The sequence below is a fragment of the Nothobranchius furzeri genome, chromosome 2 (genome assembly GCF_043380555.1).
Source record: "Nothobranchius furzeri strain GRZ-AD chromosome 2, NfurGRZ-RIMD1, whole genome shotgun sequence".
NCBI lineage: Eukaryota > Metazoa > Chordata > Actinopteri > Cyprinodontiformes > Nothobranchiidae > Nothobranchius > Nothobranchius furzeri.
Window position 1 is genome coordinate 47,371,219 of NC_091742.1, and position 144,179 is coordinate 47,515,397.

The 144,179-nt window shown below is 44.9% G+C and overlaps 3 protein-coding genes and 1 long non-coding RNA gene across 4 annotated transcripts; 3 read left to right on the forward strand and 1 right to left on the reverse strand.

Annotated features, from left to right (window-relative positions):
• The first annotated feature begins 8,708 nt into the window (after nt 1-8,708).
• LOC139066378 (uncharacterized) lies at nt 8,709-9,387 on the forward strand. The gene is made up of 3 exons (XR_011519273.1): nt 8,709-8,850; nt 9,032-9,125; nt 9,245-9,387. It is a non-coding gene; the product is annotated as an uncharacterized lncRNA (long non-coding RNA).
• Nucleotides 9,388-30,933: 21,546 nt separating this feature from the next.
• On the reverse strand, nt 30,934-118,400 carry LOC139063637 (zinc finger protein 235-like). The gene is made up of 2 exons (XM_070546071.1): nt 118,314-118,400; nt 30,934-33,051 (listed from the first exon to the last, which is right to left on the reverse strand). The coding sequence occupies exon 2, from the start codon at nt 32,828-32,830 to the stop codon at nt 31,124-31,126; it is 1,707 nt and encodes a 568-aa protein (XP_070402172.1). The 5' UTR covers nt 32,831-33,051; nt 118,314-118,400; the 3' UTR covers nt 30,934-31,123.
• An 11,243-nt stretch (nt 118,401-129,643) lies between these two features.
• On the forward strand, nt 129,644-132,985 carry LOC139063638 (uncharacterized). The gene is made up of 10 exons (XM_070546073.1): nt 129,644-130,584; nt 130,726-130,829; nt 131,300-131,572; nt 131,674-131,767; nt 131,891-131,958; nt 132,049-132,267; nt 132,365-132,430; nt 132,508-132,630; nt 132,761-132,811; nt 132,890-132,985. The coding sequence occupies exons 1-10, from the start codon at nt 130,446-130,448 to the stop codon at nt 132,983-132,985; spliced, it is 1,233 nt and encodes a 410-aa protein (XP_070402174.1). The 5' UTR covers nt 129,644-130,445.
• Nucleotides 132,986-133,124: 139 nt separating this feature from the next.
• On the forward strand, nt 133,125-143,671 carry LOC139063636 (uncharacterized). Its single transcript, XM_070546065.1, has one exon. The coding sequence runs from the start codon at nt 133,126-133,128 to the stop codon at nt 142,156-142,158; it is 9,033 nt and encodes a 3,010-aa protein (XP_070402166.1). The 5' UTR covers nt 133,125; the 3' UTR covers nt 142,159-143,671.
• Nucleotides 143,672-144,179: the final 508 nt, after the last annotated feature.

Consider the following 144,179-nt stretch of genomic DNA (forward strand, 5'->3'; position numbering starts at 1 on the left):
AGCGGATTCTCAGCGCTTTGCTCATAAAACAGAGGACCTGCAGGCCTCTGTGAGTTAATCCTGATACTGTTCAGGTGTAAACATTGTGCTCCATCCCTGTGTTTGAACTCAGAAGTTGCTTCTTGATGCCACAGATATGAGATGATTTAGCTTGTTTATTTATTTTACTCCAGAATATGAGATTAAATTATTACAAAAGCAGTTCAATGTAGTTAAATTAGTCATTCAAAAGATTCTAACATGCTGCAGTGTGTGTGTGTGTGTGTGTGTTACACATATAGAACTGCATGAGACAGCATGGTTTCATCAAATCCATGTATCCTATATCTTGGCTGAAGTAATGGCTCAGGAAAATAACATATTTCATACATAATGACGTCTCTGCAGTGTCTACGATAATGTTTTATCTTATCTTTGGTCTGGGAGGTGTAACTTATCATGATACAAGCCTTTTAAAACATGTTAAAGTGTTACAAGAGGAGATAAATGCATAAATTTAAAGTTCATGTTTGGAGACCAACCTTCACAGTTTGGAGGCTCACGCTGGTGAGGAGACACCTTTAGTTCTAGTAACACCTGGGCTCCCAAGGCCTGTTCTGACAGGATGGACGTTACGGGACCCTTAAGGATTCCATTTGGATGATTGGAGGATTATTTAGGAGGATTGGAATGAACAAACTGATTTCAGTGGTGAAGGGTTAAATGAGTGAGTGAACCCACCACCAAGGATGAACTCTGCTAGCTTAAAAAATCAGCTGCTCTAAATAAGCATGAAGGTCAGAGAGGAGCTCTAGGATGGACATGGATAAAGGAACTGTAATGTAGAGGTAAAGTAGGGCAGGGCCAACGTTAGCAGCTGTCATACGGTCCATCTGACATGTTTGACTGCATTAGGCTTGTTATGTTATGTGACAGGTTAGAGCACAGTCTCATGTTAGAGTTTTGTCATGAAAACATTGAGATACCTCACACACTGATGGCATCTTAAAAAAATATTTTTTCTCAAAATAAAGAATAATTTACCACAATTGAAACTTACCATCCTAGAAAAACCTCGTCCAATCAATGTGCACGTCCTGTTCTAACTGATTGGATAGAAATCCCTCCTTCAAGCTGAGCGTGTGTGTATGTGTGTGTGCGCGCACACACATGAGCAAATTGTGAACTGGCATTGTGATTTAGCACTACTTAGATGTAGCCATCCTTACGCTGACAAAAATGTAACTAAGTAACTTTTACTTTGAGTACATTTTGTTTTCGATACTTTTTACTTTTACTTAAGTAAAAATTTAGGCAAGTACTTTTACTTGTAATTGAGTAAAAAATTATCAAAGTATTGGTACTCGTACTTAAGTAGGAAATTTTAGTAGTCTTTCCACCTCTGCCGGACACCCACTCATGCTCCCCATACACACCCTATTCACTCTGGTCCCGGTACTGCTGCACACTTGGTACACCCATCACCGGTTACCAGAGTTTGACCCTCTCTGCTGGGGTGCTGATGAGCAGGCTCCCCCGCCCAACGCCGAGCACAGCAACCCACCACTCCAGACCCCAACCAGACGGCCAGATCTCCCTCCTAGTCTCCAGCCCCAGGAAGCCAAGCAACAACAGAGGTGTTCTAAGACCCCTAGTCTCCCTCCGCCTGCTCCATTATAGTGTTGTGTGTTGATGAGGTGTATTCCATGGCTGTGGTGAGCGGGCAGTGCAGGCATTGTCTGGCCTATGCCAGCGGATGCCACTGCACCACCCCACTTGCACCCACAGCCCTCGGTGTCTAATTGCAGTTTAAAATTGGAAGTGGGCACCGGCACTCGGGAGGAGGCTGAGATATCCCCCTGCCAAATGCCGTTGAATGTGCTCACTCCCAAGGCCCTAAAAAAATTTTCAATCAACTATTACTCCCAGTAATTTTACTTCTTCTAGTTGTTCCATTATGTTGTTACTCAGAGTTAAATGTAACTTTGGCATCATCTGTAAAGTACGTTTGGAGCCAACTACCATGCATTTAGTTTTTCCTGCATTAATCACTAGTTTGTTAGCAGTTATCCACTGCTCGACTGTTCTTAACTCTTTATTAAATATTTCATTCAATGTACCCTCAGTATGTGCTGAAGCTAAAGCAGTAATGTCATCTGCATATACTGCTGTAGTTGCATGTTGCAGCAGCACCCACGGAAAATCATTCAAAAACATAGAAAACAAAAGAGGTCCCAAATAACTTCCCTGTGGAACACCACATTCCATCTGACCTTTTTCAGAAAAACTTCCATTGAAATAAAATTTATAATCTCTATTAGTAAGATAACTTTTAGTCCAGTTGAGAGCAGACGTATGAAATCCAGTGTTTTAGTTTTTGTAATAAAATATGATCTAAAACAGTGGTTCCCAAACTTATTTAGCCGCGCACCCCCTTCTATGTCCCGACCATGTCGACGCCCCCCCCCCCCCCCCCCCCCCCACATCGGGGCACTCTCTCTCTCTCTCTCTCTCTCTCTCTCTATATATATATATATATATATATATATATATATATATATATATATATATCAGATGTCAAGCTAAACAGACAGGGTTAAAAAAATTCCCCATCACTTTCATTTTGTAAATAGTAAATAATAAACATTCGATACCATTACAATTTCCTTTGATTTCATTTTAAATAAATATTTAGAGTGCCCAGGTAGCACATAAACAACGCAATTTAACGGTTTTCTTAAAGTAGGAACGTTTAACCTGTGCGGCCAGAGCGCTCTCCTTCCTTCTGCTCTGCATAAACCTGAACTGATCACCTACTTGTGCGTAATCAAATGTCTATAGGGGACAAGATATAGCCATGATGTTCACTTTTACCTCAGACCGACTTATTGCTGTTTTATGGTGTGGCTGAATCTGCGATCCGCTGCCACTCTGACTGGAATAACAAATGGTGCAGTAACTTGTGGTCAGGTTCATGAGGAGTCACTGGCTGTAGCGGACCCGACTCATCCCAGAAGCTAATATCGTAATTTGACCTTGAATGAAAAATAACCTCTTAAAAGTTTTTATCATGGTGGAGGCAGCGTTCATTTCTGCCTTCAGTCTGACGGCGCGCCGGAGTTAAAGCAGGGCGCGTGCTTATTGAATCTGTGTGCACGCGCGCGTGCGCGTGCGCGCGCGGCACAGCCGCTCAAGTCACCGCGTCTCGTTATTGGCGCTATTTAAACTTCTGCCCAGCCCAGATGTGCTCACATGTGCACCCGTGAGCCGTGGTTCCGCTGGAACACGTCTGACCTCTGACAGAAACACTCTGAACTTCAGATCTTCAGCACGCTGTCAATAGCCTGAATGGGAATCATTTCTTGTTATTTTGTTACATCCACAATGTCCTGTGTGTGAGGTTTACAACGTCAGAACACCTGCATGAGACAGGGTGTTGATTACAATCTGCCAGAATGACTCGCCACCTTCAGATTTCTCCAACACCGTTAAAAATGATCAAATACGGAACATATCAGCGTGCGCAGGCCAGAGTGCTGAAGCTCGGCGCATTGTTATTATGAAGCTATGGCACATGTGGAGGAAACGCGCGCGCGCAAAAATATACTTGTTTTCAATTACATTTATTGGGCCCACTTACTTTTTCTTTGGCCCACCCACAAATGAGTTTCTACAATAATGGTGACACATGACAGACTTCTCTGAGCTCCGCAGCCATTACACTTTTCACCTCGCGCACCCCCTAGCGGCAGCTCGCGCACCCCACACTTTGGGAATCCCTGATCTAAAACATCAAAAGCCGCACTTCAATCAAGAAATATAGAACCAATTTTTGTTGGTTGGCAATTTGTTCCATGATTTTACTTAAAGCTGGTAGCAAACTTATTGGTCGACTGTTTTGACCAGTGGAGAATAATATGGACTAATTTTATAACATGTGAGTGCCTAAATGTCCCTTTCGGTTCTTTCCTGAAATTTAGAAACATCGATTGCTATACCTTTAAGTAGGAAATTGTAGTACTCTTTCCACCTCAGGTTGCACCTAAGACATTACAAAAACAGAAAGAACGGAAAAAATAAGCTGGATTAGTCGGTACCATTGCCGGTGGATGAATCTTCCTTGGTTTGGGAGTGAAGTGAAGCAGCTAGACCGATGGAAGTGGCGGGTTTTGTCCAGTTTGCTGAGCGCCACATGAAGCTAACCTGCTTTTGCTACCTTTCCATCCGATTCTTACCCCGTTAGCATTAAACTGCAAAGTAAAACCTTCTAACTTGTACATGAACTTTTTCTATATGTCACAGTGAAACTTGGATTTGTAATTACAGAAAGTAAAATGTTATGTGTAGATGTGCGAGGGAGAGCCGCTACTAGGGATGAGCCGGATACTCGTTTCAGACGAGTATCCGGTACGGATAAAGCATTTTTGAAGAATACGAGCATGAAACGAGTAAAACGAGTCAATATCTGTAATCGTGCTGAAGGAAAATCTTCATTGGGTAACTGACTGTCTTCATGCTCTGTGATTGGCCAGTCACATAGAGCGCCCGCCCCTCCCTACTTACAAAACTCTCTAGCCGGCAGTGTTGCCAGATGTACGATAATTATCGTATTTGTACCATAATTTTGGGCTCTGTACGATGTACGATCAATAGTTTCAAAAATCCTCAAATGTACGATAATTTCACATTGCATCTAGTAACACCGTCTTTTGCTGTGGCTTTCCCAAGTCCATTACATAATTTTAAACTGTTCTGAAGTCAGATTTCACCTCAGTGCTTACAGGTTTATGCTATTGTGTCTATTACAAAAACTGACTCAGGGTCTGTACTATAAATAGCCCAATCACATCGATAGGGCCTACTCTCGCGAGAAACTGTAAGGTTATATAATGTGGCAGTGTCCCGCCAGTTTTTGCTGTTTGCCCGCGAGCACGCCGAGTTAAGTCTAGTCTAGGATGACAGAGTGACAAGACAATGGCTTGTAATCTTAAAAGAAAAACCTATGTAGAAATGAAATAAATAGGACTGCGCAAATGTGCATATTGTGTCAATGCGTGGAAGTCGGAGTGGTGCCGACACACTCTGCACGTTTATAGGCATTATATTACTGGTTTTAAAGATGTTTATTTAAACAGGGCAATATAAAACACCTTCTTTGTTATATTATATTGGAGTGAGAAGTCGTTTATAGAACGTTATTATCAAATTTATAATGTACGATAATTTGTACTGAAAAACGATCATTTAAGCCTCTCTGTACGATATTGTAGGATTTTGGATCTGGCAACACTGCTAGCCGGCCAGGAGCACAGTCCGTCTGGCTCATCCACGCACACACACAGACAGTAACGGATCGCGCTGTGATGGCTTCACTGTTTCTCACGTTTCTTCAGCTCTCCCTTGGTTTTCTTCAGCTCGCCTCTTTTTCGGTTGAATATTTAAAGTTACTTTTTTCGTAACTGACATGGTGCATTTGACAAGACAGAGCTGACGTGCTGTTGTCACTACCTCCGCTCCGGTCGGGTTTTTTTATTTTTTTGATCTCTCTCTCTCTCTCCCTCTCTCTCTCTCTCTCTCTCTCTCTCTCTCTCTCTCTCTCTCTCTCTCTCTCTCTCTCTCACACACACACACACACACACACACACACACACACACACACACACACACACATTAATCAACATTGTTTTGTTTAACTTTGTGTGGGAAAATGCCAAGAGCGTTAAGAAAAAATCAGTTTAATCAAATTAAAATTAAAATATATATATAAAGTTGTGTCTGGTTCTAGCATTTCATATTTCCTAGTTCCTACTGCATGAATTCAGATGTATTAATCCATGCACTCAAATATGAATGTTCTGATTTTATTGAAAAACTTGTTCTGTAATAGTTCCTTTACTATTGTGATCAAAAATATTTAATCTCAATTCTGAGGCTGCTCTGTAAATAGTTTTCAAATAAACAATACACATAGCAACTTCTGATCAATCCATATCAATTTCAGACTTAAAATAATACATTGATGTAAACCACGTCCACTTCCGGTTAAACCACGCCCACTTCCGGGTTATGCCACGACCATTCCGAGTACAGATACAGATACAGGCTGGCTGTGTCCAGTGTTGCCAGATGTACAATAATTATCGTATTTGTACCATAATTTTGGGCTCTGTACGATGTACGATCAATAGTTTCAAAAATCCTCAAATGTACGATAATTTCACATTGCATCTAGTAACACCGTCTTTTGCTGTGGCTTTCCCAAGTCAATTACATAATTTTAAACAGTTCTGAAGTCAGATTTCACCTCAGTGCTTACAGGTTTATAAATGTCTCCTACAAACTAATGAAAAAGAGAAGTTTGAAAATTATGTGAAAAATGCTGAAATCAAGCTATGTGGCTTTTTAGCCGAGCACAACATTGCAATGAGAAGCACAGACCACTTAGTACAGGCGATTAAAGGCATTCTGCTGCGACTGACAGTGAATCAGATGAGGAGATCGAGATCAGCAACTAGATGAGTAGGCTGCTGTGTCATTTATTGGGTCAGTTTTTCCACTGCTGTGATGTTTTGTCGCGTGCTTTTAACCTATGTAGAAATGAAATAAATAGGACTGCGCAAATGTGCATACTGTGTCAATGCGTGGAGGTCGGAGTGGTGCCGACACACTCTGCACGTTTATAAGCATTATATTACTGGTTTTAAAGATGTTTATTTAAACAGGGCAATATAAAACACCTTCTTTGTTATATTATATTGGAGTGAGAAGTCGTTTATAGAACGTTATTATCAAATTTATAATGTACGATAATTTGTACTGAAAAACGATAATTTAAGCCTCTCTGTACGATATTGTGGGATTTTGGATCTGGCAACACTGGCTGTGTCTCAATTCAGGGTCTGCATCCTACCTCGGCCGGATTCGTCGGCCGGTTACGTCACAGCGCCATGACTCGGCCTGTCTCAATTCGAAGACTCCTTCAAATGCGGTCGACGAATGCGGCCTTCTTTTCGCCTGAATGAAGGATGGGTCCGGTGTATCCTTCAACAGGTAGCATTTCCCAAGATGCCTTGCGGGCCGGCCGGTGTCGGTACAGGGGCTGTGTCTCAATTCAGGGTCTGCATCCTTTGAAGGACCCAGCCCACCCGGCCGACGTGGGCTGCGTCCTCCGTCGGCCGGGTAGACCGGATGTTAACGGCTGTGAATTTGGACAGGCCTAGCCTTCATGAACTCCCTCGGCGAACGTTCCGTCGCCTAGCAACCGTGGAACCGCTGGGCAGAAGGAACCTTAAACGATGGAGCTCGACGTTTTATTTAGCTTTTTAACCCCCAGAAACCCAAATTTAGAAAACAACTGCAAAATATTTTTTTAACCTTTCACATGTTGTTCTAGGAGGCCAGATAAACGGGCCTATTTACACATTTTAACAGCCAATAGTGTTGCAGAACTGAACAATAGGACCTATTAGCAATGTAAATGTGGTTTTAAAAAGAAAAAAAATGGGGAAGGTTTATTTTTGTGGACTTAAATCTGATGTTGTAATACTACAACCGTGGGTCTCTGGGGGTTAATCATTTCCTTGACTGTTGGAGAGCTAATTCAGAGAAAATACTTTAGACAAGCTGAGCCTGAGCAAAGATGTGATAATAGTTTTTAATACTTTCTAAGGGTCTTAATTTGACCAAAACCGATTTATCACCTTTTAAGACTTTTCAAGACCCAGCGGATACCCTCTAGTAAACAATTCTCATTTGTAAACAAAAATAAAATTCAAGAGTTTAATGCAGAACTGATTTTATTTAGATATTTCTTTTACATGTACATGTTTAATCTTCCTTAACCATTTTTTTCTAGCAAAGTAAAAAGCTGTCAAAGTTCTTCCTTCTCTCCTGTGCTCTCTGCTGCTCTGCCTCCCTCTGCAGCCTCAAGTCCTCCCTGATCAGCTCCAGAAGCTGGTCATCGCTGGCACCTTCCCCTGGATGCCCATTTTCTCCAGAATAGTCTTAACAAACATGTAAGAAAAGAAACAGGAAGAGAAAAGAGGACAACGGGTTATTCCTTTCATGTTTTCGCAGAAAAAAATAAACTCAAACGAGTTTTTAAAATATGAGATGTTATTGTACCTCCATGCCACAGCCGCCGAATACTTTGCTCCGGTGATCATGTGGTCCATCTTCGCCCTAAGCTTAATAAATTCCCTGGTTTTCTCTTTTGGTCCTAAAATACAAACTTCTATTAAAATCAGGGGGGAAACGTAGCGGGAGAAGTACGACACCGAGCGCGGCCGAACATACGAGCCGAGACCGCAATACAAGCACTTTTACTGTAACATTTATATGCGCAATCCTCTCCGACAGCTCCCGCTTCACTGTCCGCCATTGTTTTTAAGTTTTTCTGCCGGCCGGCCCGCAATGCATCTTGGGAAATGCTACCTATTGAAGGATACACCCGACCCATCCTTCATTCAGGCGAAAAGAAGGCCGCATTCGTCGACCGCATTTGAAGGAGTCTTCGAATTGGGACAGGCCGAGTCGCGGCGCTGTGACGTAACCGGCCGACAAATCCGGCCGAGGTAGGATGCAGACTCACACAGGCTGGCTGTGTCTCAATTCAGGGTCTGCATCCTACGTCGGCCGGATTCGTCGGCCGGTTACGTCACAGCGCCGCGACTAGGCCTGTCCCAATTCGAAGACTCCTTCAAATGCGGTCAACGAATGCGGCCTTCTTTTCGCCTGAATGAAGGATGGGTCGGGTGTATCCTTCAATAGGTAGCATTTCCCAAGATGTCTTGCGAGCCGGCCAGCAGAAAAACTTAAAAACAATGGCGGACAGTGAAGCGGGAGCTGTCGGAGAGGATTGCGCATATAAATGTCAGTATAAACTTTAAAACTGTTAGGTTAAGGACTTTTTGTGATACATGAACATTATTTTAGTTAGAAATGTTACAGTAAAAGTGCTTGTATATCGGTCTCGGCTCGTATGTTCGGCCGCTCGGTGTCGTACTTCTCCCGCTACGTTTGCCCCTGATTTTAATAGAAGTTTGTATTTTAGGAACAAAAGAGAAAACCAGGGAAGTTATTAAGCTTAGGGCGGAGATGGACCACATGATCACCGGAGCAAAGTATTCGGCGGCTGTGGCATGGAGGTACAATAACATCTCATATTTTAAAAACTCGTTTGAGTTTATTTTTTCTGTGAAAACATGAAAGGAATAACCCGTTTCCTCTTTTCTCTTCCTGTTTCTTTTCTTACATGTTTGTTAAGACTATTCTGGAGAAAATGGGCATCCAGGGGAAGGTGCCAGCGATGACCAGCTTCTGGAGCTGATCAGGGAGGACTTGAGGCTGCAGAGGGAGGCAGAGCAGCAGAGTGCCCAGGAGAGAAGGAAGAACTTTGACAGCTTTTTACTTTGCTAGAAAAAAATGGTTAATACAGATTAAACATGTACATACAAAAGAAATATCTAAATAAAATCAGTTCTGCATTAAACTCTTGAATTTTATTTTTGTTTACAAATGAGAATTGTTTACTAGAGGGTATCCGCTGGGTCTTGAAAAGTCTTAAAAGGTGACAAATCGGTTTTGGTCAAATTAAGACCCTTAGAAAGTATTAAAAACTATTATCACATCTTTGCTCAGGCTCAGCTTGTCTAAAGTATTTTCTCTGAATTAGCTCTCCAACAGTCAAAGAAATGATTAACCCCCAGAGACCCACGGTTGTAATATTACAACATCAGATTTAAGTCTACAAAAATAAACCTTCCCCATTTTTTTCTTTTTAAAACCACATTTACATTGCTAATAGGTCCTATTGTTCAGTTCTGCAACACTATTGGCTGTTAAAATGTGTAAATAGGCCCGTTTATCTGGCCTCCTAGAACAACATGTGAAAGGTTAAAAAAAGATTTTGCAGTTTTTTTCTAAATTTGGGTCTCTGGGGGTTAAAAAGCTAAATAAAACGTCGAGCTCCATCGTTTAAAGTTCCTTCTCCCTTCTGCCCAGCGGTTCCACGGTTGCTAGGCGACGGAACGTTCGCGGAGGGAGTTCATGAAGGCTAGGCCTGTCCAAATTCACAGCCGTTAACATCCGGTCTACCCGGCCGACGGAGGACCCAGCCCACGTCGGCCGGGTGGGCTGGGTCCTTCGAAGGATGCAGACCCTGAATTGAGACACAGCCACAGCCAGGATCTGCTCGGGTGCAAGATCGGCTCGGGGTCCGTCGACTGCCGATGACGTCTAAGTAGTTGATTGGCTGAACATGAACCTTACGGAATTACGTAATCACGTTACATTGTTATCATGTTACGTTGGTCCAGGCAAATCTTTCTATTGGAAAGATGGACAACTTTTACAAAGAAATCCATCATTACCTCTTTGAAAATACCCTTGAAGCATAGAGCTGCATGTATATTAGGGCTGAACGATTAACTGCATGTGCAATTAAATTGCGATTTGACAAAAGGAGATTTTCTAATCTCAAAGGCTTCAATTTGGCAGCGAGTGGTTAGCGCAATGCTAATATACATGGAAAAACCTATAGGAATGCTAATGCTAATATTGCCGATTACATTATTACAAATTATGAATTAGAAACGTGCCAAATGATTACATTTGGAGTCTTATAGAAAGTAAAAATACCATCAATCAAATAAGTACAGACAGGTATTTTAGTAAAGCCAGGAGATTTTCTAATCTCAAAGGCTGCAATTTGGCAGTGAGTGGTTAGCGCAATGCTAATATACATGGAAAAACCCATAGGAATGCTAATATCGCCGATGACATTATTACAAATTATGAATTAGAAACGTGCCAAATGATTACATTTGGAGTCTTATAGAAAGTAAAAATACCATCAATCAGATAAGTACAGACAGGTATTTTAGTAAAGCCAGGAGATTTTCTAATCTCAAAGGCTGCAATTTGGCAGCGAGTGGTTAGCGCAATGCTAATATACATGGAAAAACCCATAGGAATGCTAATGCTAATATCGCCGATTACATTATTGCAAATAATGAATTACAAACGTGCCAAATGATTACATTTGGAGTCTTATAGAAAGTAAAAATACCATCAATCAAACAAGTACAGACAGGTTTTTTAGTAAAGCCAGAAAACTTTTAACTCCAGAGTTTTGGCTAGCAGCTACAGTCTATGACAAGACGTCAAAAACTCTAAACACAAAATACTTAAATAAACGGGACACACTTCTTTCCTGCAAATACAATTTCACAGGTGTTGCTAATACCTATGATTCTTCAAGGAATGTGCTCAAAGAGGAGTTCAACATTATGAATAAGATATAGTGTTTTATTTTACAAATACCATTATAAACACAAACTTACGTCTTAAGAAACGTTATTTAAATAACGAAAGTGCTAAATTCTTTCCAACAGTATAGACGTGTAGTGTATTTTGTCAGAGTCGGTTTGCCGTACTTTGACGTCATCGGCAGTCGAAGGACCCCGAGCCGATCTTGCACCCGAGCAGTTCTATTTCGTCTAGTCTTAGCCCTTAAGCGAGCTGCTATTGGAAGGGTGATCTCAGCATCAGCCAATCATGAAGAGCTTAAATGTACGCCCACCACGTGGGCACCCCTTGTGGGTTATATAAGTGGAGCGACTCCACTGCTCGCCTCCGTTTTCTCTTCACGCCAAGCTTAAGAGCTTCCTTTAAGAGCAATTATACAAGAAAAATCTACTCACCGACCATGTCCAGCGACACCAGGACCTGCCCGGCCTGCCAGACGGGCTTCATCTCCAGCGGCGACCTGCACGCCAAGTGTGAGGTCTGTCTCGGGGCTCACCACGCTGGCCTGGCCTTGACCCCCAGGCCTCGTGCCTGTTTTGTACCGCTCTGCCTGTGGCTGAAAAGGTCCGCCGGGTCGAGTACTTCACCCCCTCCACCGACTAGGAAATTCCGGTGGCTGGCACATACTCGCTGGACAAGGCGTTACGGTTCTTCAACGTCGCCCAGGAGCCGGCTGGCTCCTACCGATTGGACGGTGTCATCGACAGCGAGGAGTACGACGAAGCTGGCTGCCATAGCCCTTCTTCCCTCCTGTACAACACGGAGGTCGACCACGAGGCTGGCTGCCATAGCCCTTTTTCCCTCCTGTGCAACACGGAGGTCGAGAAGCCTCGTGAGGAGTACGACGAGGCTGGCTGCCATAGCCCTTTTTCCCTCCTGTGCAACACGGAGGTCGAGAAGCCTCGTGAGGAGTACGACGAGGCTGGCTGCCATAGCCCTTTTTCCCTCCCGTACAACACGGAGGTCGACGAGCCTTGTGAGGAGTACGACGAGGCTGGCTGCCGCAGCCATTATTCCCTCCTGTACGACACGGAGGTTGACGAGCCTTGTGAGGAGTACGACGAGGCTGGCTGCCGCAGCCATTATTCCCTCCTGTACGACACGGAGGTTGACGAGCCTCGTGAGGAGCACGACGAGGCTGGCTGCCATAGCCCTTTTTCCCTCCTGTACAACACGGAGGTCGACGAGCCTTGTGAGGAGTACGACGAGGCTGGCTGCCGCAGCCATTATTCCCTCCTGTACGACACGGAGGTCGACGAGCCTCGCTCAGCGGGTCCTTCTGCCCCAGTGGTTTCTCGCTCCTCCCTGCCAGCAGTTAGAGCGCTGCTCCAGGAGCTGCCCGCCATCATCTCCGCGGCTGCGACCCGCAAGCGGCTAGCCGTTCCAGAACCGGCTCCCCTGAGGCAGATGAATTGGCGGGAAGTTTCGGGGCAACACAGACGCGCTGTCCAGACCCCGTCTGGCCGCGCTTCCCCGCTGCCATGAGCTGCTGGTCCGCCGCTTCCGAGCCTGCCAGGCTCGAGGCGCCAATTTTCACATATGCTTCCATTACCAAGGTCGAGGGCTTCTCCGACCAGGGCTGGCCATCCGTTCCTCCACTGGAGCCGGACTTGACCTCGCTGTGTGGCGTCAAGAACCACCTCACTGGACCGCGAGCAGTTCCCGCTAAGCATGACCAGCTGCTGAGGCGGCTCGCCGATCGCGCACACCAGTGCGCCTTCCAGACCGGCGCTGCAGGAAATACCATCGCCTTCTCGCCTTTGGCATTTCTAAAATGGTGGAGGAGCTTGACTCTCCTGTCGAGTCAAAAACCATCATTACTAAAACTTCTGATGCCATCCTCAATCTGTGCGCTGCTGTACTCACCGGTTCTGCTCGCATTGCTGCCTGGCAGACCCTTATCCAGCGGCCTTGTGGCTCACGGCCCTGCCCTCCATTCCTGAACACCTGCACAGAGAGATGCTGCAAGGCCACATCACCTCTGACGTTCTGTTTGGTACCCATCTTACGAGCGTCATCTAGAAGGCTCAGCGGCTGAACTTTCAGCCACGGTGCGAGACCTGGTCCACTCTCGGTCAGCCTTGCACTCCGGCCGTTCCCCCAGAGAATGGGACAAACGGTGCGGAGACTCCATGCGCCCAGCTGCACGGCCCGCCCCGCGGAGCCGGCCTCCCGCTGAGGCGGGACCAGGGAGTTGGCGGCCAACGGTTCCGAACGAGCCAGCAGACACAGCTTTGGCAGTCACAGGAACCTCACCGAAAACAACCACGAAAACGACTCGTTGGGGGGAATGTGTGTGCTTATGGCTGCAATGTTAGCTCTGTGAATTATTTTGGTTTTGAAATAAAACTCAAAAAACGTCACATCGAGAGCAGAATCCTACAGTCCTCTGCAGAACCTTCTGCCGAATCCTCACACATGATGTTCCCCGCACCAAGCACTGCAGCACATCTGCATGTTCACACAGTCGGACTCGGTCATGTTACACGGTTAGCTGTAAAAGGGTGCGCTCCATTTGCGCACCGCCCCCAGCCTACGGCCAGGCCCGACTCATCCCGCTTCCCCCCACAACGTTGGGTGGGACGGGATGTCATGGCACTGTTGCGACCACGCGCAAAGCGCGCACATTGCGCGGCTCCATCCGCTGGCACTTTGACGTCCCCGTGCCCGGGCCCGGTTCCCACTCGTCCTTCATGGACTCCACGCTCTGCGGTGCGGATCAGCCTCTTCCAGCTGTTTCACACTCGCCCTTAAGAGCACAGCCCTCCATGGGTCGCTCCCAGTTCTCTGGTACGAGCGACGGCGGTAAGGGCGCGAAACCAATCCTCCGACGTTGCTCACGTGACCTCGAGCATACGTCCGCTGTCGGAACGCGCGCACAAATGCCTCCCTTTCGGCTACTCGCTAGCCCAGCGCACTTTCTCCAAATGTCTGGAGACCGCGCTGCAGCCACTGCGCACGGCGGAAACGAGGGTTTTATTTTACCGGGACGATCTGCTCCGATGCGCCCGGTCCGAGGACGGGGCGTCAGTGCAAACCAGGAGGTTAACAGAGCATCTGTCAACCCTGGGGTTTTCTATAAACTGGGGGAAGAACTTCGTTCTTCCATCCCAGTCGATTATGTTTCTCGGGGTGGAGCTGAACGCCTCTCTAATGAGAGCACGTTCGTCGCCGGTGAGAGCGGCAGATCTCACCACGGTGATCTCCCGCGTGCAACTCCGCGAGATCGTGAGAGCCCTGTTAGTCATGAGACTTCTGGGCATGATGGCTGCAGCCCACTCGGTGGTGCTGCTGGGGTTGTTGCACTCGAGGCGCCTGCAAAGTTGGTTCATCTGCCTCCGGGTACACCTGATACGTCAGAAGAGACGTATGTTGAGGGTTCCCCCCTCAGTGGGCGGGGACCTCGCTCACTGGGGGAATCCCTGCATCCCCTCACACGGGATTCCCATCGGACGTCCTGCGTCACACGTATCTGTGTTTACGGATGCGTCACTGTCTGGGGTGGAGGGCACGTGCTTGTCCCATACGGCGGCAGATCGCTGGCCCTCCCACACGCACGAGCACATAAATGTGTTGGAGCTTATGACAGTGAGGAATGTGTTCATGCACTTCGCTGCCCTTCTCGATGGCCGTCATGTCGAAGTTCACACAGACAGCCTGGTGGCGGCAGCCTACATAAATCGCCAAGGGGGAGTTCGATTCCCCCCTCTATTGCGCATAGCCACAGATTTACTGTGTTGGGTACATGTCCACCTGCTGTGCCACCTACATTCCGGGGATCCTGAATGTAGCGGCAGACATCCTGTCGAGAGGGGGTCCCCGCGACTCCGACTGGCGTCTGCATCCCGCGCTGATATCACAGATCTGGATAAGGTTCGGGGAACCGTGTGGATCTGTTCACGGCTCGCGAAAACGCTCAGTGTCGCCTGTGGGTTTCCCTGAGTCTCCGGGACCAAACCTCGCTCGGAGCGGACGCCTTCTCACACCAGCCCGGGCTTCGAACGCTCCTTTATGCGTTTCCACCAGTCCCTCTGATTCCCCGTCTCCTGGACCGAATGCGGTCAGAACAGCTCTAGGTAATTCTGGTGGCTCCCAGACGCCTGTCCGCGTCATGGCTTCCGGACCAGCAAGCGCTACTGTCCGTCTCCCCGTGGAGACTCCCGCGAAGGGAGGACGCCCCTCCCCAGGCGGATGGGATAATCAGACATCCTCCGGAAATAAGCCATCGGCTGTGGGTCTGGCCGCTGAGCGGTTTCGATTAGGGGTTTCTGGGCTGCCGCATGATGTGGTCACCACGATTCAGAGTGCGCGGGTGCCCTCTACCGTTGCATCTTGCGCTGCTAAATGGACAGCTTTCCAGAAATGGTGCACAGAGCGGAATGTTCAAGCGCTCTCCTGCCAGCTGGCGGATGTCCTATCGTTTCTGCAGATACGGACGGACAGGGGCTTCGCATTCAGCACTATTAAAACATATGCTGCAGCTATCTCATGCTGTCACCAGGGTTTTGGTGATAGGTCTGTTTTCAATCATCCCCTCACAAAACGTTTTCTAAAAGGTGTCAGAAGGAACAGACCTGTGTCCCGTCCGCTAATTCCCCAGTGGGATCTAACGGTGGTTCTGCGTGGCTTATCTGAAGCCCCATTTGAGCCCTTGGACCAGGTCTCACTCAAGTTCCTGTCACTTACAACTGCCTTGCTGCTGGCATTGGCATCAGTCACGAGAGTGAGCGACCAAACCGCCCTCTCAGTGGCTCCCGCATGCCTCAGGATCCGGGCAAATGGCGGGTCTGCTGTTTTCTGCCCCAACCCAGCCTTTGTGCCCGAAAAACATTAATGCTTCCTTCAAATCCAGGTCAATTTCATTGGCTGGACTTTTTCCTCCTCCCCATAATTCTGAGGAGGAGGCGGCTTCCCCTCTTCTCTGCCCGGTGCGCGCGCTCGCACGATATGTGTCACGCACTTCAGGGATTCGCCGCTCACAAAGCCTGTTTGTGCACTACAGGGAGTCTTCCCTTGGGCACGCGCTGTTGGCCCAGCGCCTTTGACTCTGGCTATGTGACGCCATTTCCCTCACTTACACATCATCAGGGCAGGATCCTCCTGAGGCACTCAGGGCTCACTCAGCCAGAGGGATTTCCTCTTCTGTGGCGCCCCACAGTGGTGTGTCAATGGAAGTCATTTGTCAGGCTGCTTCATGGGCTTCACCCTGTTCCTTTACTCGTTATTATTTACGAGATGTGTCTTCAGGATCCATCACTCGTTCAGTGCTTGGACCTCAGCAGGCTGAGTGAACGCATTATGGCACCTCATCAGCCCTGCTTGAATGAATTTCATCCTCTTGTGGATGATATTTTTTAGTGGTGGCCCCACTCTTCTCTCTGGCTGCCTCAGCCTTTTAAGCCCTGGGCTGAGGCTTAGCTACCCCCACTAAAAGGAGACATGTTGGGTGTGTCCATTGGTTGAGCTAACCAGTGTGGCGTAAACCCATCCAGCTGCGCATTATTCCAATAGCAGCTCGCTTAAGGGCTAAGACTAGACGAAATAGAACGTTGGTTACGTATTGTAACCCCAGATTCTATGAGTCTAGTCGCAGCCCTTAAGCCACTTGGCCACACTGGTTCTGTTAGGACTAAGAGCCATCGGAGGCGAGCAGTGGAGTCGCTCCACTTATATAACCCACAAGGGGTGCCCACGTGGTGGGCGTACATTTAAGCTCTTCATGATTGGCTGATGCTGAGATCACCCTTCCAATAGCAGCTCGCTTAAGGGCTGCGACTAGACTCATAGAATCTGGGGTTACAATACGTAACCAACGATCTTGTACCGACACTGGCAGAAAAACTTTTACAACAATGGCGGACAGTGAAGCGGGAGCTGTTGGAGAAGATAGCACGTATAAATGTAAGTATAAACTTGAAAACTGTTAGGGTAAGGGCTTTTTTTTTAATACACGAACATTTTTAGTTAGAAATGTTACCGTAGAAGTGCTTGTATTGCGGTCTTGGCTCGTATGTTCGGCCGCTCGGTGTCGCACTTCTCCCGCTACGTTTTCACCATGATTTTAATATTTTAGGGACTAAAGACAAAACCCAAGAATTCATAAAGCTTCGAGCGGAGATGGACCACATGTTCACCGGAGCAAAGCATTCGGCGTCTGTGGCATGGAGGTATGTCATATTTTATTAAAAAATTCGTTTGAGTTCAGTTTTTTCTGCCAAAACATGAAAGGAATAATCCGTTGTCCTCTTTTTCTCTATCTTTTCTCTTCCTGTTTCTTTTTCTTACATTTTAGGAGTATTCTGGAGAAAATGTCCATCCAGGGGAAGGTGACCCCCATCCAGGCAAAAAAAAAAAAAGGGATAATTTAAAGAAAAAATATAAAGTATGTAGATGTGTGTGTAAAAATATAACATGAATACATGCTAAATCTAAAAAGTTTAAACAGGTTTGTTGGTATTTGTGTAAAATGACATATTTTTATTTTTTTTACCTAGGATTGCAAGTATCCAGGGTCAGGAGAGGGGGTTAGTGGGAAGCCCACTGCTGCTACTTGGCCCTGGTTTGACCTCATGGATGAGTTATTAGGACAGAGACCCTCTATCAGTCCACCTGTCCTAATTGCCTCTATCCGTGAGGACACTCCAGGGCCAAGTACAGCAGTGGAGGAAAGGGAGGAGAGTGAGGATGAAGATGGTCAGCCAGGAGGAAGTCAGCAGGGTGCAAGAAAAAGGAGAAGGGACAGCGATGACCAGCTTCTGGAGCTCATCAGAGAGGACATGAGGCTGCAGAGGGAGGCAGAGCAGCAGAGGGCACAGGAGAGAAGGGAGACTTTTGGGAAGCTTTTTAGTCTGCTTGAAAAAATGATAAGTAAAGATTTACCATATCTAACAAATGTTATGATCTAAATAAAATCAGTTCTTAAACTCTTGAAGTTTATTTTTGTTTACAAATGTGAAGTGTTTAATATTACAGGGTATCCACTGGGTCCTGAAAAGTCTTAAAAGGTGATCAATCGGTTTGGGTCAAATTAAGACCCTTAGAAAGTATTAAACACTGTTATCACATCTCAGGCTCAGCTTTGCAAACTATTTTCTCTGAATTAGCTCTCCAACAATCCCAAAAACATTGTTTTAGTGCGTTATTTTGATCATTTTAATTTAAAAAAACAAACATAAAACAGCCTATTGTGGGTGCATTTGAATTGCTTCTAAAAGCAATATTAAAATATTTAAAATATTGAGAATGTCTTGAGAAAGTATTAAAATGAACTTGAAGATTAGTTTCCTTAACGTGTATTGTTAAATGTAATAAACAAATAATGTAATATAGAAAATAATGCAGAAATGGATCCAACTTAATAGTTTTATTTACAAAAATGTAGATCCAACATGTTTGAACATATATACACAACATATTTAAGGGAAACACAAAATAATAGAAAAATCTAATATATGGTGCAGGATTAACCTGAGTGTCCTGTTCCAAGACCGTTTCAAAAACTTAAGCAGGAAGTCTCTAACAGGGCTGCTGGATCTGCTGAACAGATGACTGTCATGGATGGAGTGCTGGAGCTGAGACCCGTGGCTGCTCTTTTCCAGTTGACAAGTGAAGCATCCTACTGGGTGGTCTGCAGAGGGCTTCAAGATTCATCTTGACTGTCCACTGCATCGTCCATCGGTTTGCAGGACTGGCTGTCGACGGGTGCTTCATGACCAAGACTGAAACATAAATAGACAAATAGGAGATAATAAATACAAAATCTACATACTATTGGTGAAATGTTAGGCTATTTAAAAAAATGCATTCATTTGTTACCTGTTAACAGTAGTCATGGTCCAGTGGAACCTCCTCCAGGGCAGACACCTCACAGCACAGCTGGTCCCGCCAGCGTGCACCGCTGACATCCTCCAAACCAGCCTCCCCCTCATCATCTCCACCATCCTCCTCAGGCTCATCCTCCGCCACCACAAAGTCTCCAGCACTGAGGCAGATGTTGTGGAGGATGGCACAAGCGGTAACAACCTGTAATACATAAAATAATTAATTTAAATTTATTTCAAAGAAATGTGAAAATCAATATTTCGTACACTTACGTGAGGCACAAAGGTGTGGTGGACCTCCAGCGCTTGCAGGAAGATGGCTCTGAACCTGGTTTTCATCATTCCAAAAGCACGCTCTATCACAGAGCGTGCCTTGGAATGATGGCTGTTAAAGCGCTGGGCAGCCACACCTAGATTCCCACGTTTGTAGGGAGTGATGAGTGGGCTTTGCAGGCATGGGTACCCACCATCTGCGAGGATGAAGTGCCCTGGAGGAGGGTAGACTGACTGCCTGTACAGGGGGCTGTGGCGGAGCACCCTGGAGTCGTGCACCGACCACGGCCAGCCCACGTAGGTGTCACTGAAGCGGCCCTGATGGTCACACACAGCCTGCAGGATGATAGATGGGAACAGTTTCCTGTTCCTGTAGCAGTGACCACCAGGGCCGCTTGGAGGCTTGATCCTGATGTGGCAGCCGTCGATGGCACCTGCAGCTTTAACAAAAGCTCTGTGCCGTGCCAGCCCTGCAAACCCCTGGGACACCACCTCCAGGTCTTCAGGGGTCTTTGGAAGGTGGATGACCTGGTGACGAATGGCCACAACCTCCTCTGTGACTCTGTGGACGATGCGGTGGAAAGTCGAACGAGGTATCCCGAACGCTCTGGAGACCACCCTGTAAGATGCTCCACTTGCCAACCAGAAAAGAAACACCAGGGTCTCAATTGTGGCACCCCAACCATGACGCCGATCTTGGTTCAGCAGATTCAGCAGCACTGAAAGGGACTCCCTGCTCACACGAAAGTCTGGTCTCGGATCTTGCTGGTTGAAGAAACGGTCCAGGACTGGGACACTCAGGTTAATCCTGCAGTATCTGGGTCTAGTCTGGTTAAAGAGAAATACAGAACAAATAAAGTTTTATTTCAAAGCTGTAATTGTAAATGTGATAATATTGTACATATTCATGGTATTATTTCACAATTCTAAAAAATTAACTTTTGAACAGTGTATGCAATGAAGACCAAAAGATCAATTATGTTTTGAAAGTTCTGTCCATAATTAAGTTTTGTAAGTCATATAAAAAGTTTTTATTTTCGTTCACTAGATGTCCTTCTACAGGTAGTGTAATGTGCTCTTTCTGCTTACAGTTATTTGTTATTTAATGATATCCATATTTTAGAATGATTTTTTTTGTTATTTAAGCCATTTTCACATTGTTTTTCTTCTTACTTGAGTAACTCTTTTGGTGGGGAGCTTTTGTAGTTGAGTAAGTATAAAAGATTTGAAGTTGTATTTGAGTATAAGGTTCGATTTTAATACGGAGTATGTTTGCAACCTGTAAGAAGTAGCTAAAACTATCCAGTAAGCTAGCTATAGCCGATAGGTAAAGGCTACTTAATAGAAACTACTTTACCTGTTCATTGTTGCTTCTCAGCCTGAGCAATATAAAATGCCTTCGCCGTCGATGCATCTCTTGTAACTCCTCCAGAAGCAAGGAAATTATTAAAAAGCTCAATAATGCTTCGAGCGCCAACATTTTCCTTCTCCCTTCTGCTCAGCGGTTCCACGGTTGCTAGGTGACGGAACGTTCGCCGAGGGAGAGGCGGGAATTCATGAAGGCTAGGCCTGTCCAAATTCACAGCCATTAACATCCGGTCTGCCCGGCCGACGGAGGACGCAGCCCACGTCGGCCGGGTAGGGCTGGGTCCTTCGAAGGATGCAGACCCTGAATTGAGACACAGCCGCTGTGTCCGAATCCAGAGGTAGGATGCTTGTGAGTACGGGTCCTCGCCGGTTTAGCAAGGGCGGGTCCTTGCTAGACCGCTAAAACGTTGGTTACGTATTGTAACCCCAGATTCTATGAGTCTAGTCGCAGCCCTTAAGCTAGCTGCTATTGGAAGGATGATCTCCGCATCAGCCAATCATGAAGAGCTTAAATGTACGCCCACCAATAGTGGGCCCCCTCGTGGTATATAACCGCAGTGACCCCACTTCTCACCTCCAATGGCTCTTATTCCCATCATAACCAGTGGGGCCAGTGGCTTAAGGGCTGCGACTAGACTCATAGAATCTGGGGTTACAATACGTAACCAACGTTCTATTTCGTCTAGTCTTAGCCCTTAAGCTAGCTGCTATTGGAATAAAGCGCAGCTGGATGGGTTTACGCCCCACTGGTTAACACAACCAATGGACACACCCAATCAAATCTCCTCTAGTGGGGGACGTTCAACCTCAGACCAGGCTTAAAGACTGAGGCAGGCACGATAAGAGAGGGGCCCCCACTAAAAAACATCATCCACAAGAGGATGAAATCCATCTCAGCAAGGCCAATGAGGTGCCATAAGCATTCATTTAGCCTGCTGGGGTCCAAGCACTGAACGAGTGATGGAACCTGAAGACACATCTCGTAAATAATAACGAGTAAAGGAACAGGGTGAAGCCCATGAAGCAGCCTGACAAATGTCTTCCATTGACACACCACTGAGGAGCGCCATCGAAGAGGAAATCCCTCTGGCTGAGTGAGCCCTGAGTGCCTCAGGGGGATCCTGCCCTGATGATGTGTAAGCGAGGGAAATGGCGTCACACAGCCAGCGTGAAAGGCGCTGGGCCGACAGCGCCTGACCAAGGGAAGACTCCCTGTAGTGCACAAACAGGTTTTGTGAGCGACGAATCCCTGAAGTGCGTGACACATATCGTGCAAGCGCGCGCACCGGGCAGAGAAGGTGAGAAGCCGCCTCCTCCTCAGAATTATGGGGAGGAGGAAAAATTCCAGCCAATGAAATTGACCTGGATTTGAAGGAAGCATTAATGCTTTTGGGCACAAAGGCTGGGTTGGGGCAAAAAACAGCAGACCCGCCATTCTCCCGGATCCTGAGGCATGCGGGAGCCACTGAGAGGGCGGTTAGGTCAATCACTCTCTTAACTGATGCTAGCGCCAGCAGCAGTGCAGTTTTAAGCGACAGGAACTTGAGTGAGACCTGGTCCAAGGGTTCAAATGGAGCTTCAGATAAGCCACGCAGAACCACCGTTAGATCCCATTGGGGAAAAAGCGGGCGGGACACAGGTCTGTTCCTCCTGACACCTTTTAGAAAACGTTTTGTGAGGGGATGATTGAAAACAGATCTATCACCAAAAACCTGGTGACAGGATGAGATAGCTGCAGCATATGTTTTAATAGTGCTGAATGCGAGGCCCCTGTCCATCAGTATCTGCAGAAACGATAGGACATCCGCCAGCTGGCAGGAGAGCGCTTGAACATTCCATTCTGCGCACCAGTTCTGGAAAGCTGCCCATTTAGCAGTGTAAGACGCAAAGGTAGAGGGCGCCCGCGCACTCTGAATCGTGGCGACCACATCATGCGGCAGCCCAGAAGCCTCTAAGCGTGACCGCTCAGCGGCCAGACCCACAGCCGTTGGCCTATTTCCGGAGGATGTTTGATTATCCCATCCGCCTGGAGAAGGGCGTCCGCCCTCCACGGGAGCCTCCACGGGGAGCCGGAGACTAGCGCTTGCAGGTCCGGAAACCATGACGCGGACACGCGTCTGGGAGCCACCAGAATCACCGAGAGCTGTTCCGACCGAATTCGGTCCAGGAGACGGGGAATCAGAGGGACTGGTGGAAACGCATAAAGGAGCGTTCGAGGCCAGGGCTGGTGTGAGAAGGCGTCCGCCCCAAGCGGGGGTCCGTCCCGGGGACTCAGGGAAAACCACAGGCGACACTGAGCATTTTCGCGAGCCGCGAACAGATCCACAGACGGTTCCCCGAACCTGATCCAGATCTGTGATATCAGTGCAGGATGTAGACGCCAGTCGGAGTCGCGGGGTCCCCCTCTCGACAGGATGTCTGCCACTACATTCAGTACCCCCGGAATGTAGATGGCTCTGATGGACAGCAGGTGGACATGTGTCCAACACAGTAAATCTGTGGCGACACGCAACAGTGGGAGGGATCGAACTCCCCCTTGGCGATTTATGTAGGCTGCCGCTAACCGGTTGTCTGTGTGAACTTCGACATGACGGCCCTCAAGAAGGGCAGCGAAGTGTCTGATCACATTCCTCACTGTCATAAGCTCCAACACATTTATGTGCTTGTGCGTGTGGGAGGGCCAGCGATCTGCCACCGTATGGGACAAGCACGTGCCCCCCCACCCCGACAGTGACGCATCCGTAAACACAGATACGTGTGACGCAGGACGTCCGATGGGAACCCCGGGTGAGAGGATGCAGGGCTTCCCCCAGTGAGCGAGGTCCCCGCCCACTGAAGGGGGAATCCTCAACATACGTCTCTTCTGACGTATCGGGTGTACCCGGAGGCGGACGAACCAGCGTTGCAAGCGCCTCGTGCGCAGCAAACCTAGCGGCACCACCGAATGGGCTGCGGACATCATGCCCAGGAGTTTCATGACTAACCGGGCTCTCACGATCTTGCGGGGTTGAACACGGGAGATCACCGTGGAGAGATCTGCCGCTCTTGCAGGCGACAAACGTGCTCTCATTAGGGAGGCGTCCAACTCCACCCCGAGATACACAATCGACTGGGATGGAAGGATGGAGCTCTTTTCCCAGTTTATAGAAAACCCTAGGGTTGACAGATGCTCTGTCAACCTCCTGGTTTGCTGTGACGCCTCGTCCTTGGACCGAGCGCACAGGAGAAGATCGTCCAGGTAAAATAAGACCCTCATTCCCTCCGTGCGCAGTGGCTGCAGCGCGGTCTCCAGACATTTGGAGAAGGTGCGCGGGGCTAGCGAGTAGCCGAAAGGGAGACGATTGAACTGATATTGAACTCCCTTGAACGAAAAACGCAGAAACTTCCGGTGGTTTGGAACTACTGGTATGTGGAAGTATGCGTCTTTCAGGTCGATTGACGTGAACCAATCCCCGGGGCGCACATATTCCAGGACTTTTCTCATCGTTAACATGCGGAAATGCATTACTGCTATGGAGCAGTTGAACAGGGACAGGTCGAGAATCGGCCTCATTCCTCCCGACTTCTTCGGTACTACGAAGTAGCGGGAGTAGAAACCCGAGAATTCTTGTCCGCGAGGGACTCGGGAAATAGCGTCTTTGGACAGAAGTTCCCGCAGCTCCAGCTCTAGTGCCTGAGACTGTACTTGCGATGTGAACGTCGTCTCCACGATCCCGTTGAAGGGAGGTGGAGTGGCCTGAAAATGAAGTGTGTGACCGCAATGAATGGTGTCCGAAATCCATTTGCTCATGATGCAAAGGCGGCGCCACTCGTGCGCGCGTTCCGACAATGGACGCGTGTGCGCGGTCACGTGAACAACGTCTGAGGGTTGTGCATGCGCCCTTACCGCCGTCGCCCGTACCATAGAACTGGGGGTGACCCATGGAGGGCTGCGCTTGAAAGGGCGAGTGCGAAACAGCTGGAACAGGCTGGTCCACACCACGGAGCGTGGAGTCCGAGAGTGAAGGACGAGTGGGAGCCGGGCCTGTGCACGGGGGCGACAGAGTGCTAGCGGATGGAGCCGCGCACTGTGCCGCCGCGCGTGGTCGAGAAAGCGACATGACATCCCGCCCCACCCAACAGCGTGGGGAGAGCGGGAAGAGTTGGGCCTGGCCGGATGCTGGGGCCGGAGCGCAAATGGAGCGCACCCTTACGGCTGGCCGTGTATTATGACTACCTGCAGGAACATGTGTGCGTGCAGCAGTGCTTGGTGTGGGGAACATGTGTGAAAACTCGGCAGAGGATTCTGCGGAGGACTGTAGGATTGTGCTCTTTGAGTGACGTTTTTTGGGTTTTATTTCAAAACCAACAACATCTGAACAATCAGTAACACACACATTCCCCCCAAAGAGTCACTTCCGTGGCTGCTTTTGACGAGGCTCCTGCACCTGGGACTGCCAAGACGGCGTCTGCTGGCCCCGCCGGAACCGTTGTCTGCCATCTCGCTGGTCCCGCTGATGTGGAGCCGAAGCGGGAGGCCGGCTCCGTGGAGCGGGCGGTGCAGCTGGACGTCTGAAGCTTCCGCGCCGTTCGTCCCATCCTCTGGCTGAACGGCCGGAGTGCGAGGCTGACCGAGGGTGGACCAGGTCTCGCACCGTAGCCGATAGTTCGGCCGTCTTCTGAGCCCTCTCAATGACGTCCCTAAGATGGGGACCAAACAGAACATCGGTGGTGATGGGGCCATCCAGCATCTCCCTTTGCAGATGTTCCGGAATGGAGGGCAGGGCCTTCAGCCAGATCGCTCGCTGGATGAGGGTCTGCCAGGCAGCGATGCGAGCAGAACCGGTGAGCACAGCAGCACACAGATTGAGGATAGCATCAGCAGTCTTAGTTATGACGGCTTTTGACTCCTCGGGAGCTTCCAGCTCCTCCATCATCTTGGAGACGCCGAAGGCAAGAAGGGCGATGTTATTCCCTGCAGCGCCGGTCTGAAAGGCACACTGATGTGCGCGGTCGGTGAGCCGCGTCAGCAGCTGGTCATGTTTTGAAGCGGGAACAGCTCGCGGGCCAGCGAGGTGGTTCTTGGCGCCGAACAGCGAGGCCAAATCCGGCTCTAGCGGAGGAATGGACGGCCAGCCTTGGTCGGAAAACCCCTCGACCTTGGTGATGGGCGCATACACGGAGACTGGCGCCTTGAGCTTGGCAGGCTCGGAGAAGGCGGCAGACCAGCAGCTCATAGCAGCGGGGAAGCGCGGCCAGATAGGGTCTGGACAGCGTGTCTGAGTTGCCCCGAAAATTCCCGCCAAATCATCCGCTTCAGGCGGGGCCGGTTCTGGCACAGCTAGCCCCTTGCGGGCTGCTGCCGCAGAAATGATGGCGGGAAGCTCCTGGAGCAGTGCTCTTACTGCTGGCAGGGAGGAGCGAGAAGCCACTGGGGCAGAAGGACCCGCTGAGCGAAGCTCGTCGACCTCTGTTATGTCTAGGAGGGATGCCGCCTCATCGTAGTTTTCGCTGTCGGTGACGTCATCCAGCCGGTTGAAGCCAGCCGGCTCCTGACCGGCGTCGAAGAAAACCAAAGCCTTGTCCAGCGGGTAGGAGTCAGCCACCGGAAATTCTTCGTCGGCGGCGGGAGTGAAGTACACGACCCGGCGAATCTTCTCCGCCACGGGCAGAGCGGCACAGAACGGGCACGAGGCCTGCGGGGTCAAGGCCAGGCCAGCGTGGTGAGCCCCGAGACAGACCTCACACTTAGCGTGCAGGTCGCCGCTGGAAATGGAGCCCGTCTGGCAGGTCGGGCAGGGTCTGGCATCGCTGGACATGGCTGGTAAGTCGTCTTCGGATAATTTTGCTCTTTTGGGATAATATTTGCTCTTTAATAAAGCTCTCAAGCTTGGCATGAAGAGAAAAAGGGTGAGCAGTGGGGTCACTGCGGTTATATACCACGAGGGGGCCCACTATTGGTGGGCGTACATTTAAGCTCTTCATGAATGGCTGATGCGGAGATCATCCTTCCAATAGCAGCTAGCTTAAGGGCTAAGACTAGACGAAATAGAACCAGAAGTCAGCGGCTCTGAATTTGGACAGTACTAGCCTCGTTTTTATTCCCGCCCCCAGGTCCAGTTGCTTAGCTACCGTGACGGCGTCAAACAGGCTAACAAGCTAGTCAGAGGTGAAAATGGATCCACAGCAGTATTCCCTTTTATTTTTGGTTTTTGAGGAGCTGCGACTGCTTAGTAAACGTCACCGGCCTTTGTATTTAAGGTTGAGAAGCAGCCATATCCAGGTAAAATTATTTTTTGTTTAGTGAACCAGCTTTCAGGCATTACATGTTAACTTTAGTGCTAGTTTCATTTATATTTTAAGCAACAGAAAGACATGTGGCTGAATATACACATTAGTATAGAGTAGACTAACATGCATATAGTTAATTTAACCTATATTCATCTAAAATAATTAATGGAATGACATTTTAGAAGTTTGTATTTGATCATAATGCTTGGTTCTGTGCATAAATTTCATAGTAAAAGTAGCATTACAATGTGTTTAATGTGTATTGTCCTTTTCAACTTATGCCTAATAATGCCTAGCTCTCTTCTAAAAATCTCAAGCATTTATACAGTTTTTTTTTTAATTGTTTTATTGTTCTCTACTTTTCTTTTAACAGAACAGACCCCTGTACTGTAGGATAAACATGAGTGTGCCAGTCCTGGACCGGTTTTTTTAACCAGGAAGATCCCAGGCCAGATTTTCGTCTGAGCAGGGAGTCTTTTGTGGTGTTGCTAAATCTCCTGAACCAAGATCGGCGACATGGTTGGGGTGCCACAATCGAGACCCTGGTGTTTCTGTTCTGGTTGGCAAGTGGAACATCCTACAGGGTGGTCTCAAGAGTATTTGGGATGCCTCGCTCAACTGTCCACGACATCGTCCATCGAGTCACGGAGGATTTGGTCGCAATCCTCCACCAGGTCATTCACCTCCCCAAAACCCCAGAGGAGATGGAGGTTGTGTCTCGGGGGTTTGCTGGGCTGGCTCGACACAGAGCTTTCATGAAAGCAGCAGGTGCGATCGACGGCTGTCACATTCGGATCAAGGCTCCGAGCGGTCCTGATGGTCAGTGCTACAGAAACAGGAAACTGTTCCCATCTATCATCCTGCAGGCAGTTTGTGACCATCAGGGCCGCTTTATGGACACCTATGTGGGCTGGCCTGGGTCGGTCCACGACTCCAGGGTCCTCCGGCACAGCCCACTGTACAGGCAGTCAGCCTTTCCTCCTCCAGGGCACTTCATCCTCGCGGATGGAGGGTACCCATGCCTCCAACATCCACTCCCCCTCATCACCCCCTACAAACGGGTGGTTCAAGGTGTGGGAGCCCAGCGCTTCAACAGCCATCATTCCAGGGCACGCTGCATCATTGAGCGTGCTTTTGGAATGAAGACCAGGTTCAGGACCATCTTCCTGAAAGCGCTGGAGGTCCACAGCACCTTTGTACCTCATGTAAGTTAACACAAAGTGGAAATAAACTTTGGGTGTAATCTTTGTTTGGGAATGAAATATAAATTAAATTTTTATCTCTATTACAGGTCATCACAGCATGCACCATCCTGCACAACATCTGCCTCAGTGCTGGTGACATTGTGGTGCAGGACAATGAACTGGAGGATGATGCTCCAGAAGATGAGGGGGAGGCTGGTTTGGAGGCAGTCAGTGGTGCCCTCTGGCGGGACCAACTTTCTGCTGAGTTGTCTGCTCTGGAGGAAGTACCACCAGATCACAATTACTGTTAACAGGCAAGTAATTTACGTGGGAATCTCTAGTTTAAAAATCATTTAGTCCTGTTATCTGCTAGAGTTACAAGTATCATACTCATGATCTCCTTTTTTGCATATATCTGAATGTTAGTGATGTGACAGCCGTCGATTGAGCCAGCCCAGCAAACCCTTTTGATGGACGATGCAGTGGACAGTGAGATGAGGCATCCAGAAGCACCCTCTGCAGACCACTCTGTCAGATGTTCCACTTGCCAACCAGAAATGTTCAGCCACGGATCTCGGTTCCTGCACTCCATCCACCTCGATCCATGTTTAGTAGATTTAGCAACACCACCAAAGACTCCCTGCTTTCCAAGTTTACTGTATATATTTTACTTTTATCTTTACTTTTATTCCTTACAGTGTTCCCTTACAATTTATTTACTATGTTGTTACTTGTTAAAAACTGAATAATAAAACTGTTAATGATCAAAAAAGAGTTATCAATTAAAAGAATTTTTATTACATTTAAACAAATAACAAAAACATTCAAACACATATATAGAACCTGAACCAGAAGAAACTAAAAGAACAAAACCCCATTTCTCTGCCATCCTTTCCATCAATGCTAAAAATCTGTCCATCCTTCTTTCTCTCCTCTCCTCCGCTTCCCTCTGTTGTCTCATGTCCTCCCTGATCAGGTCAAGGAGCTCATCAGCCCTTCTCCTTTTTCTCCCTTATGAGGAGTCCGGCTTCCTTCCACCACTCTCCCTGTCCTCTGTCTCACCCACTGCTGCACTTGGCCCTGGAGTGTCCTCGGGAATGGAAGCAATAAGGACAGGATGCATAGTGGAAGGCCTCTGTCCCAACACCTCGTCCATGGGACAAACCAGGGCCAGGTTTCAGCAGTGGGCTTTCCGCTGACTCCCTCTCCTGACCCTGGATACTTGCAGTCCTACAGACAAAGGGAATTAGAATTACAAGGCTTTATTGTCATTTAACAACAGAGAACACTGTGGGCATAATGAAATTACAGATGCTCCTTAAAGGTACTGGTTCTGGATGAGAATAGAGAGTAATAGAAGAACAAAGTCAGATTATAAATCAGTTGATAAAACATGCAATAAACAATATTTTAATTTATCAACATGGGAGATGAAAATTGTGTTCTGTGTTTTTTTCCGCCTAAAATGAAATTAAAAACATTAAATCAGTAATGTGGTTTCTTAAAAATTAACTTAAATGAACATTAAACTTAGTTTTCGTTATTTTTGGCGTTCGTTACACGATTACATAAGATAAAAGCTCTTTTACGGTGAGTTTTTTCCTATTAGACTTTCAAGCAAGTTTACGGTGGGGTGTTAACCTTAAAACAAATGATGAGAAGCTTTATTCGCTAAATAAACACACACACACACGGGAATTATGACGGGACCACCATACAAGCTCGTTCTCGCTGATTTCTGCTTAAAATGTACTTATACAAACAACAAATGTCTATAAACAGAACCGCTTTCAGCTTAGTTTTCTACCGCTATTTTCTTTTAAAAAGCCTGCTGGGATCAAGCTAGTTTACGGTGGGTTTTTTCCTATTAAACATTCAAGCTGGTTTTCGGTGGGGCATGTTTTAGCCTTAAATTACATGAAAAAAAAAAAAACAATTTGCGGTATTAGATCTTATATAAAACACAAACCAAAAGTGCCCAAACACGTATTTTATTTTTTTGACCGCTTTTTCTTTAACTAACTTACATTTTAAGCTGTACTGCTGTCCCGCTCCGTCCGCCGTTGTTGAGAGTGTCGAGTCCAGCGGCCGGCGTGCAAAGCATGCTGGGATACCCTTGCTCCTGTGAGGATCCATCAGACCCATCCTCGAAATGTGGGTGGAGCGAGGACACGTTTGAGGACGCGAGAATGAGGATTCTTGGAATTCGGACAGTACTCGTCGCTGCGCTTTGACGTCATCGACCTCAAAATGCGCTCTCACAAGCATCCTACCCGTGGATTCGGACACAGCCACAGATAATTTAGTTGGTTGAACAGATACAGATACAGATAGTGGTGTACTCGCTCATCCCTAGCCGCTACACCGTGCAGTGGAGCTAGATGAACTCTGGAATCGGTGAGGAATTCTTATGCTGTTATTTCAAATTAGTTTGCACTATTTTACCTGAAAAACGTTAAAAACAGTTCATTGTACATATTCTGGTTAATAACTGTTGCACAAAAGTCTGATTTTTGAGAAAACCAGATTTATACTTTTGCTAACTGTGAATCAGTTTCCAATTGTATTTGGATGTCAAACAATATGGATAATATAGGTATTAATTTATGATCAGGTTTATTTGCATGACAGATACACGAGTGGATCAATCTGGTGACTTTGATGGCGAGCCTTCTCACTTTGCAAAACATCAGCATTTACGTTTAAACTCCAGAAACAGTGAACAAACTGAATAGTGAACAAAGAGATTTAATGAAACACTTTAGTGGCAAACAAACATTTCATTTTCAACTTTTCTTCTCCAAAAACAAAACATTTAATAAAACTGCTGCCTTTCATTTTAGTTAAAAGAGCTTCCAGATCAGTAGCACATGTCATTCAACACCCTTACAAGTCCCAGAATATATATTTTATTTATGTTCATTAAATCTGTCCTGTGTGGACTCTCGTGTGAAAGTTTAAACTTCTCCTTTGAGCAAATCTTTGTCCACAGAGCTCACAAGCAAAAGGCTTCTCTCCTGTATGGACCCTAATGTGTTTGACTAAACTGGACTTTTCACTAAATCTTTTTTCACACAGCTCACAAGCAAAAGGCTTTTGTCCTGTATGGACACTCATGTGTCTACCTAAAGTTCCCTTTAGGGTAAATCTTTGTCCACAAAGCTCACAAGCAAAAGGCTTCTGTCCTGTGTGGACACTCATGTGACTGTTTAAACTTGACTTTACACTAAATCTTTTTTCACATAGCTCACAAGCAAAAGGCTTCTGTCCTGTGTGGACTCTCATGTGTTTGATTAAACTGGACTTTTCACTAAATCTTTTTTCACACAGCTCACAAGCAAAAGGCTTTTGTCCTGTATGGACACTCATGTGTCTACCTAATGTTCCCTTTTGGGTAAATCTTTGTCCACAAAGCTCACAAGCAAAAGGCTTCTGTCCTGTGTGGACTCTTATGTGTTTGATTAAACTGGACTTTTCACTAAATCTTTTTTCACACAGCTCACAAGCAAAAGGCTTTTGTCCTGTGTGGACTCTCGTGTGTTTGATTAAACTGGACTTATCACTAAATCTTTGTCCACACAGCTCACAAGCAAAAGGCTTCTCTCCTGTGTGGACTCTCATGTGTTTGATTAAACTGGACTTATCACTAAATCTTTTTTCACACAGCTCACAAGCAAAAGGCTTCTCTCTTGTATGGACTCTCATGTGTCTGTCAAAATTTCCCTTTTGGGTAAATCTTTGTCCACAGAGCTCACAAGCAAAAGGATTCTCTCCTGTGTGGACTGTCATGTGACTGTTTAAACCTGCCTTTACACTAAATCTTTTTTCACAGAGCTCACAAGCAAAAGGCTTCTCTCCTGTGTGGACTGTCATGTGTCTGTTTAAACTTGACTTTACACTAAATCTTTTTTCACTGAGCTCACAAGCAAAAGGCTTATGTCCTGTGTGAACGCTCATGTGAATGTTTAAATGTGATATGCGGCTGAAACTTTTTCCACAGTCGTCACAACTAAATGATTTTAGTTTTGTCTGAACTTTCCTGCTAGAGGCTACATTTTGCGTCACTCTAACACGTTTCTTATCAACACAACAGCTTGAAGACTTCAGTCCTGAATGACTTGTCACTCTCATGTGTTTCTGGAGAGACCGCTCATGGAGAAACTGTTCACCACACTCTGGGCAGCTGAAAGATTTGACAGCCTTAACATGTGATTTAGAAGACCTGCTCTCCTTCCAGTCTTTGTTATCATCTTTGGTGTTTGGCTCAGAATCTGACAAGAGTTTCAGTTGACAGTCAGAATTGTTGCCATCCTGGTCATCATCTTCATCATTGCTGACTTCAGTCTCTGAAAAGTTAGAATCATATTCATAAAGATTTATATCTGGATTCCTGGTAGTTTCTGCTCCTCCACAGTCCTGTCTACCACTTTCTGCTTTCATCTGGTCAGTGGTGCTGTTGGTTGGAAGATCTCTGTCTTTAGGCTGGTTCTGATCAAACTGTGACAACAGAACTTCTCTTCCTTCTTCCTTAACCTGATGAGAAACTGCAGAGAATGAAATGTTGGTGGCATCAGTTTTAATCTCATCAAGCTGCTCCTCCTCTTCCTGCTTCATGTTGAGGGGCTCCATGTCCTTCTGGTTCAAAGGAGGCCTCAGTTCTTCAGGAGCTCTTCCTTCTTCCTTAAACTGACACAAAACTACAGAGAATGAATTATCAGAGTTTAAAATGAATTCAAATATAACAAAACTTTAAAATGTATTTTACTTTGAAAAACCAGTACTGCCGTTTCTCCCTGTGTGTGAAGGAGCCGGCTTCTGTGCGGTTCGCTGCTCTCACGAGTTAAAGAAAACTACAGGGAGAGAAAAGGTGGAAGAAAGGAACCTTACGTTAGAAGAAGGCATTTTTAGTTCAGACCTGTGAAAACCAGCTTCATGCTAACTAGAGCCCTGCACGGGCCTAAAATCTGAGCCCGTGTCCGGCCCGGCTCGAGGGGGTGGAGCCCCAGCCCGACCCGAGCCCGACTTTTTTTTTAACCAACTAAATGAAAACAAAGTGTGTCAATCCTGACCAATGTGTTAAAAGACGTGCAGGATCCGATCAATTTGTTTTTCCCTCATTTACCGTCACGGAGATGACGGCGCACTGGCTCTGGTGGTAATCAAGTTAAATTTTATCTCTTTCCAACAATTTTCACACGAAAACAAAACAGTTAAAAGCAGGGCTTGTGTTGTGTTGACCGGATAGTTTCCGGATTTGACCGTTTATTTTGACGGAGAAAGAATAGAAAGAATTACCCTGGCGCAAGCAGACGAACTGACATTTTATTTGTTAAGCACATCGCAGATGTAGCTAAAAGATTCCCATCTGAACATCTGAGCTGGACACTTCTCAGCGCATATGTGCACAGCAAGCTGAAGTTGTGGAGATTGGCTTGGAGCGCGTCTCAGAACCAGAGCGCATGCGGGAAGGTTCCTCCCACTGAAGCGAGTGTTTTCCAAACCCTGTCTCTCAAAGAGACTTGTCACTTAGAAAATGTTCTCTGATTATGAAACTTTGGCTGAATAGCGCTTGTTCCTGTCTCCAATGTGGCGACGCATCCAGGAGCCGTCTGAGAAGAAGCCCAGAATCTCACATCTTCAGCTCAGGAAGCTTCTATGATTACGCACAAGCGTGACCTGTCAAAGTCTCTGAAATGTCATATCCCAACCACTCCCTCTCTTTGTTTACTGGGAAACCTGGACGATGTCCCGATTAAAACATCTTTGGTTCACGTGGTTCTGACTGCCATATGCATCGCTAAGAAAACTATCCTCTTGAATTGGAAAAATAGAGAAACTCTCTGCATTAACCAGTATAGAAATCTTTTGTTAGATCATATTACACTTGATTTAGCCTCTGCTTCCACTTCAGATCAATCTCTCTGGGCTCCTTTGATCGGTTCCATCACATAGCGAGGGTGGGGGGCCGTTGATGTTGTCCTGCGGGATGGTGTGTGTGTGTGTGGGGGGGGGGGGGGGGGGGGTCTGAGTTTGGAGTATCTGGATGTTCCCTGGAGGTGGGTTCACTGGGGGTGTCTGGGATAATGTTACTTCCTCTTTACATGTTGCCCCCCTCTGGAGGTGCTTGGGTTGCCTCGGGGGGTGGACTACTGGCGGTTGTGAGTGGGGCCCCTTGGGGATCTTGGCGGCGGCCATGGGTCACTGCCTGGCAGCTGCATTGCCCCTGGGCGGGTCTGGGTGGGGGCCTGGGGGCTCGGGGTTTGGGGGTGGCCGGCCCCGGGTGGGGATCTGGGCGAGGCCTTGGGGGTCGGTTCCTGACAGGTATGCTGCCGGGAAGAAGGCAGGAACAAGCAGCAGTGCCTGGCCCGGGTTCGGGGGCCTCAGGTAGACATTGGCTCCTCTGCCGTTCCATCACAGAGGAGGGGGAGGTCCAGGAGGGGGAGGACCCAACCTTACCTGGATGTCCCATGTCTTATATATTCTGGAAGTTGTGCAAATGCAGGGATGGGCATAGATATTCTGCTGGGGTGGGGCTGGGTTGGTGCCCTCGGGCTCCGTGAGGCTCTGTAATGCTGCTGCTTTGAGCCCTGGCAGGATGGGCTGGGGTCTCCATGCCCTGGGTGCCAGTTGACAACAGAGGTGCCTATTGGGGCCAGTAGGGGAGCTGGCTCCCTGGAGGACTAAGCTCAACCAGCCATTCCTCCCCATCCCCGCATGTTTCTCTCCTCCTGCTCCCTCACATCATCACACAAACATACACATAGGACATTGGGGGGTGGGCAAGTCAGGGAGTGTGGGTATGGACCCCATTTCCGCATTCCTGTGGCAACCTGCCCCCCAATTTTATTTGCACCTTATACACTTCCACTGACGACATTCCACACAAACACACACTTAGGGCCTTGGGAGTGAGCACATTCAACGGCATTTGGCAGGGGGATATCTCAGCTTCCTCCCGGGTGCCGGTGCCCACTTCCAATTTCAAACCGCACTTAGACACTGAGAGCTGAGGGTGTAAGTGGGGTTGTGCGGTGGCATCAACTGGCATAGGCCGGATGATGCCCGCACTGCCCGCTCACCACAGCCATGGAATATACCTCATGATCACACAACACTATATTGGAGCAGGCGGAGGGAGACTAGGGGTCTTAGCACACCTCTGTTGTCGCTTGGCTTCCTGGGGCTGGAGGCTAGGAGGGAGATCCGGTTGGGGTCAGGGGTGGTGGGTTGCTGTGATCAGCATTGGGCGGGGGAGCCTGCTCAACAGCACCCCCAGTAGAATGGGTCGAACTCTTGCAACCGGTAATGGTTGTACCCCATGTGGATTAGTACCAGGACCAGAGTGAATAGGGTGTGTATGGGGAGCATGAGTGGGTGTCCGGCGTGCATTTTTGTAAGTCTTTGGTTGTATGTGTATGTGTGAGCATGAAGGAGGGAGTGTGTGACTGTGTTTGTGTATGACTGCATATGTCAGGTGGGGCCTTTGACTCCTCCCCTCTCCTAGAACTTCTTTTGATGATACAGATCTTCGTTTCCCCTCCCCCTGCCACACCTGGAGTGAGGGGTTGTGCCTTGGTCTGCCTGAGTGTTCGTGGCAACCGGGTCTGGGGGTTTAAGATTTTGGCATCTGTCTGATAGATCCCGGTGGCTGCCTGGTGGGGTCTGGGTCCCTGGGCTCTGCTGGGTCCCCGGCGGGGGTGGTCGCCCCTGGGTCCCAGGTCGCTGGGTCCCGGGCTCGGCCGGCTAGGGGGTGGGAGGCTGCGGGTGGGCCTGAGGGCTTGCCGCTGATGTCTCCCGGGACTCTGATGGCTGCTGGTTGTGGCCCCCCGGGGCGATCCTCTGTGCCTCTCGAGGGGGGCGGGGGCCTTTCTGGTTGCAGTCTCCTTGGGGTTCCTGTGTTCTGGGGCAGCGCCTGGATCTCTGAGACTTGGAGCTCCCCCCGTCTCCTGCGCATCTTTGGGGGGCGGATCTGTGGTCCCTCACACTCTCTGTTGGATGCTCCTATAGAGAAACCTTACATAAACAAGCGCGTGCACACACACAGGTGCTCACATGGTGCTCTCAAAAGTATGGGTTTGGGCACGTTAAACACAGGTCTTAAGACTATGGTGGGCACTTAATGCACTGTGATTTATTATCGTGATTCTTCAGTTAAGCAATGTTGATTATATAATTCTTCATCAAGTTGACTCAGGGATGGCTTGAACTTGTTGTATTGTTGTTGTCCCATTTTTTTGCCCTTTTGCTTTTTTTTGTCTTTTTCTGCAGGTCTAGAAGCAGACTCTTGTTCATTATTGTTTACTTTTGTGGACCCCCCCCCCCCTTCTCTCCCCACCTTTTCTTTTCCTTTCTCTTTCACCTCTGTCTCCGTGTCTGGTCGGAATTACAAGCATTCAAAAACAATAACAATAAAGTTTTAAGTATCAGGCGTGACATTAAAAGCAGACGCTTTAATGCTCCACCTGAGAGTAAATCTGTAAGGCTTGTTACCAGCATTCAGACATCAATTCTGCTTGCTTCACAGCCAGACAGGACACGGTAAAAAAAAAAAAAAAAAAAAAAGTGACGTTGCGGACCTTAAAACTCCGGTTTTGTCTGTCCACACGCAGACACCCAAAACGGAGAAAACGCAGATCTTCACTTTGGCCGGAGTTTTTAAAAAGATCCGTTTTTGTGTGAAAAAACTCCGTTTTCGTGTGGATGACAGGCCAAAACATAGAAAATATCTACGTAGTCAGGGCCGTAGTCAATGTGGTCTGTCATTAATGCATAATTCAAGATCGGCAACAGCGTACAGCTTAATGTCGGGTCATGTTCCCACCGAGACTCATTTCTGCTCTCATTTTCAGAAGAGGAAGGAAGCCGAGGAAGATGTTGAGGTAACGTTAGATGAAGATGGTCATTGTTCTTTATCGTGACCCAGTCCCCTCTGAGTGATCTGTACCGTGATACGTGTGATATTTCCAACGTTCCTATTGGTGACTGAAGGGAATCTAACATGTGGCTAATATATTAGACAAGTAGGCTGAAGTGGAGGAGGTGAGTGAAGGAGAGACAAGTGGAGAGGCAGAGCAAGGAGCAGCATGATGATGGAGAGAGCAGCAGGGAAGCAGAGAATCTGGCTGGGACCCAAAATGTTCCTCCCATGGCTGTAGCACAACAGTCAAGCATTACAATTCATGTCAAGTTAAATAAATATTTTATTTAATTTTAATTAAACATGAGCTCTTTTACACACTCCTGCATTAATGTTCACTAAAAACACACAGTCTCATGTCTCAGAACGACCGTCTCCATACGTCTCTACCACCCTGCATTTAGGGGCGTGGTCCTGGTCAACACGATCTTCTGAACTCCAAACTGAAGGTCAGAATGGGAAAGAAAGGTGATTTAAGCTATTTTGAGCGTGGCATGGTTGTTGATGCTAGAGGTCAGAGGAGAATGGGCCGACTGATTCAAGCTGATAGAAGAGCAACTTTGACTGAAATAACCACTCGTTACAACCGAGGAATGCAGCAAAGCATTTGTGAAGCCACAACACACACAACCTTGAGGCTGACGGGCTACAACAGCAGAAGACCCCACCGGGTTCCACTCATCTCCACTACAAATAGGAAAAAGAGGCTACAATTTGCACCGGCTCACCAAAACTGGACAGTTGAAGACTGGAAAAATGTTACCTGGTCTGATGAGTCTCCATTACTGCTCAGAGATTCAAACTAGAGCTGAAACGATTCCTCGAGTACCTCGAATAATTCGAGTACAAAAAATCCTCGAGTCAAATTCTCTGCCTCGAGGATTCGTTTAATTCATATTTAATTAATTCATGGCTTTTCAGTCGCCCGGGGTCATGTTTCACCCGGACCGAAATAAGTGACGCACATGCCCACTGGACTGAATGCACACGCGAGTAGCGAATATAACTTAACTTTCTCTTAAGCCATGGCGGACAACGTAGACCCCGGTGGAGGGCGAAAAAGACAGAAAATGTCAAAGTTGTGGGGCCATTTTTCACGTCGTAAGGCAGAAAACGTAGTCCAGTTTAAATACTGTAAAATGGATTTAGCCTACCAAAACACCACATCCTCCGTGCTGCAGCACCTGTAAATGTCACTTCTGCAGGCAGACTCGGAGACTCTACAAGATAATGCTTTTTAGCCTGTATTTCTATATATTCTGCGGACTCTGCGACTTTTTCGTTTGTAGCGCTCAGTTTCAGCTCACACCGTACGTCTGGTAGCAACACGTCGGACTTAAAATGTGCTAAAAAATAGCAGTTTTTACACAACACGTTGGATTTTTTATTGTGTTATTGATGTCTGTTGTCCCTCGGGGTTTCTGCAGGAGGACACGGGTATTTATGAGTGGCGGAGGAAAACGAAAGAAAGTAAATAAATGTTTTGTGATCAGTATTATTTGACAAAACCACAGCAAACATGCTTTTGGCAATCCTTGTTAGTGTGAGAAAAAAAAGTGTGGAAATTAAAACGGACGTGTGTTAATAGGGAAACAGCCGGCGAGCTGTTTGCGCCGTGAGCGGTTCTGGTTCTGTTTGGGCCGCAGCCGCTCGCAGCGTTATTCTCCTAGTTTTTGTCTGGCTTGCAGGCTAGCAGATTCTCGCACGAGGGGAAAATCGGCTCAGGTTGTTTACTTATTTTTTGCACAGGCATTTGTTTACTGTGAAGTAAAGTTGAAGTGCTGAAGTTTTGCAAACTAATTTTGAATAAAACTTGAAGAATAACTGGCAATTGCTTGCTCATTTTAAGAGGTCTTTCATAATTATAACATGCTATTTGATATCAAATCAAATCACTTTTATTGTCACGTCACATGTGCAGGTACACTGGTACAGTACATGCGAGTGAAATTCTTGTGTGTGAGCTTCACAGCAACAGAGTTGTGCAAAAATACAGTAATGTAAAAACAAGTAAAATATAAAAATGGCTAATCTAAGTATACAAATGAATAAAGTAAACAATAAGATAAGAGATATAAAATGTACAGAGGTTGGTATGTGCAAAACAGTGGCATTAATGTACAGTATGGAGCGTGTAATGTTGGAACTTGGTGGAGCTCGCGACGAGGCAGCCATACTCGGCGCCATCTTGGCTCATCAATATATGATATAAAGGTTTACAAACACAAAAGGGTAATTTATTAGAGTACTCGATTAATCGAAAAAAAGATTCGATGGAGTACTCGATTACAAAAATATTCGATAGCTGCAGCCCTAATTCAAATGGTAGAGTCAGAATTTGGTGTAAACAGAATGAGAACATGGATCCATCATGCCTTGTTACCACTGTGCAGGCTGGTGGTGGAGGTGTAATGTATGGGCATGTTTTCTTGGCACAGTTTAAACCCCTTAGTGCCAACTGGGCATGGTTTAAATGCCACGGGCTACCTGAGCATTGTTTCTGACCATATCCATCCCTTCATGTACTTCAATTGTGAAAGCTGGGTGTAAAATAATTTGTTGGTTGTTGCCATCATACATTAGACCTTGTGCTGACTTATGGCATAGAGTGTGAGGAAATAACAATATTTCCACATAATCCAGTCCTCTCGGACCACTTTCTGATAACCTTTGAGTTTTTTATAACTGAGTTCTCGAGACATGAAAGTAAACTTCACTATAGTCGGTGTCTACCTGACAACGCTGTTGCATCTTTTAAATCAACTGTTCCATCTTTACTGTCCTCAGCATCTCAGAGGAACGTAGCAGAAGGCAATATTTTCATTTCTAGCCCCTCACAAATTGATGCCTTAGTTCATAATGTTACTTCCTCTTTACGTGTGGCATTAGATGATGTTGCCCCTTTAAAAAAAGAAGGTAATTAGGGACAGGAAGTAGGCTCCCTGGTTTAATTCTCATTTACGAGCCTTAAAACAAAACTCTAGAAAATTGGAGAACATGGCGCGGACATTTTGGAGACTTTTTAAAAATTTATTTTTCATTTTTTTACCGTGTCCTGTCTGGCTGTGAAGCAAACAGAATTGTTGTCTGAATGCTGGTAACAAGCCTTACAGATTTACTCTCAGGTGGAGCATCAAAGCGTCTGCTTTTAATGTCACGCCTGATACTTAAAACTTTATTGTTATTGTTTTTGAATGCTTTGTAATTCCTACCAGACACGGAGATAGAGGTGAAAGAGAAAGGTAAAGACAAAAGGTGGGAAGAGGGGGGGGGGGGGGGGTGTTCCACAAAAATAAACAATAATGAACAAGAGTCTGCTTCTGGACCTGCAGAAAGAGCAGAAAAAAATGGGACACAACAACAATACAACAAGATCAAGCTATCACTGCATCAACTTGATGAAGAAATATATAATCAACATTGTTTAACTGAACAGTCACACGTTAATAAATCATAGTGCATTTAGTGGCAATGACAGCCTTAAGACATGTGTTGAACGTGCAGTAGTGTCATCAGCTCTTGGGTTTAAATACTGCCACACCACCCTTCTTTAAAACGAGGAACAGTTCTGAGCTGTGTGTGGCTAAAATAACCAGACATTCTGCATTTTTCCAATAGGACTACAAAAACCTTAGCGAGAAGAAAAAATGACAGATTGGCTCTGTGTTTAGCCGGAGGGCCATGACTAGGGCTGCAACAACGAATCGATAAATTAGATGAAAATCGATTACTAAAAAGCGTTGGCAACGAATTGCGTCATCGATTCGTTGTGTCGCACAACTCTTCCAAAAGCCCCCCCCTTCCCGCCCGCCGTTGCGCACAGACCATGGCGCAGACCGGAGCAAGTCAGATCAGCGCGAGGGAGAGCCGGCAGGTGTTTGGAAGAGGAACATGGCAGAAGCAGCGATACCCAAAAAAGTAAGAACTTCTAAAGTTTGGGAGCATTTTCAGTTAAATCAGGCGAAGACATTCGTTACCTGCAACATTTGTAGGTCAGACTTAGCATGGCACGGGAGTACTACGGTGATGATGCAGCATCTTAAACGCAAGCATCGGAATCATCAGCGAGGAAGGAGAGAGCTCTGTGTCCGGGTAAGTTAAAAACTTTTCAAAAGTGATTCACCCAAGCCCCGGATTATTACACACGCTAGACATGCCCTAAGCTCGTAAAAAAAAAGTCTATAATATCGTAAACACGACGCTATTAGATAAACGGGGGGGACTCGCACTGCTTTGAACCGGTTCCGCCGTCACATTCCCGCAGAAACTGGTTGATCACACCGGGGCCAGACTACTAGCATGTGGTTTTACAACCACAATGTCCTCTGAAGCGAAAACGCTTTTAAAAGGGAGGGAGGAGTCCTAACTGTTGCTGCAGGCGTGTTGTGAGAGTGCAGTTATATACTGGTTAATATATTTTGGGTTCTTTTGCTTTCATGTGGCCTAATGTGAGTCTATTTGGGATCATTGGAATGATCAGCAGCATTTCTTGATGTGACTTTATGACAGTTGCCCAGGGCATCATCGCAAGGAGGATGGCATTCATTTACTTTTGTTTTATTTGGTATTTTTTCTGTCTTTTTTGGAAATAGTGATTAATTTTGATTAATTCACAGCCTATGTTTAATTACATTTAAAAATTAGTTGTTTGACATCCCCAATTATAATAAATGTCTACAGATGAGATCAAACAAAACAGATGAGAATTCCCCTTAAAGAGCAAGTCACGCCCAAATAAACTTTTTTTGCTGATAAACTAAATAAATGAGTGTCTAATCGTGCTGAAGACACGTGTCGTCAATAATTTGGCACTTCAGTGCATCTTAGTTAAAATTTAAATATTCTGCCTAAAACTGGCAGTGTTGTGCCATTGTCAGGTAAAAACTCTGCACTGTATTTTAATTTAAATCTGCCACCGCTATTGGCTAAGAAGTATGCTATGATGTAAACTGGTACATTATGATGTCACAATGCTGTCGTGAGCCTGAGTGTGTGTTAGGGCTGGGCGATTTTACCCCCAAAAAAACCTTCGATTTTTTAAGAAAAATTCGAGTTTCGATTCGATTTTTCCCCCCCAATGCACTTAAAAAATGGCTGCAGACATCAGATATAGTGTCAAAAGTGCAACTTTATTGCTATGATTGTCCTCAAGAGTTAAAATGCGTAGAATCCCAAAACAAAAAGTAAATGAGGCTCTGTCATTCAACAATTTCAAGCTTTAACCCAGGTTTAAACAAAAGTGCAACAGCTTCACAGTAGCTTAAATTTTCTGTTCAAGAAAACACATTAATAAAAATTTTGTAACATATAAAATTACAAAAAAAATAAAAATCTCAGTATAGTGTGAATATAAAAATGAAACAAGCCTGTGGCAGACATATAGCCTGCTCAAAGAATGAACAAATCTGTAAACGTTTATAACAACAAAATATGTGCTTGTTAGATCTCTGAAAAACTGTGCATGCTCATTCTAAACATTTTTGCAAGAAAGATGAGCCTGTCCACAACATCTGGCTTAAGGCAGGCCCGGTTGCAGGTAACTATTCCTCCACCCACACTAAATACCCTCTCTGAGGGGGCACTAGTGGCTGGAACAGAAAGATATTTTTTAGCCAGTAAGCTTAGCCTTGGAAAGTTGGGCTGATGAAGCTTCCACCATTCAAGAGGATCTGTGTCTGGCTCAATGTCTAGAATAAGTAAATACGTTGCAAGCTCAGTCTCAATTTTTGTTTTCTCAGATTGTGGTTGTAGCGTGGTGGATGGCGCAGATTTTTTAAAGAAGGCACCAAGAGTCATTTTCTTTTTTGGCGGGGTGTTCTCTTGAACAGCTGAGGGCCCAGCTTCCTCTGTGGTAGAGTTGCAGAGAGCAGAGTTCTCAGACACCGCTCTTTTTTGACAACTTCCAGTTTGCTTGCATCAATGCAGGTTGTATTGAACTTCGGGTCTAAAAGTGTGGCCATGTCCAAAAGTTCCTCTTTCTCCAAATCACAGTATTTACTTTCAAGGTAACGCATGATGTTAGCTTTGATTGTTTTTGTTAGCTCCAAATCTTCCTCCTCTGGCAGGAGGAGACTTGTTTTAAACAAATGCAGCACCGGTTTGATGCATGACACACTGACCTACATACGTATGACTCCCCTGACAGTGCATCAGTGAAGTCCTGGAGAGGTTTCACTGCTTTGTTGGTGGCTTCCAATACTTCCAAATCTTGCCACGTGGGAACAAGATGACGCGTTTTCTTGTCTGCACCCAGGACACGAGTTATTGCCTTCTCTTGCTCAAGAATGCGCTCAATCATCTTTTGACGAGACCCCCAACGAGTTGGGGATTCTGAGATCAAAAACTGCTGGGGAAGTCCAAGCTCAGCCTGCACCTCTGTCATGTCTCGCCTTTTTTTCCAGCTGTAGGAGAAGGCGGATACAGCTTTTTTGCAGACCCCTATGGCCCGATCGATCCTTGGATCCTTCACACCATTCTCTGAAATAAATGTGAAAAGACATTTAGTATATTTTTTTGTCACGCCAAGCTTAAACTGCATTACAATTGTTTTGTACTTTTATCACAATTTTAATAGCTGTAACACAGTTTAATGCATAATGCAGATTAAGGAAAAGTCAGGTTTATTTATGTAACCCAGTCTGTGTGTAAACCAGTTGAAATATATACCATATTCTGGCTATTAAATTACAAGCAAACAGTGCTTTACAATGTACAAGTATGTGCACCTATTTATTTTTACACCAACTCTTACCTATAGCGTTGTGGAGTCTGTGGCCAAAACACTGCAGGCTGGGCCAGTTGTTGTCCTTAAGAGCTTTTATGATGTTGGTGCCACTATCAGTTGTCATGCAGATGAGTCGTTCCTCCGAAAGTCCCCAGGAGCTGAGAGCGTCTTTTAAGCCATGGGCAATTATTTCACCAGTGTGGTTGTTGGGGAAATACGCTGTCTGAAGGCAGATGCTGCGTAGAGTCCAACTAGTGTTGATGTAGTGAGCCGTCAGACTCAGATATGGCTGCATTGTCCGGCTGGACCACAGGTCCGTTGTGGCTGAGTAGAACTGCATCTCCTCCAGCTCACTGCGGATCTTTTCCCGGGTTGTACTGTACAGGTGAGGCAGCGCTACATCGGCGAAATACTTGCGACTGGGGACAACGTACCTCGCATCCAACACTTTCAGCAAGTGATTAAAGCCTCGCTTTTCGACAGAGTAAATCTGCAGCATGTCTGTGGCAATATAAAAAGTGACCGCCTCTGTAATCGCTTTCCATCGCGCTCCATTCTTGTCATAAGGTACACAGTTTGTAAAGCTCTCAGGAAGTGTAGTCTGCTTTTTTAGCAGGTGTCCTAGAGGAGCCGCTGTCGCTGCGGAGCCGGCTGCACTTCTCCCATTCTTCGGGATGTTTATTCCTCAGGTGCTGAAAAAGATTTGTTGTACTGCTGCTTCCAGTAGCAACAGTTTTGAAACATATTTTGCAGCAAGGCTTCGTCTGTGTTTCGTCTGCTAGATCAAAACCAAACCAGTTCCAAATTACGGAATTACTTGTGCCTTTCTTTGGAAGCAGTTCTCTGCTACACGCTGCCGCTGCCATGTTGTTTTGACTGTGTAGGCAGAGGCTGGCGGCGGCTGGCTCATATCGCGCTACGGCAACAAAACAAGGACGAAAAGCGGAAAAGTCTGAAAAAAACTTTAGTGTCAAAAAATTCGAGTTTGCGAAATAAAAATCTTTTTAAACTACAAAATCGATAAATAGATTAAATCGATTTTTTGCCCAGCCCTAGTGTGTGTGTATTTGTTAGCGGCTCCGCCCTCTTGGTCTGCCAGCCAGGCAACAGCATTTGTTGCATTTTTCAAACATGAAGTGGGAGTGGAGTTAGACTCTGGTAGGGGTTGACTTGCTCTTTAAGCTGTTTAACTTGGACCAAGCATTTTAGGTCACAGATAGGTGTAGCTTAGGGTCTCTGTCTATACACCTTATAAGACAATTTAGGTGATGTCATGTCGTTTTTCTGCTATTGAACTGTTTTCTAATAATGTTGTGTTAAATAAAGTGAAGGAAGGAGAGAAATAACATTTCCCTAGCAGTTTTTAAAAATGTCCCCATGTAATCGATTAATCGTGTCGAGACCCCATCCGATTAGTCGATTATCCAAATAATCGTTTGTTGCAGCCCTACCATGACCATATTTGGTAGTTATCGTGACGACATAAATTTCTGATGTATTAGGTATTTTGAAAAACTGAACGGGTATACAAATATGCCCAAAACTTAATTATTAAATATCTAAATAGCAACTCTAGTGAATAATATAAGCCTTTTTGCTCACTTAGACACTTAAAATGTGAAACACAGTGTTAATGGATAAAAAAGTGGGTTTTTCATGTTTTGTCTTCTTTAACGTTGGAGAAAAATGTTGAGAAGTTATTAAAATTGCGTCCACATTTTCTAAGTTAACACACATTTCTTTTAACAATGGTAGTTTTTGCACACACACACCCCCCGCAGCGGCCGCACTCACTGATGCGCCTGCAGCCTCTCAGAGTTCCTGCTGATCTAAACACTGAAAGAATCATTTCATTTTCTGTTCCTCACTTCTGATTACCTTCAGTGGTGTCTGTTTGTTGCCACCAGGTACAAAAACTAACTTGTTTTTATTTGACTATTTTTCTGTCCTGCCTGTTTATTATCTTCTTGCATCTCCTCTCAGTCCTGAAGAAAAACTGCTACCTGGGTTCATATATATTCACCTCATGAGTTACCTTTGAACTGCAGTTCTAAAAGATCTACCGACTGCAAACATAGCGGAGTGCGCACCGGTGCAGAGAAGTCTCCTGAGGATGAAACAGGTGATGAGCGCTCGCTCCGCAGCAGCAGCAAAATGCATCAGACACAAATAAAAGACAGAAAGCATGAAGGATATGAGCCGACATGAACGATCGCGTGTTAAATTTGTTTTTGAGGTGGCGAGACTTTGATAATGTTACTGTGGCCGTGCTCAGGACGCATCTGTCTGGAGCGCGTCAACGATCAGAGCTCTGTGCCTCACAGCTCTAAATAATCCCCAGAGAGTCCACATAGATTATTTAATATAAGCAGTATCAGGATCGTTTTCGGGCTAAAAAATAGTCTACAGTCCATCTTCCCTAATGTGTTTGTGGCCCTGCGGATCTTTCGAACTCTACCAGTTACAAATTGTGAAGGGGAACGATCATTTTCACAAATGGCAAGAATAAAAAATGAACTGAGAACAACACAAACTCAACAGCGTCTCAGTGCACTGTCACTGATGGCTATTGAATCTCAGCTTGTCAGGAATCTGGACTTTGATGACATTGTAAATGAATTTACTAATAGAAATGCCAGAAAGCAGTTTTTCTGAAGGCAAGAGAGGAGACCAACAAGGAGACAAAAAGAGGAGTAAGGAGACAGGAGACAAGAGGAGAAAGGAAATAGGAGACAAACAAAAAACATGCAGATATTTCATTTTTGCAAACTTTTCAATAACTGTAGAATCTCAAATAATTCCGCATTACTTTTTGTTGTAGTGTGACAGTGGGATCTCTTTTACAGCAGACTCACTCGCCCCCACTGTCCCACAGATTGACAACATTTTTGTTATTACAGACAGAAGAGAAGACAGGATCACTGTGAGGAAAAGACAGACAGAAAAAGAGGAGAAAAGAGAGAGGACAGAGGAAGAATGACATATGAGTGAGGCACAATAGGAAAATCATCAGGTATGAGTGTTTGTTAGCCTAGTGAACTAGACCAAATTCTTGCTTTGTGAAGTTTGGTCTAGCAACGCTCCACTGGAACCTCTGCAGCCCCAACAGCATTCTGGCTGGCCAATCACAGCTCTCTAGAGGGGTTTCAAACACAAAGAGCTGTGATTGGTCCATAATGGTGGGCCAGTCATAGTGCTCTATCTGCTTAGTGAACAAATCAGAGCTTTATCCGCTTTGTGGGCCAATCAGGGCACTCTATATGCCTGGTGGGTGGGATGATGCAACAGAGTGAAACAAGAGAATGGCTGTGTGCGAGATGAGCCAGTTCTGCGCAGATTAGACCAGCGGTGATCGGCGAGCAGTGCATGCCGGTTAGATTTGTGTCCGACTTGACGCCGACTTGCTCTGACGTCATGCATACGTAGGCAACGATAACCTCGTGAGATCAAGGCGGCCGCAGATTTTGGAGCAAGGCGCATCCTAGGGGATGACGGGAAACGCCTGGCTCTCACCTGATCTAAGATCTGATTGGGTCACATTTTGATCCAAACATCCGGTGGTAGAACATGAAATGTTAGTTGTTCACGTTTTCTGTAAATCACTTTATGTTGATGATGACAACTATATAGGCCATAAAGAGAAATGTGTTTTGTTTTCTTTTGTCACGTTTCCTATGAGCACACTGAAGCTACAGCTGATAACCTTTACTTATTATTACAGTCATGTCTTCACATACAATATATGATATCCACAAGCATGTGAGGATGTGTTTCAGCTGCTAACAGGCACCAGAATAAAAAAAAAATTAAACAAGTATGAACTCTAACCGACTCTTAACGCGATATCTTCAGCCATCGTAACCCCCGAGCTACACATGTACGGAAATCTGTCCGACTTTAACGCCGGCTTTCAGCCACTCCCCCTGCTGCTTCCGTCTGCTCTCGTCTGTTTTCCAGGCGAGGCGCAGCTCAACTCGAACACGGCCAAAGTCACATTCATTGTCCAGTAGCATGCGGAGATCATTTGAAAGACAATGGTAGAACCAGCTCCACAACCGAGAGCCGCCAATGGAGCGTTGCCAGACTACGTGTTTGTGATTAGGTTATAAAACTATTTTGAACTATTTTGACCTGGAGGTAAATGCTTTTGTATCAACATAAGTAAGCGATTTTTAATATTGACGGTGTTATGAAATGTCTAAAAAGTGCTGCTGGGTGACAATAATGTTGGGGGAGGCCGGGTGGGATGGGGGCTAGAGCACATAGTGCCCAGGGGCCCCCTGCAATGATAATCCGGCCCTGCCCAACAGTGAGATTAGCTGCGTGTGACTGATGCAGAGTTGGTTTTTATATCTGCAGAGACAAAAACTAGCCTCACTTCACTCAGAGGCTGTGTCTCAATTCAGGGTCTGCATCCTTCGAAGGACCCAGCCTACTCGGCCGACGTGGGCTGGGTCCTCCGTCGGCCGGGTAGACCGGATGTTAACGGCTGTGAATTTGGACAGGCCTAGCCTTCATGAATTCCCCGCCTCTCCCTCGGCGAACGTTCTGTCGCCTAGCAACCGTGGAACCGCTGAGCAGAAGGGAGAAGGAACTTTAAACGATGGAGCTCGAAGTTTTATTTAGATCTTTAATCATTTCCTTGACTGTTGGAGAGCTAATTCTGAGAAAATACTTTCGACTAGCTGAGCCTGAGCAAAGATGTGATAATAGTTTTTAATACTTTCTAAGGGTCTTAATTTGACCAAAACCGATTTATCACCTTTTAAGACTTTAAGACCCAGCGGATTCCCTCTAGTAAACAATTCTCATTTGTAAACAAAAATAAAATTCAAGAGTTTAATGCAGAACTGATTTTATTTAGATATTTCTTTTAAATGTACATGTTTAATCTTTCTTAACCATTTTTTCTAGCAAAGTAAAAAGCTGTCAAAATTCTCCCTTCTCTCCTGTGCCCTCTGCAGCTCTGCCTCCCTCTGCAGTCTCATGTCCTCCCTGATCAGCTCCAGAAGCTGGTCATCGCTGTCACCTTCCCCTGGATGCCCATTTTCTCCAGAATAGTCTTAACAAACATGTAAGAAAAGAAACAGGAAGAGAAAAGAGGACAACGGGTTATTCCTTTCATGTTTTCGCAGAAAAAAATAAACTCAAATTAAAGCTGCAAGCAGCGTCGTTCGGCCCTCGCAGCTCCGCGCCGCTCCGGCCTGGCCGGCAGCCCGGGGCAACAGGGCACGTCCGCGGAACAGAAACGTCGGCCACCCCGACACCAGAAACCGCTAACGGTCACCTCGTCCGCACCTCACCCTGACTCAGCACCCCCTCTGAGCCTACCATTATATTACATGTCTCACCAATAGGGCAAACTCTATCTTTACCACACTGGTGGTGTGATGACACAGGCCAACTGTAATGCTTTTCTGACCACGTTTTTTAAAGTTATTGTAGGTTAAAGTTATCTAGGGGGCGCTGTGACCATCCCAATCCCAGTGAGGTCAGCTTTGGCTGACAAGATGTTTTTCTGTTAAATTGGCATCAATCGGACAAAGCATGGCTTGGGGCTGACAGTTTTAATGACTCTAGGGGGGCGCTAGTTCAGAAAATAGGCCACGCCCACTATCTTCAGCTGTCTATTTCTCTTGGGGGTCAGACTAGGATCACTCACCAGAAGTTTCGTAGCGATATCAGGAAAACTGAAGAAATGGGACGCAAACGTATTTCCTTGGCGTGATGGCGATTTTTGCCATGCTGCCAAAGCCCCACCCTTTTTCTAAACCTACTTGTACTGGATACCAAGTGACCTCAACTTGTCTACTGCTATTTGCCAGAGATTCCTATTGATTGGGTAAAAGGAGTCCAATAGGGACATGTGAGAAAAAAAGAGTGGCGTGGCGAAAGGTCAAAGTTTGAGGCTTAGCCACGCCCACGCCTTTCAACTTTTGAAAAATCCGACGGTTGAATTTTTTCCCCTATGTCTAAAGAGTACATAGCAGAAGCTTGAAGGCGATTGGTGAAAAGGGCGACGGAGCATCACTCTCCAAACAACGTGTGCGAAAACCACTAAATCGCGTACTTTGACCAAAATGGCCGACTTCTTGTGCAACTTTGCGCTTGGGTCCAAGAGACTTTTTTGTAGGTCCTGAGACACCACATTAGTGTACCAAATTTTGTAATCCTCAGTCAAAGCATGGCTTGGGGCTATTAGTTTAAATGGTCCTAGGGGGCGCTATTTAAGAGAATAGGCCACGCCCACAAACTTCAGCTGTCCATTTCTCTTGGGGGTCAGACTAGGATCACTCACCAGAAGTTTCGTAGTGATATCACGATAACTGAAGAAATGAGAGGCAAACGTATTTCCATGGCGTGATGGCGATTTTCGCCATGCTCTCAAAGCCCCGCCTTTATTCAAAACCTGCCAGTACTGGAGACCAGGTAACCTCAAGTTGTCTACTGCTGTTTGCCACAGAATCCTGGTGATTGGGTAAAAGGAGTCCAGTAGGGAGCTGTGAAAAAAAGAGTGGCGTGGCGACAGGTCAAAGTTTGAAGCTTAGCCACGCCCACACCTTTCAACTTTTGAAAAATCCGACGGTTGAATTTTTCCCCCTATGTCTTAAGATTATATAGCACAAGTCTGAAGGAGATTGGTGAAAAGGGCGACGGAGCATCACTCTCCAAACAACGTGTGCGAAAACCACTAAATCGCGTACTTGGACCAAAATGGCCGACTTCCTGTGCGACTTTGCACTTGGCTCCAAGAGACTTTTTTGTAGGTCCTGAGACACCACATTAGTGTACCAAATTTCGTAATCCTCAGTCAAAGCATGGCTTGGGGCTGACAGTTTTAATGGTCCTAGGGGGCGCTATTTCAGAAAATAGGCCACACCCACCGGATGTTGACATCAGATTTTTTGAGGGGCCGGACTAGGATCACTCACAAGAAGTTTCGTGACGATATCTTTAGAAATGACGAAATGGGCGGCAAACGTAAGGCCACGGCGGTACGCCTGACTTCGCCGCGCCGCCACAGCCCCGCCCTCTGCCGAAAACTCCCATAAAGAGACGCCAAGCAACCCCAACTTGTCTTGAGTTAACAACTACAAATTTGTGGTGATTAAGTGAAATGGGGCAATTTGGGACCTTTCACAGTAAAACTTGACCTTTTTGCTCCTGAGGGGGCGGGGCTTGTGTGATGTCATCATCCGACCATTCAATTTACTTTGTGGGTGGATGACGAATGACCACAGACAGTTTGGTAACTCTATTCTTTTCAGTTATGAAGTTATAGCAATTTAAACTTTTTTGGCGAGCAGTCATACTTCGAGGCCTGGCCCCGCCCTTCATCATATACGAAAAGTCAGAATCCTTGTCTCATTTTGTTCACCCATCCCTTCTGAACAATTTTACACAATTTATGAGACGATCGTGCAAAAAATGATCAAGCAATCCAATCAGAAACGGACCCTAAAAACGGCAGAAACGGCAAAAAATCGCCATTTCAACCCAAAATGGCCGACTTCCTGTTTGATATTGACCATGGTTGCAAGAGACTTTTCTGTGCCGACTGATGAGTACTAGAAGTGTACCAAATTTCATAACTGTACGATAAACTAAGCTTTATGGAGAGGGTTTTTTTTCACCTTGTAGTGGGCGCTGTTCAGCCATTTTCTTTGCGATTTTTTTGGGACCTTTAAAATATCAAATTTTTTCACCAGGCCTGACAAGGTTGCAAAATATTGTGAGTTTTGGGGTATGTTAAGGTCCCCAAAAAGACGTTCAAAGCGGCACCGGAATAATAAATAAGAAAAAAGAAAGAATTAAAGCTGCAAGCAGCGTCGTTCGGCCCTCGCAGCTCTGCGCCGCTCCGGCCTGGCCGGCAGTCCGGGGCACTAAGGCACATCTAGCAGTACAGAAACGTCAACCACCCCGACACCAGAAACCACAAATGGCCACCTAGTCTGCACCTCACCCTGACTCAGCATCCCCTCTGAGCTCACCATTAAATTACATTGTAAGGTTATGGCGTTACGCCAGAATTCGCCATGGCATCAAAGCACCTCCCTTTCTGGAAAGCTATCATATCTGAATGGTCATTACAGCATCATGAAGACAGTGCCTTGGTGTCATGTTGACTAAATTAGAGGGGACAAATATGGGCCTTTCAGCATAAAAAAATAACTTCCTGTATTCAGGGGGCGGGGCTTAGGTGAATTCAGCTGTCCACATTGTCATTGTTTAAAGATATGGTCAATGATCACACAGACAAAGTTCGAAAACGATCTGATCATGCACATGGGAGTTATTAAAGTCAAGTAAAGTAATGGCGAAAGGTCAAAGTTTGAGGCTTAGCCACGCCCACACCTTTCAACTTTTGAAAAATCCGACGGTTGAATTTTTTCCCCTATGTCTTAAGAGTAAATAGCAGAAGTTTGAAGGTGATTGGTGAAAAGGGCAACGGAGCATCACTCTCCAAACAACGTGTGCCAAAACAACTAAATCCCGTACTTGGACCAAAATGGCCGACTTCCTGTGCAACTTTGCACTTGGCTCCAAGAGACTTTTTTGTAGGTCCGGAGACACCACATTAGTGTACCAAATTTCGTAATCCTCAGTCAAAGCATGGCTAGGGGCTGACAGTTTTAATGGTCCTAGGGGGCGCCATTTCTGAAAATAGGCCACGCCCACAAATTTTAGCTCTCCATTTCTATTGCAGGTCAGACTAGGATCACTCACAACAAATTTCGAGGTGATATCTCGATAACTGAAGAAATGAGAGGCAAACGTATTTCCATGGCGTGATGGCGATTTTCGCCATGCTCCCAAAGCCCCGCCTTTTTTCGAAACCTGCCAGTACTGGAGACCAAGTAACCTCAAGTTGTCTGCTGCTATTTGCCAGAGAATCCTGGTGATTGGGTAAAAGGAGTCCAATAGGGAGCTGTGAAAAAAAGAGTGGCATGGCAAAAGGTCAAAGTTTGAGGCTTAGCCACGCCCGCACCTTTCAACTTTTGAAAAATCCGACGGTTGAATTTTTTCCCCTATGTCTTAAGAGTATATAGCAGAAGTTTGAAGGAGATTGGTGAAAAGGGCGACGGAGCATCACTCTCCAAACAACGTGTACGAAAACCACTAAATCGCGTACTTGGACCAAAATGGCCGACTTCCTGTGCGACTTTGCACCTTGCTCCAAGAGACTTTTTTGTAGGTCCTGAGCCACCACATTAGTGTACCAAATTTCGTAATCCTCAGTGAAAGCATGGCTTGGGGCTATTAGTTTAAATGGTCCTAGGGGGCGCTATTTCAGAAATTAAGCCATGCCCACATTATTCAGCTGTCTATGTCTCTTGGGGGTCAGACTAGGATCACTCACCAGAAGTTCCGTAGCGATATCATGATAACTGAAGAAATGAGAGGCAAACGTATTTCCATGGCGTGATGGCGATTTTCGCCATGCTCCCAATGCCCCGCCTTTTTTTGAAACCTGCCAGCACTGGAGACCAAGTGACCTCAAGTCATCTACTGCTATTTGCCAGAGATTCCTGCTGATTAGGTAAAAGGAGTCTAGTAGGGAGCTGAGAAAAAAAGAGTGGTGTGGCGACAGGTCAAAGTTTAAGGCTTAGCCACGCCCACACCTTTCAACTTTTGAAAAATCCGACGGTTGAATTTTTTCCCCTACATCTTAAGAGTATATAGCAGAAGGTTGAAGGCGATTGGTGAAAAGGGCGACGGAGCATCACTCTCCAAAAAACGTGTGCGAAAACCACTAAATCGCGTACTTGGACCAAAATGGCCGACTTCCTGTGCGAATTTGCACTTGGGTCCAAGAGACTTTTTTGTAGGTCCTGAGACACCACATTAGTGTACCAAATTTCGTAATCCTCAGTCAAAGCATGGCTTGGGGCTGACAGTTTTAATGGTCCTAGGGGGCGCTATTTCAGAAAATAGGCCACGCCCACCGGATGTTCACATCAGATCATTTGGGAGACCGGACTAGAATCACTCACAAGAAGTTTCGTGACGATATCTTTAGAAATGACGAAATGGGAGGCAAACGTATAGCCACGGCGGTATGCCTGACTTCGCTGCACCGCCACAGCCCCGCCCTCTGGCGAAAACTCCTATAAAGTGACGCCAAGCAACCCCCACTTGTCTTTAGTTACCAGCTACAAATTTGTGGTGATTAAGTGTAATGGGGCAATTTGGGACCTGTCAAAGTAAAACTTGACCTTTTTGGTCCTGAGGGGGCGGGGCTTGTGTGATGTCATCATCCGACACTTCAGTTTACTTTGTGGGGAGATGACAAATGACCTCAGAAAGTTTGGTATCTCTATTCCATTCAGTTATGAAGTTATAGCAATTTAAATTTTTTTGGTGAGTAGTCAAACTTCGAGGCCTGGCCCCGCCCCTTCAACATATACGAAAACTCAGAATCCTTGTCTCATTTTGTTCGCCCGTCCCTTCTGAACAATTTAACCAATTTATGAGACAATCGTGCGAAAAATGATCGAGCAATCCAATCAGAAACAGACCCTAAAAACGGCAAAAATGGCTAAAAATCGCCATTTCAACTCAAAATGGCCGACTTCCTGTTTGATATTGACCATGCTTGCAAGAGACTTTTCTGTGCGGACTGATGAGTACTACAAGTGTACTAAATTTCATAACTGTACGATAAACTAAGCTTTATGGAGAGGTTTTTTTTTCACCTTGTAGGGGGCGCTGTTCAGCCATTTTCTTTGCGATTTTTGTGGGACCTTTAAAATATCAAATTTTTCACCAGGCCTGACAACTTTGCAAAATATTGTGAGTTTTGGGGTATGTTAAGGTCCCCAAAAAGCCGTTCAAAGCGGGCTAAGAATAATAAAAAATTAAAGCTGCAAGCAGCGTCGTTCGGCCCTCGCAGCTCCGCGCCGCTCCGGCCTGGCCGGCAGCCCGGGGCACCAGGGCATGTCTGGCAGAACAGAAACGTCAATCATCCCGTCACCGGAAACAGCAAATGGCCTCCTAGTCCGCACCTCACCCTGACTAAGCATCCCCTCTGAGCTCACCATTAAATTGAATTGTAAGGTTACGGCGTTACGCCAGAATTCGCCATGGCATCAAAGCCCCTCCCTTTCTGGAAAGCTATCAGATTTGAATGGCCATTACAGCATCATGAAGACAGTGCATGACCTAGGTGTCATGTTGACTAAATTAGAGGGGACAAATATGGGCATTTCAGCATAAAATAATAACTTCCTTTAGTCAGGGGGCGGGGCTTAGATGATGTCAGCTGTCCACATTGTCATTGTTTACAGATATGGTCAATGATCACACAGACAAAGTTCGAAAAAGATCTGATCATGCACATGGGAGTTATTAAGTCAAGTAATGGCGAAAGGTCAAAGTTTGAGGCTTAGCCACGCCCACACCTTTCAACTTTTGAAAAATCCGACGGTTGAATTTTTTCCCCTATGCCTTAAGAGTATATAGCAGAAGTTTGAAGGCGATTGGTGAAAAGGGCGACGGAGCATCACTCTCCAAACAACGTGTGCGAAAACCACTAAATCGCGTACTTGGACCAAAATGGCCGACTTCCTGTGCAATTTTGTGATTGGCTCCAAGAGACTTTTTTGTAGGTCCTGGGACACCACATTAGTGTACCAAATTTCGTAATCCTCAGTCAAAGCATGGCTTGGGGCTATTAGTTTAAATGGTCCTAGGGGGCGCTATTTCAGAAATTAGGCCACGCCCACATATTTCAGCTGTCTATGTCTCTTTGTGGTCAGACTAGGATCACTCACAAGAAGTTTCGTAACGATATCACGATAAATGAAGAAATGAGAGGCAAACGTATTTCCATGGCGTGATGGCGATTTTCGCCATGCTCCCAAAGCCCTGCCTTTTTTTGAAACCTTCCAGTACTGGATACCAAGTGACCTCAAGTTGTCTACTACTATTTGCCAGAGACTCCTGCTGATTGGGTAAAAGGAGTCCAGTAGGGAGCTGTGAAAAAAAGAGTGGTGCGGCGACAGGTCAAAGATTGAGTCTTAGCCACGCCCACACCTTTCAACTTTTGAAAAATCCGACAGTTGAATTTTTTCCTCTATGTCTTAAGAGCAGATGGCAGAAGTTTGAAGGAGATTGGTGAAAATGGCGACGGAGCATCACTCTCCAAACAACGTGTGCAAAAACCACTAAATTGCGTACTTGGACCAAAATGGCTGACTTCCTGTGCAACTTTGCACTTGGCTCCAAGAGACTTTTTTGTAGGTCCTGAGACACCACATTAGTGTACCAAATTTCGTACTCCTCAGTCAAAGCATGGCTTGGGGCTGACAGTTTTAATGGTCCTAGGGGGCGCTATTTCAGAAAATAGGCCACGCCCACCGGATGTTCACATCAGATCTTTTGAGGGGCCGGACTAGGATCACTCACAACAAGTTTCGTGACGATATCTTTAGAAATGACGAAATGGAAGGCAAACGTAAGGCCACGGCGGTACGCCTGACTTCGCCGCGCCGCCACAGCCCCGCCTTCTGCCGAAAACTCCCATAAAGTGACGCCAAGCAACCTCCACTTGTCTTGAGTTACCAGCTACAAGTTTGTGGTGATTAAGTGAAATGGGGCAATTTGGGACCTTTCACAGTAAAACTTGACCTTTTTGGTCCTGAGGGGGCGGGGCTAGTGTGATGTCATCATCCGACCATTCAAATTACTTTGTGGCAGGATGACGAATGACCACAGAAAGTTTGGTAATTCTATTCCTTTCAGTTATTAAGTTATAGCAATTTAAAAATTTTTGGCGAGTAGTCAAACTTCGAGGCCTGGCCCCGCCCCTTCAACATATACGAAAAGTCAGAATCCTTGTCTCATTTTGTTCGCCCATCCCTTCTGAGCAATTTTACACAATTTTTGAGACGATCGTGCGAAAAATGATCGAGCAATCCAATCAGAAACGGACCCTAAAAACGGCAAAAAATCGCCATTTCAACCCAAAATGGCCGACTTCCTGTTTCATATTGACCATGCTTGCAAGAGACTTTTCTGTGCGGACTGTTGAGTACTACAAGTGTACCAAATTTCATAACTGTACGATAAACTAAGCTTTATGGGGAGGGTTTTTTTTCACTTTAGAGGGGGCGCTGTTCAGCCATTTTCTTTGCGATTTTTTTGGGACCTTTAAAATATCAAATTTTTCACCAGGCCTGACAAGTTTGCAAAATATTGTGAGTTTTGGGGTATGTTAAGGTCCCCATAAAGCCGTTCAAAGCGGGCTAAGAATAATAAAGAAAGAAAGAATAATAATAAACAGAGCAAAAACAAGAGGCCTTCGCAGCGCTTTCGCTGCTCGGGCCTAATTAAAGCTGCAAGCAGCGTCGTTCGGCCCTCGCAGCTCCGCGCCGCTCCGGTCTGGACGGCAGCCCGGGGCACCAGTGCACGTCTGACAGAACAGAAACGTCAACCACCCCGACACCAGAAACCGCGAATGGCCTCCTAGTCCGCACCTCACCCTGACTCAGCATCCCCTCTGAGCTCACCATTAAATTGAATATTAAGATTACGGCGTTACGCCAGAATTCGCCATGGCATCAAAGCCCCTCCCTTTCTGGAAAGCTATCAGATCTGAATGGTCAATACAGCATCATGAAGACAGTGCATGACCTTTGTTTCATGTTGACTAAATTAGAGGGGACAAATATGGGCAGTTCACCATAAAACAATAGGCTTCCTGTAGTCAGGGGGCGGGGCTTAGGTGATGTCAGCTGTCCACATTGTCATTGTTTACAGATATGGTCAATGATCACACAGACAAAGTTCGAAAAAGATCTGATCATGCACATGGGAGTTATTAAGTCAAGTAAAGTAATGGCGAAAGGTCAAAGTTTGAGGCTTAGCCACGCCCACATCTTTCAACTTTTGAAAAATCCGACGGTTGAATTTTTTCCCCTATGTCTTAAGAGTATATAGCAGAAGTTTGAAGGCGATTGGTGAAAAGGGCGACGGAGCATCACTCTCCAAACAACGTGTGCGAAAACCACTAAATCGCGTACTTGGACCAAAATGGCCGACTTCCTGTGCAATGTTGTGCTTGGCTCCAAGAGACTTTTTTGTAGGTCCTGAGACACCACATTAGTGTACCAAATTTCGTAATCCTCAGTCAAAGCATGGCTTGGGGCTGATAGTTTAAATGGTCCTAGAGGCGCTATTTAAGACAATAGGCCACGCCCACAAACTTCAGCTATGGATATCTCTTGGGGCTCAGGCTAGGATCACTTACAAGAAGTTTCGTAGCGCTATCACAATAACTGAAGAAATGAGAGGCAAACGTATTTCCATGGCGTGATGGCGATTTTCGCCATGCTGCCAAAGCCCCGCCTTTACTCGAAACCTGCCAGTACTGGATACCAAGTGACCTCAAGTTGTCTACTGCTATTTGCCAGAGATTATGGGTGATTGGGTAAAAGGAGTCCAATAGGAAGCTGTGGAAAAAAAGAGTGGCGTGGCGAAAGGTCAAAGTTTGAGGCTTAGCCACGCCCACACCTTTCAACTTTTGAAAAATCCGACGGTTGAATTTTTTCCCCTACGTCTTAAGAGTACATGGCAGAAGTTTGAAGGCGATTGGTGAAAAGGGCGACGGAGCATCACTCTCCAAACAACGTGTGCGAAAACCACTAATTCGAGTACTTGGACCAAAATGGCCGACTTCCTGTGCAACTTTGTTCTTGGCTCCAAGAGACTTTTTTGTAGGTCCTGAGACACCACATTAGTGTACCAAATTTCGTAATCCTCAGTCAAAGCATGGCTTGGGGCTGACAGTTTTAATGGCTCTAGGGGGCGCTATTTAAGAAAATAGGCCACGCCCACAAACTTCAGCTGTCTATTTCTCTTGGGGCTCAGACTAGGATCACTCACCAGAAGTTTCGTAGCGATATCACGAAAACTGAAGAAATGAGAGGCAAACATATTTCCTTGGCGTGATGGCGATTGTCGCCATGCTCCCAAAGCCCCGCCTTTTTTCGAAACCTAACTGTACTGGATACCAAGTGACCTCAACTTGTCTACTGCTATTTGCCAGAGATTCCTATTGATTGGGTAAAAGGAGTCCAATAGGGAGATGTGAAAAAAAGAGTGGCATGGCGAAAGGTCAAAGTTTGAGGCTTAGCCACGCCCACACCTTTCAACTTTTGAAAAATCCGACGGTTGAATTTTTTCCCCTTCGTCTTAAGAGTATATAGCAGAAGTGTGAAAGTGATTGGTGAAAAGAGCAACGGAGCATCACTCTCCAAACAATGTGTGCGAAAACCACTAAATTGAGTACTTGGACCAAAATGGCCGACTTCCTGTGCGACTTTGCGCTTGGCTCCAAGAGACTTTTTTGTAGGTCCTGAGACACCACATTAGTGTACCAAATTTCGTAATCCTCAGTCAAAGCATAGCTTGGGGCTATTAGTTTAAATGGTCCTAGGGGGCGCTATTTAAGAAAATAGGCCACGCCCACAAATTTCAGATGTCTATGTCGCTTGGGGGTCAGACTAGGATCACGCACCAGAAGTTTCGTAGCGATATCACGATAACTGAAGAAATGAGAGGCAAACATACTTCCATGGCGTGATGGCGATTTTCGCCATGCTCCTGAAGCCCCGCCTTTTTTTGAAACCTGCCAGTACTGGATACCAAGTGACCTCAAGTTGTCTACTGCTGTTTGCCAGAGATTCCTGCTGATTGGGTAAAAGGAGTCCAGTAGGGAGCTTTGAAAAAATGAGTGGCGTGGCGACAGGTCAAAGTTTGAGGCTTAGCCACGCCCACACCGTTAAACTTTTGAAAAATCCGACGGTTGAATTTTTTCCTCTTTGTCTTAAGAGTATATAGCAGACGTTTCAAGGAGATTGGTGAAAAGGGCGACGGAGCATCACTCTCCAAACAAGGTGTGCGAAAACCAGTAAATCGCGTACTTGGACCAAAATGGCCGACTTCCTGTGCGACTTTGCACTTGGGTCCAAGAGACTTTTGTGTAGGTCCTGAGACACCACATTAGTGTACCAAATTTCGTAATCCTCAGTCAAAGCATGGCTTGGGGCTGACAGTTTTAATGGTCCTAGGGGGCGCTATTTCAGAAAATAGGCCACGCCCACCGGATGTTCACATCAGATCTTTTGGGGGGCCAGACTAGGATCACTCACAAGAAGTTTCGTGATGATATCTTTAGAAATGACGAAATGGGAGGCAAACGTAAGGCCACGGCGGTACGCCTGACTTCGCCGCGCCGCCACAGCCCCGCCCTCTGCCGAAAACTCACATAATGTGACGCCAAGCAACCCCCACTTGTCTTGAGTTACCAGCTACAAATTTGTGGTGATTTAGTGAAATGGGGCAATTTGGGACCTTTCACAGTAAAACTTAACCTTTTTGGTCCTGAGGGGGCGGGGCTTGTGTGATGTCATCATGCGACCATTCAATTTACTTTGTGAGGTGATGACGAATGACCACAGAAAGTTTGGTAACTCTATTCCATTCAGTTATGAAGTTATAGCAATTTAAAAAATTTTGGCGAGTAGTCAAACTTCGAGGCCTGGCCCCGCCCCTTCAGTATTTACGAAAAGTCAATTTTATTGTCTCATTTTGTTCGCCCATCTCTTCTGAGCAATTTTACACAATTTTTGAGATGATCGTGCAAAAAATGATCGAGCAATCCAATCAGAAACGGACCCTAAAAACGGCCAAAACTGCAAAAAATCGCCATTTCAACCCAAAATGGCCGACTTCCTGTTTGATATTGACCATGCTTGCAAGAGACTTTTCTGTGCGGACTATTGAGTACTATAAGTGTACCAAATTTCATAACGGTACGATAAACTAAGCTTTATGGAGAGGGTTTTTTTTCATTTTCTAGGGGGCGCTGTTCAGCCATTTTCTTTGCGATTTTTTTGGGACCTTTAAAATATCAAATTTTTCACCAGGCCTGACAAGTGTGCAAAATATTGTGAGTTTTGGGGTATGATAAGATCCCCATTCAAAGCGGCACCGGAATAATAAATAAAATTAAAGCTGCAAGCAGCGTCGTTCGGCCCTCGCAGCGAAGCTGCTCGCCCTCCGTCCGCACCCCCTCCGCTCCATACCCGACACTCTCCAAACCCAGCTCCGCGCTGCTCCGTCCTGGCCAGCAGCCGGGGGCACCAGGGCACGTCTGGCAGAACAGAAAGTCCAACCCGACAACAGAAACCGTGAACGGCCTCCTCGTCCACACCTCACCCTGACTCAGCATCCCCTCTGAGCCCACCATTACACGTCTCACCACTAGGAGGTACGCTATCTTTACCACACTGGTGATGTGATGTTCAGTCTCGGGCAAATCGGAGGCTGTTTGTGGAAGTTACAGTCAAACGTAAGGTCATGGCGTCACGCCAGAATTCGCCATGGCATCAAAGTCCCTCCCTATCTGGAAAGCTATCAGATCTGAATGGTCATTACAACATCATGAAGACAGTGCATGACCTTAGTGTCATGTTGACTAAATTAGAGGGGACAAATATGGGCATTTCACCATAAAACTAGACTTCCAATAGTCAGGGGGCGGGGCATAGGTGATGTCAGCTGTCCACATTATCTTTGTCTTCAGATGTGGTCAGTGATCACACAGACAACGTTTGATATACGATCTGATCATGCACATGGGAGTTAAGTCAAGTAATGTAATGGCGAAAGGTCAAAGTTTGAGGCTTAGCCACGCCCACACCTTGATACTTATTTAAAATCCGACGGTTGAATTTTTTCCCCTTTGTCTTAAGAGCACATAGCAGATGTTTGTAGGTGATCGGTGAAAAGGGCGACGGGGCATCAAGTTCCAAACAACATGTGCGAAAACCACTAAATCAAGTACTTGGACCAAAATGGCCGACCTCCTGTGCGACTTTGCACTTGGCTCCAAGAGACTTTTTTGTAGGTCCTGAGACACCACATTAGTGTACCAAATTTCAAAATCCTCAGTCAAAGCATGGCTTGGGGCTGACAGTTTTAATGGTCCTAGGGGGCGCTATTTCAGAAAATAGGCCACGCCCACCGGATGTTCACATCAAATTTTTTGGGGGGCTTGACTAGGATCACTCCCAAGAGGTTTTGTGGCGATATCTTTAGAAATGACGAAATGGTAGGCAAACGTAAGGCCACGTCGGTACGCCTGACTTCGCCGCGCCGCCACAGCCCCGCCTTCTGGAGAAAACTCCCATAAAGTGACGCCAAGCAACCCCAACTTGTCTTCAGTTTCCTGCTAGAAATATGGGGTGATTAGTACAAAGGGCGAATTTTGGACAATTTCCCAGTAAAACTTGACCTTTTAAGGCCTGAGGGGGCGGGGCTTATGTGACATCATCAATCAACCATTCATTTGTCTTCGGGGGGCGATGACGATTGTCCATAGCAAATTACTTTAACTGTAATTCTTTCATTTATGAAATTATAGCAATTTGAATTTTTTTGGCGAGTGCTCGAACTTTGAGGCCTGGCCCCGCCCCTTCAGTATTTACGAAAAGTCAGTTTTATTTTCTCATTTGATTCGTCCATCGCTTCTGTTCGATCGCACATTATTTTTGAGACAATCGTGCGAAAAATGATCAAACTGTTCAACCAAATATAGAGCCTAGAAATGGCCAAAATGGGGTAAAAATGGCCACTTTAGTCCAAAATGGCCGACTTCCTGTTTGATATTGACCATGGGTGCAAGAGGCTTTTCTGTGCGTATTGTTGAATTCTACAGGTGTACCAAATTTTATCACTCTACTATGAAAAAAGGTCAATGCGGAGGGGTATTTTTAATTTTCCAGGGGGCGCTGTTGAAACACTTTTATACCAACTTTCACATTGCCAGTGAAATACGTAAATTTCACGCACTGTCTATATTGGGCCAGAATTTGGTGAGTTTTTGGATATGCTAAGACCCCCTAAAGGCCGTCCAAAGACGCGGAAGAAAAAAAAAGAAAAAAAAAAAAAAAGAAAGAAAGAAAGAAAAAAAAAAAGAAACGGAGCAGATACAATAGGCCTTCGCAGCGCAGCGAAGCTGCTCGCCCTGCTTCCGCACCCCCTCCGCTCCATCCCCGACGCTCTCCAAACCCAGCTCCGCGCTTGTCCATCCTGGCCGGGCGCCGGGGGCACCAGGGCACGTCTGGCAGAACAGAAAGTCAACCACCCCGACACCAGAAACCGTGAACGGCCTCCTCGTCCACACCTCACCCTGATTCAGCATCCCCTCTGAGCCCAGCATTACACGTCTCACCACTAGGAGATACTCTATCTTTACCACACTGGTGATGTGATGTTCAGTCTCTGGCAAATCGGAGGCTGTTTGTGGAAGTTACAGTCAAACGTAAGGTCACAGCGTCACGCCAGAAATCGCCATGGCATCAAAGCTCCTCCCTTTCTGAAAAGCTATCAGATCTGAATAGTCATTACAACATCATGAAGACAGTGCATGACCTTAGTGTCATGTTGACTAAATTAGAGGGGACAAATATGGGCATTTCACCATAAAACAGAAGACTTCCTGTAGTCAGGGGGCGGGGCTTAGGTGATGCCAGCTGTCCACATTGTCACTGTCTTCAGATGTGGTCAGTGATCACACGGACAAAGTTTGAAATTGATCTGATCATGCACAAGGGAGTTATTGAGTCAAGTAACGTAATGGCGACTGGTCAAAGTTTGAGGCTTAGCCACGCCCACACCTTTATACTTATTTAAAATCCGACGGTTGAATCTTTTCCTCTATGTCTTAAGAGTATATAGCAAGAGTTTGAAGGTGATCGGTGGAAAGGGCGACGAGACATCATTCTCCTAATAACGTGTGCGAAAACCACTAAATCGAGTACTTGGACCAAAATGGCCGACCTCCTGTGCGACATTGCGCTTGACTCCAAGAGACTTTTTTGTAGGTCCTGAGACACTTCATTAGTGTGCCAAATTTCGTGATCCTCAGTCAAAGCACGGCTTGGGGCTGACAGTTTTAATGGTCCTAGGGGGCGCTATTTCAGAAAATAGGCCACGCCCACAAACTTCAGCTGTCCAATTCTATTAGGGGTCAGAGTAGGATCACTCATCAGAAATTGTGTGGCGATGTCACAATGATTGAAGAAATGAGAGACAAATGTATTTCCATGGCGTGATGGCGAATTTCGCCATGCTCCCAAAGCCCCGACTTTATTCGAAACCTGCCAGTACTATAGACCAAGTGACCTCAACTTGTCTGCTGCTATTTGCCAGTGATTGCTGGTGATTGGTTAAAAGGAGTCCAATAGGGAGCTGTGAAAAAAAGAGTGGCGTGGCGACAGGTCAAAGTTTGAGGCTTAGCCACGCCCACACCTTTATACTTATTTAAAATCCGTAGGTTGAATTTTTTCCCCTTTGTCTTAAGAGTCTATAGCAGAAGTTTGAAGGTGATTGGTGAAAAGGGCAATGGTGTAACACTCTCCAAACAACGTGTGCGAAAACCACTAAATCGACTACTTGGACCAAAATGGCCGACTTCCTGTGCGACTTTGCACTTGGCTCCAAGAGACTTTTTTGTAGGACCGGAGACACCACATTAGTGTACCAGATTTCGTACTCCTCAGTCAAAGCATGGCTAGGGGCTGACAGTTTTAATGGTCCTAGAGGGCGCCATTTCAGAAAATAGGCCACGCCCACAAACTACAGCTGTCCAAATCTATTGGGGGTCAGACTAGGATCACTCACCAGACATTTTGTGGTGATGGCACGATAATTGAAGAAATGAGAGGCAAACGTATTGCCATGGCGTCATGGTGAATTTTGCCATGCTCCCAAAGCCCCGCCTTTTTTCAAAACCTGCCAGTACTGGAGACTAAGTGACCTCAACTTGTCAGCTGCTATTCGCCAGAGATTGCTGGCGATTGGGTAAAAGGAGTCCAATAGGTAGCTGTGAAAAAAAGAGTGGCGTGGTGACAGGTCAAAGTTTGAGGCTTAGCCACGCCCACACCTTTACACTTATTTAAAATCCGACGGTTAAATTTTTTCCTTTATGTCTTAAGAGTCTATAGCAGAAGTTTGAAGGCGATTGGTGAAAAGGGCGATGGAGCATCACTCTCCAAACAACGTGTGCGAAAACCACTAAATCGAGTACTTGGACCAAAATGGCCGACTTCCTGTGCGACTTTGCACTTGGCTCCAAGAGACTTTTTTGTAGGTCCTGAGACACCACATTAGTGTGCCAAATTTCATAATCCTCAGTCAAAGCATGACTTGGGGCTGACAGTTTTAATGGTCCTAGGGGGCGCTATTTCAGAAAATAGGCCACGCCCACCGGATGTTCACATCACATTTTGTGGGGGGCTGAACTAGGATCACTCCCAAGAGGTTTTGTGGCGATATCTCTAGAAATGACGAAATGGGAGGCAAACGTAAGTCCTAAGCGGTACGCCTGACTTCGCCGCGCCGCCACAGCCCCGCCTTCTGGAGAAAACTCCCATAAAGTGACGCCAAGCAACCCCAACTTGTCTTCAGTTACCCGCTACAAATTTGGGGTGATTATTGGAAAGGGCGAATTTTGGAAAATTTCCCAGTAAATCTTGACCTTTTAAGTCCTGAGGGGGCGGGGCTTATGTGACATCATCAATCGACCATTCATTTGTCTTCGGAGGGCGACGCCGATTGTCCTTAGAACATTTCTTTAACTGTAATTCTTTCATTTATGAATCTATAGCAATTTGAATTTTTTGGGCGAGTGCTCGAACTTTGAGGCCTGGTCCCGCCCCTTCAGTATTTACGAAAAGTCAATTTTATTGTCTCATTTTAATCGTCCATCGCTTCTGTTCGATCGCACACTATTTTTGAGACGATCGTGCGAAAAATGACCAAACTGTTAAACCAAATATAGACCCTAGAAATGGCCAAAACGGGGTCAAAATGGCCACTTTAGTCCAAAATGGCCGACTTCCTGTTTGATATTGACCATGGGTGCAAGAGGCTTTTCTGTGCGTATTGTTGAGTTCTACAAGTGTACCAAATTTCATCACTCTACTATGAAAAAAGGTCAAAGCGGAGGGGTATTTTTAATTTTCCAGGGGGCGCTGTTGAAACATTTTTTTACCAACTTTCAGGTTGCCAGTGAAATACGTAAATTTCACGCACTTTCTATATTGGGCCAGAATTTGGTGACTTTTTGGATATGCTAAGACCCCCTAAAGGCCATCCAAAGACGCGGAAGAAAAAAAAAGAAAGAAAGAAAGAAAGAAAAAAAAAAAATAAACGGAGCAGATACAATAGGCCTTCGCAGCTTCACTGCTCGGGCCTAATAATAATCGGAGCAAAAACAAGAGGCCTTCACAGCGCTTTCGCTGCTCGGGCCTAATTAAAGCTGCAAGCAGCGTCGTTCGGCCCTCGCAGCTCCGCGCCGCTCCGGCCTGCCCGGCAGCCCGGGACACCAGGGCACGTCCGCGGAACAGAAACGTCGACCACCCCGACACCAGAAACCGCTAACGGTCACCACGTCCGCACCTCACCCTGACTCAGCATCCCCTCTGAGCCCACCATTGTCTCACCACTAAGGCATACCATCTATCTTTACCTCACTGGTGGTGTGATGACAGTTACCCAATTTTATGCTATTCTGACCACGTTTGTTAAAGTTATCGAAGGTTAAAGTTCACTAGGGGGCGCTGTGAGCAACTACAGAAAAGTCCCATTGAGGTCAGCTTTGGTTGACATAGATGGTTTTCTGTTTTCTTGCCATAAATCAGACGTTGTGTGTGTTATCTAAAGCCAGTGAGCTGAAAGGGGCGGAGCTACAGGGGTTTGAACCAACAACCACATCAATGTGTTTGGTGCAGTCACGTGATATCACAAGCCAAGTATAATGCCATTCTGACTTTGTCTTTAGAAGTTAATAAAGTTTGAACCCATCTAGGGGAGGCTGTGACCATTTACAACTAAATGCCATAGAGGTCATCTTTGGTCATTAATGATGGTTTTCTGTTAATTTGGCATCAATCAAGCGTTGCATGGGTCATCTAGAGACAAAAAGCTGTAAGTGGGCGGTGTTAAAGTGAATTGAACAAGTGAGCACATACAATGTGTTGATTGCAGTTGTGTGATGACTCTCACCAAGTTTGATATAGGTTGGAGCTTTTTTGCAGAAGTTACAAAGGTTTTTTGAATCTAGGGGGCACTGTCCAAAATTTAGGAAATATTCCATGAAGAAGTTTGTAGGTTGATAACAGTCATTTGTGTGCAGTTTGGTGTGAATTGCATCATGTGAATTGCATCATGCATGTGTTATTCAGGGCCTAATATCTGTCAGGGGCGGAGCTAAAGTGATATGAACCAATTACTACAGGATTGTGTTGGGTGCCTTTGTGTGATGACACATAGGAAGTTTGGTGCAGTTAGGACCTCGTCTGTAGGAGTTATTACTGTTTTAAAGGTATGTAGGGGGCGCTGTGGTGATATCATACAACATTCACCAACCGTTTTTGCTTCGTTGGCTAAAGGGCATGATTGTTCATTGCCATGTTCAGTCTCGGACAGATCGGAGGCTGTTTGTGGAAGTTGCAGTCAAACGTACGGTCACGGCGTCACGCTAGAATTCGCCATGGCATCAAAGCCCCTCCCTATCTGAAAAGCTATCAGATCTGAATGGTCATTACAGCATCATGAAGACAGTGCATGACCTTAGTGTCATGTTGACTAAATTGGAGGTGACAAATATGGGCATTTCAGCATAAAACAATAGACTTCCTGTATTCAGGGGGCGGGGCTTAGGTGATGTCAGCTTTCCACATTGTCATTGTCTTGAGATGTGGTCAGTGATCACACAGACAAAGTTTGATATAGATCTGATCATGCACATGGGAGTTATTAAGTCAAGTAATGTAATGGCGAAAGGTCAAACTTTGAGGCTTAGCCACGCCCACACCTTTATACTTATTTAAAATCCGACGGTTGAATTTTTTCCTCTATGTCTTAAGAGTATATAGCAGAAGTTTGAAGGCGATTGGTGAAAAGGGCGACGGAGCATCACTCTCCAAACAACGTGTGCGAAAACCACTAAATCGAGTACTCGGACCAAAATGGCCGACTTCCTGTGCGACTTTGCACTTGGCTCCAAGAGACTTTTTTGTAGATCCTGAGACACCACATTAGTGTACCAAATTTCGTAATCCTCATTCAAAGCATGGCTTGGGGCTGAAAGTTTTAGTGGTCCTAGGGGGCGCTATTTAAAAAAATAGGCCACGCCCACAAAAGTCAGCTGTCTATTTCTATCGGGGGTCCGACTACGATCATTCACAACAAATTTCGAGGTGATATAACGATAAATGGAGAAATGAGAGACAAACGTATTTCCATGGCGTGATGGCGAATTTCACCATGCTACCAAAGCCCCGCCTTCTTTCAAAACCTGCCAGTACTGGAGACCAAGTGACCTCAACTAGTCTGCTGCTATTTGCCAGAGATTCCTGGTGATTGAGTAAAAGGAGTCCCATAGGGAGCTGTGAAAAAAAGAGTGGCGTGGCGACAGTTCAAAGTTTGAGGCTTAGCCACGCCCACACCTTTACACTTATTTAAAATCCGACGGTTGAATTTTTTCCTCTATGTCGTAAGAGTATATCGCCGAAGTTTGAAGGCGATTGATGAAAAGGGCGATGGAGCATCACTCTCCAAACAACGTGTGTGAAAACCACTAAATCGCGCACTTGGACCAAAATGGCCGACTTCCTGTGCGACTTTGCACTTGGCTCCAAGAGACTTTTTTGTAGGTCCTGTGACACCACATTAGTGTACCAAATTTCGTAATCCTCAGTCAAAGCATGGCTTGGGGCTGACAGTTTTAATGGTCCTAGGGGGCGCTATATCAGACAATAGGCCACGCCCACCGGATGTTCTCGTCAGATTTTTTGGGGGGCTGGGCTAGGATCACTCACAAGAAGTTTCGTGGCGATATCTTTAGAATTGACCAAATGAGAATCAAACGTAAGGCCACGGCGGTACGCCTGACTTCGCCGCGCCACCGCAGCCCCGCCCTCTGCCGAAAACTCCCATAAAGTGACGCCAAGCAACCTCCACTTGTCGTGAGTTACCAGCTACAGTTTTGTGGTGATTAAGTGAAATGGGACACTTTGGGACCTTTCACAGTAAAACTTGACCTTTTCGGTCCTGAGGGGGCGGGGCTTGTGTGATGTCATCATCTGACCATTCAATTTACTTTGTGGGTGGATGACAAATGACCACAGAACGTTTGGTAACTATTCCATTCAGTTATGAAGTTATAGCAATTTAAATTTTTTTGGCGAGTAGTCAAACTTCGAGGCCTGGCTCCGCCCCTTCAGCATATACGAAAACTCAGAATCCTTATCTCTTTTTGTTCGCCCATCCCTTCTGAGCAATTTTCCACCACTTTTGAGACGATCGTGCAAAAAATGATCGAGCAATCCAATCAGAAACGGACCCTGAAAACGGCAAAAACGGCAAAAAATCGCCATTTCAACCCAAAATGGCCGACTTCCTGTTTGATATTGACCATGCTTGCAAGAGACTTTTCTGTGCGGACTGTTGAGTAGTACAAGTGTACCAAATTTCATAACTGTACGATAAACTAAGCTTTATGGAGAGGGTTTTTTTTCACTTTCTAGGGGGCGCTGTTCAGCCATTTTCTTTGCGATTTTTTTGGGACCTTTAAAATATCAAATTTTTCACCAGGCCTGACGAGTGTGCAAAATATTGTGAGTTTTGGGGTATGTTAAGGTCCCCAAAAAGCCATTCAAAGCGGCACCGGAATAATAAATAAAATTAAAGCTGCAAGCAGCGTCGTTCGGCCCTCGCAGCTCCGCGCCGCTCCGGTCTGCCGTCGCACCAGTGCACGTCTGACAGAACAGAAACGTCAACCACCCCGACACCAGAAACCGCGAATGGCCTCCTAGTCTGCACCTCACCCTGACTCAGCATCCCCTCTGAGCTCACCATTAAATTGAATATTAAGATTACGGCGTTACGCCAGAATTCGCCATGGCATCAAAGCCCCTCCCTTTCTGGAAAGCTATCAGATCTGAATGGTCATTACAGCATCATGAAGACAGTGCATGACCTTAGGGTCATGTTGACTAAATTAGAGGGGACAAATATGGGCATTTCAGCATAAAAAATAAATTCCTGTAGTCAGGGGGCGGGGCTTAGGTGATGTCAGCTGTCCACATTGTCATTGTTTACAGATATGGTCAATGATCACACAGACAAAGTTCGAAAAAGATCTGATCATGCACATGGGAGTTATTAAGTCAAGTAAAGTAATGGCGAAAGGTCAACGTTTGAGGCTTAGCCACGCCCACACCTTTCAACTTTTGAAAAATCCGACGGTTGAATTTTTTCCCCTATGTCTTAAGAGTGTATTGCAGAAGTTTGAAGGTGATTGGTGAAAAGGGCGACGGAGCATCACTCTCCAAACAATGTGTGCGAAAACCACTAAATCACGTACTTGCACCAAAATGGCCGACTTCCTGTGCGACTTTACGCTTGGCTCCAAGAGACTTTTTTGTAGGTCCTGAGACCCCACATTAGTGTACCAAATTTCGTAATCCTCAGTCAAAGCATGGCTTGGGGCTGAAAGTTTTAATGGCTCTAGGGGGCGCTATTTAAGAATATAGGCCACGCCCACAAACTTCAGCTGTCTATTTCTCTTGGAGCTCAGACTAGGATCACTCACCAGAAGTTTCGTAGCAATATCACGATAACTGAAGAAATGAGACAAACGTATTTCCATGGCGTGATGGCGATTTTCGCCATGGTCCCAAAGCCCCGCCTTTTTTCAAAACCTGCCAGTACTGGAGACCAAGTAACCTCAACTTGTCTACTGCTGTTTGCCACAGAATCCTGGTGATTGGGTAAAAGGAGTCCAGTAGGGAGCTGTGAAAAAAAGAGTAGCGTGGCGACAGGTCAAAGTTTGAGGCTTAGCCACGCCCACACCTTTCAACTTTTGAAAAATCCGACGGTTAAATTTTTTCCCCTATGTCTTAAGGGTATATAGCAGAAGTTTGAAGGAGATTGGTGAAAAGGGCGACGGAGCATCACTCTCCAAACAACGTGTGCGAAAACCACTAAATCGCGTACTTGATCCAAAATGGCCGACTTCCTGTGCGACTTTGAACTTGACTCCAAGAGACTTTTTTGTAGGTCCTGAGACACCACATTAGTGTACCAAATTTCGTAATCCTCAGTCAAAGCATGGCTTGGGGCTAATAGTTTAAATGGTCCTAGGGGGCGCTATTTCAAAACATAGGCCACGCCCACAAAATTCAGCTGTCTATTTCTCTTGGAGCTCAGACTAGGATCACTCACCAGAAGTTTCGTAGCAATATCACGATAACTGAAGAAATGAGAGACAAACGTATTTCCATGGCGTGATGGCGATTTTCGCCATGGTCCCAAAGCCCCGCCTTTTTTCAAAACCTGCCAGTACTGGAGACCAAGTAACCTCAACTTGTCTACTGCTGTTTGCCACAGAATCCTGGTGATTGGGTAAAAGGAGTCCAGTAGGGAGCTGTGAAAAAAAGAGTAGCGTGGCGACAGGTCAAAGTTTGAGGCTTAGCCACGCCCACACCTTTCAACTTTTGAAAAATCCGACGGTTGAATTTTTTCCCCTATGTCTTAAGGGTATATAGCAGAAGTTTGAAGGAGATTGGTGAAAAGGGCGACGGAGCATCACTCTCCAAACAACGTGTGCGAAAACCACTAAATCGCGTACTTGATCCAAAATGGCCGACTTCCTGTGCGACTTTGAACTTGACTCCAAGAGACTTTTTTGTAGGTCCTGAGACACCACATTAGTGTACCAAATTTCGTAATCCTCAGTCAAAGCATGGCTTGGGGCTAATAGTTTTAATGGTCCTAGGGGGCGCTATTTCAGAAAATAGGCCACGCCCACCAGATGTTCACATCAGATCTTTTGGGGGGCCGGACTAGGATCACTCACAAGAAGTTTCGTGACGATATCTTTGGAAATGACGAAATGGGAGGCAAACGTAAGGCCAAGGCGGTACGCCTGAATTCGCCGCGCCACCACAGCCCCGCCCTCTGCCGAAAACTCCCATAAAGTGACGCCAAGCAACCCCCACTTGTCTTGAGTTACCAGCTACAAATTTGTGGTGATTAAGTGAAATGGGGCAATTTGGGACCTTTCACAGTAAAACTTGATCTTTTTGGTCCTGAGGGGGCGGGGCTTGTGTGATGTCATCATCCGACCTTTCAATTTACTTTGTGGGTGGATGACGAATGACCACAGAAAGTTTGGTAACTCTATTCCATTCAGTTATGAAGTTATAGCAATTTAAATATTTTTGGCGAGTAGTCAAACTTCGAGGCCTGGCTCCGCCCCTTCAACATATACGAAAACTCAGAATCCTTATCTCATTTTGTTCGCCCATCCCTTCTGAGCAATTTTACACAATTTTTGAGACGATCGTGCGAAAAATGATCGAGCAATCCAATCAGAAACGGACCCTAAAAACGGCAAAAACGGCAAAAAATCGCCATTTCAACCCAAAATGGCCGACTTCCTGTTTGATATTGACCATGGTTGCAAGAGACTTTTCTGTGCGGACTGTTGAGTACTACAAGTGTACCAAATTTCATAACTGTACGATAAACTAAGCTTTATGGAGAGGGGTTTTTTTCACTTTGTAGGGGGCGCTGTTCAGCCATTTTCTTTGCGATTTTTTTGGGACCTTTAAAATATCAAATTTTTCACCAGGCCTGACAAGTGTGCAAAATATTGTGAGTTTTGGGGTATGTTAAGGTCCCCAAAAAGCTGTTCAAAGGGGGCACGGAATAACAAAAAATAATAATAATCAGAGCAAAAACAAGAGGCCTTCGCAGCGCTTTCGCTGCTCGGGCCTAATTAAAGCTGCAAGCAGCGTCGTTCGGCCCTCGCAGCGAAGCAGCTCGCCCTCCTTCCGCACCCCCTCCGCTCCATCCCCGACGCTCTCCAAACCCAGCTCTGCGCTTCTCCATCCTGGCCGGCAGCCGGGAGCACCAGGGCACGTCTGGCAGAACAGACAGTCAACCACCCCGACACCAGAAACCGTGAATGGCCTCCTCGTCCACACCTCACCCTGACTCAGCATCCCCTCTGAGCCCACCATTACACGTCTCACCACTAGGAGATACTCTATCTTTACCACACTGGTGATGTGATGTTCAGTCTCGGGCAAATCGGAGGCTGTTTGTGGAAGTTACAGTCAAACGTAAGGTCACAGCTTCACGCCAGAAATCGCCATGGCATCAAAGCCCCTCCCTTTCTGAAAAGCTATCAGATCTGAATGGTCATTACAACATCATGAAGACAGTGCATGACCTTAGTGTCATGTTGACTAAATTAGAGGGGACAAATATGGGCATTTCACCATAAAACAGTAGACTTCCTGTAGTCAGGGGGCGGGGCTTAGGTGATGTCAGCTGTCCACATTGTCACTGTCTTCAGATGTGGTCAGTGATCACACAGACAAAGTTTGAAATTGATCTGATCATGCACATGGGAGTTATTAAGTCAAGTAACGTAATGGCGACTGGTCAAAGTTTGAGGCTTAGCCACGCCCACACCTTTATACTTATTTAAAATCCGACGGTTGAAATTTTTCCTCTATGTCTTAAGAGTATATAGCAGGAGTTTGAAGGTGATCGGTGGAAAGGACGACGAGACATCATTCTCCTAATAACGTGTGGGAAAACCACTAAATCGAGTACTTGGACCAAAATGGCCGACCTCCTGTGCGACATTGGACTTGGCTCCAAGAGACTTTTTTGTAGGTCCTGAGACACTACATTAGTGTGCCAAATTTCGTGATCCTCAGTCAAAGCATGGCTTGGGGCTGATAGTTTTAATGGTCCTAGGGGGCGCTATTTCAGAAAATAGGCCACGCCCACAAACTTCAGCTGTCCAATTCTATTAGGGGTCAGAGTAAGATCACTCATCAGAAATTGTGTGGTGATGTAACAATGATTGAAGAAATGAGAGACAAACGTATTTCCATGGCGTGATGGTGAATTTCGCCATGCTCCCAAAGCCCCGCCTTTATTCGAAACCTGCCAGTACTATAAACCAAGTGACCTCAACTTGTCTGCTGCTATTTGCCAGTGATTGCTGGTGATTGGTTAAAAGGAGTCCAATAGGGAGCTGTGAAAAAAAGAGTGGCGTGGCGACAGGTCAAAGTTTGAGGCTTAGCCACGCCCACACCTTTATACTTATTTAAAATCCGACGGTTGAATTTTTTCATCTATGTCTTAAGAGTGTATAGCAGATGTTTGAAGGTGATTGGTGAAAAGGGCGATGGTGCAACACTCTCCAAACAACGTGTGCGAAAACCACTAAATCGAGTACTTGGACCAAAATGGCCGACTTCCTGTGCGACTTGGTGCTTGGCTCCAAGAGACTTTTTTGTAGGTCCTGAGACACCACATTAGTGTACCAAATTTCGTAATCCTCAGTCAAAGCCTGGCTTGGGGCTGACAGTTTTAATGGTCCTAGAGGGCGCTATTTCAGAAAATAGGCCACGCCCACAGGATTTTCACATCACATTTTTTGGGGGGCAGGACTAGGATCACTCCCAAGAAGTTTTGTGGCGATATCTTTAGAAATGACGAAATGGGAGGCAAACGTAAGGCCTAAGCGGTACGCCTGACTTCGCCGCGCCGCCACAGCCCCGCCTTCTGCAGAAAACTCCCATAAAGTGACGCCAAGCAACCCCAACTTGTCTTCAGTTACCTGCTACAAATTTGGGGTGATTATTTGAAAGGGCGAATTTTGGAAAATTTCCCAGTAAAACTTGACCTTTTAAGTCCTGAGGGGGCGGGGCTTGTGTGACATCATCTATCGACCATTCATTTGTCTTCGGGGGGCGATGGCAATTGTCCTTAGAAATTGTTTTAACTGTAATTCTTTCATTTGTGAAATTATAGCAATTTGAATTTTTTTGGCGAGTGCTCGAACTTTGAGGCCTGGCCCCGCCCCTTCAGTATTTACGAAAAGTCAATTTTATTGTCTCATTTGAATCGTCCATCGCTTCTGTTCGATCTCGCACTATTTTTGAGACGATGGTGCGAAAAATGACCAAACTGTTCAACCAAATATAGACCCTAGAATTGGCCAAAACGGCTAAAAATCCTCATTTCAACCCAAAATGGCCGACTTCCTGTTTTATATTGACCATGGTTGCAAGAGGCTTTTCTGTGCGGACTGTTGAGTATTATCAGTATACCAAATTTCATAACTGTACGATAAACTAAGCTTTATGGAGAGGGGTATTTTTCACTTTCTAGGGGGCACTGTCGAGCCACTTTTTTATGAACTTTCACATCGCCAGTGAAATACGTAAATTTCACGCACTTTCTATATTGAGCCAGAATTTGGTGACTTTTTGGATATGCTAAGACCCCCTAAAGGCCACCCAAAGACGCGGAAGAAAAAAGAATAATAATAATTAAAGCTGCAAGCAGCGTCGTTCGGCCCTCGCAGCTCCGCGCCGCTCCGGTCTGGACGGCAGCCCGGGGCACCAGTGCACGTCTGACAGAACAGAAACGTCAACCACCCCGACACCAGAAACCGCGAATGGCCTCCTAGTCTGCACCTCACCCTGACTCAGCATCCCCTCTGAGCTCACCATTAAATTGAATATTAAGATTACGGCGTTACGCCAGAATTCGCCATGGCATCAAAGCCCCTCCCTTTCTGGAAAGCTATCAGATCTGAATGGTCATTACAGCATCATGAAGACAGTGCATGACCTTAGGGTCATGTTGACTAAATTAGAGGGGACAAATATGGGCATTTCAGCATAAAAAATAAATTCCTGTAGTCAGGGGGCGGGGCTTAGGTGATGTCAGCTGTCCACATTGTCATTGTTTACAGATATGGTCAATGATCACACAGACAAAGTTCGAAAAAGATCTGATCATGCACATGGGAGTTATTAAGTCAAGTAAAGTAATGGCGAAAGGTCAACGTTTGAGGCTTAGCCACGCCCACACCTTTCAACTTTTGAAAAATCCGACGGTTGAATTTTTTCCCCTATGTCTTAAGAGTGTATTGCAGAAGTTTGAAGGTGATTGGTGAAAAGGGCGACGGAGCATCACTCTCCAAACAATGTGTGCGAAAACCACTAAATCACGTACTTGCACCAAAATGGCCGACTTCCTGTGCGACTTTACGCTTGGCTCCAAGAGACTTTTTTGTAGGTCCTGAGACCCCACATTAGTGTACCAAATTTCGTAATCCTCAGTCAAAGCATGGCTTGGGGCTGAAAGTTTTAATGGCTCTAGGGGGCGCTATTTAAGAATATAGGCCACGCCCACAAACTTCAGCTGTCTATTTCTCTTGGAGCTCAGACTAGGATCACTCACCAGAAGTTTCGTAGCAATATCACGATAACTGAAGAAATGAGACAAACGTATTTCCATGGCGTGATGGCGATTTTCGCCATGGTCCCAAAGCCCCGCCTTTTTTCAAAACCTGCCAGTACTGGAGACCAAGTAACCTCAACTTGTCTACTGCTGTTTGCCACAGAATCCTGGTGATTGGGTAAAAGGAGTCCAGTAGGGAGCTGTGAAAAAAAGAGTAGCGTGGCGACAGGTCAAAGTTTGAGGCTTAGCCACGCCCACACCTTTCAACTTTTGAAAAATCCGACGGTTAAATTTTTTCCCCTATGTCTTAAGGGTATATAGCAGAAGTTTGAAGGAGATTGGTGAAAAGGGCGACGGAGCATCACTCTCCAAACAACGTGTGCGAAAACCACTAAATCGCGTACTTGATCCAAAATGGCCGACTTCCTGTGCGACTTTGAACTTGACTCCAAGAGACTTTTTTGTAGGTCCTGAGACACCACATTAGTGTACCAAATTTCGTAATCCTCAGTCAAAGCATGGCTTGGGGCTAATAGTTTAAATGGTCCTAGGGGGCGCTATTTCAAAACATAGGCCACGCCCACAAAATTCAGCTGTCTATTTCTCTTGGAGCTCAGACTAGGATCACTCACCAGAAGTTTCGTAGCAATATCACGATAACTGAAGAAATGAGAGACAAACGTATTTCCATGGCGTGATGGCGATTTTCGCCATGGTCCCAAAGCCCCGCCTTTTTTCAAAACCTGCCAGTACTGGAGACCAAGTAACCTCAACTTGTCTACTGCTGTTTGCCACAGAATCCTGGTGATTGGGTAAAAGGAGTCCAGTAGGGAGCTGTGAAAAAAAGAGTAGCGTGGCGACAGGTCAAAGTTTGAGGCTTAGCCACGCCCACACCTTTCAACTTTTGAAAAATCCGACGGTTGAATTTTTTCCCCTATGTCTTAAGGGTATATAGCAGAAGTTTGAAGGAGATTGGTGAAAAGGGCGACGGAGCATCACTCTCCAAACAACGTGTGCGAAAACCACTAAATCGCGTACTTGATCCAAAATGGCCGACTTCCTGTGCGACTTTGAACTTGACTCCAAGAGACTTTTTTGTAGGTCCTGAGACACCACATTAGTGTACCAAATTTCGTAATCCTCAGTCAAAGCATGGCTTGGGGCTAATAGTTTTAATGGTCCTAGGGGGCGCTATTTCAGAAAATAGGCCACGCCCACCAGATGTTCACATCAGATCTTTTGGGGGGCCGGACTAGGATCACTCACAAGAAGTTTCGTGACGATATCTTTGGAAATGACGAAATGGGAGGCAAACGTAAGGCCAAGGCGGTACGCCTGAATTCGCCGCGCCACCACAGCCCCGCCCTCTGCCGAAAACTCCCATAAAGTGACGCCAAGCAACCCCCACTTGTCTTGAGTTACCAGCTACAAATTTGTGGTGATTAAGTGAAATGGGGCAATTTGGGACCTTTCACAGTAAAACTTGATCTTTTTGGTCCTGAGGGGGCGGGGCTTGTGTGATGTCATCATCCGACCTTTCAATTTACTTTGTGGGTGGATGACGAATGACCACAGAAAGTTTGGTAACTCTATTCCATTCAGTTATGAAGTTATAGCAATTTAAATATTTTTGGCGAGTAGTCAAACTTCGAGGCCTGGCTCCGCCCCTTCAACATATACGAAAACTCAGAATCCTTATCTCATTTTGTTCGCCCATCCCTTCTGAGCAATTTTACACAATTTTTGAGACGATCGTGCGAAAAATGATCGAGCAATCCAATCAGAAACGGACCCTAAAAACGGCAAAAACGGCAAAAAATCGCCATTTCAACCCAAAATGGCCGACTTCCTGTTTGATATTGACCATGGTTGCAAGAGACTTTTCTGTGCGGACTGTTGAGTACTACAAGTGTACCAAATTTCATAACTGTACGATAAACTAAGCTTTATGGAGAGGGGTTTTTTTCACTTTGTAGGGGGCGCTGTTCAGCCATTTTCTTTGCGATTTTTTTGGGACCTTTAAAATATCAAATTTTTCACCAGGCCTGACAAGTGTGCAAAATATTGTGAGTTTTGGGGTATGTTAAGGTCCCCAAAAAGCTGTTCAAAGGGGGCACGGAATAACAAAAAATAATAATAATCAGAGCAAAAACAAGAGGCCTTCGCAGCGCTTTCGCTGCTCGGGCCTAATTAAAGCTGCAAGCAGCGTCGTTCGGCCCTCGCAGCGAAGCTGCTCGCCCTCCTTCCGCACCCCCTCCGCTCCATCCCCGACGCTCTCCAAACCCAGCTCCGCGCTTGTCCATCCTGGCCGGCAGCCGGGGGCACCAGGGCACGTCTGGCAGAACAGAAAGTCAACCACCCCGACACCAGAAACCGTGAACGGCCTCCTCGTCCACACCTCACCCTGATTCAGCATCCCCTCTGAGCCCAGCATTACACGTCTCACCACTAGGAGATACTCTATCTTTACCACACTGGTGATGTGATGTTCAGTCTCTGGCAAATCGGAGGCTGTTTGTGGAAGTTACAGTCAAACGTAAGGTCACAGTGTCACGCCAGAAATCGCCATGGCATCAAAGCTCCTCCCTTTCTGAAAAGCTATCAGATCTGAATAGTCATTACAACATCATGAAGACAGTGCATGACCTTAGTGTCATGTTGACTAAATTAGAGGGGACAAATATGGGCATTTCACCATAAAACAGAAGACTTCCTGTAGTCAGGGGGCGGGGCTTAGGTGATGCCAGCTGTCCACATTGTCACTGTCTTCAGATGTGGTCAGTGAGCACACGGACAAAGTTTGAAATTGATCTGATCATGCACAAGGGAGTTATTGAGTCAAGTAACGTAATGGCGACTGGTCAAAGTTTGAGGCTTAGCCACGCCCACACCTTTATACTTATTTAAAATCCGACGGTTGAATCTTTTCCTCTATGTCTTAAGAGTATATAGCAAGAGTTTGAAGGTGATCGGTGGAAAGGGCGACGAGACATCATTCTCCTAATAACGTGTGCGAAAACCACTAAATCGAGTACTTGGACCAAAATGGCCGACTTCCTGTGCGACTTTGCACTTGGCTCCAAGAGACTTTTTTGTAGGACCGGAGACACCACATTAGTGTACCAGATTTCGTACTCCTCAGTCAAAGCATGGCTAGGGGCTGACAGTTTTAATGGTCCTAGAGGGCGCCATTTCAGAATATAGGCCACGCCCACAAACTACAGCTGTCCAAATCTATTGGGGGTCAGACTAGGATCACTCACCAGACATTTTGTGGTGATGGCACGATAATTGAAGAAATGAGAGGCAAACGTATTGCCATGGCGTGATGGTGAATTTTGCCATGCTCCCAAAGCCCCGCCTTTTTTCAAAACCTGCCAGTACTGGAGACTAAGTGACCTCAACTTGTCAGCTGCTATTCGCCAGAGATTGCTGGCGATTGGGTAAAAGGAGTCCAATAGGTAGCTGTGAAAAAAAGAGTGGCGTGGTGACAGGTCAAAGTTTGAGGCTTAGCCACGCCCACACCTTTATACTTATTTAAAATCCGACGGTTGAATTTTTTCCTTTATGTCTTAAGAGTCTATAGCAGAAGTTTGAAGGCGATTGGTGAAAAGGGCGATGGAGCATCACTCTCCAAACAACGTGTGTGAAAACCACTAAATCGAGTACTTGGACCAAAATGGCCGACTTCCTGTGCGACTTCGCACTTGGCTCCAAGAGACTTTTTTGTAGGTCCTGAGACACCACATTAGTGTGCCAAATTTCATAATCCTCAGTCAAAGCATGACTTGGGGCTGACAGTTTTAATGGTCCTAGGGGGCGCTATTTCAGAAAATAGGCCAAGCCCACCGGATGTTCACATCACATTTTGTGGGGGGCTGAACTAGGATCACTCCCAAGAGGTTTTGTGGCGATATCTCTAGAAATGACGAAATGGGAGTCAAACGTAAGGCCTAAGCGGTACGCCTGACTTCGCCGCGCCGCCACAGCCCCGCCTTCTGGAGAAAACTCCCATAAAGTGACGCCAAGCAACCCCAACTTGTCTTCAGTTACCCGCTACAAATTTGGGGTGATTATTGGAAAGGGCGAATTTTGGAAAATTTCCCAGTAAATCTTGACCTTTTAAGTCCTGAGGGGGCGGGGCTTATGTGACATCATCAATCGACCATTCATTTGTCTTCGGAGGGCGACGCCGATTGTCCTTAGAACATTTCTTTAACTGTAATTCTTTCATTTATGAATCTATAGCAATTTGAATTTTTTTGGCGAGTGCTCGAACTTTGAGGCCTGGTCCCGCCCCTTCAGTATTTACGAAAAGTCAATTTTATTGTCTCATTTCAATCGTCCATCGCTTCTGTTCGATCGCACACTATTTTTGAGACGATCGTGCGAAAAATGACCAAACTGTTAAACCAAATATAGACCCTAGAAATGGCCAAAACGGGGTCAAAATGGCCACTTTAGTCCAAAATGGCCGACTTCCTGTTTGATATTGACCATGGGTGCAAGAGGCTTTTCTGTGCGTATTGTTGAGTTCTACAAGTGTACCAAATTTCATCACTCTACTATGAAAAAAGGTCAAAGCGGAGGGGTATTTTTAATTTTCCAGGGGGCGCTGTTGAAACATTTTTTTACCAACTTTCACGTTGCCAGTGAAATACGTAAATTTCACGCACTTTCTATATTGGGCCAGAATTTGGTGACTTTTTAGATATGCTAAGACCCCCTAAAGGCCATCCAAAGACGCGGAAGAAAAAAAAAGAAAGAAAGAAAGAAAAAAAAAATAATAATAAACGGAGCAGATACAATAGGCCTTCGCAGCTTCACTGCTCGGGCCTAATTAAAGCTGCAAGCAGCGTCGTTCGGCCCTCGCAGCTCTGCACCGCTCCTGCCTGGCCGGCAGCCCGGGGCACCAGGGCACGTCCGCAGAACACAAACGTCGACCACCCCAACACCAGAAACTGCTAACGGCCACCTTGTCCGCAACTCACCCTGACTCAGCATCCCCTTTGAGCCCACCATTATATTTTATGTCTCACCACTAGGGAATCCTCTATCTTTACCACACTGGTGGTGTGATGACAGTGACCAACTTTAATGCTATTCTGACCATGTTTTTTAAAGTTATCGAAGGATAACGTTATCTAGGTGGCGCTGTGACCAACTACAGAAAAGTCCCATTGAGGTCAGCTTTGGTGACATTATATAACATTCACCAACCGTTTGTGCCTCATTGGCTAAAGGGCATGATTGTTCATTGCCATATTCAGTTTCGGGCAAATCGGAGGCCGTTTGTGGAAGTTACAGTCAAATGTAAGGTCATGGCGTCACGCCAGCATTCACCATGGCATCAAAGCCCCTCCCTTTCTGGAAAGCTATCAGATCTGAATGGTCTTTAAAACATCATGAAGACACTGTATGACCTGAGTGTCATTTTCATTAAATTAGAGGGGACAAATATGGGCATTTCACCATAAAACAATAGACTTCCTGTTGTCAGGGGGCGGGGCTTAGGTGATGTCAGCTGTCCACATTGTCGTTGTCTTGAGATGTGGTCAGTGATCACACAGACAAAGTTTGAATTAGATCTGATCATGCACATGGGAGTTATTAAGTCAAGTAATGTCATGGCGAAAGGTCAAAGTTTGAGGCTTAGCCACGCCCACACCTTTATACTTATTTAAAATCCGACGGTTGAATTTTTTCCCCTTTGACTTAAAAGTACATAGCATAAGTTTGAAGGTGATCGGTGTAAAGGGCAACGGGCCATCAATGTCCAAACAACGTGTGCGAAAACCACTAAATCGAGTACTTGGACCAAAATGGCCGACCTCCTGTGCGAAATTGCGCTTGGCTCCAAGAGACTTTTTTGTAGGTCCAGAGACCCTACATGAGTGTACCAATTTTCGTAATCCTCAGTCAAACCTTGTCTTGGGGCTGACAGTTTTAATGGTCCTAGGGGGCGCTATTTCAGAATATAGGCCACGCCCACAAATCTCAGATGCCCATTTCTATTGGGGGTCAGACTAGGATCACTCACCAGACATTTTGTGGCGATGTCACGATAATTGAAGAAATGAGAGGCAAACGTATTGCCATGGCGTGATGGCGAATTTCGCCATGCTCCCAAAGCCCCGCCTTTTTTCAAAACCTGCCAGTACTGTAGACCAAGTGACCTCAACTTGTCAGCTGCTATTTACCAGAGATTCCAGGTGATTGGGTAAAAGGAGTCCAATAGGGAGCTGTGAAAAAAAGAGTGGCGTGGCGAAAGGTCAAAGTTTGAGGCTTAGCCACGCCCACACCTTTATACTTATTTAAAATCCGACGGTTGAATTTTTTCCTCTATGTCTTAAGAGTATATAGCAGAAGCTCGAAGGCGATTGGTGAAAAGGGCGACGGAGCATCACTCTCCAAACAACGTGTGTGAAAACCACTAAATCGCGCACTTGGACCAAAATGGCCGACTTCCTGTGTGACTTTGCACTTGGCTCCAAGAGACTTTTTTGTAGGTCCTGAGACACCACATTAGTGTACCAAATTTCGTAATCCTCAGTCAAAGCATGGCTTGGGGCTGACAGTTTTAATGGTCCTAGGGGGCGCTAATACAGAAAATAGGCCACGCCCACAAACTTAAGCTGACCTTTTCTAATGGGGGTCAGACTAGGATCACTCACAACAATGGTCGAGGTGATATCACGATAAATGAAGAAATGAGAGGCAAACGTATTTCCATGGCGTGATGGCGAATTTCGCCATGCTCCCAAAGCCCCGCCTTTTTGCAAAACCTTCCAGTACTGGAGACCAAGTGACCTCAACTTGCCTGCTGCTATTTACCAGAGATTCCTGGTGATTGGGTAAAAGGAGTCCAATAAGGAGCTGTGAAAAAAAGAGTGGCGTGGCGAAAGGTCAAAGTTTGAGGCTTAGCCACGCCCACACCTTTATACTTATTTAAAATCCGACGGTTGAATTTTTTCCTCTATGTCTTAAGACTATATAGCAGAAGTTTGAAAGTGATTGGTGAAAAGGGCGACGGAGTATCACTCTCCAAACAACGTGTGTGAAAACCACTAAATCGCGCACTTGGACCAAAATGGCCGACTTCCTGTGCGACTTTGCACTTGGCTTCAAGAGACTTTTTTGTAGGTCCTGAGACACCACATTAGTGTAACAAATTTCGTAATCCTCAGTCAAAGCATGGCTTGGGGCTGACAGTTTCAATGGTCCTAGGGGGTGCTATTTCAGAAAATAGGCCACGCCCACCAGATGTTCACATCAGATCTTTTGGGGGGCCGGACTAGGATCACTCACAAGAAGTTTCGTGACGATATCTTTGGAAATGACGAAATGGGAGGCATACGTAAGGCCAAGGCGATACGCCTGAATTCGCCGCGCCGCCACAGCCCCGCCCTCTGCCGAAAACTCCCATAAAGTGACGCCAAGCAACCCCCACTTGTCTTGAGTTATCAGCTACAATTTTGTGGTGATTAAGTGAAATGGGGCAATTTGGGACCTTTCACAGTAAAACTTGATCTTTTTGGTCCTGAGGGGGCGGGGCTTGTGTGATGTCATCATCCGACCATTCAATTTACTTTGTGGGTGGATGACGAATGACCACAGAAAGTTTGGTAACTCTATTCCATTCAGTTATGAAGTTATAGCAATTTAAATATTTTTGGCGAGTAGTCAAACTTCGAGGCCTGGCTCCGCCCCTTCAACATATACGAAAACTCAGAATCCTTATCTCATTTTGTTCGCCCATCCCTTCTGAGCAATTTTACACAATTTTTGAGACGATCGTGCGAAAAATGATCGAGCAATCCAATCAGAAACGGACCCTAAAAACGGCAAAAACGGCAAAAAATCGCCATTTCAACCCAAAATGGCCGACTTCCTGTTTGATATTGACCATGGTTGCAAGAGACTTTTCTGTGCGGACTGTTGAGTACTACAAGTGTACCAAATTTCATAACTGTACGATAAACTAAGCTTTATGGAGAGGGGTTTTTTTCACTTTGTAGGGGGCGCTGTTCAGCCATTTTCTTTGCGATTTTTTTGGGACCTTTAAAATATCAAATTTTTCACCAGGCCTGACAAGTGTGCAAAATATTGTGAGTTTTGGGGTATGTTAAGGTCCCCAAAAAGCTGTTCAAAGGGGGCACGGAATAACAAAAAATAATAATAATCAGAGCAAAAACAAGAGGCCTTCGCAGCGCTTTCGCTGCTCGGGCCTAATTAAAGCTGCAAGCAGCGTCGTTCGGCCCTCGCAGCTCCGCGCCGCTCCGGCCTGGCCGGCAGCCCGGGGCACCAGGGCACGTCCGCAGAACACAAACGTCGACCACCCCAACACCAGAAACTGCTAACGGCCACCTTGTCCGCAACTCACCCTGACTCAGCATCCCCTTTGAGCCCACCATTATATTTTATGTCTCAACACTAGAGAATCCTCTATCTTTACCACACTGGTGGTGTGATGACAGTGACCAACTTTAATGCTATTCTGACCATGTTTTTTAAAGTTATCGAAGGATAACGTTATCTAGGTGGCGCTGTGACCAACTACAGAAAAGTCCCATTGAGGTCAGCTTTGGTGACATTATATAACATTCACCAACCGCTTGTGCCTCATTGGCTAAAGGGCATGATTGTTCATTGCCATATTCAGTTTCGGGCAAATCGGAGGCCGTTTGTGGAAGTTACAGTCAAATGTAAGGTCATGGCGTCACGCCAGCATTCACCATGGCATCAAAGCCCCTCCCTTTCTGGAAAGCTATCAGATCTGAATGGTCTTTAAAACATCATGAAGACACTGTATGACCTGAGTGTCATTTTCACTAAATTAGAGGGGACAAATATGGGCATTTCACCATAAAACAATAGACTTCCTGTTGTCAGGGGCGGGGCTTAGGTGATGTCAGCTGTCCACATTGTTGTTGTCTTGAGATGTGGTCAGTGATCACACAGACAAAGTTTGAATTAGATCTGATCATGCACATGGGAGTTAAGTCAAGTAATGTCATGGCGAAAGGTCAAAGTTTGAGGCTTAGCCACGCCCACACCTTTATACTTATTTAAAATCCGACGGTTGAATTTTTTCCCCTTTGACTTAAAAGTACATAGCATAAGTTTGAAGGTGATCGGTGTAAAGGGCAACGGGCCATCAATGTCCAAACAACGTGTGCGAAAACCACTAAATCGAGTACTTGGACCAAAATGGCCGACCTCCTGTGCGAAATTGCGCTTGGCTCCAAGAGACTTTTTTGTAGGTCCAGAGACCCTACATGAGTGTACCAATTTTCGTAATCCTCAGTCAAACCTTGTCTTGGGGCTGACAGTTTTAATGGTCCTAGGGGGCGCTATTTCAGAATATAGGCCACGCCCACAAATCTCAGATGCCCATTTCTATTGGGGTTCAGACTAGGATCACTCACCAGACATTTTGTGGCGATGTCACGATAATTGAAGAAATGAGAGGCAAACGTATTGCCATGGCGTGATGGCGAATTTCGCCATGCTCCCAAAGCCCCGCCTTTTTTCAAAACCTGCCAGTACTGTAGACCAAGTGACCTCAACTTGTCAGCTGCTATTTACCAGAGATTCCAGGTGATTGGGTAAAAGGAGTCCAATAGGGAGCTGTGAAAAAAAGAGTGGCGTGGCGAAAGGTCAAAGTTTGAGGCTTAGCCACGCCCACACCTTTATACTTATTTAAAATCCGACGGTTGAATTTTTTCCTCTATGTCTTAAGAGGATATAGCAGAAGTTTGAAGGTGATTGGTGAAAAGGGCGATGGAGCATCACTCTCCAAACAACGTGTGCGAAAACCACTAAATCGAGTACTTGGACCAAAATGGCCGACTTCCTGTGCGACTTTGCACTTGGCTCCAAGAGACTTTTTTGTAGGTCCTGAGACACCACATTAGTGGACCAAATTTCGTAATCCTCAGTCAAAGCATGGCTTGGGGCTGACAGTTTTAATGGTCCTAGGGGGCGCTAATTCAGAAAATAGGCCACGCCCACAAACTTAAACTGACCATTTCTATTGGGGGTCAGACTAGGATCACTCACAACAAATTTTGAGGTGATATCACGATAAATGAAGAAATGAGAGGCAAACGTATTTCCATGGCGTGATGGCGAATTTCGCTATGCTCCCAAAGCCCCGCCTTTTTTCAAAACCTTCCAGTACTGGAGACCAAGTGACCTCAACTTGCCTGCTGCTATTTACCAGAGATTCCTGGTGATTGGGTAAAAGGAGTCCAATAGGGAGCTGTGAAAAAAAGAGTGGCGTGGCGAAAGGTCAAAGTTTGAGGCTTAGCCACACCCACACCTTTATACTTATTTAAAATCCGACGGTTGAATTTTTTCCTCTATGTCTTAAGAGTAAATAGCAGAAGCTCGAAGGCGATTGGTGAAAAGGGCGACGGAGCATCACTCTCCAAACAACGTGTGTGAAAACCACTAAATCGCGCACTTGGACCAAAATGGCCGACTTCCTGTGCGACTTTGCACTTGGCTCCAAGAGACTTTTTTGTAGGTCCTGAGACACCACATTATTGTACCAAATTTCGTAATCCTCAGTCAAAGCATGGCTTGGGGCTGACAGTTTTAATGGTCCTAGGGGGCGCTAATACAGAAAATAGGCCACGCCCACAAACTTAAGCTGACCTTTTCTATTGGGGGTGAGACTAGGATCACTCACAACAATGGTCGAGGTGATATCACGATAAATGAAGAAATGAGAGGCAAACGTATATCCATGGCGTGATGGCGAATTTCGCCATGCTCCCAAAGCCCCGCCTTTTTTCAAAACCTTCCAGTACTGGAGACCAAGTGACCTCAACTTGCCTGCTGCTATTTACCAGAGATTCCTGGTGATTGGGTAAAAGGAGTCCAATAAGGAGCTGTGAAAAAAAGAGTGGCGTGGCGAAAGGTCAAAGTTTGAGGCTTAGCCACGCCCACACCTTTATACTTATTTAAAATCCGACGGTTGAATTTTTTCCTCTATGTCTTAAGACTATATAGCAGAAGTTTGAAAGTGATCGGTGGAAAGGACGACGAGACATCATTCTCCTAATAACGTGTGGGAAAACCACTAAATCGAGTACTTGGACCAAAATGGCCGACCTCCTGTGCGACTTTGCACTTGGCTCCAAGAGACTTTTTTGTAGGTCCTGAGACACCACATTAGTGTACCAAATTTCGTAATCCTCAGTCAAAGCATGGCTTGGGGCTGATAGTTTTAATGGTCCTAGGGGGCGCTATTTCAGAAAATAGGCCACGCCCACAAACTTCAGCTGTCCAATTCTATTAGGGGTCAGAGTAAGATCACTCATCAGAAATTGTGTGGTGATGTAACAATGATTGAAGAAATGAGAGACAAACGTATTTCCATGGCGTGATGGTGAATTTCGCCATGCTCCCAAAGCCCCGCCTTTATTCGAAACCTGCCAGTACTATAAACCAAGTGACCTCAACTTGTCTGCTGCTATTTGCCAGTGATTGCTGGTGATTGGTTAAAAGGAGTCCAATAGGGAGCTGTGAAAAAAAGAGTGGCGTGGCGACAGGTCAAAGTTTGAGGCTTAGCCACGCCCACACCTTTATACTTATTTAAAATCCGACGGTTGAATTTTTTCATCTATGTCTTAAGAGTGTATAGCAGATGTTTGAAGGTGATTGGTGAAAAGGGCGATGGTGCAACACTCTCCAAACAACGTGTGCGAAAACCACTAAATCGAGTACTTGGACCAAAATGGCCGACTTCCTGTGCGACTTGGTGCTTGGCTCCAAGAGACTTTTTTGTAGGTCCTGAGACACCACATTAGTGTACCAAATTTCGTAATCCTCAGTCAAAGCCTGGCTTGGGGCTGACAGTTTTAATGGTCCTAGAGGGCGCTATTTCAGAAAATAGGCCACGCCCACAGGATTTTCACATCACATTTTTTGGGGGGCAGGACTAGGATCACTCCCAAGAAGTTTTGTGGCGATATCTTTAGAAATGACGAAATGGGAGGCAAACGTAAGGCCTAAGCGGTACGCCTGACTTCGCCGCGCCGCCACAGCCCCGCCTTCTGCAGAAAACTCCCATAAAGTGACGCCAAGCAACCCCAACTTGTCTTCAGTTACCTGCTACAAATTTGGGGTGATTATTTGAAAGGGCGAATTTTGGAAAATTTCCCAGTAAAACTTGACCTTTTAAGTCCTGAGGGGGCGGGGCTTGTGTGACATCATCTATCGACCATTCATTTGTCTTCGGGGGGCGATGGCAATTGTCCTTAGAAATTGTTTTAACTGTAATTCTTTCATTTGTGAAATTATAGCAATTTGAATTTTTTTGGCGAGTGCTCGAACTTTGAGGCCTGGCCCCGCCCCTTCAGTATTTACGAAAAGTCAATTTTATTGTCTCATTTGAATCGTCCATCGCTTCTGTTCGATCTCGCACTATTTTTGAGACGATGGTGCGAAAAATGACCAAACTGTTCAACCAAATATAGACCCTAGAATTGGCCAAAACGGCTAAAAATCCTCATTTCAACCCAAAATGGCCGACTTCCTGTTTTATATTGACCATGGTTGCAAGAGGCTTTTCTGTGCGGACTGTTGAGTATTATCAGTATACCAAATTTCATAACTGTACGATAAACTAAGCTTTATGGAGAGGGGTATTTTTCACTTTCTAGGGGGCACTGTCGAGCCACTTTTTTATGAACTTTCACATCGCCAGTGAAATACGTAAATTTCACGCACTTTCTATATTGAGCCAGAATTTGGTGACTTTTTGGATATGCTAAGACCCCCTAAAGGCCACCCAAAGACGCGGAAGAAAAAAGAATAATAATTAAAGCTGCAAGCAGCGTCGTTCGGCCCTCGCAGCGAAGCTGCTCGCCCTCCTTCCGCACCCCCTCCGCTCCATCCCCTACGCTCTCCAAACCCAGCTCCGCGCTTCTCCGTCCTGGCCGGCAGCCGGGGGCACCAGGGCACGTCTGGCAGAACAGAAAGTCAACCACCCCGACACCAGAAACCGTGAACGGCCTCCTCGTCCACACCTCACCCTGACTCAGCATCCCCTCTGAGCCCACCATTACACGTCTCACCACTAGGAGATACTCTATCTTTACCACACTGGTGATGTGATGTTCAGTCTCGGGCAAATCGGAGGCTGTTTGTGGAAGTTACAGTCAAACGTAAGGTCACAGCGTCACGCCAGAAATCGCCATGGCATCAAAGCCCCTCCCTTTCTGAAAAGCTATCAGATCTGAATGGTCATTACAACATCATGAAGACAGTGCATGACCTTAGTGTCATGTTGACTTAATTAGAGGGGACAAATATGGGCATTTCACCATAAAACAGTAGACTTCCTGTAGTCAGGGGGCGGGGCTTAGGTGATGTCAGCTGTCCACATTGTCACTGTCTTCACATGTGGTCAGTGATCACACAGACAAAGTTTGACATTGATCTGATCATGCACATGAGAGTTATTAAGTCATGTAACGTAATGGCGACTGGTCAAAGTTTGAGGCTTAGCCACGCCCACACCTTTATACTTATTTAAAATCCGACGGTTGAATTTTTTCCTCTATGTCTTAAGAGTATATAGAAGGAGTTTGAAGGTGATCGGTGGAAAGGACGACGAGACATCATTCTCCTAATAACGTGTGCAAAAACCACTAAATCGAGTACTTGGACCAAAATGGCCGACCTCCTGTGCGACATTGTACTTGGCTCCAAGAGACTTTTTTGTAGGTCCTGAGACACTACATTAGTGTGCCAAATTTCGTGATCCTCAGTCAAAGCATGGCTTGGGGCTGATAGTTTTAATGGTCCTAGGGGGCGCTATTTCAGAAAATAGGCCACGCCCACAAACTTCAGCTGTCCAATTCTATTAGGGGTCAGAGTAAGATCACTCATCAGAAATTGTGTGGTGATGTCACAATGATTGAAGAAATGAGACACAAACGTATTTCCATGGCGTGATGGTGAATTTCGCCATGATCCCAAAGCCCCGCCTTTATTCGAAACCTGCCAGTACTATAGACCAAGTGACCTCAACTTGTCTGCTGCTATTTGCCAGTGAATGGTGGTGATTGGTTAAAAGGAGTCCAATAGGGAGCGGTGAAAAAAAAGAGTGGCGTGGCGACAGGTCAAAGTTTGAGGCTTAGCCACGCCCACACCTTTATACTTATTTAAAATCCGTAGGTTGAATTTTTTCCCCTTTGTCTTAAGAGTCTATAGCAGAAGTTTGAAGGTGATTGGTGAAAAGGGTGATGGTGCAACACTCTCCAAACAACGTGTGCGAAAACCACTAAATCGAGTACTTGGACCAAAATGGCCGACTTCCTGTGCGACTTGGTTCTTGGCTCCAAGAGACTTTTTTGTAGGTCCTGAGACACCACATTAGTGTACCAAATTTCGTAATCCTCAGTCAAAGCATGGCTTGGGGCTGACAGTTTTAATGCTCCTAGGGGGCGCTATTTCAGAAAATAGGCCACGCCCACCGGATTTTCACATCACATTTTTTGGGGGGCAGGACTAGGATCACTCCCAAGAAGTTTCGTGGCGATATCTTTAGAAATGACGAAATGGGAGGCAAACGTAAGGCCTAAGTGGTACGCCTGACTTCGCCGTGCCGCCACAGCCCCGCCTTCTGCAGAAAACTCCCATAAAGTGACGCCAAGCAACCCCAACTTGTCTTCAGTTAACTGGTACAAATTTGGGATGATTATTTGAAAGGGCGAATTTTAGAAAATTTCCCAGTAAAACTTGACCTTTTAAGTCCTGAGGGGGCGGGGCTTATGTGACATCATCAATCGACCATTCATTTGTCTTCGGGGGGCGATGACGATTGTCCACAGAAAGTTACTTTAACTGTAATTCTTTCATTTATGAAATTATAGCAATTTGAATTTTTTTGGCGAGTGCTCGAACTTTGAGGCCTGGCCCCGCCCCTTCAGTATTTACGAAAAGTCAATTTTATTTTCTCATTTGAATCGTCCATCGCTTCTGTTCGATTGCACACTATTTTTGAGACGATCGTGCGAAAAATGACCAAACTGTTCAACCAAATATAGACCCTAGAAATGGCCAAAATGGCTAAAATTCGCCATTTCAACCCAAAATGGCCGACTTCCTGTTTGATATTGACCATGGTTGCAAGAGACTTTTCTGTGCGGACTGTGGAGTACTACAAGTATACCAAATTTCATAACCGTACGATAAACTAAGCTTTATGGAGAGGGGTATTTTTCACTTTCTAGGGGGCGCTGTCCAGCCACTTTTTTACGAACTTTCACATCGCCAGTGAAATACGTAAATTTCACGCACTTTCTATATTGAGCCAGAATTTGGTGACTTTTTGAATATGCTAAGACCCCCTAAAGGCCATTCAAAGACGCGGAAGAAAAAAGAAAGAAAGAAAGAAAGAAAGAATAAACGGAGCAGATACAATAGGCCTTCGCAGCTTCACTGCTCGGGCCTAATAATTAAAGCTGCAAGCAGCGTCGTTCGGCCCTCGCAGCGAAGCTGCTCGCCCTCCTTCCGCACCCCCTCCGCTCCATCCCCGACGCTCTCCAAACCCAGCTCCGCGCTTGTCCATCCTGGCCGGCAGCCGGGGGCACCAGGGCACGTCTGGCAGAACAGAAAGTCAACCACCCCGACACCAGAAACCGTGAACGGCCTCCTCGTCCACACCTCACCCTGATTCAGCATCCCCTCTGAGCCCAGCATTACACGTCTCACCACTAGGAGATACTCTATCTTTACCACACTGGTGATGTGATGTTCAGTCTCTGGCAAATCGGAGGCTGTTTGTGGAAGTTACAGTCAAACGTAAGGTCACAGTGTCACGCCAGAAATCGCCATGGCATCAAAGCTCCTCCCTTTCTGAAAAGCTATCAGATCTGAATAGTCATTACAACATCATGAAGACAGTGCATGACCTTAGTGTCATGTTGACTAAATTAGAGGGGACAAATATGGGCATTTCACCATAAAACAGAAGACTTCCTGTAGTCAGGGGGCGGGGCTTAGGTGATGCCAGCTGTCCACATTGTCACTGTCTTCAGATGTGGTCAGTGAGCACACGGACAAAGTTTGAAATTGATCTGATCATGCACAAGGGAGTTATTGAGTCAAGTAACGTAATGGCGACTGGTCAAAGTTTGAGGCTTAGCCACGCCCACACCTTTATACTTATTTAAAATCCGACGGTTGAATCTTTTCCTCTATGTCTTAAGAGTATATAGCAAGAGTTTGAAGGTGATCGGTGGAAAGGGCGACGAGACATCATTCTCCTAATAACGTGTGCGAAAACCACTAAATCGAGTACTTGGACCAAAATGGCCGACTTCCTGTGCGACTTTGCACTTGGCTCCAAGAGACTTTTTTGTAGGACCGGAGACACCACATTAGTGTACCAGATTTCGTACTCCTCAGTCAAAGCATGGCTAGGGGCTGACAGTTTTAATGGTCCTAGAGGGCGCCATTTCAGAATATAGGCCACGCCCACAAACTACAGCTGTCCAAATCTATTGGGGGTCAGACTAGGATCACTCACCAGACATTTTGTGGTGATGGCACGATAATTGAAGAAATGAGAGGCAAACGTATTGCCATGGCGTGATGGTGAATTTTGCCATGCTCCCAAAGCCCCGCCTTTTTTCAAAACCTGCCAGTACTGGAGACTAAGTGACCTCAACTTGTCAGCTGCTATTCGCCAGAGATTGCTGGCGATTGGGTAAAAGGAGTCCAATAGGTAGCTGTGAAAAAAAGAGTGGCGTGGTGACAGGTCAAAGTTTGAGGCTTAGCCACGCCCACACCTTTATACTTATTTAAAATCCGACGGTTGAATTTTTTCCTTTATGTCTTAAGAGTCTATAGCAGAAGTTTGAAGGCGATTGGTGAAAAGGGCGATGGAGCATCACTCTCCAAACAACGTGTGTGAAAACCACTAAATCGAGTACTTGGACCAAAATGGCCGACTTCCTGTGCGACTTCGCACTTGGCTCCAAGAGACTTTTTTGTAGGTCCTGAGACACCACATTAGTGTGCCAAATTTCATAATCCTCAGTCAAAGCATGACTTGGGGCTGACAGTTTTAATGGTCCTAGGGGGCGCTATTTCAGAAAATAGGCCAAGCCCACCGGATGTTCACATCACATTTTGTGGGGGGCTGAACTAGGATCACTCCCAAGAGGTTTTGTGGCGATATCTCTAGAAATGACGAAATGGGAGTCAAACGTAAGGCCTAAGCGGTACGCCTGACTTCGCCGCGCCGCCACAGCCCCGCCTTCTGGAGAAAACTCCCATAAAGTGATGCCAAGCAACCCCAACTTGTCTTCAGTTACCCGCTACAAATTTGGGGTGATTATTGGAAAGGGCGAATTTTGGAAAATTTCCCAGTAAATCTTGACCTTTTAAGTCCTGAGGGGGCGGGGCTTATGTGACATCATCAATCGACCATTCATTTGTCTTCGGAGGGCGACGCCGATTGTCCTTAGAACATTTCTTTAACTGTAATTCTTTCATTTATGAATCTATAGCAATTTGAATTTTTTTGGCGAGTGCTCGAACTTTGAGGCCTGGTCCCGCCCCTTCAGTATTTACGAAAAGTCAATTTTATTGTCTCATTTCAATCGTCCATCGCTTCTGTTCGATCGCACACTATTTTTGAGACGATCGTGCGAAAAATGACCAAACTGTTAAACCAAATATAGACCCTAGAAATGGCCAAAACGGGGTCAAAATGGCCACTTTAGTCCAAAATGGCCGACTTCCTGTTTGATATTGACCATGGGTGCAAGAGGCTTTTCTGTGCGTATTGTTGAGTTCTACAAGTGTACCAAATTTCATCACTCTACTATGAAAAAAGGTCAAAGCGGAGGGGTATTTTTAATTTTCCAGGGGGCGCTGTTGAAACATTTTTTTTACCAACTTTCACGTTGCCAGTGAAATACGTAAATTTCACGCACTTTCTATATTGGGCCAGAATTTGGTGACTTTTTAGATATGCTAAGACCCCCTAAAGGCCATCCAAAGACGCGGAAGAAAAAAAAAAGAAAGAAAGAAAGAAAAAAAAAAATAATAATAAACGGAGCAGATACAATAGGCCTTCGCAGCTTCACTGCTCGGGCCTAATTAAAGCTGCAAGCAGCGTCGTTCGGCCCTCGCAGCTCTGCACCGCTCCTGCCTGGCCGGCAGCCCGGGGCACCAGGGCACGTCCGCAGAACACAAACGTCGACCACCCCAACACCAGAAACTGCTAACGGCCACCTTGTCCGCAACTCACCCTGACTCAGCATCCCCTTTGAGCCCACCATTATATTTTATGTCTCACCACTAGGGAATCCTCTATCTTTACCACACTGGTGGTGTGATGACAGTGACCAACTTTAATGCTATTCTGACCATGTTTTTTAAAGTTATCGAAGGATAACGTTATCTAGGTGGCGCTGTGACCAACTACAGAAAAGTCCCATTGAGGTCAGCTTTGGTGACATTATATAACATTCACCAACCGTTTGTGCCTCATTGGCTAAAGGGCATGATTGTTCATTGCCATATTCAGTTTCGGGCAAATCGGAGGCCGTTTGTGGAAGTTACAGTCAAATGTAAGGTCATGGCGTCACGCCAGCATTCACCATGGCATCAAAGCCCCTCCCTTTCTGGAAAGCTATCAGATCTGAATGGTCTTTAAAACATCATGAAGACACTGTATGACCTGAGTGTCATTTTCATTAAATTAGAGGGGACAAATATGGGCATTTCACCATAAAACAATAGACTTCCTGTTGTCAGGGGGCGGGGCTTAGGTGATGTCAGCTGTCCACATTGTCGTTGTCTTGAGATGTGGTCAGTGATCACACAGACAAAGTTTGAATTAGATCTGATCATGCACATGGGAGTTATTAAGTCAAGTAATGTCATGGCGAAAGGTCAAAGTTTGAGGCTTAGCCACGCCCACACCTTTATACTTATTTAAAATCCGACGGTTGAATTTTTTCCCCTTTGACTTAAAAGTACATAGCATAAGTTTGAAGGTGATCGGTGTAAAGGGCAACGGGCCATCAATGTCCAAACAACGTGTGCGAAAACCACTAAATCGAGTACTTGGACCAAAATGGCCGACCTCCTGTGCGAAATTGCGCTTGGCTCCAAGAGACTTTTTTGTAGGTCCAGAGACCCTACATGAGTGTACCAATTTTCGTAATCCTCAGTCAAACCTTGTCTTGGGGCTGACAGTTTTAATGGTCCTAGGGGGCGCTATTTCAGAATATAGGCCACGCCCACAAATCTCAGATGCCCATTTCTATTGGGGGTCAGACTAGGATCACTCACCAGACATTTTGTGGCGATGTCACGATAATTGAAGAAATGAGAGGCAAACGTATTGCCATGGCGTGATGGCGAATTTCGCCATGCTCCCAAAGCCCCGCCTTTTTTCAAAACCTGCCAGTACTGTAGACCAAGTGACCTCAACTTGTCAGCTGCTATTTACCAGAGATTCCAGGTGATTGGGTAAAAGGAGTCCAATAGGGAGCTGTGAAAAAAAGAGTGGCGTGGCGAAAGGTCAAAGTTTGAGGCTTAGCCACGCCCACACCTTTATACTTATTTAAAATCCGACGGTTGAATTTTTTCCTCTATGTCTTAAGAGTATATAGCAGAAGCTCGAAGGCGATTGGTGAAAAGGGCGACGGAGCATCACTCTCCAAACAACGTGTGTGAAAACCACTAAATCGCGCACTTGGACCAAAATGGCCGACTTCCTGTGTGACTTTGCACTTGGCTCCAAGAGACTTTTTTGTAGGTCCTGAGACACCACATTAGTGTACCAAATTTCGTAATCCTCAGTCAAAGCATGGCTTGGGGCTGACAGTTTTAATGGTCCTAGGGGGCGCTAATACAGAAAATAGGCCACGCCCACAAACTTAAGCTGACCTTTTCTAATGGGGGTCAGACTAGGATCACTCACAACAATGGTCGAGGTGATATCACGATAAATGAAGAAATGAGAGGCAAACGTATTTCCATGGCGTGATGGCGAATTTCGCCATGCTCCCAAAGCCCCGCCTTTTTGCAAAACCTTCCAGTACTGGAGACCAAGTGACCTCAACTTGCCTGCTGCTATTTACCAGAGATTCCTGGTGATTGGGTAAAAGGAGTCCAATAAGGAGCTGTGAAAAAAAGAGTGGCGTGGCGAAAGGTCAAAGTTTGAGGCTTAGCCACGCCCACACCTTTATACTTATTTAAAATCCGACGGTTGAATTTTTTCCTCTATGTCTTAAGACTATATAGCAGAAGTTTGAAAGTGATTGGTGAAAAGGGCGACGGAGTATCACTCTCCAAACAACGTGTGTGAAAACCACTAAATCGCGCACTTGGACCAAAATGGCCGACTTCCTGTGCGACTTTGCACTTGGCTTCAAGAGACTTTTTTGTAGGTCCTGAGACACCACATTAGTGTAACAAATTTCGTAATCCTCAGTCAAAGCATGGCTTGGGGCTGACAGTTTCAATGGTCCTAGGGGGTGCTATTTCAGAAAATAGGCCACGCCCACCAGATGTTCACATCAGATCTTTTGGGGGGCCGGACTAGGATCACTCACAAGAAGTTTCGTGACGATATCTTTGGAAATGACGAAATGGGAGGCATACGTAAGGCCAAGGCGATACGCCTGAATTCGCCGCGCCGCCACAGCCCCGCCCTCTGCCGAAAACTCCCATAAAGTGACGCCAAGCAACCCCCACTTGTCTTGAGTTACCAGCTACAATTTTGTGGTGATTAAGTGAAATGGGGCAATTTGGGACCTTTCACAGTAAAACTTGATCTTTTTGGTCCTGAGGGGGCGGGGCTTGTGTGATGTCATCATCCGACCATTCAATTTACTTTGTGGGTGGATGACGAATGACCACAGAAAGTTTGGTAACTCTATTCCATTCAGTTATGAAGTTATAGCAATTTAAATATTTTTGGCGAGTAGTCAAACTTCGAGGCCTGGCTCCGCCCCTTCAACATATACGAAAACTCAGAATCCTTATCTCATTTTGTTCGCCCATCCCTTCTGAGCAATTTTACACAATTTTTGAGACGATCGTGCGAAAAATGATCGAGCAATCCAATCAGAAACGGACCCTAAAAACGGCAAAAACGGCAAAAAATCGCCATTTCAACCCAAAATGGCCGACTTCCTGTTTGATATTGACCATGGTTGCAAGAGACTTTTCTGTGCGGACTGTTGAGTACTACAAGTGTACCAAATTTCATAACTGTACGATAAACTAAGCTTTATGGAGAGGGGTTTTTTTCACTTTGTAGGGGGCGCTGTTCAGCCATTTTCTTTGCGATTTTTTTGGGACCTTTAAAATATCAAATTTTTCACCAGGCCTGACAAGTGTGCAAAATATTGTGAGTTTTGGGGTATGTTAAGGTCCCCAAAAAGCTGTTCAAAGGGGGCACGGAATAACAAAAAATAATAATAATTAAAGCTGCAAGCAGCGTCGTTCGGCCCTCGCAGCTCCGCGCCGCTCCGGTCTGGACGGCAGCCCGGGGCACCAGTGCACGTCTGACAGAACAGAAACGTCAACCACCCCGACACCAGAAACCGCGAATGGCCTCCTAGTCTGCACCTCACCCTGACTCAGCATCCCCTCTGAGCTCACCATTAAATTGAATATTAAGATTACGGCGTTACGCCAGAATTCGCCATGGCATCAAAGCCCCTCCCTTTCTGGAAAGCTATCAGATCTGAATGGTCATTACAGCATCATGAAGACAGTGCATGACCTTAGGGTCATGTTGACTAAATTAGAGGGGACAAATATGGGCATTTCAGCATAAAAAATAAATTCCTGTAGTCAGGGGGCGGGGCTTAGGTGATGTCAGCTGTCCACATTGTCATTGTTTACAGATATGGTCAATGATCACACAGACAAAGTTCGAAAAAGATCTGATCATGCACATGGGAGTTATTAAGTCAAGTAAAGTAATGGCGAAAGGTCAACGTTTGAGGCTTAGCCACGCCCACACCTTTCAACTTTTGAAAAATCCGACGGTTGAATTTTTTCCCCTATGTCTTAAGAGTGTATTGCAGAAGTTTGAAGGTGATTGGTGAAAAGGGCGACGGAGCATCACTCTCCAAACAATGTGTGCGAAAACCACTAAATCACGTACTTGCACCAAAATGGCCGACTTCCTGTGCGACTTTACGCTTGGCTCCAAGAGACTTTTTTGTAGGTCCTGAGACCCCACATTAGTGTACCAAATTTCGTAATCCTCAGTCAAAGCATGGCTTGGGGCTGAAAGTTTTAATGGCTCTAGGGGGCGCTATTTAAGAATATAGGCCACGCCCACAAACTTCAGCTGTCTATTTCTCTTGGAGCTCAGACTAGGATCACTCACCAGAAGTTTCGTAGCAATATCACGATAACTGAAGAAATGAGACAAACGTATTTCCATGGCGTGATGGCGATTTTCGCCATGGTCCCAAAGCCCCGCCTTTTTTCAAAACCTGCCAGTACTGGAGACCAAGTAACCTCAACTTGTCTACTGCTGTTTGCCACAGAATCCTGGTGATTGGGTAAAAGGAGTCCAGTAGGGAGCTGTGAAAAAAAGAGTAGCGTGGCGACAGGTCAAAGTTTGAGGCTTAGCCACGCCCACACCTTTCAACTTTTGAAAAATCCGACGGTTAAATTTTTTCCCCTATGTCTTAAGGGTATATAGCAGAAGTTTGAAGGAGATTGGTGAAAAGGGCGACGGAGCATCACTCTCCAAACAACGTGTGCGAAAACCACTAAATCGCGTACTTGATCCAAAATGGCCGACTTCCTGTGCGACTTTGAACTTGACTCCAAGAGACTTTTTTGTAGGTCCTGAGACACCACATTAGTGTACCAAATTTCGTAATCCTCAGTCAAAGCATGGCTTGGGGCTAATAGTTTAAATGGTCCTAGGGGGCGCTATTTCAAAACATAGGCCACGCCCACAAAATTCAGCTGTCTATTTCTCTTGGAGCTCAGACTAGGATCACTCACCAGAAGTTTCGTAGCAATATCACGATAACTGAAGAAATGAGAGACAAACGTATTTCCATGGCGTGATGGCGATTTTCGCCATGGTCCCAAAGCCCCGCCTTTTTTCAAAACCTGCCAGTACTGGAGACCAAGTAACCTCAACTTGTCTACTGCTGTTTGCCACAGAATCCTGGTGATTGGGTAAAAGGAGTCCAGTAGGGAGCTGTGAAAAAAAGAGTAGCGTGGCGACAGGTCAAAGTTTGAGGCTTAGCCACGCCCACACCTTTCAACTTTTGAAAAATCCGACGGTTGAATTTTTTCCCCTATGTCTTAAGGGTATATAGCAGAAGTTTGAAGGAGATTGGTGAAAAGGGCGACGGAGCATCACTCTCCAAACAACGTGTGCGAAAACCACTAAATCGCGTACTTGATCCAAAATGGCTGACTTCCTGTGCGACTTTGAACTTGACTCCAAGAGACTTTTTTGTAGGTCCTGAGACACCACATTAGTGTACCAAATTTCGTAATCCTCAGTCAAAGCATGGCTTGGGGCTAATAGTTTTAATGGTCCTAGGGGGCGCTATTTCAGAAAATAGGCCACGCCCACCAGATGTTCACATCAGATCTTTTGGGGGGCCGGACTAGGATCACTCACAAGAAGTTTCGTGACGATATCTTTGGAAATGACGAAATGGGAGGCAAACGTAAGGCCAAGGCGGTACGCCTGAATTCGCCGCGCCACCACAGCCCCGCCCTCTGCCGAAAACTCCCATAAAGTGACGCCAAGCAACCCCCACTTGTCTTGAGTTACCAGCTACAAATTTGTGGTGATTAAGTGAAATGGGGCAATTTGGGACCTTTCACAGTAAAACTTGATCTTTTTGGTCCTGAGGGGGCGGGGCTTGTGTGATGTCATCATCCGACCTTTCAATTTACTTTGTGGGTGGATGACGAATGACCACAGAAAGTTTGGTAACTCTATTCCATTCAGTTATGAAGTTATAGCAATTTAAATATTTTTGGCGAGTAGTCAAACTTCGAGGCCTGGCTCCGCCCCTTCAACATATACGAAAACTCAGAATCCTTATCTCATTTTGTTCGCCCATCCCTTCTGAGCAATTTTACACAATTTTTGAGACGATCGTGCGAAAAATGATCGAGCAATCCAATCAGAAACGGACCCTAAAAACGGCAAAAACGGCAAAAAATCGCCATTTCAACCCAAAATGGCCGACTTCCTGTTTGATATTGACCATGGTTGCAAGAGACTTTTCTGTGCGGACTGTTGAGTACTACAAGTGTACCAAATTTCATAACTGTACGATAAACTAAGCTTTATGGAGAGGGGTTTTTTTCACTTTGTAGGGGGCGCTGTTCAGCCATTTTCTTTGCGATTTTTTTGGGACCTTTAAAATATCAAATTTTTCACCAGGCCTGACAAGTGTGCAAAATATTGTGAGTTTTGGGGTATGTTAAGGTCCCCAAAAAGCTGTTCAAAGGGGGCACGGAATAACAAAAAATAATAATAATCAGAGCAAAAACAAGAGGCCTTCGCAGCGCTTTCGCTGCTCGGGCCTAATCAGAGCAAAAACAAGAGGCCTTCGCAGCGCTTTCGCTGCTCGGGCCTAATTAAAGCTGCAAGCAGCGTCGTTCGGCCCTCGCAGCTCCGCGCCGCTCCGGCCTGGCCGGCAGCCCGGGGCACCAGGGCACGTCCGCAGAACACAAACGTCGACCACCCCAACACCAGAAACTGCTAACGGCCACCTTGTCCGCAACTCACCCTGACTCAGCATCCCCTTTGAGCCCACCATTATATTTTATGTCTCAACACTAGAGAATCCTCTATCTTTACCACACTGGTGGTGTGATGACAGTGACCAACTTTAATGCTATTCTGACCATGTTTTTTAAAGTTATCGAAGGATAACGTTATCTAGGTGGCGCTGTGACCAACTACAGAAAAGTCCCATTGAGGTCAGCTTTGGTGACATTATATAACATTCACCAACCGCTTGTGCCTCATTGGCTAAAGGGCATGATTGTTCATTGCCATATTCAGTTTCGGGCAAATCGGAGGCCGTTTGTGGAAGTTACAGTCAAATGTAAGGTCATGGCGTCACGCCAGCATTCACCATGGCATCAAAGCCCCTCCCTTTCTGGAAAGCTATCAGATCTGAATGGTCTTTAAAACATCATGAAGACACTGTATGACCTGAGTGTCATTTTCACTAAATTAGAGGGGACAAATATGGGCATTTCACCATAAAACAATAGACTTCCTGTTGTCAGGGGCGGGGCTTAGGTGATGTCAGCTGTCCACATTGTTGTTGTCTTGAGATGTGGTCAGTGATCACACAGACAAAGTTTGAATTAGATCTGATCATGCACATGGGAGTTAAGTCAAGTAATGTCATGGCGAAAGGTCAAAGTTTGAGGCTTAGCCACGCCCACACCTTTATACTTATTTAAAATCCGACGGTTGAATTTTTTCCCCTTTGACTTAAAAGTACATAGCATAAGTTTGAAGGTGATCGGTGTAAAGGGCAACGGGCCATCAATGTCCAAACAACGTGTGCGAAAACCACTAAATCGAGTACTTGGACCAAAATGGCCGACCTCCTGTGCGAAATTGCGCTTGGCTCCAAGAGACTTTTTTGTAGGTCCAGAGACCCTACATGAGTGTACCAATTTTCGTAATCCTCAGTCAAACCTTGTCTTGGGGCTGACAGTTTTAATGGTCCTAGGGGGCGCTATTTCAGAATATAGGCCACGCCCACAAATCTCAGATGCCCATTTCTATTGGGGTTCAGACTAGGATCACTCACCAGACATTTTGTGGCGATGTCACGATAATTGAAGAAATGAGAGGCAAACGTATTGCCATGGCGTGATGGCGAATTTCGCCATGCTCCCAAAGCCCCGCCTTTTTTCAAAACCTGCCAGTACTGTAGACCAAGTGACCTCAACTTGTCAGCTGCTATTTACCAGAGATTCCAGGTGATTGGGTAAAAGGAGTCCAATAGGGAGCTGTGAAAAAAAGAGTGGCGTGGCGAAAGGTCAAAGTTTGAGGCTTAGCCACGCCCACACCTTTATACTTATTTAAAATCCGACGGTTGAATTTTTTCCTCTATGTCTTAAGAGGATATAGCAGAAGTTTGAAGGTGATTGGTGAAAAGGGCGATGGAGCATCACTCTCCAAACAACGTGTGCGAAAACCACTAAATCGAGTACTTGGACCAAAATGGCCGACTTCCTGTGCGACTTTGCACTTGGCTCCAAGAGACTTTTTTGTAGGTCCTGAGACACCACATTAGTGGACCAAATTTCGTAATCCTCAGTCAAAGCATGGCTTGGGGCTGACAGTTTTAATGGTCCTAGGGGGCGCTAATTCAGAAAATAGGCCACGCCCACAAACTTAAACTGACCATTTCTATTGGGGGTCAGACTAGGATCACTCACAACAAATTTTGAGGTGATATCACGATAAATGAAGAAATGAGAGGCAAACGTATTTCCATGGCGTGATGGCGAATTTCGCTATGCTCCCAAAGCCCCGCCTTTTTTCAAAACCTTCCAGTACTGGAGACCAAGTGACCTCAACTTGCCTGCTGCTATTTACCAGAGATTCCTGGTGATTGGGTAAAAGGAGTCCAATAGGGAGCTGTGAAAAAAAGAGTGGCGTGGCGAAAGGTCAAAGTTTGAGGCTTAGCCACACCCACACCTTTATACTTATTTAAAATCCGACGGTTGAATTTTTTCCTCTATGTCTTAAGAGTAAATAGCAGAAGCTCGAAGGCGATTGGTGAAAAGGGCGACGGAGCATCACTCTCCAAACAACGTGTGTGAAAACCACTAAATCGCGCACTTGGACCAAAATGGCCGACTTCCTGTGCGACTTTGCACTTGGCTCCAAGAGACTTTTTTGTAGGTCCTGAGACACCACATTATTGTACCAAATTTCGTAATCCTCAGTCAAAGCATGGCTTGGGGCTGACAGTTTTAATGGTCCTAGGGGGCGCTAATACAGAAAATAGGCCACGCCCACAAACTTAAGCTGACCTTTTCTATTGGGGGTCAGACTAGGATCACTCACAACAATGGTCGAGGTGATATCACGATAAATGAAGAAATGAGAGGCAAACGTATATCCATGGCGTGATGGCGAATTTCGCCATGCTCCCAAAGCCCCGCCTTTTTTCAAAACCTTCCAGTACTGGAGACCAAGTGACCTCAACTTGCCTGCTGCTATTTACCAGAGATTCCTGGTGATTGGGTAAAAGGAGTCCAATAAGGAGCTGTGAAAAAAAGAGTGGCGTGGCGAAAGGTCAAAGTTTGAGGCTTAGCCACGCCCACACCTTTATACTTATTTAAAATCCGACGGTTGAATTTTTTCCTCTATGTCTTAAGACTATATAGCAGAAGTTTGAAAGTGATTGGTGAAAAGGGCGACGGAGTATCACTCTCCAAACAACGTGTGTGAAAACCACTAAATCGCGCACTTGGACCAAAATGGCCGACTTCCTGTGCGACTTTGCACTTGGCTCCAAGAGACTTTTTTGTAGGTCCTGAGACACCACATTAGTGTACCAAATTTCGTAATCCTCAGTCAAAGCATGGCTTGGGGCTGACAGTTTTAATGGTCCTAGGGGGCGCTATTTCAGAAAATTGGCCACGCCCACCGGATGTTCACGTCAGATTTTTTGGGGGGCCAGACTAGGATCACTCACAAGAAGTTTCGTGACGACATCTTTAGAAATAAAGAAATGGGAGGCAAACGTAAGGCCACGGCGGTACGCCTTACTTCGCCGCGCCGCCACAGCCCCGCCCTCTGCCGAAAACTCCCATAAAGTGACGCCAAGCAACCCCCACTTGCCTTGAATTACCAGCTCCAAATTTGTGGTGATTAAGTGAAATGGGGCAATTTGGGATCTTTCACAGTAAAACTTGACCTTTTTGGTCCTGAGGGGGCGGGGCTTGTGTGATGTCATCAACCGACCATTCAATTTACTTTGTGGGTCGATGACAAATGACCACAGAAAGTTTGGTAACTCTATTCCATTCAATTATGAAGTTATAGCAATTTAAATTTTTTTGGCGAGTAGTCAAACTTTGAGGCCTGGCTCCGCCCCTTCAACATATACGAAAACTCAGAATCCTTATCTCATTTTGTTCGCCCATCCCTTCTGAGCAATTTTACACAATTTTTGAGACGATCGTGCGAAAAATGATCGAGCAATCCAATCAGAGACGGACCCTAAAAACGGCAAAAACGGCAAAAAATTGCCATTTCAACCCAAAATGGCCGACTTCCTGTTTGATATTGACCATGGTTGCAAGAGACTTTTCTGTGCGGACTGTTGAGTACTACAAGTGTACCAAATTTCATAACTGTACGATAAACTAAGCTTTATGGAGAGGGTTTTTTTTCACTTTGTAGGGGGCGCTGTTCAGCCATTTTCTTTGCGATTTTTTTGGGAACTTTAAAATATCAAATTTTTCACCAGGCCTGACAAGTGTGCAAAATATTGTGAGTTTTGGGGTATGTTAAGGTCCCCAAAAAGCTGTTCAAAGGGGGCACGGAATAACAAAAAATAATTAAAGCTGCAAGCAGCGTCGTTCGGCCCTCGCAGCTCTGCACCGCTCCTGCCTGGCCGGCAGCCCGGGGCACCAGGGCACGTCCGCAGAACACAAACGTCGACCACCCCAACACCAGAAACTGCTAACGGCCACCTTGTCCGCAACTCACCCTGACTCAGCATCCCCTTTGAGCCCACCATTATATTTTATGTCTCACCACTAGGGAATCCTCTATCTTTACCACACTGGTGGTGTGATGACAGTGACCAACTTTAATGCTATTCTGACCATGTTTTTTAAAGTTATCGAAGGATAACGTTATCTAGGTGGCGCTGTGACCAACTACAGAAAAGTCCCATTGAGGTCAGCTTTGGTGACATTATATAACATTCACCAACCGTTTGTGCCTCATTGGCTAAAGGGCATGATTGTTCATTGCCATATTCAGTTTCGGGCAAATCGGAGGCCGTTTGTGGAAGTTACAGTCAAATGTAAGGTCATGGCGTCACGCCAGCATTCACCATGGCATCAAAGCCCCTCCCTTTCTGGAAAGCTATCAGATCTGAATGGTCTTTAAAACATCATGAAGACACTGTATGACCTGAGTGTCATTTTCATTAAATTAGAGGGGACAAATATGGGCATTTCACCATAAAACAATAGACTTCCTGTTGTCAGGGGGCGGGGCTTAGGTGATGTCAGCTGTCCACATTGTCGTTGTCTTGAGATGTGGTCAGTGATCACACAGACAAAGTTTGAATTAGATCTGATCATGCACATGGGAGTTATTAAGTCAAGTAATGTCATGGCGAAAGGTCAAAGTTTGAGGCTTAGCCACGCCCACACCTTTATACTTATTTAAAATCCGACGGTTGAATTTTTTCCCCTTTGACTTAAAAGTACATAGCATAAGTTTGAAGGTGATCGGTGTAAAGGGCAACGGGCCATCAATGTCCAAACAACGTGTGCGAAAACCACTAAATCGAGTACTTGGACCAAAATGGCCGACCTCCTGTGCGAAATTGCGCTTGGCTCCAAGAGACTTTTTTGTAGGTCCAGAGACCCTACATGAGTGTACCAATTTTCGTAATCCTCAGTCAAACCTTGTCTTGGGGCTGACAGTTTTAATGGTCCTAGGGGGCGCTATTTCAGAATATAGGCCACGCCCACAAATCTCAGATGCCCATTTCTATTGGGGGTCAGACTAGGATCACTCACCAGACATTTTGTGGCGATGTCACGATAATTGAAGAAATGAGAGGCAAACGTATTGCCATGGCGTGATGGCGAATTTCGCCATGCTCCCAAAGCCCCGCCTTTTTTCAAAACCTGCCAGTACTGTAGACCAAGTGACCTCAACTTGTCAGCTGCTATTTACCAGAGATTCCAGGTGATTGGGTAAAAGGAGTCCAATAGGGAGCTGTGAAAAAAAGAGTGGCGTGGCGAAAGGTCAAAGTTTGAGGCTTAGCCACGCCCACACCTTTATACTTATTTAAAATCCGACGGTTGAATTTTTTCCTCTATGTCTTAAGAGTATATAGCAGAAGCTCGAAGGCGATTGGTGAAAAGGGCGACGGAGCATCACTCTCCAAACAACGTGTGTGAAAACCACTAAATCGCGCACTTGGACCAAAATGGCCGACTTCCTGTGTGACTTTGCACTTGGCTCCAAGAGACTTTTTTGTAGGTCCTGAGACACCACATTAGTGTACCAAATTTCGTAATCCTCAGTCAAAGCATGGCTTGGGGCTGACAGTTTTAATGGTCCTAGGGGGCGCTAATACAGAAAATAGGCCACGCCCACAAACTTAAGCTGACCTTTTCTAATGGGGGTCAGACTAGGATCACTCACAACAATGGTCGAGGTGATATCACGATAAATGAAGAAATGAGAGGCAAACGTATTTCCATGGCGTGATGGCGAATTTCGCCATGCTCCCAAAGCCCCGCCTTTTTGCAAAACCTTCCAGTACTGGAGACCAAGTGACCTCAACTTGCCTGCTGCTATTTACCAGAGATTCCTGGTGATTGGGTAAAAGGAGTCCAATAAGGAGCTGTGAAAAAAAGAGTGGCGTGGCGAAAGGTCAAAGTTTGAGGCTTAGCCACGCCCACACCTTTATACTTATTTAAAATCCGACGGTTGAATTTTTTCCTCTATGTCTTAAGACTATATAGCAGAAGTTTGAAAGTGATTGGTGAAAAGGGCGACGGAGTATCACTCTCCAAACAACGTGTGTGAAAACCACTAAATCGCGCACTTGGACCAAAATGGCCGACTTCCTGTGCGACTTTGCACTTGGCTTCAAGAGACTTTTTTGTAGGTCCTGAGACACCACATTAGTGTAACAAATTTCGTAATCCTCAGTCAAAGCATGGCTTGGGGCTGACAGTTTCAATGGTCCTAGGGGGTGCTATTTCAGAAAATAGGCCACGCCCACCAGATGTTCACATCAGATCTTTTGGGGGGCCGGACTAGGATCACTCACAAGAAGTTTCGTGACGATATCTTTGGAAATGACGAAATGGGAGGCATACGTAAGGCCAAGGCGATACGCCTGAATTCGCCGCGCCGCCACAGCCCCGCCCTCTGCCGAAAACTCCCATAAAGTGACGCCAAGCAACCCCCACTTGTCTTGAGTTACCAGCTACAATTTTGTGGTGATTAAGTGAAATGGGGCAATTTGGGACCTTTCACAGTAAAACTTGATCTTTTTGGTCCTGAGGGGGCGGGGCTTGTGTGATGTCATCATCCGACCATTCAATTTACTTTGTGGGTGGATGACGAATGACCACAGAAAGTTTGGTAACTCTATTCCATTCAGTTATGAAGTTATAGCAATTTAAATATTTTTGGCGAGTAGTCAAACTTCGAGGCCTGGCTCCGCCCCTTCAACATATACGAAAACTCAGAATCCTTATCTCATTTTGTTCGCCCATCCCTTCTGAGCAATTTTACACAATTTTTGAGACGATCGTGCGAAAAATGATCGAGCAATCCAATCAGAAACGGACCCTAAAAACGGCAAAAACGGCAAAAAATCGCCATTTCAACCCAAAATGGCCGACTTCCTGTTTGATATTGACCATGGTTGCAAGAGACTTTTCTGTGCGGACTGTTGAGTACTACAAGTGTACCAAATTTCATAACTGTACGATAAACTAAGCTTTATGGAGAGGGGTTTTTTTCACTTTGTAGGGGGCGCTGTTCAGCCATTTTCTTTGCGATTTTTTTGGGACCTTTAAAATATCAAATTTTTCACCAGGCCTGACAAGTGTGCAAAATATTGTGAGTTTTGGGGTATGTTAAGGTCCCCAAAAAGCTGTTCAAAGGGGGCACGGAATAACAAAAAATAATAATAATCAGAGCAAAAACAAGAGGCCTTCGCAGCGCTTTCGCTGCTCGGGCCTAATAATAATCAGAGCAAAAACAAGAGGCCTTCGCAGCGCTTTCGCTGCTCGGGCCTAATTAAAGCTGCAAGCAGCGTCGTTCGGCCCTTGCAGCGAAGCTGCTCGCCCTCCTTCTGCACCCCCTCCGCTCCATCCCCGACGCTCTCCAAACCCGGCTCCGCGCTTTTCCATCCTGGCCGGCAGCCGAGGGCACCAGGGCATGCCTGGCGGAACAGAAAGTCAGCCACCCCGACACCGGAAACAGTAAAAGGCCTCCTCGTCCACACCTCACCCTGACTCAGCATCCCTTCTGAGCCCACCATTACATGTCTCACCACTAGGAGATACTCTATCTTTACCACACTGGTGATGTGATGTTCAGTCTCGGGCAAATCGGAGGCTGTTTGTGGAAGTTACAGTCAAACGTAAGGTCACAGCGTCACGCCAGAAATCGCCATGGCATCAAAGCCCCTCACTTTCTAAAAAGCTATCAGATCTGAATGGTCATTACAACATCATGAAGACAGTGCATGACCTTAGTGTCATCTTGACTAAATTAGAGGGGACAAATATGGGCAGTTCACCATAAAACAATAGACTTCCTGTAGTCAGGGGGCGGGGCTTAGGTGATGTCAGCTGTCCACATTGTCACTGTCTTCAGATGTGGTCAGTGATCACATAGACAAAGTATGAAATTGATCTGATCATGCACATGGGAGTTGTTAAGTCAAATAAGGTAATGGCGACTGGTCAAAGTTTGAGGCTTAGCCACGCCCACACCTTTATACTTATTTAAAATCCGACGGTTGAATTTTTTCCTCTATGTCCTAAGAGTATATAGCAGAAGTTTGAAGGTGATCGGTGGAAAGGGCGAGGAGATATCATTCTCCTAATAACGTGTGCGAAAAACACTAAATTGAGTACTTGGACCAAAATGGCCGACCTCCTGTAGGACATTGCTCTTGGCTCCAAGAGACTTTTTTGTAGGTCCTGATACACTACATTAGTGTGCCAAATTTTGTGATCCTCAGTCAAAGCATGGCTTGGGGCTGACTGTTTTAATGGTCCTAGGGGGCGGTGTTTCAGAAAATAGGTCACGCCCACAAACTTCAGCTGTCCAATTCTATTAGGGGTCAGAGTAGGATCACTCTTCAGAACTTGTGTGGCGATGTCACAATGACTGAAGAAATGAGAGACAAACGTATTTCCATGGCGTGATGGCAAATTTCGCCATGCTCCCAAAGCCCCGCCTTTATTCGAAACCTGCCAGTACTATAAACCAAGTGACCTCAACTTGTCTGCTGCTATTTGCCAGTGTTTGCTGGTGATTGGTTAAAAGGAGTCCAATAGGGAGCTGTGAAAATAAGAGTGGCGTGGCGAACAGGTCAAAGTTTGAGGCTTAGCCACGCCCACATCTTTATACTTATTTAAAATCCGACGGTTGAATTTTTTCATCTATGTCTTAAGAGTGTATAGCAGATGTTTGAAGGTGATTGTTGAAAAGGGTGATGGGGAATCCTTATCCAAACAATGTGTGCGAAAACCACTAAATCGAGTACTTGGACCAAAATGGCCGACTTCCTGTGCGACTTTGCTCTTGGCTCCAAGAGACTTTTTTGTAGGGCCTGAGACACCACATTAGTGTACCAATTTTCGTACTCCTCAGTCAAAGCATGGCTTGTGGCTGGCAGTTTTATTGTTCCTAGGGGGCGCTATTTCAGAAAATAGGCCACGCCCACAAATTACAGCTGTCCAGTTCTATTGGGGGTCAGACTAGGATCACTCACCAGACATTTTGTGGCAATGGCACGATAATTGAAGAAATGAGAGGCAAACTTATTGCCATGGCGTGATGGCGAATTTCGCCATGCTCCCAAAGCCCCGCCTTTATTCGAAACCTGCCAGGACTAAAGACCAAGTGTCCTCAACTTGTCTGCTGCTATTTGCCAGTGATTGCTGGCGATTGGTTAAAAGGAGTCCAATAGGGAGCTGTGAAAAACAGAGTGGCGTGGCGACAGGTCAAAGTTTGAGGCTTAGCCACGCCCACACCTTTATACTTATTTAAAATCCGACGGTTGAATTTTTTCCTTTATGTCTTAAGAGTGTATAGCAGAAGTTTGAAGGCGATTGGTGAAAAGGGCGATGGAGCATCACTCTCCAAACAACGTGTGCGAAAACCACTAAATCGAGTACTTGGACCAAAATGGCCGACTTCCTGTGCGACTTTGCACTTGGCTCCAAGAGACTTTTTTGTAGGTCCTGAGACACCACATTAGGAAACCAAATTTCGTACTCCTCAGTCAAAGCATGACTTGGGGCTGACAGTTTTAATGGTCCTAGGGGGCGCTATTTCAGAAAATAGGCCACGCCCACTGGATGTTCACATCACATTTTGTGGGGGGCCGAACTAGGATCACTCCCAAGAGGTTTTGTGGTGATACCTCTAGAAATGACGAAATGGGAGGCAAACGTAAGGCCACATCGGTACGCCTGACTTCGCCGCGCCGCCACAGCCCCGCCTTCTGCAGAAAACTCCCATAAAGTGACGCCAAGCAACCCCAACTTGTCTTCAGTTACCTGCTACAAATTTGGGGTGATTAGTTGAAAGGGCGAATTTTGGAAAATTTCCCAGTAAAACTTGACCTTTTAAGGCCTGAGGGGGCGGTGCTTATGTGACATCATCAATCGACCATTCATTTGTCTTTGGGGGGCGATGCCGATTGTCCATAGATAATTACTTTAACTGTAATTCTTTCATTTATGAAATTAAAGCAATTTGAATTTTTTTGGCGAGTGCTTGAACTTTGAGGCTTGGCCCCGCCCCTTCAGTATTTACGAAAAGTCAATTTTATTTGCTCATTTGATTCATCCATCGCTTCTGTTCGATCGCACACTATTTTTGAGACAATCGTGCGAAAAATGACCAAACTGTTCAACCAAATGTAGACCCTAGAAATGGCCAAAACGGGGTCAAAATGGCCACTTTAGTCCAAAATGGCCGACTTCCTGTTTGATATTGACCATGGGTGCAAGAGGCTTTTCTGTGCGTATTGTTGAGTTCTACAAGTGTACCAAATTTCATCGTTCTACTATGAAAAAAGGTCAAAGCAGAGGGGTATTTTTAATTTTCTAGGGGGCGCTGTCGAAACATTTTTGTACCAACGTTCACGTTGCCAGTGAAATACGTAAATTTCACGCACTTTCTATATTGGGCCAGAATTTGGTGAGTTTTTGGATATGCTAAGACCCCCTAAAGGCCACCCAAAGACGCGGAAGAAAAAGAAAAAAAAAAAAAGAAAAAAAAAAAGAATTAAAGCTGCAAGCAGCGTCGTTCGGCCCTCGCAGCGAAGCTGCTCGCCCTCCTTCCGCACCCCCTCCGCTCCATCCCCGACGCTCTCCAAACCCAGCTCCGCGCTTCTCCATCCTGGCCGGCAGCCGGGGGCACCAGGGAACGTCTGGCGGAACAGAAAGTCAACCACCCCGACACCAGAAACCGTGAACGGCCTCCTCGTCCACACCTTACCCTGACTCAGCATCCCCTCTGAGCCCACCATTACACGTCTCACCACTAGGAGATACTCTATCTTTACCACACTGGTGATGCGATGTTCAGTCTCGGGCAAGTCGGAGGCTGTTTGTGGAAGTTACAGTCAAACGTAAGGTCACAGCGTCACGTCAGAAATCGCCATGGCATCAAAGCCCCTGCCTTTCTGAAAAGCTATCAGATCTGAATGGTCATTACAACATCATGAAGACAGTGCATGACCTTAGTGTCATCTTGACTAAATTAGAGGGAACAAATATGGGCATTTCACCATAAAACAGTTGACTTCCTGTAGTCAGGGGGCGGGGCTTAGGTGATGTCAGCTGTCCACATTGTCACTGTCTTCAGATGTGCTCAGTGATCACACAGACAAAGTATGAAATTGATCTGATCATGCACATGGGAGTTGTTAAGTCAAATAAGGTAATGGCGACTGGTCAAAGTTTGAGGCTTAGCCACGCCCACACCTTTATACTTATTTAAAATCCGACGGTTGAATTTTTTCCTCTATGTCTTAAGAGTATATAGCAGAGGTTTGAAGGTGATCGGTGGAAAGGGCGAGGAGATATCATTCTCCTAATAACGTGTGCGAAAACCACTAAATTGAGTACTTGGACCAAAATGGCCGACCTCCTGTGCGACATTGTGCTTGGCTCCAAGAGACTTTTTTGTAGGTCCTGGTACACTACATTAGTGTGCCAAATTTTGTGATCCTCAGTCAAAGCATGGCTTGGGGCTGACTGTTTTAATGGTCCTAGGGGGCGCTGTTTCAGAAAATAGGCCACGCCCACAAACTTCAGCTGTCCAATTCTATTAGGGGTCAGAGTAGGATCACTCATCAGAACTTGTATGGCGATGTCACAATGACTGAAGAAATGAGAGACAAACGTATTTCCATGTCGTGATGGCGAATTTCGCCATTCTCCCAAAGCCCCGCCTTTATTCGAAACCTGCCAGTACTATAGACCAAGTGACCTCAACTTGTCTGCTGCTATTCGCCACTGTTTGGTGGTGATTGGTTAAAAGGAGTCCAATAGGGAGCTGTGAAAAAAAAGAGTGGCGTGGCGACAGGTCAAAGTTTGAGGCTTAGCCACGCCCACACCTTTATACTTATTTAAAATCCGACGGTTGAATTTTTTCATCTATGTCTTAAGAGTATGTAGCCGAAGTGTGAAGGCAATTGGTGAAAAGGGCGACGGAGCATCACTCTCCAAACAACGTGTGCGAAAACCACTAAATTGCGCACTTGGACCAAAATGGCCGACTTCCTGTGCGACAATGCACTTGGCTCCAAGAGACTTTTTTGTAGGTCCTCAGACACCACATTAGTGTACCAAATTTCGTAATCCTCAGTCAAAGCATGGCTTGGGGCTGTCAGTTTTAATGGTCCTAGGGGGCGCTATTTCAGAAAATAGACCACGCCCACCGGAATTTCACATCAGATCTTTTGGGGGGCCAGACTAGGATCACTCACAAGAAGCTTCGTGGCGATATCTCTAGAAATGACGAAATGGGAGGCAAACGTAAGGCCTAAGCGGTACGCCTGAATTCGCCGCGCCGCCACAGCCCCGCCTTCTGCAGAAAACTCCCATAAAGTGAAGCCAAGCAACCCCAACTTGTCTTCAGTAACCCGCTACAAATTTGGGGTGATTATTGGAAAGGGCGAATTTTGGAAAATTTCCCAGTAAAACTTGACCTTTTAAGTCCTGAGGGGGCGGGGCTTATGTGACATCATCAATCGACCATTCATTTGTCTTCGGAGGGCGATGACAATTGTCCACAGAACATTTCTTTAACTGTAATTCTTTCATTTATGAAATTATAGCAATTTGAATTTTTTTGGCGAGTGCTCGAACTTTGAGGCCTGGCCCCGCCCCTTCAGTATTTACGAAAAGTCAATTTTATTGTCTCATTTGAATCGTCCATCGCTTCTGTTCGATCTCGCACAATTTTTGAGACGATGGTGCGAAAAATGACCAAACTGTTCAACCAAATATAGACCCTAGAAATGGCCAAAACGGGGTCAAAATGGCCACTTTACTCCAAAATGGCCGACTTCCTGTTTGATATTGACCATGGTTGCAAGAGACTTTTCTGTGCGGACTGTTGAGTACTACAAGTATACCAAATTTCATAACTGTACGATAAACTAAGCTTTATGGAGAGGGGTATTTTTCACTTTCTAGGGGGCGCTGTTCAGTCACTTTTTGACGAACTTTCACATCGCCAGTGAAATACGTAAATTTCACGCACTTTCTATATTGGGCCAGAATTTGCTGACTTTTTGGATATGCTAAGACCCCCTAAAGGCCATTCAAAGACGCGGAAGAAAAAAGAATAATAATAAGAAGAAACGGAGCAGATACAATAGGCCTTCGCAGCTTCACTGCTCGGGCCTAATAAACGGAGCAGATACAATAGGCCTTCGCAGCTTCACTGCTCGGGCCTAATAATTAAAGCTGCAAGCAGCGTCGTTCGGCCCTCGCAGCGAAGCTGCTCGCCCTCCTTCCGCACCCCCTCCGCTCCATCCCCGACGCTCTCCAAACCCAGCTCCGCGCTTCTCCATCCTGGCCGGCAGCCGGGGGCACCAGGGAACGTCTGGCGGAACAGAAAGTCAACCACCCCGACACCAGAAACCGTGAACGGCCTCCTCGTCCACACCTTACCCTGACTCAGCATCCCCTCTGAGCCCACCATTACACATCTCACCACTAGGAGATACTCTATCTTTACCACACTGGTGATGCGATGTTCAGTCTCGGGCAAGTCGGAGGCTGTTTGTGGAAGTTACAGTCAAACGTAAGGTCACAGTGTCACGTCAGAAATCGCCATGGCATCAAAGCCCCTGCCTTTCTGAAAAGCTATCAGATCTGAATGGTCATTACAACATCATGAAGACAGTGCATGACCTTAGTGTCATCTTGACTAAATTAGAGGGAACAAATATGGGCATTTCACCATAAAACAGTTGACTTCCTGTAGTCAGGGGGCGGGGCTTAGGTGATGTCAGCTGTCCACATTGTCACTGTCTTCAGATGTGGTCAGTGATCACACAGACAAAGTATGAAATTGATCTGATCATGCACATGGGAGTTGTTAAGTCAAATAAGGTAATGGCGACTGGTCAAAGTTTGAGGCTTAGCCACGCCCACACCTTTATACTTATTTAAAATCCGACGGTTGAATTTTTTCCTCTATGTCTTAAGAGTATATAGCAGGAGTTTGAAGGTGATCGGTGGAAAGGGCGACGAGACATCATTCTCCTAATAACGTGTGCGAAAACCACTAAATCGAGTACTTGGACCAAAATGGCCGACCTCCTGTGCGACATTGCGCGTGGCTCCAAGAGACTTTTTTGTAGGTCCTGAGACACTACATTAGTGTGCCAAATTTCGTGATCCTCAGTCAAAGCATGGCTTGGGGCTGACAGTTTTAATGGTCCTAGGGGGCGCTATTTCAGAAAATAGGCCACGCCCACAAACTTCAGCTGTCCAATTCTATTAGGGGTCAGAGTAGGATCACTCATCAGAAATTGTGTGGCGATGTCACAATGATTGAAGAAATGAGAGACAAACGTATTTCCATGGCGTGATGGCGAATTTCGCCATGCTCCCAAAGCCCCGCCTTTATTCGAAACCTGCCAGTACTATAGACCAAGTGACCTCAACTTGTCTGCTGCTATTTGCCAGTGATTGGTGGTGATTGGTTAAAAGGAGTCCAATAGGGAGCTGTGAAAAAAAGAGTGGCGTGGCGACAGGTCAAAGTTTGAGGCTTAGCCACGCCCACACCTTTATACTTATTTAAAATCCGTTGGTTGAATTTTTTCCCCTTTGTCTTAAGAGTCTATAGCAGAAGTTTGAAGGTGATTGGTGAAAAGGGCAATGGTGTAACACTCTTCAAACAACGTGTGCGAAAACCACTAAATCGAGTACTTGGACCAAAATGGCCGACTTCCTGTGCGACTTTGCACTTGGCTCCAAGAGACTTTTTTGTAGGTCCTGAGACACCACAATAGTGTACCAAATTTTGTACTCCTCAGTCAAAGCCTGGCTTGGGGCTGACAGTTTTAATGGTCCTAGGGGGCGCTATTTCAGAAAATAGGCCACGCCCAGTGGATGTTCACATCAGATTCTTTTTGGGGCCGGACTAGGATGACTCCCAAGAAGTGTCGTGGCGATATCTCTAGAAATGACGAAATGGGAGGCAAACGTAAGGCCTCAGCAGTACGCCTGACTTCGCCGCGCCGCCACTGCCCCGCCTTCTGCAGAAAACACCCATAAAGTGACGCCAAGCAACGCCACCTTCTCTTCAGTTAAATGTTACAAATTTGGGCTGATTATTCGAAAGGGCGAATTTTGGAAAATTTCCCAGTAAAACTTGACCTTTTAAGTCCTGAGGGGGCGGGGCTTGTGTGACATCATCAATCGACCATTCATTTGTCTTCGGGGGGCGATGACAATTATCCATAGAAAGGTACTTTAACTCTAATTCTTTCATTTATGAAATTATAGCAATTTGAATTTTTTTGGCGAGTGCTCGAACTTTGAGGCCTGGCCCCGCCCCTTCAGTATTTACGAAAAGTCAATTTTATTTTCTCATTTGAATCGTCCATCGCTTCTGTTCGATAGTACACTATTTTTGAGACAATCGTGCGAAAAATGACCAAACTGTTCAACCAAATGTAGACCCTAGAAATGGCCAAAACGGCTAAAAATCTCCATTTCAACCCAAAATGGCCGACTTCCTGTTTGATATTGACCATGGTTGCAAGAGACTTTTCTGTGCGGACTGTTGAGTACTACAAGTAAACCAAATTTCATAACTGTACGATAAACTAAGCTTTATGGAGAGGGGTATTTTTCACTTTCTAGAGGGCGCTGTTCAGCCACTTTTTTATGAACTTTCACATCGCCAGTGAAATACTTAAATTTCACGCACTTTCTATATTGGGCCAGAATTTGGTGACTTTTTGGATATGCTAAGACCCCCTAAAGGCCACCCAAAGACGCGGAAGAAAAAAAATAATAATAAATAATAATAATAAATTAAAGCTGCAAGCAGCGTCGTTCGGCCCTCGCAGCGAAGCTGCTCGCCCTCCGTCCGCATCCCCTCCGCTTCATCACGACTCTCTCCAAACCCAGCTCCGCACCGCTCCGTCCTGGCCGGTAGCCAAGGGCATGTCTGTGGAACAGAAACGTTGACCACCTCGACACCAGAAACCGCCAACGGTCACCTCGTCCGCACCTCACCCTGACTCAGCATCCCCTCTGAGGCCACCATTATATTACACGTCTCACCACTAGGGCATACTCAGAGTATCCCTTATCACAGGTGTGGAGGTACATGCAACATGTGTGACAAAGGCGCAGCAATCAATTTCTAACTCTTTTACAGAAGATCATTTTGCTGTTCACATGACGTTTCTTCTTAAATTGAAGGCAGACCTACAAGCTTTTCTTCAAGGCTGGAACAACTATCCTCTTAGAACAGAAGGAAACCAAACTCCTGAGCAGCTATGGTACACAGGAATGATGTGTCACCCGACCCAGCAGCCAGAGTAAGTTGAGGTGCATTTCTTTTTAATTCATTCAAAATAAAAAGGAATGAGTCCTAAGTGAACAGCATCAAATGTGAAACAAATTAAAGTATTTGGAATTAATGTTAAAGTTCATTTGCTTAAATGGATCAGCTGGTAAAATAGCTTGAAAAGTTTGGTTATCCACATGAGGTTTAAACAAGTCAATATTGGCTAATAACTGTGATGCAATAAGGGAATGATAATAATTGTGGTGTTTAAATTTGTTTGGTCCAATTATCAGGATATTCAAGAGCCGGACAATGACTGGGATGTGGCAGCTGAATATGGAGTAGTTGCGGACGTTGTGATTGTGATTCCAGAATTTGACAGTCTACTGAAAGAACAGCAGGTAGCAGCGCTTCAGTTGCTGATTGATGAAAATATTGGACATACGAACACTACAAACTTGGGGTTGTATGAACTAGTCGATTTCACTGCTCTGTAGTGACTTTTCATGTTTGTCATCGAGTAGTCTCTTCCTAAAGACAGCAGGTGACAAGCCCCTGCTCATCGGGAGGTACCGCGCTGTGCCAGAGTGTCGGTATTGACACCCGCGGTAAAACGGACATTGAACCAACATAAACTCCTCAAAACTTTTAAATAAAATGCCTGTGAGACCCTTTGATGTGGACATCATTTTTACAGTACAGAAGCTCTTCCTTTTGTATTTTTTGTGTCCCTGAGTCACCTGTCCACAGATCATGCACACAGGGTTGTTTTGCACCCTGGATTTATTTCCCTCCCCAAAGAAGGAAAGCTCCTGTTTACACTTGTAAAGCGTGTCCCTGGACCATGATGGGGATGGAGACGAGGTAGCAGTGGCCTCAGGAAACACCAGACTGGCAGAAGGCTGGAGCGACGCAGGGCTGGAGCTGGACTGAACAGAGACCGCTTAGGCACAATGGGCCTGACTGTGTGCCAAGGGGTTTCAGATAGCGTAGAGGTGGAAGAGGCTACAACTGTTTCACAACTCACAGGAGTCTGTTTTCTAGGCTGTAGCAGAGACTGAGGTTGAAATTGAGGCTTCACCTGGGGCTGAAGCTGTGGCTGAGTAGCAGCAGGCCGAGAGACTGGCATCGCAAGGTCCGTCCTGTTCCTTAAAACCTTGTCCAGGACAGCAGCAGAAAAGCCAGCAGAGGGACCAGGAGGAGTAGTGGAGCCAGAAGAAGCAGCTATCGGACCAGCAGGGGATGCAGAAGCAGAGGGATCAGCAGGAGCAGGAGAACCAACAGCCGCTGTAGAGCAGGAGCCTTTGGCGACGCCCTGGTCGCTGCAGCTCCTATTGTTGGTTGCTTTGAGATGAGGGAGTCTAAAAAGACCACAAAAATTTGTAGTGTGCGTTGTTTAAGCTTGGAAGGTGCAAATTAGATTTGTTCTGCCCCATACCTTCCACAGATTTACAAGCAGCCACCATCTCTGCATCATCATCCAGCCACGACAGAGGGTGTCTCTGGGAGGGGCGTGATTCTTCCTGCTGAGCAAACAGGAAAAGCATCAATTAAACACTTAGTTAACTTGAAAATTTTACTAATTATGTTTAAGGCTAGAAATAATTTACTGCCAACTAATCTACAAAGGTTCTTTGTTTTGATCCCAAAAAATGATAAGAGTAGAAAGAAACCAGAGTTTAAAAGGATATTTGTTCGTACTACATTAAAGCAAATGTGTATGTTAACATATGGTGTGAAATTATGGAATAACCTGGATGATGAATTAAAAAAATGTACAAGTACTGGTCAATTAAAAAAAATGTATAAAGATAAAAGGCTAAAATCGTATGATTTGGTGGGTTTAGGATGGAGGATTAATGTTTTAGTAGTGATATTATTTGTTGAAGTAAGAGAGCGGTTTATTTTTTGTGTATAAGGCTATTTTGTACTTTTTGTTATTTATCTTGTCTTAGTTAAAGGGGGTAGGTCATATCAGATTTTTTCTTCTTCCTCCCCCTATTTCACTCAAATGCTTATATTCTAATTTGAAGTTTGTATATTTAAACTTTGAGTGAAATAAATTATTGAATTGAATAAACAGGGAGCCCAGTGTGCGCCCCCCAGTGGAGGGTTAAGGTATTTATATTGTGCCGTATCACACACCATGGTTGGCGGAAGAAGAAGTAGTTCTTGCTGAAAACGCTGAAAAGTAGCGGGGGCGTTCCTCAAACCGAACGGCAACGGTGTACTGGAGCAGGTTATCTGGAGTGACGAAAGCAGACACTTTAGATGCAAACGGAGTTAGCGGCACCTGCCAATAGGCCTTTAAAAGATCTAGTTTAGTAACAAATGTAGCTGAACCCACACTATCCACACAATCCTCTACACGAGGCAAAGGAAACGAATCTGGGACGGTTTTTGCATTTAACTTGCGGTAGTCAGTAACAAACCTATATGAGCCATCAGGTTTATTTTCCAGTAAACATGGTGAGCTCAAGGAACTGGTGCTGGGCTTTGCTAGGCCATGTTCTAATAGATAAGTTACTTCCTTTCTCATTAGTTCCCTCTTCATCGGACTAGCCCTGTCAGGGTGCATACGAACGGGGACGGAATCAGTAAGGCTGATGTCATGAGTTATTAGGTGGGTCTGACTGGACACGTCTGAAAATAGTTCCGGAAAAGAGTGAATTAGATGAGAAAGCTCCTCCTGTTGCGAAGAGGTGAGGTGACCCAAACTGGACGACAGGTTGGAGAGAGCTTCGGAGTTGCAGAGACGTGGGGTGACAGGGGGCAGCAAACTCCACGCCACAGCATCATCTTGCACAGTATCAGGCAGTGGGGGAGAAACCTCTGCAGAGACTAAACAAGGCTGAGTCACAGCGGTAGCACGTTCATGAAATAGCTTCAAACGATTCACATGGCAAGTCATGGTTTTCTTTCTCATTAGAGGAGTTCTGATCACATAATTGGATTCACTGAACTTGGAGAGAACCTCAAAAAGCTGCAGCCAGGGAGAGAGAGGTGTCGGCGCGCTAGGATGATGTCGACGCCAAAACAACCAAAACAAAGTGGAGACTCACCTCTCACATCAGGAAGAATCTGCGTGTTTCGAGCGTTATCCGTTCTTTCATAATCCGTTGTTGAATTGTGATCGGCAGAAGCTTTTCTGGTTCGCGCCTCACTTTTTACAGCAGCGGCCCACGTCAAGACGTCGTTTCTGTTACTGATAAGGAAATGCATGCGTTAAGCAGCGCGGTCTGTAGAAGCTGTCATCAGCTGATCAGGAGCTGCTAGAGGTAGATGTTTTCATCCAAGAGCATCACGGCCCATGAAGAATGAGGAAGACATGATGAATATCTACGGCTGCAGACCCGCCGCAGATTTGCTGCTGTAGGTGGGAATCTGCAGCAGTGAATCTGCGGGTCTGCAGCCGTGCCCTTCTTGGCGTGACAGCGGGACGTCCCGAAGGTCCGCTCACCTGTTCACCACTCAGACGTCCTGATCTTTTGCCTTCCTAGATCATCCAGCTGTAACCTGTTCCTGATCATGTCTTTAGCCCCGCTGTAACACTGATGCATCAGTCTCAAACGACATGGAGCTCAGGTGTTATTAGAACCTGTGTGTGTTCACCACCCAGCTTCAGCTCTTCTGTGGTTGGGTCTGACCCATGTTAGTACATTTAAGTCCTCCATCAGGCTTGTGCCTCTTCTAGTGTCATTTTAAAGGATTTTATTAATTTATTTAACCGATACTAGATTACCAGCAACAGAAATGCTGCTAAAAACACACAATTATGTGAAGCTGGAAAAATTAGAATACTGTGCAAAATTACATTTATTTCTGTAATTTAACTAGACCGAGATACCATTTAAAGGTTCGGGAACCTTTACAGGTGTTTCTATTTGCAATTTTAAATTTCAGCTGATTAGGGTCTTGTTAAATATCACACAATGACCTTTTAATAGTCTAGATAAGTGTAATGTTCCTGTTAGTAGGTCCTCCTGTTAAGTGCTTATTTATTTAAATTATTCAGGTTTATAAAAAAACATTTGGACATACATTTTATTATGTTCCAGTCATTAGTCATTTATATTTCACTATTGTAGTAATTCTTGCATTCTTTAATGAAAAAAGTAACTAAGTAGTTATTTTTGTTGGTAATCAGTTACTTTTATGATCTTGTAACTGAGTTACTTTTTTGACAAAGTAATCAGTAACTATAACTAATTACTTTTTTAAAGTAACGTTCCCAACACTGATTAACGCACAGGCCAGAGTTTCATCTGCCAGTGCTAGGAGAACGGGACCTGCTCTAGCTGTGAGAATGCCGTGTGTGTGCGCTCACCATGATGACCAGTAGAATATTCTGGAAGTCATTTCTGAATCCCAGTGTGGAGCTGCAGAACAGAGCAAAGTTTCCTTCCAGAAGTTGCAGGGTAAAAAATAGTCTTGCTCAGTCAAACTGCACACGCACGCACAAAAATCATTTTTGTTCCGTGAGGATTTATTCCACACTCACCATGAAACCCAGTGAGGTAAAGAGGAAGACTACGACCAGTTTGGCGTATGGTCCGTGTCCCATCACGAGCCTGATTCCTTGAAAAAAGGCATGGGCTGTGACCAGACCTGGGAATGCTCTAAAAACAGAAAATAAACCAGAAACAGTCAGAACACCACCTGATACCTGTACAAGTCTCTAGAAGCATGTTGCTTTGATTCCTTGCAACATCTTTCACCTAGTCAGCTGACTTTCATGCTTTTCCTTATTGCCTTTAGATTTGACCAAAGCTTTGGCTTGATCACACGGCCCGTATTGCTCAGCTACAACTGTCTCGTTATTGGTCACAGTCAAGCCCCTTCATCACATCACATCACTGTTTTTCATGGAACTTGAAATCAGATTTAGAAAATAATGGATCATGCAAAATCATAAGATCTGGTGTAATTCGATATGAATGACTGACCTAAAAAATGAACAGATTTCAGATGAATATGTAAAACCAACAGAGTTGGTGCCATTTTTGTGTTTGCTGATGAAACTTATCTGTGGTAGCCATCTTTTGCCAAGTTAGAGCTAAAAGCTAGTCTGAGCTAACCGCTAGTTTGAAACAAAAAGTAGTCTTAGTCTGAGCCAAACGCTAGTCTGAGCAAACCGCTAGTCTGAGCCAAAAGCTAGTCTTAGTCTGAGCCAAACGCTAGTCTGGGCTAAGTGCTAGTCTGAGTTAACAGTTAGTCTGAGCCAAAAGCTAGTCTGAGCTAACAGCTATGCATCCTCGAACAATTCTCCGGACATCGTTTACTGCAAATCGTGATAATTTCAACAAACATTAGTCAGCTAGCAAGTAGCTAGTTTTTGCTAGCTTTAGCTTTAACATCGATTGACTAACCTTATACCGGCTTCTTCTCCTGGACTGTCTGGACGTGAGGGGGCGGCCTCTGTAAAACACGGGAATCAGAGACGAACGTGACGTTGCTGTGTCGTTAAAGAAACTTATTGGTTTATTTTGAATTTTCCGATTTTCCTTACTGATTGGAGGATTAGCGCATTGTGTTTTCTAAAGACTTCAACCTTATTGGGAGATATTTTTCCACGTGATAAATTCTATCCCGCTGATTGGCTCAAATTCGGCTATATATTTTTCAATCCAACCGCCCCTCACGTCTTTGAACAAGACTCGTTTCAGTGCGCACTACGTAGGCTTGCTTGGGGTTTTGCCTTCTTTTTAGCGTTGTAAAGCAGCATTTTGGAGAATATTTCATTTGTGCTTATTGTTATCTGTCGTTTGTTTGTTTGTTTGTATGTTTGTTTTAAGCAATATTAGCTGTATTCAGCTGGCGTGTTCACTTCTTATTATGGTAAGTAATACTTACATATTTGCTGTGTCGATTTTTACGCAAGCAGCTTCATTATTCTTGTGATATAATTTGGAAAAGAGTAAAGTAGTTTTGTTGAATCTGCAGCGTGAGTGAGTGTCCATGTGGCACGTGATGTAACATTTAACGGTAAGACACGAAGGGGCGGTGGACTCGCGCTGCTGCGAACCGGTTCCGCCGTTACATTCCCGCAGAAACTGGTTGATCACACCGGGACCAGACTCGAGTCTCAGACATTGGGGTTTTACAACCACAATGTCCTAGGAAGCAAAAACGCTTTAAAAAGGGAGGGAGGAGTCCTAACTGTTGCTGCAGGCTGTAACGGGGTGACTCGAGCTGGGCGAGAGTTTGGATGTGGCGTGGCTTTTAACCCAAGCGCGGAGTGACTGACGCCGGGTTGAATGGACACGCTGTTCTGGGAGCCGAGTGCGCAGCTGTATGGTGACCTGGTGACACAGCTGAACACGGCGAGTCCTGGTCTGAGGCTGGTCTCTAAGAACAGGCAGGATTCTTAGATCTGGCTGGTCTGATCTGAACAGGCTTCGTGATCTGAGACAATCTGGTTTGGACTCTGGGTTAGGTTCGGTTCGAACAATGACTTTGGTTTTATGCTTGACGCATTCACTTTCCGCGCGGTGATGCGGCTCGCGGATGGAACGCGCTTCACAACTCGCAGTGTTTATGGTTTGTGCGGCTTGTCTCTGCGGTGAGCCAATATTCTCCCAAACTGAACGGGGCAGCATGGAGCTCTACAGCATGCATTCAACACTACACCATAGTAGAAGTAGAACTTACTGTTTACAACATGGCATTTCAGCATTTTTAACAGCGTTCTCGTCTTTTCCGACAGTGCGAGCTATTTCTCTCCAAGAACTATTAACAACATGTTGATCACGGTGACCTCTGAGAGCTGAATCATACAAATGTCTATTTACGAACCTCTGCCATAGTAGTTCTTGCTGGTCCGCCATGTTTTTCCGCGTGGTTAGAAATTTTCCGAGGTGTGCATTGCGGAAATTCTGGGCCGTGCGGAGGCGCGGTGGAGGGGCGTGGTTGTTAAAATGACGCAACTTTTCCGCGCGGAGCCGTGCGGACCTCGCACCTGGTTGGTTAATGCTTGATGGTTGATGCCGACGTGAGTCGGTGTTGTGCGGCACTTCCTTAAATAGATTTGGCGGGTGACGTGAACCGGAAGCCTGGCGCTGGGGATGTTGGGTAATGGAGTCTGAGCGGCTCTGCGGTGCCTCCCTAGAGGAGGTTGCGTGAGTGACACAGGCGTGTTGTGTGAGAGTGCAGTTATTTACTGGTTAATAGGGCTGCTCGATTATGGCAAAAATAATAATCACGATTATGGTGACTGAAATTGAGATCACGATTATTTAGGACGATGTTTCAATTTATGTTGATTTTATTTGTTTTTATTAAGTCATAAAATTGCTCAGGGCACAATCAGGACAAAAATAATAAACAAGATGATCACTGAAATAACTCCTGATTCCCAGTATAAAAAGACCAATATACTTATAGCTCACAGTCTATGACCCAAGGGCTATAGACCTTGGTTTAACTCATGTAAGTCTAACCAGTACAGACCCAAATACCAATACCTTGCAAATACTGACAGCAAGAATTATACAGTGACATTTATAACAAATAAATGCAAAGAAATTGATGTTCACAAAATGTTGCATAACATTGAGTCGTGTCAAGGTGCTGTAGGAGAGTGCACAAGCACCGTGTCCTCAGAGAGATTAGTTATTAGTTATCAGCGTGAGGAACTTATTTCTACCTTATTTATAAACTATTTATTTACAGGTCCATCAGTTAATGTAATAATTGTCCCAACCACAGCTACACCCCCAACCCGGTCTCACAGCAATCGGGGCAAGCTGCACATGTGTTTAGCGCGCCGCACACGCACATTTAGTCATTTTTAGTGGCTCAGGAGTCCGCATGTGCGGTGTGTGTGTCACTCACTCTGGTTAATCCAACAGGGAGCCAGCTCCGAGAGCTGTTAAGCTAACCTGCAGGAAATGTTGACGACAGTTATCCAGAAAATAGCTAAGGGTTCCCAGAGATGTTTCTGAGGTGTTTGCTAGGTACTTGTAAGTTTGAAAAGTCAAGAAGGGGGTCTGAAAAGCTGCTAGAAATAGCGTCAAAGTCGCTAAGTTGGCAACACTGTGGAGGAACGCTTCATTTGCAACTCAGGGCAGCGCAAGCGGGAGGAGCAAATAATCGGCTTGTTTTGTTTTTTTATAATCGTTCAAAACTCAGATTGTAATCGTGATTAAAATTCGATTAATTGAGCAGCCCTACTGGTTAATATATTTTTGGGTTCAGTTGCTTTCATGTGGTCTAATGTGAGTCTATTTGGGATCATTGGAATGATCAGCAGCATTTTTTGATGTGACTTATGGCAGTTGCCCAGGGCATCATCACAAGGAGGATGGCATTCATTTACTTTTGGTTTATTTGGTATTTTTTCAGTCATTTGTGGAAATGGTGATTAATTTTGATTAATTCACAGCCTATGTTTAATTACATTTAAAAATTAGTTGTTTGACATCCCCAATAATAATAAATGTCTACAGATGAGATCAAACAAAACAGATGAGAATTGCCCTTAAAGAGCAAGTCACCCCCAAATCAACTTTTTTTTGCTGATAAAACGTGGAAGTAAAGTGCATATTTGAGTCACTTCTGTTTTATGTTTCTAACAGAAACTTGTAGTTTTTCACATTTGAATGTAATATTGTCAAAAGTTTATTTTTGGCTCCCTGGAGGGCTACGCCCAACCAGCCATTCCTCCCCATCCCCGCATATTTCTCTCCTCCTGCTCCCTCACATCATCACACAAACATACACATAGGAACTTGGGGGGGTGGGCATATCAGGGAGTGCGGGTATGGACCCATTTCCGCATTCCTGTGACAACCTGCCCCCCAATTTATTTGCACCTTATACACTTCCACTGACGACATTCCACACAAACACACACTTAGGGCCTTGGGAGTGAGCACATTCAGCGGCATTTGGCAGGGGGATATCTCAGCCTCCTCCAGGGTGCCGGTGGCCACTTCCAATTTTAAAGTGCACTTAGACACCGAGGGCTGTGGGTGCAAGTGGGGTGGTGTGGTGGCATCAACTGGCATGGGCAGACAATGCCCGCACTGCCCGCTCACCACAGCCATGGAATACACCTCATCAACGAACACTAACTATATTGGAGCAGGCGGAGGGAGACTAGGGGTCTTAGCACACCTCTGTTGTTGCTTGGCTTCCTGGGGCTGGAGGCTAAGAGGGAGATCTGGCTGTCTGGTTGGGGTCTGGGGTGGTGGGTTGCTGGGCTCAGCGTTGGGCGGGGAGTCTGTTCATCAGCACCCCAGCAGAAAGGGTCAAACTCTAGTAATGGTTGTACCCAATGTGCAGCAGTACCGGGACTAGGGTGTGTATAGGGAGCATAAGTGGGTGTCTGGCGTGCATTTTTAGAAGTCTTTGGTTTCATGTGTATGTGTGAGCATGAGAGGGAGTGTATTACTGTGTTTGTGTATAGGGCTGCAACTAACGATTATTTTCATAATCGATTAATCTGTCGATTATTTTTTCGATTAATCGATTAATCGGTTTATTATTGTTTAGCTATTTAACCTATACAAGTGATGGATGCATTTCAGTTAAGAAAAAAAAACATAAGAGAATTGTGCAGTTGACTGCAATCTATTTTATTGCACATGAACACAGTCAGCAGTATAAAATGAGCTAAACAGTGCAAAATATCAGTCCAGAATAATTTTTTAGCATTAGCTGGAAGCCTGCTCCTTCCACCATGGATAGTGGCCTCATGTCTTTTACCAGCATGTTTAGAATAGAGTTTGTAAGTGGTATGAATTGCTGGGGGGTGAGTGTCTCTTTCCCCATGTAGTTGTCCATCGTTGCTTGTTTTTTTTCTGCATAAGAAACACAAATAGACTGAAATAAGTACACATATAAAATAAAGCAGCACACACACTACAACACTAAATCAATATTATATTATTTGAATTAATTAACAATATACAGTGATCATTTATTTTGAGGGTTACGTTCTACAAAATAGCCTGCAACAGGAGATATTCAGAAAAAAAGTCTAATTTTTTTACTATTAAAAAGCTCTAAGTAAGAAGCTCATGAGGTTTTTACTTTGAGTCGGGAGTGTTTAAATTAGCTAGAGAAATGTGAAAAATGTTTATTTTGTGTAATACTGTTTAAGAAACATGATAAAAATGTGTTGTGAGGCGTTTTACAGCGTTAGATAGTAAAACAGCCTTTTAATAGTAAAAAAATGACTTTTTCTGAATTTCTCCTGTATTTAAAAATTGAAAGCGTACAACTATGCCGCGTTATATTCACCTGGACACAGCTCGTCTGTATATTTTTCACCGCGGAGTTGTCCTTTTTTGAATGAGGAACATAGTTATGGGTTTGTGCCGTTTTTCTCTTAACGAGAACATTCTTATAAACAGACGTGCTGAATTTGGCAAGCGCATGATTCACAACACGGAGGAGATTCACGATGGCATCTAGTCAATCAGAAGTAGAACACCGTAGACTGACGCGGCAAAAAAAACATGTTTAACATTCACTATAACGAACTCAGCTAAAACACTAAGTCCAGCTTGTTTATTTTCTGTTACTTACCGGGCTGGCTCTTCCAAATGACGGCTCACTTGACCGCGGTGCTCTTCCTCTGCTGCATCAGCCCCCACATGCTTTCGTCTCAAATGTTCACTTAGGGACGTCGTGCTTCCGTGCCATGCTAGATGGTTTTTGCATATTTTGCCTTTTCAAGGCATCTAGTGAAGTGCTCCCATACTCGTGAGGTTTTTGTCCGGGGTTTCTCTAAAGTTTTGTCGCTTCTATTTTTCTTCCGTATTTCCTCTTGTTCCGCCATCTCTCACAGCAAGATGAGCGCATTCTATGGATGAGCGTCAGTAACGTGATACGTCATGAAAACCGAGGGCACTCATTGGCTCATTTCTTCTTCTACGGCTCCACTGGTAGATCAGTGGCTCATTACTGCCACACACTGGTGGCAAATTTAACAGCTTGTAACCGATGTCAGATTGTGGTAAAAATAGACTTTATGCGGTAAAATATGATTATTAAACAACTAATCGATGACTAAAAAAGTTGTTAACTATTTTAATAATCGATTATAATCGATTAAATCGATTAGTTGTTTCAGCTCTATTTGTGTATGACTGTATATGTCAGGTGGGGCCTTTGACTCCTCCCTTCTCCTGGGACTTGTTTTGATGATATAGATCTTCGTCTCCCCTCTCCCTGCCACACCTGGTGTGGAGTGCGGTACCTTGGTCTGCCTGAATGTTCGTGGCTCCCGGGTCAGGGGGTTTAAGATTTTTGGCATCTGTCTGATCAATCCCGGTGGCTGCCTGGTGGGGTCTGGGTCCCTGGGCTCTGCTGGGTCCCAGGCGGGGGGTGGGAGGCTGCAGGTGGGCTTGCCGCTGATATCTCCCGGGTCTCTGCCAGCTGCTGGTTGTGGTCCCCCCAGGGCGATCCTCTGCACCTCTCAAGGGGGCGGGGGCCTTTCTGGTTGCAGTCTCCTTGGGGTTTTTGTGTTCTGGGGCAGCGGCTGGATCTCTGGGACTTGGAGCTCTCTTAGTCTCCTACACATCTTTGGGGGCAGGTCTGTGGCCCCTCACACTCTCTATTGGACGCTCCTATAGAGAAACCTTACATAAACAAGCGTGTGTACACACACACAGGTGCTCATATAAGTATGGACTTGGGCACGTTCAACACATGTCTTAAGGCTGTCGTTGCCACTAAATGCACTATGATTTATTATTATTGTGTGATTGTATTTCTTCAAGTTGACACAGTGATAGCTTGCTCCTGTTGTGTTGTGTGTCCCATTTTTTTCTCTTCTTTCTCTTTCTGCAGGCCTAGAAGCAGACTCTTGTTCATTATTGTTTATTTTTGTGGACCCCCCCCCCCCCTTTTCTGCCCCCACCTTTTGTCTTTGTCTTTATCTTTCGCCTCTGATTCCGTGTCTGGTCGGAATTACAAAGTATTCAAAAACAATAAAGTTTAAAGTATCAGACGTGACATTAGCTTTGATGCTCCACTTGAGAGTAAATCTGTAAGGCTTTTCACCAACATTCAGACATCAATTCTGTTTGCTTCACAGCCAGACAGGACACGGGGAAAAAATAATGATAAAAATAATGTAATATTGTGAGTTTATTTTTAGTCATGCAAAGTTTAATGTAGAAATAAGTAAAACGTTATTAAAAGTTACAGTACTTAAAGCTAAACTGAGATTAAGTAAAATAATGTAAATACCATAAGACTATTCAAAAGTTTGACTGATAACAATGGGGTGTTTAAACTATTAAAGTTGCATTGTTTAAGACTAAATTAAAGAATATGTTGTGACTGAATATTTCATACAATGCAGTTATAAATAAATGTTTTTTAGTATATGTATTGCTGACTATTTGAATTAGTCTAAGCATTATATATAGAATACAGCAGGTGTATGTGCACTTTCATAAGTGCAAGTAAGTTCTAATAAAACTTGACATTTAATAACTTTTGATATTTTTAAACAATAGTTTGAAATTTAGCATGATTTAAAACTACATTCTTGGGGTTTGATTAGAAATTTTCATTTTTATATTATGATTCCTTGTTCAGGGGTTATCAGTAAAGTAGTAATAATTATGTTAATGTATTTTGTCATAGATGTCACACACAAGTTATTAATTTTTATCCTTTAAATTAGATTATACTGTGATTAACTCATTTAAAGAGCAAGTCGCCCCCAAATCAACTTTTTTTTCTGATAAACTATATAAATGTGTGTCTAATCGTGCTACAGAAATGCATAGTCAATAGTTTTGCACTTTAGTGCATTTTAGTTAAGATTTTAATTTTCTGCCTAAAACTGTCAGTGTTGTGCCGTTGTCAGATAAAAACTCTGCACTACATTTGAATTTAAATCTGTCATAGCTATTGACTAAGAGGTACACAGTGATGTTAGATGTTACATTATTATGTCACAATGTTGTGAGTGTGTGTATTTGTTTGTGGCTCTACCCTCTCTGTCTGCTAGACAACAGCATTTGTTGCATTTTTCAAACAGGAAGTGGGAGTTGAGTAAGAATCTGGTCATGGGTGACTTGCTCTTTAAAATTTAGGATTGTTTTTACAATTATATAAGTTTAGCAAATTGATGGTTGTATAAGATTCTAAAAGGTGTGAGTGAGTGAGTCTAATTCTGTCTTTACCGAGTACAGACACATGATAACATAGAAATCCATAGTGTTTGTGTTGCTTTTCTAATAGTGCTGTCATGTATTTTATGTTTCAAACAGCATTCACTATGCCTGGCAAAGAGTCCAAACGCAAGGCGGATGCTGCTAAGCGCAGCAATCGTCCAGCTCCGCCTATTCGTATCGGGATTCCAACGCACATCAATGATGATGTTAATTGTATGTATTGCAGTATTATTTCGCAGAACAAATTATTGTAGTGTTTTGCAATCGATTTAATCTATACTGTATTTATGTAAGATGAAAAATTATTAGCCAAAAAGATTGTTAATTTTTGTGTGTGTGTTTTTGTTTTGTAAGTTTCTGGAACTGGCTTTCGTCATCGAGTTCGTCGTTGGCCGACCAGTGTGATTTCTAACAAAGCTCACAAGTTGGTCCTTCCAGATGAGATTCCTGACAAGAAAGTGAGTGTAATGTCCACAAATATTTAAAATATAAATATAGATTTTCTTCCAATACTATCTAGCAGTACTCTGGGATTCTAAGGAAACGGTCAGATGGTGTTGAAGCCGCTATCAGTTACAGTGCTGCAAACAGACTGAATCGGCTTCTTTTTGACATGTGCCTAAAGTCTACCAACTTTTGAATCTTGATAGAAAACCTAGTTGTGTTCATCTTCCTTTTTAGTCGGTGCTTCTCAATCTGTGATTTAGAACTTAAGCTGCTCAGTTATTTTTACATATCTTTATTTGTATTTATGTTGGTGTATTCTGTGATTAGTTTTACCATTTCATGTTTTATTGTTTGTAAACTTTGACTGTTTAATGTGATCTCTTTCTTCCTGAAAAGCATATTGCATTGCCGTTTGTATGAAATGTCATAGAAATACAGATTGTTTTATATTGAAATGTATTTATAAATTTTTCTAATTTAGTTCATCCTACTTGTTGGGGACTCCCACTTGAGGTCCGTGGCAGACGGCATAGTCCCTATGCCGGTTGGCGGCCTCGCTTTTGGTGTGATGTCCACTCCAGGAGCTTGTGCAGATCTTCTGCGCCTTGAGGTTTCACAGGCTGTGTTACCTCGGGAGCCTGATGCTGTTTGCGTCATGGCTCCTTCTAACAACCTTACGGCCAGCAGAACAGTTGAAGAGGCAGGGGATGCATTTGAGCGGTACCTTTTGGCTGTTCTCAGTCGCTGGCCTAAGGTGAGAGGCTGATTTGTGTAATTTTGAAGGTATGAGAGATGACAGTAAACGTACATCCTTAAAAATAATTGTATTCTTTCTTCTTCTTTTTTTTTTTTTAGGTTTTCTGTACCTCCATGATTCCCCGTTTAGTTGGATCCTGGGAGCGTCAAGACCTGTTTCAGCAGGAGTACCACCGCAGATCGGCTAAGCTAGGTAAGTTGCAACATAATTAGATGAAAAGGTAGTATTAACGACAAGCGTTATTGCTATTTACTCTTAGGTATCAAACAATCACAATTTATAAGTTTACATGAATTTTTTCCTTCTGCTTCGAAGGTGTAAGTTATGTGCCGATCCACGATCACCTACCCAGGTACCGTCTTAAACTGTGGTGCCGTGATGGTGTAAGTATATTGCTTGGAAGAAAACAAGGTAAAGGTTCTTAAGTTTGAGATGATAAATTTGTATTCTTTTGTTCGTGTTTGTGGTTGCAGATCCACCTCAGTGATAATCACGGGATGCCTATACTCACGCAACTGATGTGGAATGCCTCCTATCAGTTCTTGGAGACACACGCACCAAAGCCACTGGTGCAGCACCAGGTGTCTCGTCCGCAGAAAGCGAGTATTGTGCCCCGTGTGGTTGTGAAGGGTGTGGAACGCATTCCACCTCCACGCCCTTCCGAATGGACGTTTGTGAGACCTAGCGGGAAGGTGAGAGACTTTATAAAGTATAAATATTGTAAAATGTTTATAATTTTAGGCAACTGGGCCAGTAATGCTTCTAAATGTGTTTTATTTACCATTGCAGAGAAACCATTCAGGGGAATTTGAAAAGACTTCTAATTCCCCCAAGAAACGAGTGGTTGTTTCTAAGGTTTGTGAATGTTTTTGATTGATCTTTTTCAAAGAATTTTGATTAGATGATAATATGTGGTGAATTTTCTTCAATAGGCTGATGACACTTCAGTGGCCTTGAAGGAGTGTTTCATCCCCCTGAATCCCGTTAGGTTCTCACCTTCAATTCTGGCTGCCATGGACACGATTGCTCCAGCGGATGGTCCCACAGATATACAGGTAGCTTTAAAGCAAAAGTTTATTATCTTTTAATGTAAAGTGTAATGTTGTTCCTGGTGCTTGTAATATGGGCTGTCTGTATGGTATATTTGAAAGTATTGTACTTAATCGTATTATTTTCTGTTTGTAGACTACATCTGTGCGACATTTTAAGAAAGCAGCTAGGCGTGTCCAGCAGGAGGTTGATTCATTAAATTATCTGGCATACAAATACATTGTGGTGTTATTTTTCTTCACCGTTGTTGTTCTTTAATTATAGGTTGCATCCACACCTTGCATAAATCCTCTTGCAGACGTGGAGTCTGTTCGGTCTAGGAAGGAGGTAAGAAGCGTGTGTTTCAAACATAAAAACTAAACTAATCTTTATTGACGATGTATTGACCTTTAATTTCTTCTGTATAGGTGTTGGACTGTGACCAGCTGCCTTCACCCCACCATCAGGAGGCATCTGGTTGTCCTGGGTCTGTCTCTGGGTCTGTTGCTGCCCATGCTGTGATGCTTCCTTCTGGCCATCATGCGCATGCATCACCCAGAGGTCAGTCTGCTAACACCCCTTCTTGCGTGCGTTCACAGGTTTTGCTGTCATCTCTAGTTCCCGAGACAACTGTTCAAAATCCTGTTGTAAATAATTTTGATAAAGATAAAACAATTTTACACAACGATGATACAATTTTAGACTCTGTCCTAGGATCATTTCATCAGGGCGATGGGCGTTTTAAATATGGGGGAGTTCAGTGTGCAGCTATTACTGTTGTTGCTTTAACAAAGCACAAACAGAAGAGTGTTTTCTCTTGGGATTTTGCCGTGTTGGATAACGTTGTTGAGTTAGGAGATGAGCTGTACACAGATTTGCGCGACAACAAGAAGATTAGAGGTGGACATGAGTTTCTCTCTGTTCCAGACTTGCCAAAGGAAATTGACATAGAAGAACAGCGTTTTAAGCTTGTTTACGGGGATTTCGTTTTAGGAGATGTAGATGTAGCTGAAGGCGAGTTAATAGATGCTGGTGTGTACACTCCTCTCCTGGATGGATTGAAGAAGATGTGCACACAGCATGAAACTTGCATTATGACATTAAGTGGCAATACTTGTGCTATCATTTGTGATAATGGACGTTATGCTGTAGTAGATTCCCATGCACGCTCCGCAGACGGCATGGTAGACCCGACAGGACAGAGTGTAGTTCTGTACTTTGCGAACCTTGATAATGTTTTTCAACATTTTCAGAGATTTGCTAGTGAACTGGTGGGATCTCAGAGGTTATTTGAGATCACTGGAGTGGATATTGTTCAGATGGACACATTTAAACATGTATCTGAACAAACAGATGACATTGACATAAACCCTGTTATTTTTGTTAGTGATGCTAGTACTAAAGATTTTCATTTCAGTCCCGTTTCTAGAGACGTGTCACAGGCGTTGAGTAAATGTCTGAATGTGAAGTCTGCGATGGTTGATGAATCATCTCCTGTTCCTTCATGTAGCACAAGTGTGGTTAACGTTGATGATGACAACAGTATTGTAAACAATTATACAATTTTAAGCTCACTTACAGGATCATTTAATCAGAGCGATGGGCGTTTTAAATATGGCGGCGTTCAGTGTGCAGCAATTAGTCTTGTTGCTTTAACTAAGCACAACATACAAAGTGTTTTTTCATGGGATGTTGCCATGTTAGACAATGTTGTTGTTTTGGGCGATGAGCTGTACACACATTTGCGTGACAGTAATCTAATAAGTGCTGGGAATGTGTTTCTTTCTGTTCCAGAATTGCCAAAGGAAATCGTTATGGGCAAACAGACTTTTAAGTTGAATTATGGCGATTTTGTTTGTGGAAATGTAGATATCGTTGAAGGCGAACTTATAAATGCTGGAGTGTACACTAGTCTTTGGGATGGTTTGAATAAGATGTGTACACAATATGAAACATGTTTATTTACACTTGGAGACAATACTTGCGCTTTACTTAGTGAAGATGGACATTATGCTATTGTTGATTCACATGCTCGTTCTGCAGATGGAATGGTTGATCCAAACGGTAAAAGTGTAATTCTATACTTTAGTAGTCTTGACAATGTTTTTAGATATATTCTGAGGTTTGCCAGTAAATTAAATGGAACTCAGAAGTTGTTTGAGATCAGTGGAGTTAACATTGTTCAGATGGACACATTTAAAAATGTTTCTAAACAAACAAGGTTGGCTCCAACAACAGGAAAGGAGGTTAGGCGTGAAGAGTCATTTACACTCTCGGAACCAATAAAGTTACAGACAGATGACATTGACATAAACCCTGTTGTTTTTGTTAGTGATGTTAGCACTAAAGATTTTCATTTCAATCCCATTTCTAGAGACGTGTCACAGGTTTTAAGTAAACGTCTGAATGTGAAGTCGGCAATGGTTGATGAATCATCTCGTGTGATTGGTGAATTGGGTGTACCATGCATGAATAAATCAATAGTGGCAGATGGAAACTGTTTTTTTAGAGCACTTAGTCAAGCTGTTTATAGCACCCAGGAATATCATAGAAAAATCCGTCTTGCTTTGGTCAGTCAGTTAAAAAAGAATCCTCAAACGTATAAAACCATTTTAAGAAGTGAGTATTCCTCAGTTTTGCAGTACCTCACCTCATCCAGGATGCAATACGTTGGCAGTTGGGCAACTGAAGTGGAAATTCAAGCTGCTTCTGATTATTTTGGCATTAACATATTTACTTACTATAATGATAAATGGCTTAAATACACTTCCAACAGCAACTTTTCACAGCAGGCTGTTTATTTGGAGAATAGTAATGGTAACCATTATGAGACAGTGGTTTGTGTAAAACAACCTAACACAGGAACTTGTTATGGTTATTGTGGCCCTGTAAATAGTATTTCTGGTAGATACAATACTCGACATGCCCCTACAGAACATTTAAAATGTTCAGTAGAAACTGTGACACTTGAGCCGAGTTCCATAGATACAGATGGTGTTAGTGTTGTTCATTCAAATACTTTATTTACTCCTATGTCTGCAGATTTTTGTAAAACTCTGTGTAATCGGTTGAAAATAGATTTTGAGAAACACAATTCTCAAGAGTCCACATCAGGTGGGCCTTTAGGAAATGTGTGTAAGACAGAACATATTATTGAAGATGGTAACAGTTTTTTTAGAGCTGTAGCTCATGTAATTAGTGGGTCACAGAAGGGCCATCGTAAGATCAGACTCGCTGTTGTTTCTTATATGTCCAAAAATGCTGAAGAGTGTGAGAACTTTCTGGGGAAAGAACATGCTTCTGTGTCAGAATACATAAAAAAGTCACAGATGAATTATGTCGGTCACTGTGCTACAGAAGTAGAATTTAGAACTACAGCCAGTGTTGTAGGATTACCCATATTTATCAACAATGGCACAGAGTGGGTCAAATATAGTTCTCAAACTGGTAATTTTGTCACTGAGGGACTATATTTGTCAAACTGTAATAATCATTTTGAACCCGTTCTTTGCATAAGACTGGGTAATAAAGAAACATGCTTTGGGTTTTGTAAAGTTGATTCTTTGTCAGACAACGTAAACAAATGCAGAAGGTCAACTGTGATGCAGTTAAATGCTGACCCAAACATGGAAAAGATGAAAATGAGGAAGAGTTTTTCTAGATATTTAAAGCGAAATAAGGCTTCTGCAGAAGCCTCTAATTATAAAACGATAAGTGCAGTTAAAGACAAAATAAAAAGTCAGAAAAAAAATGCATACAAGCAAAATGCTGCTTACAGAATGAAAAAGATCAGCGTGACCAAATTTAAATACAAATTTCTTGCACATAAAGAGAAAGTTAAACGGAGAGCCAAACATAGGGCCATTTTCAACTACCATCATAATTTGGCTTACAAAGAGAAAGTTAAACATAGGGTCAAACATAGGGCCATTTTCAAATACCATCATAATTTGGCTTACAAAGAGAAAGTTAAACATAGGGCCAAACATAGGGCCATTTTCAAATACCAGCATAATTTGGCTTACAAAGAGAAAGTTAAACATAGGGTCAAACATAGGGCCATTTTCAACTATCGTCATAACTTGGCTCATCGAGAGAAGCTTAAACAGGTGAGTGTGTATAAGTATCGTCATAACTTAGCTCATCAAGAGAAGCTTAAACAGGTGAGTGTGTATAAGTATCGTCATAATTTGGCTCATCGAAACAAAATGAAAGAGTTGAGTGGAAAGAAATACCTTAATATTGAGCATAAAACATGTTTAATAGAAAGTATCCAGCATAAAAGAAAGCTGATTAAAGTAAATGCACAAAACTTTGATTTTGTTGTAGATCAATTTTTAGAGAAAGTGAAAGATGGACCTGATTTTGTGTGTTGTGTCTGCTCACGTTTGTTGTTTAGACATCAGGTCTTAAATTGTAATCAAGAGTACTATAGAAAAACCAAAGAAATGTCACTTATAGCAGATAAATGTATAAGTGACAATCATCTGCACATTTGCGATGATGCCTGTAGATTACCTTGCAAATTTAATTTATGTAGAAATAAACTGTACATCTGTTACACGTGTCATTATAAAATGGGTAAATGTCAGATACCCCCAGAAAGTTCAATCAACAAGCTGACTGTTGATCCCATCCCACCTCAACTGGCATGTTTAAATACATTAGAGCAACATTTAATAGCGATGAATATACCCTTTATGAAAATGTTGGCTCTGCCCAAAGGTGGTCAGAATGGGATTCATGGTCCTGTCACTTGTGTACCTGCAAATATAGTGGAAACGTGCAGTTTGTTACCACGTACCGACATGGAGGGGTCTTTATTACCTGTAAAGTTAAAGCGTAAATTGACATATAAAGGACACTATGATTATCAGTATGTTGACACACAGCATGTTCAGGAAGGTCTTCAGTATTTAAAACGTCATAATTTGCATTATAAAGATGTAGAGTTCAATGAATCTTGGATTAACACATTTACTCAGGAAGATGAGTCATCTGTCCTGGAAGAGGATAGTGGTTCTGGTAAAGATGAAGATACTTGCATAGATGGAGAAGATGAGTTATTGCATGACAGACAACAACACTGTATGTTTCAGGACACCTGTCTCATGCCAGTAGATATAGGACAAGAAGCATTGGACCAGTATGTAGATAACATATTAAATGTAGCTCCAGGTGAAGGTAACAATCCAGTGAAATTGCTTTCAGATTTTACAAATGAAGCAAAAAGTTTTCCCGTCTTGTTTCCTTCAGGATCTAATACTTACTATGAAAGCAGACAATTTCGTTTGACTCTGAATCGGTATTTCAACAACAGGCTTCTTCATGTTGATGGTCGATTTGCCAACAATGTAGAATATATATTTTTTGCACAGTACATGTCTGAACTAGAGCAAGTTGTGTCCAAAGTTTCTATAGCTTTGCGTAAAGGTAAAAGCGGTGAATCTCAGAAGTTGGGTAATTTGATACAGGATCAGGATTCTTTAAGTAAGCTGTTAGAGTTTGATGATGGCTACCGGTTTCTTAAACCAATTCGCGGCACACCTGCTTTTTGGCAATCTGCTCAGCGAGACCTCCTGGCTTGTGTAAAAATGTTGGGCAAACCTACTTGGTTCGCATCATTTTCGTCAGCAGATTTGAGGTGGACTAACCTTCTTTATAGTATTTTGAAACAGGAAGGCAGAACAGAGACAGTGGAACAGCTGGAGTGGGCTGATAAATGTGACCTCCTACGTAGGAATCCAGTAACTGCTGCCCGAATGTTTGATTTTAGATGGCATGTCTTCTTAAGGGAAGTGCTAATGTCTCCTGCCAATCCCATTGGTAAAATAGAAGATTATTATTATCGTGTTGAGTTCCAGCAGCGTGGTTCTCCTCACTGTCATTGCCTTTTCTGGGTTTCTGGTGCTCCCATTTTAGATAAGAACACAGATGAGGAGGTCATTGCATTTGTTGATGAATATGTGACATGTGAACTTCCTTCTGAAGACGATTCACTACATGAAGTTGTCTCATCTGTCCAGCAGCACTCCAAACGGCATTCAAAGACTTGTAGAAAGAAACAAACAGTTTGTCGTTTTAATTTTCCACGGCCTGCATCTGTTAGAACTTTTATTAGCCGTGGCGAAAAGTATCAAGATGCAGTGAAGACATGCAAGTGTGATAAAACAGATAGCACTGTACAGTGTGCCTGTGCGTTTCAAGATAAAGCTCGTAAACAGGAAATGGACAAAGAAGTAGCAAGTGCCATTTTAACTAAAGTAAAGACTGCTATTTCTAGTGAAGACTGTCCATATAACAGTGTAGAAGGTCTGTTTCAGGGCCTGGGTATCAGTCAGGAAGTATTTGAGATGGCATATAAACGATTTAGTCGAAATACACATGTTGTTTTGAAAAGGGAAGTTAATGAAATCTGGATTAATCAGTATAGCAAGTTGCTGTTAAAAGCTTGGAATGCTAATCTTGATATCCAGTATTGCGTCGATGCTTATGCGTGCTGTGTATACATAATATCATACATGTCTAAAAGTGAACGGGAAATTGGCCTTCTGCTTGCTAATTCTCAAAGAGAAGCAGCCAAAGATGGTAATCTTAGTGCTAAAGAGGCCTTGAAGACTCTTGGTAATGTTTATCTTCATAATCGGGATGTTTGTGCTCAAGAAGCAGTCTACAGGCTAACTAACATGCATCTAAAGGAGTGTTCTAGGAAAGTTGTGTTTGTCCCCACCGGTGATAATATAGTGAAAATGAGTTTGCCTATTTCTGTTTTGAGGCAAAAAGCAGCATCACAGGAGCTTACTTCAGATGACATGTGGATGACCGGATTAGTTGATCGTTATAAGAAGAGGCCAAATGATGATGTGTTCAATGATATGTGCCTGGCTACGTTTGCATCAGAATATCGTGTTTTGAGTAAAAACGAAAAATGTAGAAATCCTATAAAGTTAAGTAATGATTTAGGATTTGTTACAAAAAGAACTCGGACTAAACCAGCGGTTGTTCGTTACGCGCGTTTCTCTGAAACCAAAGACTCAGAGAAATTTTATCAAAGCATTTTGCAGCTGTTTTTACCGTACCGCCATGATAGTCAACTTAAGCTTAACTGTGAAACTTTTGAGGAATTTTACAGAACTGGTTTAGTTAGATTTTTTGATAGAACAAACCACTCGGTAAAGGCTGTTGTAGATTTAAATCGGGGTAAATTTGAGTTAGAATCCGATCATTTGGACGCTGTGAATAATATAGTCGGTGATGTAATGTTAGAAGATGCATGGTGTGAGTTGTGTCCGGCAGTTGAAATGGAACGTTTAGAGTGTGTTGAAATACTGAAAGAATCAGAACCAACAGTAAGTGACGAGGCAGAAGTAATCCCAGATTTGGCTCCATGTTCAAACCAAACTGCACATTTAGAGAAGAGAAACACGATGAGTAGAGGTGAAGGTCTGGCATTGATTAGGTCTTTAAATGAAAAACAGTTTTCTGTTTTTAATCAAATCAGGCAGTGGTGTGTAGATAAAGTTAATGGTAATAACCCTGAACCACTGCATGTTTTTGTTACAGGCGGGGCGGGCGTTGGGAAAAGTCATTTAATTCGAGCAATAGAGTATGAAACACAGAGATTACTGTCACCAAGCTGTAGACATCCTGATAATGTATGTGTAGTATTAACAGCTCCTACTGGGATTGCAGCATACAATTTAGGTGCAACAACAATCCACACTACACTGTCTATAGGAAAGGATGTACGCTTACCGTACACTCCTCTGGGTGAAGAAAAACTAAATTCTTTACGTACAAAATATTGTGATTTGCAGCTTCTTATTATTGATGAAATATCAATGGTCGATCATAACCTGTTGTCCTATGTTCATGGTAGATTACGTCAAATTAAACAAACGGGTGATTTTTCACCTTTTGGAAATGTCAGTGTAGTGGCTGTTGGAGATTTCTTCCAGCTACCTCCTGTTAAAGGGAAGCCACTCTATTCTGATGGTGTAGGTAGCAACTTATGGTCAAGCCTATTTAAAGTTGTACAGTTAACTGAAGTCGTTAGACAGAAAGATGCTGTGTTTTCTGGACTGCTAAATAGAATCAGAACTCATACAAAAGGTACACCATTGTTACCTGAGGATTTAAAGGTTTTAAAAACTTGTGAAACAGGTGAGGCGAGCTCAGCATTGCACATATTTGCAACAAATAATCAAGTAAATAATCACAACATTCATCAGTTATGTCACGTTTGTCCTGATTACATATCAATTACAGCCAAAGATTATGTTAATGATAAAAGAACAGGCAAACTAAAGTTGTTGGAAGGGAATCATGCCAGAGCTTCTAATACTAACTTGTCCGAAGTGTTACAGTTGGGGAAGGGTGCTCGTGTAATGTTGTGTAAAAATGTGGATCTCATTGACGGTTTAGTAAACGGAATTTGTGGTACATTGACAGAAATGGTAATGTTAGAAAATGACACCTTTCCTAAAAAGGTTTATGTTCAGTTTGATGACCATCGTGTAGGCTTGCAGAGGAGGAAAACCTCCCAGTCTCTGTCAGCAAATTTAGCTGGATCTACACCTATTGAACCCGAGGAGGAAAGGGCCACTGTTAAAGGTGGATTACGTCGACAATTTCCTCTTAAATTAGCTTGGGCGGTTACGGTTCATAAAGTTCAGGGACTCACTCTTGAAAACGCCGTTGTTAGTTTTAGGAAAATATTTGCACCAGGTCAAGCATATGTAGCACTTAGCCGTGTAACAAGTCTTTCAGGACTCACAATTCAGGACTTTGATGAAAAACGAATCTATTGTAAAGATGACATCACAGTTGCAGTTAACGAAATGACCCCTTTTTTGACTCCAAACTCACAGTTCGACAGATTTAACTCTTCTGCATTCACTGTGTTTTTAATGAATGTCCAAAGTCTGAATCGACACGTTAAAGACTTGGCTTTCTGCACACAGCATTTGCAACCTAATTGCATTGCTGTCACAGAAACATGGGTATCTACAGACAGATCAGATGCAGTACAGATTGATGGCTATAGTTTTTACAACTGCCCACGAGGTTTAGCTTATTCTAGTACCCATGAGTCATTGATTGCTTTTCAAGAACAACAACATGGTGGTGTTGGCTTTTATACTGCAGATGGTGTGGCATTTAAAATGTTGCAGGCTCCAGACGTCAACTTGGAGAGTTTAGTGTATAGCTTTGTTAACTTACACATAGTACTTGGACTCATTTATCGACCTCCTTTGTATCCCCTTTCTTTGTTTAAAGTAAATTTAACAAAGTTGCTTGATTGGCTGGAGGTACAAAGTGAGACATTAGTACTAATGGGAGATTTTAATGATGACATTTTAAAATCATCAACAATATTAAAACTTTTGACTGACAGAGGCTATGCCCAAATAGTCAAACAGCCAACAACCGAGAAAGGCACTTTAATAGATCATGTCTATGTAAAATCCAACAAGTATATAACAGAAGCATCTGTTATTCCAACATATTTTAGTGATCATCAGGGCATCATGTGTGATTTTACACGGCTTTAGTTCACCTCAAAAACCAGATTTGATTTGATCAACACCTGACTGCAGAATTTGTAATGTAAAGAGGTGTGTGTGTGTGTGTGTGTGTGTGTGTGATCTATTTTAGCTTTACTTTTACTAATATTTCACCTTTCCTTACATGAGCTATCTCTACTGAGAGCAAAGTCAATTTCGTTGTACACCTATGCAATGACAATAGAACTTATATATATCTTGTCCATATAGTCTGTCAGAACTTTTCTACATGAAATATATTGGATGTATTGTTTTTAAGCAGTGTACATGTTACGATGCCGTTGAGGGGTTGTGCACACTCAGGACAACTTCGCTGCCGCATTCCATGTGTGAAAGCAGGGGTTGCAGGACAATGTGTGCACAGGAGTGTAGAAACATTTTTAAACTGTGAGTGTTGAAATTTCTCTGATGCATATAGGTGAGAAGTGTTACATTCACAAACTATTTCGCTGTCATGAGAGCAACGAAGGGGGTAGTAAAGCGCGGAACGTTTTGGTGTCGTGCATTTGTCATGGAACTAGAATTTCGGGTGTGGTGCAGCACCACGCCTATGTAGAAAAAACCACTAACTGCTGCTGTATGCTTCACCATTTCTGTGATTTCTTCAATTTTCATGTCCCCTACTGACATAGTCAAAATAACATTGAGCCATTTCCCACCTTCTCTCAGCTCTAGAATGCTCTTTCCCCTTGTCCTCTGAATTAATCCCTCACCCACTTTTTAATCAAAACTAAAAACATATCTGTCCAGATCAGGAATTAATACACTAATTTTATTGTTTTAATGTTTGTGAATGTGTGTGTGTGTGTGTGTGTGTGTGTTTTATCTTCTTTGTTGCAAAATGTCTAGGATGTATTGGAAAGCTTTTAAACATGTATTTTTTTTACATCAAAATTAAATGTGTTAAAAGCTTTCTAAAGGTTTCGTTTCCTGCATTAAGATGGCATTTTTTGAAATTAAACTGAAAACCTTTAGTACAATTGGCTTCTCATTCATCACTATTGATGATGTAACAATTCAACACCAAATTATGCATAATGTTAAAAATTAAACTGGTGAATTTCATGCTGTTTTAATGCAGGGTTTGCTTTACCTGGTAAAATGCACAAAAAAGCAAAGGCAATGGTCTGGTCTCCCACTTGTGGGACAGGGTTCAAATCCCTGTGTTGCCCTGCTAATTGTGTCAATTACTGGAAAAACTATTATTCAAAAAGGAAAAAAACAATAAAAATTCAGTTTAAAATTTTACTTGCTGCAATTCACCCTAGAACTAAACACACATTTTGATTTAAAGGATAACTGATAAGATCACACCCATGGGCATTTATAGCCTGCTTTTGGGGGTGCTGAAGCACCCCTAAATTCATCTCTAGCACCCCTAACATTTAACATTTTTTATTATCTATTTATTTTTACAATTTATGGTGATTTTTAACACATTACTAATATCTAAAAACAATAGGTCAAAACATTGTTTTACAAACAATAATATAGCTAATCTCCCCTGTCTCAAAAAAGGTTTGATCCTGCCTACCTTTTTTCAGCCTCTACTCTGAGCCTTACTGAGTGGCTGACATGCTGCCAATAGGGACCTCGTTCCTTTCTGTGAGACAGTCCTGAATTTACACTATTTTTCACAGGTCTTTGAATCTTGCATAAACTGATTGTGAGGCAAAAACAGCAGCTGTCAATCAAACTAGGAGATAGGACTTTGATGCAGGTCTGGAGCGCGTGCCACTCATGAACCTCTATACCAAATAGTAACATCAGAGTGGTCCAGGACTCATGGGAGATGTGACTGGAAGTGTGAAAAGATGTGCAGCAAGCATTTTATTTGTGGACGGAAATGACAGGAAACGTGGGTTTAGAGGTGGCAAGTGCATGGAGGAGAATGAGAGACAAATTTGTCTGTGTTAAAAAGTCCCCTATATACAAAAAAACAATATAAACACATTATCTTGGACCGGATACATGACAGAATACCACAGAACGACGCTACGCCCTCTGTA

Excerpts from the sequence above, each read along its gene's own strand:
- LOC139063637 (XM_070546071.1), bottom strand. The coding sequence starts at position 32,830 with ATGGAGCCCCTCAACATGAAGCAGGAAGAGGAGGAGCAGCTTGATGAG.
- LOC139063636 (XM_070546065.1), top strand. The coding sequence starts at position 133,126 with ATGCTTCCTTCTGGCCATCATGCGCATGCATCACCCAGAGGTCAGTCT.
- LOC139063638 (XM_070546073.1), top strand. The coding sequence starts at position 130,446 with ATGTATTTTATGTTTCAAACAGCATTCACTATGCCTGGCAAAGAGTCC. Across the intron at positions 130,830-131,299 it reads ATGAGATTCCTGACAAGAAA|TTCATCCTACTTGTTGGGGA; the intron begins GTGAGTGTAATG and ends TTTCTAATTTAG. Across the intron at positions 132,431-132,507 it reads AACGAGTGGTTGTTTCTAAG|GCTGATGACACTTCAGTGGC; the intron begins GTTTGTGAATGT and ends TTTCTTCAATAG.